Here is a 144,179-nt window from a genome sequence, read left to right on the forward strand (position 1 = left end):
AAGTTCTTTAGGTGTCCATGGATATCATGGGTGTAACGAGTCATACACATTACGTATGCTTCGATATTTTGCCTATTTATACTCAAATTTATATGGTTACATTAAGTTTGAATTGTGATTTCTAGTTAATTTTATGCGAGTATACTGTTCTTAATAGTTATACAATGATGAAACTTGTATAAGTGACTTGTTTCAAAATTGCGTGAATAGTGTATGAATGAGCTTGTGTGTAATATGGTGATATTCCTATATGTGAAAAGGCATTATTGTGTTGCATGTGCGAACATTCACTAAAATTGATATGGCACTACCCTGGATTGCATTCACATTATTTGCTAGAGACTAGCAAAACGCCAGTTGGGGGGTGTGATTACGCATCAAAATTTCGTAATTAGGCAGTTAAAATTCAGGCATTAAATATCATAATTTTGATTAAATGTCCAATTATATATAATATTTTGATCATTGAATTCATTTGATAATTTAAAGATAATTAGCCTACTTTTGTTGAAAATCTGCGGATACTCATATTTTATTATTGCAGGATAATTTTTGGAAGCCGAGTCATGCACAAAAAGAGACACCATTTTCGACACTATTTCGTAATCTATACGTAACTCTCTCATACAACCTCTAATTCAGTTGATTCAAAATTTTGTAGAAACTAAGAGAACCCTTTACAACTCTCATGTTTTGCCTTTTGAGAAATACTAGCTGCATCAAGGTCAAAATCGGATGTGAGTTTACCATACACTGTTTTTATGGACTATTCGACATTACTTCATAATTTATGCATAAATTTCTCGTCCGAGCTCCAATCGAGATAATTCAAAATGCTGTGGAAAGAAGAGAAATTTCCCTACAATTTTTGTGTTTTGAGCTTTGAGGGTTATGGGCTATAGGAAGGTCAAAATTTGGCTTGTGTGCTGAAATAAAAGGGAAGAAACAAAAAAAGAAAAGAAAAGAAAAAATAAAAGAAGATTTGACCTGGCCATGCAGTCGAGTCCTCTTGGTGTGCTAGCAGCTGGTGAGGCGCTGTAATAGAAATTAGAAAAAGAAGAAAGCCCAACATTCAAAAGAGGCCTATGTGTGTGAATAAGAATCAAAGAAAAAAAAAAGAAAAAAAGAAAAGTGGGCCGGGTCTTGATGTGACTCAACCATACAACACAAAAAGAGGGTTTTTTTTTTTTTTTTGACTGGGGGCATGAGGCACAAAAGAAAAAGGGAGGAAAAATGTAGGGTTTTGTTTGGATTCTTTTAGTGGGTGCACGAGTAGGAGGCATCAGCTAGAGGAGGTTCAATTTTCTTTTGGGGGGCATGGAGAGGGTGTTGAACAGGGAGGTTCCTTTCGGTTTTCTTTTGGTGGGCTGTGCGTGGTTTTCTTTTGGGGTGCTGCATAGACTCAACACACGAACAGCAAGGGTGGTTGGTGGTAAGTTGAAAAATTAATACCTTTTCGAGAACTAGAAAGCAACGAACAACAAAGGCGCTCATGGTGTTCGTAGCATGCGACGACGGTGTTGTGGATGTTATTTTGTCTTCTACTCTCCAAATAAAAGAAAGCATGGTGAAATCATTTATGTTTGATTTAATTTTCGGCATGAACTAATTTTTGTATTCTAGAAAAATGATGTAGTCTAGTTTTAAACTATGCTTGCTCTACGATGCTAATCTGAAGTAGTTTTTATTAATGTTTGTTTGAGTTATTTTGTGCTTAATGCTTTTAATTAGCTGGACATTAATTAGATGATGTTGGTCTTGTGATTTTCTACCGAAAGTGAGAATTATAGGATAGATCTTGGATAATTCAGTATAGGTGAATACAGAGATCGAACAACTTGTATGAACTTACGTAGCATAAAAAAAATTGAGGGTCTTATTGCGTTCTTGTGTTATTAATTTGAATACTCTTATGTTAAGTAATAAACAAGAATAGATTCTGATAAACTATCGAATGAGGCTTTTGGAAAAATTGGAGATTTGCTAACAAATAGAGAAAACAAAGTCGAATTAGCTAGATAAGTAAAGCATAGTGAAAAACTAGGTGAAATCGGTTTCTTAGAAGTTTTCACCCTTATTAATTTGATACGTGGCAACTAGTTTTATTTTCCCCTGAACAGTTTATTTAAAGTAGCCTTATTTCAATTTTGCATTCTAAAATTATTAATCTTTCTAAATAAAATCAAGATTAGTATAATTTTGGTACTTGGTATAACTAAGACACCAATCCCTAAGGACGATACTCTTCACATCACTATATTATAAAATTATGATACTGTGCCCTTGTAGTTTTGCATCGATCACTCCCCACTATGGTGCGGTTTATCCTTTCAACAATTCCATTTTGTTGAGGGGTTTTCTTGAAGGTCTTTTGATGTCTAATGCCTTGGCTATAACAATATGCATCAAATGGGCCAATGTACTCTCCACCATTATCTGAGCGCACACATTTCACCTTCTTTCCGGTCTCCCTTTCAACTTTATTCTGAAATGCTTAAACACATATAAAACTTGATCTTTAGTTTTCAAAGTGTAAGCCCAAACTTTTCTTGAACAGTTATCAATAAAAGTAACAAAATAAAGTGCACCACCACGAGACTTAACTTTCAAAGGAGCACATACATTGGAATGTATCAAATCTAGAACATTAGATTTTTTTAGTAACAAACTTTGTACAAAAAGGAGCTCTATGTTGCTTACCGGCCAAACAATGAACACAAGCTAGGGGTACCTTTCATTTCGGGTAGAAGGTTCTTTTTTAACAAAAATTGCATTCCTTTTTCACTCATGTGTCCAAGTCACTTATGCCACAAATCGGCGGAAGAGTGACTCTCAATTGCATTCACAACACCATTACAAATTTTACCTTGCATCATGTAAAGTGTACTAGTCTTCTTGCCATTAGCCACCACCAAATTACCCTTTGTGAGATTCCATTTTCCATCACCAAAATGGTTGTCCAACCCTACATCATCAGGCTTTCCAGTAGATATTAAATTTAGCCAAATTTCGGGTACACGTTTCACATCTTTGCTCACCAACTTGCATCCAAGATTTGTTTTCAAGCAAACATTTCCCATGCCAACAATTTTTGATAAACCTTCATTTCCCATTCGAACAACTCCATAACTTCCTTTGGAATAGGAATTGAAGAAATCTTCCTAAGAAGTGACATGAAATGACGCATCGGAATCTGTTGGTATTTTGAGTATGATATCTATTTTGATGCTGAAAAAACACCAATGTCTTATGTGTGTATTTATTATGTTAACATGCTTAAATTTCAGCACACATAAGGAAAGGGAAAATGGAAGCCAAAATAGATTTTAAAGCTCACATCAACTGACATTTTCCACGGAAGATAGAAGAGCAAATATGAAAAAGAAGACTTAATGTTTTTAATTTGTTATGCATTTTTCTTTTTATATTTGGTCTGTAATAATGCATGACATGCATGATGTGTATGATAAGCTCAACATGATCGTAGATTGACCATAGGGAACCAAATGACCATAGGGCACCCTTCAGTCCACCGATGCCGGATTTTTGGGGACGCCGAATTTTTAGGGTTAACTCTCAAAGGCTTTAGGTTGACTATAGGACCTACAATTATGCATGAAAAAGTCCCCCGTAATCTTAGAATTAATTATCATGTGAATAGGGACAATTTTATAAGAAGAAAAGGATCGAAATGCACAAAGTTGGCATGTTCAGTCGACCAAACCCCAACACTATGTGCACTTTGGTCAACCAAACCTCCCCAAGGTAAATGGTTTAACCCTTCGGTGGACCGACCTCAAAAAAAGCAGCAACGCCCTGGTCGACTGAACAGACAGGTGGGAAATCCCAATGCCTTGGTCAATCGAACTTTTAGTAGAAAATTGACTTGGTCAATCGAACATCCATGTTCGGTCATCCGAACTCAACCCAGTCAACCGAACCTCGGAGGTTCAAAAATCGCCTCAAGTCGAGTCGACCATCATCTCAGCTCAAAAATCCCCTGGTCGACTGAACTAAGCAATGCAGTCGACCGAACCTTAAAAATGGTCGACCAAACCTCTCGGGTTGCTTAATTTTTACCGAAATTAAACTGGGTTATTTTTAATTAAACTCAATTAATCTTTTTCCAAAATACCCAGCATGTCTCCAACGGCTATAATTTTTCTCAACTTTATATATATCCCCTCATTACTCATAATTAGTAACTAGATTAGCCCAAAAGTTCTCTCAAAATATATACTTAATTTTTTACTCACTTTTATTATTCTTTTGATAAATCTTACAAGAGAGTATTGTTTTTGAGCATTCATTTGGGCATTAATTTTTACAAATCAGTTAACTCTCTTTTTATTCTTCATTTGAAAAATCTATTTTGGAAGAGAGGTTTTATTTAGGGCATTTTTTTAATTCAAAGCATTTAGTCTCAATATTCATACTTTGAATATCATTTCTTTTAAGAGTGAGCTTTTGGAATCTCCCATATATTTTATTGATAAATATTATTGGGAGAAAATCTATATTGGTTATTTTGAAAGACTCTAGCACATTTATCTTGTGCTAGGAAAGTCTTATTGCAATCGTGCTTACACATATATTATTTTTGCAAGTTCATTTGAAAAAAAAACCCTAACTTCCTTTGAATAAGTTTTTTGAAAATATTTTGGGAATATATCTTTTGAGATTGAATCTTTGAAATATTCACTACATACATTTTACTCAAAGATTCCAATAAGTTATTTTGAGAAAAATCACTATACTCACATTGATCTTATTTTCATATCATACGTGAGTGCATTTTGAGATGTAGTATTGTACACATATGCTTGTATTATAAGAATATTTGCTTGTACAAAATATTTCATTTGGTTATCTATTGTATTCCCGACGTGTGGTCGGAAAAGGGAGACTTGCCTTGTGAAAAGTACCAGATTGGGTTTGAACTGGTTAGGAAGGGTAGGTGCACCATCCTTCTAAGGTGTTGTATTAAGTGCCGCTCCACCCGTTAAGTGAGTCATAGTGGAATTTTCTTACTTGTGAGCTTGAGGTGGGGACATAGGAAGTATTGGCTGAATCCTGATAAAATATCTAGTGTAAGTTTTATTTTACGCAATTTACTTTCTACACCTCTATGTTTATTTTTATTGTTTGAACATTTGATTGGGTTTGTGAGTACATAGAAAGATCCTAAGTTTGTGTAATACTACTTGTGGAATCTAGTTTAACCTAGGACAAAATTTTTAAATACCCAATTCACCCCCTTCTTGGGGATACACCAATTCCAACAAAATCAATAACCCAATTAGTTTATTGACTTGTCAAATTAATATAACTTTCATCACAAACAACCATAATATCACCATCAGATGCAACTGAAGTTGTGTTTTTATGTTTTTTTCTAAAAATTTTTCTCTTTATTTTGCTCCTTGAATTTCAATTTTTTTACACTCCCGCTTCATATGCCCTTTCTTATGATAATAGTGACTCAATATCCTTTTTTTGAAATTGAGCTAGACCAGCCTCTTGATTTATTATTATTGTGAGAAGATCTACTCTTGCTTCTACCTCTCTCTCAATTTTTTGTTACAAGTGCCTTTGAATGAGAAGAGCCAATTGATTTTCTTCTAATTTCTTCATTCCACAAACACATTAGATGTCCCCATTATCACTTGCACAATTAGGTGATCAACTTGAAATAAATTGGACAAAATAAGCAAGTTCGGTCGACCGACCCAACCAAGCTTATTTAGCTTGGTCGACCAAACCGGTCAGAGGTTAACATTTTGAACATAGCATGGTCGACCATACCTTGCCAAGTATATACAACTTGGTCGACTGAACTCCCACACGGGTCAACGTTTTGACTTCTAAGTCCACCAACTAGATTTATACAGGCAATGCTTTGGTCAACTGAACCCCCAAGTGGGAGGATCCAATTGCTTGGTTGATCGAACTACCTAGTTCAAAACCACCTGATCGACTGAACCGCGCGGTATTGGAAAAATCACCCTTGAGACGCTTAGTCCGGTCGACTGAACTCTCAATTCATTTTTTGCACGGTCGATCGAACTCTGTCACTTGGTCAGCCGAACTTTAAGTTCGGTCGACCGGTGCTCACTAGTTGGATAATTTTTTACTATGGTTAAAAATTTTTAAAAAGGGTTAACTTTGCTAAATTAGTTTAAAACATTTCTAATAATTCCCTACATGTCCTAAACGGTCATAATTTGGCCTTTATCTATAAATATTAGTTCATTTGTGAGGATTAGTAACTGATTAGCAAAAATCATTAGTCAAAATCCTCTTTATTTAAAAATCATATTTTGCTTAAATACTCTCATATTCTCATTCCCTTGATACATTTTAGTATTGTGAGAGCATATTGATTGTGCTAGTGCTTGTTAAATATTGCTAATACTCCCACTGCCTTGATTGTTTATTGATATTGATTTAGGGGGAGTTTAGTTAAAGTTTATCCCACAAATTTGAACATTATAAATCTTATGTTGGGATAAACTAACAAGCTTAAGGATCTTTGCATAGTCATTGCAAGATTCCTATAACTTTGATTTTGTTGTGCAAAATATTTTTCTACAAGCTAGAATATTTTTGAAACTACTCCTGTGTTCATTTTATTGAAGGAAATATTTTGAGGTAATTTGAATATCTACTTAGTATCTTTGAAAGCTTGATTTGTTATTGAGATTCGATATAACTTGTTTCAAAGATATAGCTTGTTTAGAACACTCGTGAACATTCTAGTGATCATATCTAATTAAGTGTTGTTTGCACAAATATTCACATCATTGAGCTTACATTTACCTATATAGTTGATGTGCATTTGATTGATTACATTTGATACATATCTGCTTGATTGAGAAGTATAATCATTATACCTTGTTATATTGTGAAAAATACTATTGTATTCTAGGTGTGGCCTGAGGGGACAGTAATCCAGCCCAGTAAGGATTGTATGTAAAAGTTGAGATTAGCACTATGTTAATTGACTTGGTTGTTTAGGTGCCACTCCACCCGTTAAGTGAGCCCATAGTGTGTTGACCTTATGGGTCATACCCTGTTTTGATTATGACAAATACTCAGGTATTTAATGACTGCCGAGTTGATGTGCAGGTTTATCTTGGTAGTATCCTATGATGGCACTCAGAGACCCGAAGGAAAATGAAGACGAAGACCCTAGATATAATTTATTTGTTGTATGTTATATTTGGGTTTGTAATAATTAAGTAGGAAAGGTCTATAATAGTAAATAAGGCTTTGATTGTAATAATTACATGCATCACCTGCATGGCTTAATACGTAAGCTCAAAAGGAAAATGACCTTAGACAGACCTTAGGGAATACCCTTCGGTCGACCGACACCAGACTTTTTCGATATCTTCAAATTGGAACCCAAGTGACCCTAGGACACACACATTTACATATATGTTTGTTAGGCACTTGAATAGGGCTTGTTTGTTTCGAAACGGGACCGAAATGCACACATGGTGCACTTTCGGTCGACCAACAAAGTCAGTTCATTTTGGCCCAGTCAACCGAAACATCTGGTTGACCAAAACAGATAGTTCACAAGGCCCCGATCGACCGAAACATCTGGTCGACCAAAATAGATAGTTCAAAAGGCCCTGGTCGACCGAAACTCTTTTTGGTTAACATTTTGAACACCTGGTCGATCGAAACATATAGTTCAAGAAGTCCTGGTCGACCAAAACCTCCTTGGGTCAAAGTTTGACCATCTGGTCGACCGAACCAGGTAGTTCAAAAGGCCTTGGTCGACCGAAAACCTCCCTGGTCAATATTTTGACCATCTGGTCGATCGACCACTTTTGTACTCCAACTACCTGGTCGACCAGAGGGTCCTCAGGAGAATTCCTAGTAGTCTGGTCAACTGAACCAGGAAGTTCAAAATGGCCTGGTCGACTGAACGTTGGAAAATTGAGAAATCTTCTTCTCTTGGTCGACCGAGACCTTAGTTCAAAAGTCCCTTGGTCGACCGAACCATATGAGACTTGGTCGACCGAACTTGTTCTGGTCGACCGGACCTCTCGGGTTGCCCTAATTTTTTACCACTGTTAATAATATTTAAACAGGGTTAAAATGTTTTAAACATCATTAAACTTTTCTAATAATACCCAATAGGTCCCCAACGGTCATATTTTCTCCCATATATATATATATATAAGCTCATTTGAGAAAATTAAATAGATTAGCAGATTGGATTAGGGTGAAATTCTCTGAAAATCATAAAACCTATAATACTCATCTTTGAGCCTCCAACACTTATTCTTACCAGATCTTCCACTCAAACATTTTTATAAGTGTGATTTAAGTGTTGTTGCTTTCTAGGGTTGCTCTCCTAAGTGCGGTAATTGTTTTTGATGATTTTGATTGAGAGCTAACCCAAGTATTCTTAGGGGACTTTGTTAATAAGTATCTCCTAAGAAGACTTATATTAAACTTCCAAGTATTGCACATTCATTGCAATACCTTGTGAAGTTTTGTATTTGGTGTGGATTGCAAAAACCGTCTCAAAACACTTTCAAATATCCAGTGTGCTTTGTCTTGATAAATCTTTAAAGAGATATTTGTTTGTGTGAGAAAAATCTTTGTTGCAATATTCATTGATTTATATCTATAGTTGAATACAAAAATTAAACTCTTTTTGCAAACCAAACTTATACATTGCTAGAGCTTCATATACATATATGTATTGAGAAAACTTGTTGATTGAAATATATGAAGTTTGGATTATATCTTTGTTTGAGCACTTAGATTGAATATCCTGCGATACAAAGATCATTTAGGTTTGCACTCTCACGCACTCATTACAATGATACTAAATCTATTTGAGAGTTGACATCTTAGACCACATTGAGCTTATATATTGAATCATATTGTGGTGTATGTTATTGTGCGTATTTGGGTACATATCTGCTTTACACGAAAGCACAATCACTATACCATCTGATTATATACACATTTGTTGTATATCCAGGCATGGGCCTAAAGAGGGAGACTAGCCCTGGAATAGTCCCGGATTGGCTTGGACCTGATTAGGAAAACTAGGTGCGTCGTCCTGTTAAGGCGTGTAGGTTGAGGTCAGCTCCGCTAATTGATCTAGTTAAGGTTGAGGTAAGCCTTGTGTTAATTTGACCTGGTTGTAAACGGTATCACTCCACCTTTAAGTGAGTTATTAGTGGAATCCTCTAGCTTGCGAGCTAGAGGCGGGGACGTAGGCACAGTTGGCTGAACCCGGATAACATATCGTGTGTCTATTTACATTTCAGCACTTTATATTTACCACACGTATATGTTATTGTATGAATGATGTGCATGATTTAAATTCCACGTATTTTATTTATCAGCACATTTGGAATCGTGTAAAAGGACCCTTGGTTACCAAAACATATTGACTTCTAACTTAACCTAGGAGAAAAATTAATATTTCCAATTCACCACCCCCCCTTTTGGGATTACACCTTTTCTAACATAGTGTAATCCTTGTGCTAATAAGCCAAGGTGGGGACATAGGCAGGATTGGACGAACCCCGATATCTTATTCGGTGTCAAGTTTACTTGCCCTGCATTATATTTTGCTTTGTGCGTGATTTTAATTTCCTACTGAACATACTGCATATCTAATTGGCACAAAATTACATTTTGGTTGAGAAATAGTAAAATTTTGGGGCATGTTCTAAAAATTGTTTAATATATCATATGCCCAATTTCATATATATTTAGATTGCCCGTAGGTTGCGTAATACTACTAATTTGGTTTAACCTTGGAAGAATAAATTTTAAATACCCAATTCACCCCCCTCTTGGGTTTGCACCAAAGCTAACATTAGGTAAAGTGAATCACATGTCGCCTAATCATCCAAAGTGACTAAGTGGAAATTCGCCTAGAAGAGACATAAGTCAAACACAGCGGCCGAAGCAAAAATCGTCTAATGGATGAAATCATTTATCACCAAGACAACACATAAGTTGTAAGTAGCTACTCATGTGACAAATCATTAGGCGACGATGGTTGCATAAGTTATCAAGCAAAGTTCGTCCATCATTAGGCGATGATGTAAATAAACATTGGACAAGTATGTCAAATATAATAAATTAAACTTTTAATGTTATGAAATAGTCTCAATTTATAAGTAAGTTTTAAATGTTTTATAAACGTCTTCATTTATTAGGATTTTTTGTTTTGAATTTGTGTTGGCAATCATAATGTAAGTTTGATTCGGAAAAAGGTACAACTATGTTCAACAGTTATTGTGAGGCGATCCCTAACTCAACTCAACAAACATCACGCAATAATCCAATACTAAAGAGGTCCCAGTTTCATTTGTCCCTCTTATCTTCTTTATCTCTTTGTCTCTCATTTTCTTAACCTCTTAATCTCTTCCCTCTCCAAATTTCCTCACCTCTTTGAATGAAAGTCTTTTAGCTTCTCTATTTTCTTTCTCTTTCTATGATTTTTACAATTTTTTTTATTCTTACTATCCTTATTATTACACTTTTGTTGAGAGTTGACACAATGAGTTCATTCACAACCAATTCACCATCTATCTATCTAAATCAACACCATCCCTTATAAGGCATTTTATTTTTTATCAAACACACTCGCTCCATGTTTTTAATGTTGAGAATTTCACTTGTAAGCTTGTCCCACGTTGCAAAATTTGAGTGGATGATGAATGTTTACATACATGTTGGACCCAAGACCCAATATGCTTAAACTTTTGAATCAAATTGGGCACCTCTGGTCCTAATAAATGGTATCAGAGCCAACGGTTCGTAACTCTGGGTGAGCGACATCGTAAAAGTCGAGACGTAAAGCTAATTCTCCTAATGTGCTAACAGTTGGAGGATCAAGTGTATGACTGAAGCCAATAAAGATCATCTAGGCTAGGGATGGATCCGAATGGGGTCAAGATGTGGGAGGTAGGATTGGTTTAGAGGCATGTGGATTATAATCTGAGGCACGTAAGGTGCCAGTGGTAAGACCCACTTGAGCAACTGTTGGGGAATTGGGCTTACTCCCATAAGGGGGACAGTTTCCGTTCAAGGGGGAGCACTTGAAACTCACAAGTGAGAGGGAAATTGTTGAGAATTTCACTTGTGCGTTTGTCCCACATTGAAAAATTTGAATAGATGATGGGTGTTTATATATATGGTTGTACCCAAAACCCAATAGATTTAAGCTTTTGGGTCAAGTTGGTGTTTACCTATGTGTATCAAGCCCATCTATGGGCTCCTCCGGTCCTAATATTTATGAGTTATAATCTAATAATTGGACTAAGGATAACTAAATGTTTTATGTAATAAAAATAAAATAACAAGTATATATAGGTTAGGCATAGTTGTTAATTGTTTTGTTTCCACAACCACTCAACAATCTATTATCAATAAAATTAACAAACTATCAATTTAGACGCAACTTTAATAGTTTCAAACTATTACAATCTTTATGCTTTAAATCTCGAACATATTGAAATTAATAAATTTCACTAGTTATGAACAATAAATTTCATTAATTAATTTTCTGTACAAATTGAAACAATGACACATTTTTTTAATTATTATAGTTAATCTAGAAATTAATTGATAATATATTACTATAGAATGAACGGCTTCGCATAAATGTCAAACTTCTCAGAAGATGATAATTGAGGTTCCTGCAAAACACATAGTAAAGTTCTATGTTAGAATAATTTCAGAAAACTTACAGTTAATTTAAAATAGAACAATTTAAATTTTGCACGAACTCTTTATTTCTTTGAATGAAATACTCGCATATTATAGAGAACAGATGTATAAGTTTGCGTTAATTGAAAAAAAAAAAAAAGAAGCAATTTTTTCATAAAATATGCACACAGATAGACATTTCCACCTTCCCAAAATTTCTTTTCCTTGGGCACAAGGATGAGCTTTAAATTTAAGGATTTGAATTTTAAATCGACTCTCCTTTTTCTTCCATTTTGCTATCAAATACTATTTTATAAATAAGAATTATATATGTGTAAAGTAGGGTATAATACTTTTTCTTTTCATGATAATTTGGAAACTCTACCCACTATCGCGTCACTTTGGACACTATGATGAGGTACCAAACTTGGGAGGTGAAAGCCGCTCACTCACTGAAACACCCCTAGTAATTCACCGGGATAAACTCTCAAGTGAGAATCGAACTCGTGTCCTTGGGATTATTAAAGTCATAAGTCGCCCTTACCACTTCAGCCAATTTGACTGGGTAAAAGTAGGGTATTTCTATTTTATAAATAAGAATTATATATGTGTAAAAGTAGGGTATGGACATAAGTTCCTAAAAGGAAAATAAAAAATCACCAATCACATCATTTAGTTTTGAATTCTAATTTCAAATTATCAAATATGCATCTCTCACCTTATATGGCCCATTTCATCCTCTCATTTTTTTTTTTTTTTTTTTTTTTTTTGTGGTAAGTATAATATATCTCTAGAACCTAGGAAAAATTACATATTTATAAAACAGAAAAAATCTAAATATAGATAGAAAATTGCAAATATGCATACCTGTGATAATTCTAAACCTAATGCTTTATTTATAAGCGATGCAATTGGACCATTTAGGCGTAATCCTGTTCTCGCCTCACGAATTGCACTGCGCATGGCACTGAGTAAGCGGCCGTATGCGAGTCCAGGTTCATTTTGCACAGCTTGGATGAAGCTATAGGTCAAGACACCAGTGGTGACGCTACCAGAGAGAGCCTACACGAGCATATAGTATGGATTAATACAATCAAAGGATACTTATCTCATATTTATCTTAGCCAACCTCCCATCTATAAGAAACTTATTTTAAATTCTATGAGTTCTTTTGTGCTAAAATTTTCTCTGCTAATTCTAAACACTACTTCTCTTTGTTTAAATTTAATTGGCAATAGTTAGATATTTCATTTTTACTTCTCCTTTTGGGTTACAAATGATGAACAACATGCAGCTCACTCCAACCTCCAATAACCATATCAACAAGTCTATTGGCATTCTCCGACCGCAACTGCTGAAGGTTCCTACCAGCCCACAAAGATCGGTTTCCACCATTATTTTCAATGAAATCAAGAGCAGATTTACGATCATTATTCAGATGAGCAACATTAACAGTCCTGGAGGTTGATTTATGCCCCATAGCCAAACAGATCTAGCAATCCAAGAGCCCAGCCACAATCACTCACGCCATGCACCTTCTAGAGAGAAGGGAGAGCTTCTCTCTCTAACATGACTGACTGAGAATTCAATCATTGAATTCCTTTGTTTAGATAAAATTTCTAATTCCAAAAATTCAATTACTGTGATTTGGGTTGTAATGTAAAGAGTGGAGTGCTAGAGGACTTTCTTGAAACATAAATATATAACATCCTCTTTGTTCCATACAAACTGACTCAATGTTCTTTAAGCTATTCGTATCTAGTAACTAGAGACATTGTTATATTAAAAGAAACCATTTTATAATGGAAGCTTTTATGGATTTTGCACGAAAACCCTTGTGCATGAAGCATTTTTCTTCAAGAGTTTCTTTATTCAAAAGCCTTTTACCCAATTTAGTCTATCAACCTATAGAAGCCCGAGTTTGTCAAATGTCCTAGTTGCATATAAAAATTATGATCAAGATGCATGAGCTTAATCTTTTATTCATACTAGAATTCTATTGTTGATTACAATGCTCTTCTTCTTCATGCAAATTTACTTTTTAATATTGCAAATTTGAGGGCATTATGCCACTTGAGAATAGTTGTGAACAAATTATAATTACTGTTAATTGATAATAATGGTATCAATGTCTAATCATAGGAACGCTATCAAAAAGAAAGGCAAGAAAAGGCCATAGTAGAATTTTTTTCTTAAGACAATGAAAAATGGAGTTTTGAATAATAACAAAATCTCCTATTTCAATGTCGTATAACCAACAATCCTAATCATAGGAGGCAGGTCAGTTCACTCACACAGTAAGGGATGCAAACAAGACAGCTAATCAACTAGAAAAGTAAGGCATTTGAAAATATTATTTTTTGACAATGAGTTTTTAATCTTCCAGTTTGGCTCTCCAAATACACTAGACTTCTACTTATTTTCTTTTCTTTTCTTCTCTCTCTCTCTCTCTCTCTCTCTCTCTCTCTCTCTCTCCCTCTTTTGTTTGTCTATTCATTTTATTTTTCTTTCTAGTTTAATCATGTTTTTGTAAGTTGCAAACTCTTTATTTTTCCTCTATCTTTTTCATATCTTTTGTTAGTTTAGATACAAGTTAGAATTTTAATTTGTTTAAGAGCTTCCTTCTATTCTAAATCTATCATCAAAAAACAATAAAAAGTTTACTTATTAAAAAAATACAATTTTAAATTTTTAGTATAAATAACAAAAAATAACAATGTCATCTCTTCACAAATTTGCTCTAGATTTCATGAAACTATCAAGATTATAGTTATGTTGGACCCGAAATCCAATCCAAGTGAAGTTCCAAGTCCAATCTTTAGTGGAATCCAATTGGATGAAGCAAGTTGAAATTAATATAGATAATGAGTCAAACTAGAATTTGTCTAGCTAGTTCTTATATGTTAATTACGATACATGTTGTGCTATTTTACAATTTAATAATTTAAGTTTACGAAGTATCAAATAGAGAACAATTTGAAGGCTTATAGAGCAAGTTTAGAGCTTTTCATCTAAAGAGCACATGATTAATTCATGACAAACAAAGTTTTGAGAGTGTACATAGCACTCATTTTTTAATGCACAAATTTGATTTCTACATATTCTATATTTTTGGAAGGATGTTCCACCACTATGTCATTTAAATATATTTCTCATCTTTGAATGTAGACATCTTGTAATATTATTTTGCATAAAATTAGTCTTTTCTCATCCCTTGATTCCATATTTCTTTTGTCAAGTCAATAGTGGATAAATGTTTCTTTAATCTATATCTCTAAAATGATGATTTTCAGCTTTTCACTTGTGGTTTCACTTTGATTCCTACACATGCATGTACACCTTTTCGACATGATTTTCTTTTTTTTTTTTATGAAAAGAGCCATTTGTTTTCACTTTTGTTCATTACTTTTCCTATTATACACGATCAATGAATTTGTAAATGCTCGTTCCTATGGTGAGTAGTGTAAGAATTCTATAACTCTTACTCTTAATGAATTCTATAACTCTTATGGGTGGGATGCTTAATTGTAGTGCATACTTAATGGTTTCACTAACGTGAGTGTGTAGTGGGGTTACTCTAATGTGATTTAGATAAGACTACTAAAGTGCTCATGAAATTCAAGCAAGTTGTATGGCCTATTCATGTCAAACTATATTGAACAATTTAACTTGAGATTGTAATATAAGTGTTATACTTGTTTGACGTACGATTGAAATTATGATTTATAGAGGCTTAGTATCTCGTCAGGTCACAACTTATCTTCCTAGGTATGGTCCAAAGCCGAAAAGGTACTAGATATGAGATATTACATTGTAATTGGTTAACCCATACATTTTTTAGTCTTTTAAAATAGTAGGGGAGTGTTGGTATTAAGAGCGGAGTCATTTCAAATGCCTTGGTGTTTTTCCCTTAGTGTTGCACTTGATAGCTTGCCCCATATTGATTGTTTATAAAGTTTGGAAGCTCCTTACATATGGGAGCAATACACAAATGATGAAAGGCAAGGTCTATTTATTCAGGGAAGCCTGATTTATAAAAATTTAACTAGACGCAACACATTTGCGCATAAGGGGCCCCATACCATAATTTTGGGCTCGATTCAAGCTCACTATTATTGTTTTGCCCTTTAGTCTTTCATCTTCTTCCACTAACAATTTTAAGCATTTAATCTACCAATCTATTAGTTTTATTAATTACTTAAAACCCTTTTGCTATCCACAATCTTTATAGTGGTATTTATTAGTTAAACATAATTAATTTTTTATAACATTTGAAATATATTGTTATTGATCGATTAATATTTTCTCTTAACATTGTTATTTGTTGGCTAATCAAATTATGAATAGTCATGCTTTTCTCTGTGTAGTCTCCAAGCAAGATTTTCCAATGGATTTTTTTTTTTTGTGTGAACACCTTCTATCTTTAGCTCTTACTCTTTTCCTACACATGTCTTCTAGATTTTGGCTTTTATTGTTGTTACTTTTCATCATCAATCTGGGTTAACCAATCCTAGAGTTGTTCCTATCTCCTTATTGGTGAATGCATGCCATTGAAAAGGTATTATATCCTAGGAGTGGATGATAGCAAGCCTTCTGCACCCTTAAGAAGGGGTGGAATTTACCATAAGGGTGCTACACTTGCCTTAATAGATAAGTTCCCTTAGTTTTATTTCTTCTTGATTTAGGTTTATTTTTTCAACAAGTACTCACTTATTTATATCATGCTTATGTGTGATTAGATTGATAACAAATTATATCAAAATCAATTATTTAAGATGGAATTGAACTAATCAAACTCATATTCTTTTTCTTTTTCTTTTTTTTTATCAAAGGGTAAAAGTATATTGATCAAAGTAAGTATTTACACGTACATTGGGCATTCCCAGGCCATAGAGATCCAACCAAACACAGAAGGGGGATCAAATTGCAAATTACATCGAATCTGGGCATACCCAGGGGCCATTATGGCCAAATCAACAAAAATTCATAAATCCCAATCTTCCAAAAGGGACAAGCAAAATATTACATCTTGACAGTATATAGATCAAAATTTTCATACGTAGCACTATATACATGTCTTTGTATCACATGGATCATCTCCATAGTAAAAATGGAGTGGTTCTCAAACTTGCCTCTATTGCGGAAATGCCAAATAAAATACACACATGCAACAAATCCAATCTTCTGCTCTGCAGCAATAAGACCATTTCCTTTGGCCTCCTTATGAAGCCATTTTGCAGCAGCTCTAATGGTTGTCATGGCTCTAGTAATACCCAGCTAGCTTCTAATACCATTCCAGACTTCAGTAGTGAATTTGCATTTGAAAAATAAGTGATCTAAGGATTCAGGATCAGTGTTGTAGAAGGTGCATAACCGATCAATTCCTTCATCTGTCAGCTTGTCATAGGTAAGGAGCTTTGCTTTCAAACCCAACCAAAGGCATATTGAGTGTTTAGGGAGAATGCCCCCGTACGAAACCTCCCTAGTCCAATGCACTTTATGCCCTTTAGCTCTCCAAAATTCATAGCTAAGTTTGCCTCTGTTCTCCCACTTACTCAGCATATCAACAGCAGCATCAATACCACCACAGTTCACCACCAGCTGATCTCTAATAGTTAACAGTTTCTTGAATAAAGGGGAGTCATTCTTCGTTGTAGAGATGCTCCAGATGCTTGAATCAGTTAAATACATATGATGGATCCACTTTGTCCAGACTGAGTCCTTCTTGTAGTGGATATTCCAAAGTGCTTTAGACAACAAAGCAATATTCCATATATTGAGATCAACCACACCCAGGCCCCCCCTCAGTTTTAGGGAGACATATGTCTCTCCAAGCCACCAAAGGTTTCCTCTTGCCTCCCCACAAAAAAACTCTGCACAATTTAACAATTTGGTTCAAAACATTAAGGGGGAAGGGGAACATGGCCAGCTAGAAGCATTCCACCCCTTGGATTATAGAGTTAATGATTTCCAACTTCCCAGCATAGGAGAGGGTATGGGACGGCCACCCCTTGAACATTCTAGCAATTCTGTTAATAAGTGGAGAGTAATGAGCAGCATTCAGTTTGGAAGAAAGAAGGGGGATACCCAAATACCTAAAGGGAAAGGCACCCAGCTTCATACCAGATAAATTAGATATATTTCCCAGCTCTTCTTGCCTAATACCAGCATGATACAGCTCTGATTTCAGTAGATTTACTGCCAGGACAGAGCAATTCAAAAATTCGTTTAAGCAATTCATTAGGTACCTCACAGAAGGTAAGTCACCCCTTGAGAACATCTTTAAGTCATCTGCAAACACCAAATGAGAAAGCCTAAGAGCTTTACACTTGGGATGGAATTTAAAATCAGACTTACTCTCCACAGATTTCAGTAGTCTTGAAAGATATTCAACACATATCACAAAGAGCAAGGGGGAGAGGGGGTCACCCTGTCTCAGACCTTTACTTCCTTTAAAGAAGCCAAAAAATCTACCATTAAGGGAAATGGAATAGGAGGTAGTAGTGACACATTCCATAATCCATGAAATCATCTCAGCTGTGAATCTTAAGTGAATAAGCATCTCCTTGAGGAAAGGCCAAGCAACTGAATCATAAGCCTTTTTGAGATCAATTTTCAACAAACATCTAGGGGATATTCTCCTTCTTGCATAGCCTCTAACTAGTTCTTGTACCATATATATATTTTCAACCATACTCCTTAGCTTAATAAATGCAGCTTGTGCAGGATTAATTAAATCTCCCAGGACTGGTTTGATTCTTTCAGCTATGATCTTGGATATGAATTTGTAGATCACATTACAGCAGGCAATCGGTCTGAAATCATTAACTAAAGTGGCATGGTTGACTTTAGGTATTAGAGCAATAGCCGTATGATTAATTTGCTTTAGCAATCTCCCATTCTTGAAAAATTCCTTCACAGTAAGAGTGAAGTCATTGCCAATTATGTTCCATGCACTTTTGAAAAACCCAGCTGAAAACCTATCAAGTCTAGGGGCCTTGTTATCTCCAATCTTGAATAGTGTAGATTTGATTTCTTCATCTGAAATGGGGGTCATCATAGTACTCATTTTCTCTTCATTCAGTACAGGGCCTCTAGCCAATATCTGAGCATTCACCAAAGAGTTACATCCAATAGTTCCCAGTAGCTATTTGTAATAGCTGACAAACTCTTGAGCCACCTGATCATATGACTCAGATAATTCACCATTCTGTAGAGTGATGGAAGCTATGTGATTCCTTGATCTGTTCCTACGCAACAGGCTATGAAAGAAAAAGGTACCCTTGTCACAAAATTTCAGATATTTGTTTTTAGACAGCTGAGCAAGGAAGAGTCTGTTAGCTTCCTCCAGCCTCAAGGCTTTTAATTTCTTTGATTTCATGTCCTCCTGCAAGTTCTGACAATAGGGGTTGTCGTGTAAAAGTTGTTGGAGTTCTTTAACTTCAGAGCTAGTAGTCTTAGCTCTGGAAGATATATGCGAAAAGTTGGAGGAATTTAGAAGTCTCAGTGGGTATTTCAGAACCTGGAGCTTCCTGCAGAAACAAAATTGGAGCTTGCCCACATATTCAAAATTCCAGACTTCATTTACTATTTTCTTGAACTCAGGATGAGTTGACCACATATTGAAGTATTTAAATGGAGCTTTGCCCAGATCCTGGACAGTGAAAAGGTTAGCTATACACATTGAATGATCAGAAAATATACCTGGAAACAGGAAGATTGCATTAGAGATCCATTCAGTATCAAGCCACCTTTGATTAACCACCACTCTGTCTAATTTACTCCAGACATTCCCATTAGACCAAGTAAGTAAGCAACCCGAAGAATTCATGTCAGAGAGGCCTGCTTCATTGAAGCAATCATTCATATCCTTTGTTTCATAGACATCAACCGGAGCCCCATTCCTTCTTTCCTCAGGATTTAATACAAAGTTGAAATCACCAAGCAACATCCAAGGTAGGGAAGAGGACAAACTAGTCTGTACTAGGTCCAGCCACAAGGTTCTTCTAGCAACTAGGGAATTGAAACCATATATAAAGCTGCATAAGAAAACATTTGAAGTAACTAGGCATTTTACAGTGCAGTGAACAGTCTGAGCACTAGAGTGATGAACCTGAGTTAAAACTTTCTGAGAATCCTAGAGGATGAGAATTCTCCTAGCATCATGTAGTTCAAAATTGTTGAATTGTTCCCAAGAACTAAACTTCCTCTACATTATTGAGTTTAATTTATCCAAAGACAATTTTGTTTCCAGGATTCCAAGCATATCTAGCTTATTTCTTCTAATGAGATCCACGATCCCATTTTGTTTCAGGGGTCAATTTAAACCCCTGATATTCCATGAGGCAATCTTCATTGGCCAGAATGGGGGGGATCCCCCCTCCTGTTAGGTTGAAATGCAGCACCCCCTCTCTTTGTTGCTTTTTTGCTCTTCACCATAGAAAAACAATCATTGGAGTCCTTTGGGAGTTGTTTAGATTTCCTTGGAGGAATGTTTCTCTTGGTAAGTCCAGTAGCTTGCAAAGTACGAACAACCTCAGGACATTCTGGCAGCACAACATTCATATCATTCTGCTGCATAGAGATCTCCAGTACATAGGGGCTGTCCCTAATACTCACAGGCACATTATCTTTCTCCAGCTCAACACAAAGCTGTACATCAGAGTTGCCCCCATGGGAGCAAGGGGTGGCTTCATTGAGAATTAACCCCAATTCCAGACAGTGATTATAGGGAGCACTGGAGCATTCACTAGTATGGAGCTCAGGAAATAAAACATTAGTCAAACCCACTTGAGGATCAACATTGGACTGCCTCACTATAATTAGATCACACATTTGTGGATCCCCCAAACTGTGATAGGAAACTAGAGGATCAACACCCGGAGACAAGCCACCATTTGCAGGCATCTTCAACACTGATTTACCTTTTTCAACTACCCTGGTGATCTTAGAGGGGGTAGCAGCAGTTGCCTAAGCAGCCACAGCTGAGGACCCCAGCATATCAGAGCCAGGAACCACCCCATTAACACCAGAGGGGGCCAGCTTAGTTGAATCTCCTTCTTTGACCTTATAAGTTACTTGTTTACCCGATCTATTCCTGGCTTTTTTAATTTCAAACATCTTTTCTATATGCCCCACATACTTACAGAAGGTACAGTATTTAGGGGGGGTTTCTCATAAATGACAGTTTGATTGAGTTCCTCATCATCAGGCAGAAATACTTTTATAGAGTTCTTGATCTCCTTGGCCACATCCACTTTTACTAGCACTTTTGCAAACGACACTCTAACCTGCAGCATAGTAAGTTTATCTGCACACAGGGGTTTACCCAATTTAGAACAAATTGTGCCTAGAGCATGGGGGTTCCACATTTCAACAGGGAGATTTTGCAACTGAACCCACACAGGCAAGATAGTCCTATGTTCAGGTCCAAATTGAAAATTTCTTGACATCCTTTTAATGAACAAGGTTCTGCCCCGAATGATGAAAGGAGCTTTTTGCATAATACTGTCCATCTCTTCTTCATTTTGGAACTTGAATACAATCTAATTATCAACATGCCTGATGAAGGTGACCTTGGCCTTCCAAGATCTTACGATGGCCTCAACAGCAACATTCCCTGGGTATTTACCCACAAAATATCCAACTAGGCATTTCAAATATGAGTCTTCAGGTCTTGAGAGATCAGAAGCCATCAACCTTGCCCCCAGACCGTCAGAAGGGAACGCTGGTATGGGTGTACAGGATTTCAGAGCTCTGTTATTCGCAAAGAGTTCATACCAGGGGACTTTCCTGTTATTTCATGAAATCAATCTTTCCTTCCTTCCTTCCAACTCTGAATCTGCAGATTGAATTTGCTCAGGATGCAATTTCTCAGGGCTCGGCACCTCCTCTTCATCACCCCACAGCCTCTCCCTAGCATGGGAAGAGGACGAGGGATCATTGGATTTTCCTCCAGAAGTCTCATCTACCAGACCCAAGACTTCCATGATTCTCTCGTTTAAAACCATCGGGGCTTCAGTATTCGCACTGGTCCCAGCCCCATCCAGGCCCACAAATCTACATGCAGATAACCCTAAGTGTTTTTGAACAAGATCCATGACACTATTCGGGGAGAAATTAGCATTTGTTTGTACCAATTTCAGTTTCATTTATTTCATCAGTCTGTCATATTCTTCCAAAATTTCCTCGTCATCTCTCCGAGTCCAAGTTTCCTTGTCACCCCCTTTCAATTCGATGAGATATAAAACATCTTCAACCTTATGCTTCATATCAATCTGCACCTTGCCAAGGGACGAGGGATCTATCACCACATCCTTCTCCTTTGAAGAAACCGAGCTAGCCATTTTCAAATTTCTTTGGGCGGAAAACATTCATGGGCCACCTTCTTCGCATTCCGAAGGTAGGAAAGCCATAAAGAAATCACTCGGCAATTGATAAACAAAAAATCACTTCCATTCACTGCAGATCCAACCTCCAATCCACCAAGGAAACACAAGAATCACCCAAGAACAACAGCGCACTCACCATGGACAAGTGCCTCTCCCTAGAGAGAGGTGAGAGCTTCTCTCTCTAACTTTTCGGTGTTTATATGCCTATAGTTGCAAGATCAAGGAGCTAGAAATCCTACATATGCTAATTTCTTGGATAATAGAATGTTATATTTTTGACATTTTTATCATGGTTTAGCAATGACTTATAGTTTGTTGTATAACCCTTGTTATGAGCCCAGTTTGTTTAAGGCAGTATGCTTGTTTATGACCACTTATCTCATACATTTGGTACGAGTTCCTATCATGTAAATACTAGTGTAGAGTTATTTTTTAAAGAGAGTTTTTATCTAACCTTAAAAAGAGGAGTATGACTCCTTGGTCATATTGATGTTTTCAAGTGTTAGAGTGAGAATAACATAAAAAGCTCTTTAGGGGAGGGTGAGTGTTCATCAACTTGTAAAACTCACTAGCTATTGTAATTGTGTTTAACCTACTTGCCTCCCTCGCTAGACACACATTGTTAATGGAGGTGTTGATTAATGAATTACATTGCTTCAATGTTTACTACTTGCGTGCCACTACTTTCCAAAGTTGCTTAATGTTTCCACTTTATTTCTTTAAACAATGAAAGTATTCTTTTGGTGAATTGTGTCAAATTTAGGTCAGCTAGTTAAGCAAAAGTGCTTTAGCTAGCGCCGCATGACCCCTCACAAAGGTTTGAAATATTCAACCCGCAACACCTGGTATCAAATCTTGATTAATTGGTGCATGAATTCATTTGCCTTTGTTTGTGGGATTGGTAAAGCTTTGGTAAGTGACCATGCCGACCAATTCCGAGAGAATTAATGTGCTAGAAGCACATATTGAGATGGCAGCTAACAATGTGGCTGAAGAGATGGCCCAACTTATGAAATGTGTTGACTATTTAGGGGGATCACAAAGACATCAACAAAGTTCAATGGTGGAATTTTTAAAGTAATTTAACCATATTGTGGAGATTTTGAAGGTTTAGATAGTTTATCTAACTACAAAGATGAATATTATGGTTCTTGTGGTAGTAAACTCTTAACACTCCAAAGTTTAGCAAGGCCAAGGTACTAGAAATCAGGACATATGGGGGTACCTGTGATGACAAGGAGTTGGAGAACTTCTTGTTTGATGTGGAGTAGTACTTTCGCATTTTAAGGATAGACTTATAATATGTGAAAGTAAATGCTACAACCATGTACTTGATGATGCTAAACCATGGTAGCGTACCAAGTACGATGAAATTGAGAATAGACGTTGTGTAGCTGATTGTTGGGAGAACTTGAAAGGAGAACTTAAGGGCCAAGTTTTTCCTAAGAACGCTAAGCACAACACTAGAAGAAAGTAGAGAGACCTCAAGTATATTGGGTCAACTAGGAAATATGTGAAATAGATTTTTTCTTTGATGTTGGATATCCAAGACATGTTGGAAAAGAACAAGTTGTTCTATTTTCTTAAGGGGTAGAAACTATGGCAAGAACAGAACTTCATATACAAAGAGTTCAAGAATTGTCCACAAGCTGCCATAGAACGCTTGAGTGACTACCTTGGAGATAATTCTACTTTGTCCAAAAAGAGTGGGGTAAATTGAAACAGCAGAAAGTCTTTCAAGAATGGAAAACCAAAAGTGGGGGAGCCAACAGTAAGGTGTCAACTTCAAAGGAAGCTTCTTCGTTTCGAGGGTCCACACACAGCCAACAGAAAGCGTGAAATTTCACATTTCTTATGTTTATACCCTTACAGAGTTGTTGAATACCCTCACAAGTCATCGATTAAAGCCTTACAACTTGCATTGCAAGGGGGGCAGTAGAGGATGATGAGGAGGAGGAGGATACCCTGAGGATGGGTGTAATGCAACTAGTGAATGCTTTGGAGAAGCACACAAAAGCACCAAAAGTTACATAGGTGAAAAGGTTGATGTTTATGGACTTAAGGATTAGTGAGAAGAGCACTCATGCTATGGTGGATACCAAGTCTACCTATAATTTTGTTTCATAGGAAGAAGTAAGAAGACTCAACTTATCATTGAAACTTTGTAGCCCAACCTACGTCGGAGTAGCCAAGCAAGTCACTGTGAAGCTTGGTCAGTAGGTAGGATATGAAAATTTCATAGTGGTGTCATGGAATGACTTCCAAGTCATTTTGGGAATGGAATTCCCGAGGGAGACTAAGGCAACGCTAATGCCTTTACTGGTTCCCTATATTTGATTGGAGATCATCCTTGCATGATACAAGTCATTGTAAAGAAAGGTGATGATGAAAAGTTCCGTTCTGATATGCAACTCATTAAGAAAGGATTAAGGAAGGGTGAACAGACATATCTAGCAGCCAGAATGGTGTTATATGAAGAAGTAGGCCAAGGGTTGGTGCCTACGAGGATCCAAGTTGTGGTCAATGAGTATAAGTAGGTGATGTTGGATACGTTGCCTTATAACTTGCCTCTACAATAAGGCGTGGAGCATGAGATCAAGTTGTTATCAAAAGTGAAGCCAACTGCTAAGGGGCTATATCAGATGGCACCTCCAAAGCTAGTAGTGCTAAGAAAGTAACTTGATGATTTGTTGGAATTGGGATATATTCATCCTTCTAAAGAACCATCTAAACCACCAATGTTGTTTTAAAGGAAACATAATGGGAGTATGTGGATGTGTGTAGACTACTATGTCCTCAACATGGTGACAATGTGCAGTAAGTATCCTATTCCATTAATTGCCAATCTGTTTGATCAGTTGAGTCATGCAAAGTACTTCATAAGATTTGACTTAAGGTTAGGGTATTATTAAGTAAGAATATATGATGGGGATGAACTGAAGCTAACTTGTGTGACATGGTATGAGGCATATGAGTTCTTGGTGATGTCGTTCAAGTTGATGAATGTGCCTGTGACATTCTATACCTTGATGGATTAGGTATCTCAAGAGTACCTCAACAAGTTTATTGTGGTGTACTTGAATATTATTTTTGTCTACAATTACATTCTAGAGGATCATAAAAGCATCTATAGAAGGTATTCGACAAGTTGAAGGAGAAAAGTCTATATGTAATATTAGAATGGATATGGAAGAGATAAAAGCTATTCAAGAATAAAATCTCTCAACGACGGTGAAGGAGCTTCGTTCTTTTCTTTGTCTTGCAAACTATTACAAGAAGTTTGTAAAGGGGCACTCGAGGAGAATTGCTCCTAATGAAACTGCTGAATAAGGGTTAGGGGTGGAACTAGACAGAGAAGTGCTAGGGATCCTTTAATGACTTAAAGGAATCCATGATGAGAGATCTTGTGCTTACTCTTTTTGGAAATTATACAACCCTTCGAGCTACACACAAATGCATCTGATTATGCCCTCAGAGGAGTCTTGTTACAAGAGGGACATTATATTGCGTATGAGAGTTGTAAGCTTAGTGAAGTGCAATGGAAGTACACAACTCATGAGAAGGAGATGTTAGTGGTGATACACTGAATCTATGTGTGGCGATATTACCTACTTAGGTAAAGGTTTGTGGTGAAAACATATAACTCACGTATTAGAAACTTCTTTGTGTCAAAGATCTAGTTGCTCATAACCTCATAAAGATGATAGAAGATAGCAAAGCATGATAGTTCTGGATAGAAAATGGATTGTTGATGACTCATGGTAGTAGGCTCTTTGTGCTAAGTGCTAAGGATCTGAGTAGGACACTGCTAAGAGAGTGTCATGATACAATATGGGTTAGACAACTAGGATGAAAACGCACTTTGGAATTATTGAAGTAAAGTTATTATTAGATGCACATGCGTGATGATGTGGTTGATTATACCTAGAATTGTTTCACTTGCTAGCAAGACAAAGTGGAGTGAGAGAAAATTGTAGGGCTGCTAGAACCCCTACTAGTACCATCTAGACCATGGGAGAGTGTCTCACTAGACTACATCACCAACCTATTGGGAGTGGGACATGCAGGGTTTATACTTATGCTTACAAACATTATTTCAAAGTATGGTACCTTTATACCTGCACTAAAGTGTTGTTTGGTAAAGGAGATAAACAACTATTCTTCAAATATATTGTGAAGTATTGTGGTGTTCCTCAAGATATTATCAGTAACCTAAATTCAAGATTCACTGGAAACTTTAAGATAGATCTTTTTAGGATCCTTAGGTCACAGATTGAAATCTCTTTGAGTTATCATCCATAAACCGACAAATAGATAGAGAGATTCAATGGGCTCTTAAAAGAGTACTTGCGCTATTTTGTCAACATTATTTAGAAGAATTGGCTATAGCTAGTTGATGTTGCTCAATTATATTTCAACACCTAAAAGAGCACAATCACCAAAAAAAGTCATTTTGAGCTTGTTACAGGGCAGCTGCCGCTATTACCTCGCAAAATGGACGAGTCGTACATAGGAAAGAGTCCCAGAGCATACATATTCACTAAAGAATGGACATACAATTTTGAGATTGTCTGAGCCTACCTATAAAAAACTTCAAAGAAGATAAAGAAATGGGCATATTAAAGGAGAAGATCACAACACTTCAACATAGGTGACTTGGTGCTTGTTAAACTCAATTTTGAATAGATCAAGCCACTATGAGAATGATGTGGGAGACTACTTCATAAATATGGAGGACTAGTCCCCATATTGGCCAAAGTTAGGAAGGCCTCTTACAAGATTGACCCTTTGACTTAGATTAAAATGCATCATGTATTTCACGTTAGCTGCCTTAAGCCACTCAACACCGACACTGAAGATCCAAGTAGAAGTTAGTCAACCAGAGCAAAAGTAAAGACAATGCAACTTGATAAACAAAAAGTTGAAGACATCCTTGCAGATAGAGAGTTCAGATCCTCAAAGAAGAAACAACAGGAGTTCTTAATGAAGTGGAAAGGTTTTGGTGACGAAGAAATCAACTAGAATTCTATGGAAGAGATATAACCATTCATGGACAAAGTTGAAGAGTACCTAGCATCAAAGTCTACGAGAAGGTTGGCTACATAAGGGGGGAGCATCACGAGCCAAGTTTGTTCAAGGCATTATGCTTTCCTATGACTCTCTGTCTCATGCGTTTGAGATGGATTCTCATTATGTAAATACTAGTGTAGTGTTATTTTTTAGATATAGTTTTCCCTAAGCTATAAAAGGGAGTATGACTCCTCGGTCATATTGATGTTTCCTAATGCTAGAGTGAGAATATCATAGAAATCTCTTTAGGTGAGGTTGAGTGTCCATCAAGTTGCAAAACTCACTAGCTATTGTAAGCATGTTTGGCCTTCTTGCCTTCCTCGATAGACACACATTGTGAATAGAGGTGTTGATTAATGAATTATGTTGCTTTAATGATTACTGCTGGCATGCCACTGCTTTCATCAATTGCTTAATACTTCCATTTATATTTCTTGGAATGACAATGAAAGTATTCTATTAGTGAATTTTGGTAAAATTTAGGTTGGCTAATTAAATAAGAGTGCTTTAGCTAGCACCAACGACCCTTCACAAAGGTCTGAAATATTCGGCCTATGACACCCCTCCATAATCAAGATTGTTTAAGGGGAAGTGGTTGAGATTTACAAAATATGGGCATATTATTGGGTATTTTAATTGTATAAGTGGTCCTCAACTAGGAAAAAATGGAGGGTAAGAAGCTTATACACATCAATGATGAGCTTATGGACAAATAATTTAACCATTTTAATGTATTCAAATTGATAATCACAAAATATATATCAAGCTCAGAAGCAATTCATTAGTGCTAGCATATTTAATTAACGGTGGAACTATATATATATATATATATAGATAGACAGACAGACAGACACACACACACACACACACACATTTTAGTTTGGCTTTGGAGGGTTATATGTGTGTTGGAGTGGATTTCAACGGCGGGTGTCAATTAAAGGTAGTGACATATGTTGGGGTTCATAATAGCGTGGTTTTTGGAATCTGTTGGTGTTTTGTGCTTTCATCTTGAGGATTTTCTAGTGGTTTAGTTCTAACAATATGTTTGATTTATTGAATGTCTAGTCCTAGGAATGATAGCTCACAAAAGGAAATGTATTTCCGTAATATAGCAAATGACAACATTGATTTTTTTTTGTTAGTCTATAACATGGGATAAACAATGGATGACTATTCCCAAGTTTCACAATGGGAGTGTAGATTCCTTTTTTCATTCCTTGTTGGGTGGAATAAGACTAGTTTTTGCATTAGTGACCTTTCTCATGACTAATATCTGATCAATTTCAGTTACATTTCCATCCTACTTTATTATATTATTAGGAATATACATTATACAAATCAAATATGACCTAATTATATATTTAGTTAAGTTGTATAAAACAATTTGGCAAAATCTCTTTTATGTGCTTTATGTAGTCTTACAACTTATTTTTATTCATTTTTTGGTTGGATTTTTTATATTTACATGTATCTATGAGTTTATAGTTCCCTTGGTGCTTTTTTTGGGGTGGTTTACTATACTTTCTGAATTTAAGTATCTTTCTTCTTGCATAATTTAATTTACTATTTCATCAATGTTTTACTCATGTGTAGTTGATAAAAAGAGAAATCTTCAATGGGCCATAGTAGTAAAGAGCCCCCAAGCTTCGTGAAACATGCAAGTATATCCCTATAAATTTTAGAGTAATCTAGAAACATTTTATTACTGCCCTTCAAGAATCTTCAAATTCTTGAATCTCTAATTGATTAAAAGAAATATTTGGTTAACTCAAAAAATTTTAGTATGATCCTTCCACTTTTATTACAATTTTAGTTTAACACCTAGTTTCATATAATATAGGTTACATAAGTACACAGTGAATATTTTTCATATTAACTGAGCATGTCTTGACTTTATTTAGCAACAAAGAATAATATTATTTTTCCAAGTAGATACTTGACATGTCTAATATTAGCTCAAGTTAAGTTTATTTAACATCATGTCACCTATCATCTAATGCTTATTAGGTAAGCTCATCTTGAGCTAATATTAGATATAATTTTTTTTACAGTAATGTCAACTTATTGGTATTAGATATGATGTGTGATAGATAAAAAAAAATATCATTTAAAATGAGAAAATTATACAAGGAACTAGTCCCTTTATTTGTAAGCTTACTTGGTAACTAGATATGAAGCATGTGGTGAGTAGGTCCACTTTTTCTTGCATCATGCCTTCAAAAGTGGAACCCATTTGCCCTGTCTCATACATGCATATGTGCGATAAGCCAAGCTTGTTTAAGGTATTATGCTTGTCTATGACTGTTTGCCTTGTGTACATAGGATAAGAAACCATCAAGTAAATAATAGTACAAGATTTATTCATTGAGTGTATTTATGCTTTAGTGTAAAAAAAGAGAATGATTCCTTAATTATTTTGATGTTTCCTAGAGTGAGACCTTGAATAGCATAGTAACCTCTTTAAAGGAGGATGAATATTCTTCGATCATTGTAAAATCCCTAACATTTGTAAATATGTTTAGCCTACTTACCTCCTTGCTAAACACACATCGCCTACGGAGGCATTGTTAATGTATTGTGTTGCTTTAATATTTAGTGCATCATTGTCACTTTCTTGCTACTTCCATTTACTTTGCACTCAATTTTTGAGAATATGCTATTATGTTAACCTGCAGTATAGTTTGATTGACTAGTTAACCAAAAGTGTTTTAACTAATATCATGAGCCAAACTTCTTCAAGACATTATTCCTGTCTATGATAGCTTGCCTTGCATGCATAAAATGGATTAAAATTATGTAAATAATAGTATAAGTTTTGTTCATTGAGTGTGTCAATGCCTTAGTGTAAAATGGGAGTATGACTCCTTGGTCAATTTGATGTTTTAAATCGTAAAAGTTAGAATTACATATAAAGCTCTTCAGGCGAGGGCGAGTCTTCAACAATCACTAGAAGTTGTAAACGTGTTTAGCCTACTTGCTTCCCTCACTAAACAAATGTTGCCAATGGAGGTGTTATTAATGAATTATGTTGCTTCAATGTTTATCATGTGCTTGTCATTTGCTTACATAAATGGCTTACTACTTCCATTTATTTTGCATTGGATTGTTGTGAATGTGTTCTTACGGGAAACTGCAGTATACTTTGGTTGACTAATTAAATAAGAGTGTTTTAGCTAATGTCACTCAACCCCTTATAAGGTATGGAGTGTTCAGGCTATGATAGTTGGTACCAAAGATTGGTTAACTACTTTGTGAATTTGGTAGCTTTCGTATTGTTGGGATCGTACGAAGCATCAAGAAGAGACCATACCAACCAATACTGAGAGAACTAAGGCACTAGAGGAATAGGCTAAGACGCCCGAAAAGTATATCTACATAGCCAAATGTGCTAATATTTTTAATCCACTAAAGGGAACATAAAAACATCAATGGGGTTCCATGGTGAAGATAGGACTTCCACACTATAATAGAAGTTTTATAGATCCAAATAAATTATTTGAATGCCAAGATGCACCTGATGGTTCATGCTATAGGAAATTCCAACTCTACAAAAATAAAGTATGGAAGAATAAAGGCTCCAAACCCTGAGGACATAGGGGTGCACGTGATGCTACGGACTTAGAAAAATTTTTATTAATTTAAAATGGAACAATACTTCTATACGGTGAGGATGAACTTAAATAAGGAAAAAGTATTTTTGGCAACAATGTGCTTAAGTAGTGATGCAAAGTTGTGGTGGCATACCAAGTACAATGAGATATAAGATTGTGTAGTGTAATTGATTATTAGATAGACTTGAAGAGAGTGCTTAAGGTCTAAATCTTTCCTAAGAATGTTGAGTACAATGATCTACATAAACTGTGAGACCTTAAGCACAATGGCACAATTAGAGAGTATCTGAAGCAATTTCATGTTGGATATTCAGAACATGTCAAATAAAGACATATTTTTCTACATGTTCTATTTTTCTTGAGAGGTTGAAACCATGGACAAGGGTAGAACTCCATCTATAAAGAGTTCAAGACCTGCCTACTGTACATGCTATTACAGAAACACTTAGCTGACTATGTTGGAGAAAGTTCCACACTATGCAAAGAGAGTGGCGTGTCTAGAAATAGTGAAAAGTCTTCTAATAAGAGAAAACCCAAATGTGGGGGAGTTGACACCAAGGAATCATCGTTAAAAGAAGCTTTTTCATCTTAGTCATTTAACACATCGATTAGTAAAGGTAAGATGACATGCTTCTTATGTCTAGGCCCTCATAGTGTTGTAGATTGCCCTTATAAGTCCTGGTTTAATGCCTTGCAAGCTTCCATCGTGGAGTGAACACAAAATGATGATGAGAAAACCCCAAGGATGGGTGCAATGCAGTTACCAGACGCATTAGGTAGGCAAAAGAACCAAAATTTACTATAGTGAAAGGGTTAATGTTTGTAGAATTACTAATTAATGGGAAGAGCACCTGTGTTATGATGGATACAGTGCTACCACTAATTTTATCTCATAGGCGAAGAGACTCAACTTGAACTTAAAGAAGGACTTAGGATGCATAAAGGTTGTTATCTCCATAGCTCAACTTACTTTCGGAGTAGCCAAGACGCAAGTGACTATGAAGCTTAAAAAGTGAGCGGGACATTCAAATTTCACAATTGTGCTAATGGATTATTTCCAAGTAATACTTGGAATGGAATTCTTGAGGGAGACTAAGGCGATACCAATGTCGTTTACTAGTTCTTTTTGCAATTCACTGCAAAGAAAGGGGATGGTAAGAAGTTCCTCTCAGCAATGCATCTAAAAAATGGTTTGAGGATGGGTGAACAAACATATCTGGTCATGTTGGTGGTACATCAAGAAATAGGCCAAGAGTTGGTGCCTATTGCCATCCAAGTTATGTTGAATGAGTATAAAGTTAAGATACTTGAAAAGCAACCCTATGATTAGCCTCTATGATAGGGTGTGGAGCATGGGATAAAGTTGTTACCTAAATCCTCTTACTAAGAGTTCATATCAAATGGTGCCTCTAGAGTTAGTAGAATTGAGGTAGTAACTTGATGAGTTAATGGATTTTGGTTATATATGTCCTTCCAAAGTATCATTCGAAGTGCCATTGTTGTTTCAAAGGAAATATGATGATAGCATGCAGATATGTGTATGGATTATTGAGAGCTTAACAAGGTGATTATGTGCAATAAGTATCCCATTTCACTTATTGCTACTTTTTTTATCAGCTAAGGCATGTCCAGTGCTTCACCAAAATTAACTTGTAGTCAAGCTATTATTAAGTGAGGATAGTAGATGGTAGTGATTCAAAGACAACTCACGCAATGCAATATAGGACATATGAATTCTTGTTGATGCTCTTTTGGGTTGACAAATGCACTAACGACATTTTGCACATCAATAAACTAGATGTTTCATGAGTACCTTGACAAGTTTTTCATTCTGTACCTGGATGACATTGTTGTCTAATAGTTCCACTCTATAGGAACATGAAGATAATCTACATAAGGTGTTTAATATATTGAAGAAGAACAACCTATATATAAAGAAAGATGAGTGGTTTTTTAATTTTTTCTTGGAAGAACATCAAATTCATTAGTTATGTGATTGAGCAAGGTCGTAGTGGAAGGATAGAGAAGGTGAGAGCTACTCAAGATTAGAAGATTCCAAAAATAGTGAAGGAGTTGTGTTCCTTATTTTTTGGACTTGCCAACACTATTTCGAGTTTGTGGAGGGGTAGTCGAGGAGAACTGCCTTGTTACTAGAACTGCTAAAGAAGGGTTATAGATGGAATTGGACAGAGAAGTGTTAAATATATTTTGACAACTTAAAGGAAGCCATAATGCAATATCTTATACTTGCTCTTCTGAACATCATGAAGCCCTTTGTGGTATAAACAAATGCATTAGACTATTATCTTGGTGGAGTCCTATTATAGGATGGGCATTTTATTGTGTACGAAAGTTGTAGTATTATTGAAGCAAAGCAAAAGTACACAACTCAAGAGAAGGAGATGGTAGTAGTCATACAATGTCTTGGGCGTGTGGTGACATTACCTACTTGGAGGATGAAGTTTGTGGTGAAAATAGATAACTCAATTGTTAATCACTTGTTCACATAGCAAAATTATTACCAAAGCAAGCATGTTGGCTATAATTCTTAGTGAAATTTGATTTCTTATTTGAGAACAAGGTGGGGCTGATGAACTAAGTCATAAATACACAAAGCAGGCAGGCCAAGCTTATGACCTTACAATATGGCAATACACTTACTAGTAAGTAAAGTTACCAAGATAATGCAGTAGCAAATTAAGGGTAACCTTGTCAAAGATTCAATTATCTGAAACCTCATGAGGTTGGAAAAAAAGGGCAAACCATGTTGATTTTAGTTAGATGATGAATTGTTGATGACACATGGTAACCACCTCTTATGCCTCGCGCTATTGATTTGAGGAAGATATTATTGAGAGAGTGTTATGACAGCTTGTGGACAAGCCATTTGGGATGACATCGTGCTTTGGCATTATTGAGGCAAAGGTACTATTGGTCACATATGCGTGATGAGGTGGTCGAGTATACCCTAACTTGTCTCACCTTCCAACAAGATAATGTAGGCAAAAGAATATTTTAGGTCCATTGGAGCTTCTTCAAGTACCAACGAGACTGTAGGAGAGTGTTTTGCTTGACTTCATTACCAGCCTGCTTAGAATGGGAGATTAAAGGTTTGTACTCATAACTATAGATAGGTTTTCGAAGTGTGGTACTTTTATATCCACACCAAAGGACTATTTGGTTGAGGATACAACATAAATTTTTTTGAAACATATTTATAAAGTATTAGGGTGTTCCCCAAGATGTTGTTGGGGATCGAGGTTCATAGGTAACTTATGTATGTAACTTTTTAGAATCTTTGGTTCACAACTTGATATGTCTTCAAGTCAACACCCATTGATAGATGGAAAAATGAAAAATATTCAACATGCTAATAGAGGAGTATTTGAACCATTTTGTTATAGCCAATCAAAAGAATTGGGTGCAACTACTTGATGTTGTTTAGTTATGTTTTAATGCCCAAAAGAGCTTAACAACCAATAAGAGTCCTTTTAAGCTTATTGTAGGCCAATAGTTCTTGTTACCTCACATTGTGGACAAGTTGTATAAAGAAAAAAAAGTGTGAAAGCATACGTCTTCACCGAATAATGGAGAAAAAATGTAAAGATCAACCAAACATACTTGGAAAAAGCTTCCAAGCTGATGAAGAAGTGGACAAATCAGAGGAAGAAAACTACACTTCAACATGAGTGACTTGGTAGTTGTTAAGCTCCATAAAAATATACTAAATATATCATTGCAAGATCGAGATAGGATATTACTTTGTAAGTATGAAGGACTAGACCCCATCTTGGTGAAAGTCGGGAAGGTCTCTTATAAGGTTGATCCTCCAACTTGGATGAAGTGTGTTGTGCAAATAAATGCGCAACAGAAACAAACGATCTTACAATGCAGCAACCAGTAGTGAAATATATAGAAAACACAATCACATAAATTATATAAAAGCAATAAAATAATGACACAAAGAATTACGTGATTTGGCAATGTCTATATCCACGGGAGCAAATGACAATGATTTTTCTCTATCTTATGTCAAAAAACATATGGATTACAATACACAACAAGTATATATAACCCTCCCAGAGGTTTTTCCCTTAAAACCCAAACTATACAACTTTCTAATTCAACATTTGAAAACCAGCGCTGAGTAACCAAACAAAACAATCGACAGTACCGTTGATGGTTTGAAGTTGAGACCAAACAGTCGATGTAACACAAGAAAAAATCGTTGATTGTTTCTCTACACCTAGACAAAACTGTCATCGGTTTCCTCCTACAAGCTAGCAACTCTGTTTCCCACTATGTTTTATCTTTGGATATGCATTCCACTCAACATATGAGCCATATATTACAACAATCTCCTCCTTGGTGAATATACGCCGCTTAGAAGAAAACCAAAAGCATAACTTGCAGCTCAACTTGAGACAACAGTTTGGGACTGCCTCCCATCTAGCAACTGGAGACATTAAGTAAGTCCAAGCAATGCTTGAACTTATGCGTGGTAACAGGCTTTGCCAATACATCTGCTGCATTCTCAGAAGTGTTAACTTTCTTAAGCACAAGTTCACTTGAAGAAACCAACTCCCGGATTTTGTGAAACCTCACATCTATATGCTTGGTTCTCGCTTGGTACACTTGGTTCTTCGCTAAATAGATGACACTCTGACTATCACAACGCAGCTTAACTCCACCTTGCTGTATACCTAGCTCCTTAACTAAAGTTGTAAGCCACAATGCTTCCTTGGCAACTTCGGTAATTGTCATATACTCGAACTTAGTTGTTGATAATGCAACCAGATATTATACCATGGAACTCCAACAAATAGGCCCTCCCATAATGGTGAACACATACCCTATTGTTGACCTCCTGTTATCTAGATCCCCTGCATAATCAGCATCCATATATCCCATACCTGGAGGATCACTCTGTTGACTGCCGAACATGATGCCATAGTGAGAAATACCTCGTAAGTATCTAAAAATCAACTTGATGGCATCCCAATGCTGTCTACCTAGATTTGAAAGAAACTTACTTACCACGTTGACAACTTATGTCAAGTACAACCTTGTATGTACCATAGCATATATTAAACACCCCCACTGCACTAGCATAGGGGACCTTTGACATGTCATAGATATCATCATCCATCCTCAGACACTGAGTCGTAGAACATTTAAAATGATTCGCTAACGGTGTACTTACTAGTTTTGCATTAACCATGCTAAATCTCTCCAACACCTTCCCCACATAGCTGCTTTACTATAACCACAATCTCCATACAGCTTTGTCTCTGTGAATTTCCATCCCAAGAATCTTCTTGGCTGCACCCAAATCTTTCATATCAAACTCTTTATTCAACAGAGTCTTTAACTGATTTACCTCAGTCATATCCTTCGCAACAATTAGCATGTCATCATCATAAAGTAATAGAAAAATGATAGAACCATCATCAAGACTCTTCATATACATGCAGCAATCATACTCACACCTTCTATAGCCTATCCAAATCATGTAGGAGTCAAAACGTTTATACCACTGCCTCAGGGACTACTTTAGCCCATAAAGTGACTTCCTCAGTTCTTGTTCAATTTGACTAAACCACTTTGGTTGTGCCATGTAAATTAGCTCCTCCAAAGAAACATTGTCTTTACATCCATTTGCTCCAAATGCATATCGTAATGTGCCACCAATCCCAACACTACCCTGATGGAAGTGTGTCTAACCACAGAGGAGAAGATTTCATTATAATCAACTCCTTTCTTCTGCGAGTAACCCTTTGTTACTACCTGAGCCTTGAACTTCTCACCTTCCTTTTCTGATACCACTTCTTTCTTCCTATACACCCACTTGCACACTATCGTCATCTTCCCTTCTGGAAGTTCCACCAAATTCCATATCTAGTTCTTATGCAATGACTCCATCTCTTCCACCATAGCACCCATCCAACTACTTTTCTCCTAGATATGCACCACCTCTTGAAAAGTACTTGAATTCTTGCTACTAGTAATGAGAGCATAAGATACTAGATCATTAAATCCATATCTAAGTGGTGACCTAATGGTGCGTCTGGTTCTGTGTACAATGATACTGTGATATTCCTGGTTTCTCGAGTTAGAACTCCCCTCATTCTGAACAATTTCATCACTGCTTTGAGTCTCTAACTCCACCCGCACTACATGCTCATCTCTGCTCCAGTTTTTAGGCACCTGTTTCTCTTTTTCATTGAATCCCACGCCTTGAACCCATTCACACCTTTCTGAAACCCCAGAAAAATGCAAACGTCTAGACTTTGCATTAAGCTTTGATCTCTCCTCACTAGATATGTGCACATAGGTTGGACAACCAAACACTCTCAAATCGGAGTAGTCTACTGCATTACCTACCCATGCCTCCTCTGCAACTTTCCCCTCTATTGATGCCCTTGGTGATTGGTTAACAAAAAAAAACATATCATACTCACTACCTCGGTCCAAAAGTTCTTTTCTAGCCCTGCATTTAACCTAAGCCACCGAACTCTTTCAGCTAGAGTTCGGTTCATCCTTTCTGCCACACTATTCTGTTGTGGTAACTGGTATGCTGTGAAATGTCTCCTTATTCCATGCTTCTCAAAAAACTCCATGAATCTCAAATCACCATACTCGGTTCCATTGTCTGACCTTAGACATTTAATTCTCCTCCTAGTTTGATTTTCCATCCCATCTTTCCATAATTTAAACTAGCAAACATCTTTTACTTGTGCCGCATGAAGTACACCTAGACCTTCCATGAGTAATCATCGATAAAACTAATAAAGTACATAGGTCCACCTCGTGATGCTACTCTCATCGGTCCCCAAGCATCCGAATGAATGTAATCAAGAATACCTTTTGTCTTGTGAGTGGTTGTTTTGAACAGCACCCTGTTCTATTTCCCAAGAACATAATACTTGCAAAAATTCAGCCTGCATGTTTTGATACCCTTCAAAAGATTTCTCTTATGAAGTTCCTTCATCCTATGCTCACTCATATGATATCACCAACACCGCTCTATGAGTCTCTTTATTCAACTACATTCACCAATTTTGAAGAACCCTCTAGATTTTCAGAATTCCCCTTCTTCCTTTTCGGACACTCTAGTTTTATGCTCCCCTTTTTCCCGCACTTAAAATACCTTATGTCCTTCTTCTTGTTTGACTGCAACCGAGACTTATTACTACTTAATCCATTCCAAAACTTGCTTCTCCCACGTTCTTGGTTAGCCTTTACCATATGACCTTTACCTTGTGAAATCTCATCGTTGGCCTTCTTTCTTTGATTAAAACCCAATAGGGCGCTTGTTACCGTTTCCAAATTCAGGGTTTTTTTGCCCCATCTTAGAGTCGTAACCAGATTTTCATATGTTTGAGATGCGGGTAGGGAATTTAATAGCATCAATGCCTTGTTTTCTTCCTCAAACTTCACATCATCCCACATCAAATCACTTATATTCTGATTGAATACATTGATGTGTTCGATCAAATCCAAAACCTCCACCATCTTAAGCCAATACAACTTTTGCTTAAAATACAATTTGTTCGTTAAAGACTTGGACATAAATTGGCTTTCAAGTTTCCGTCAAACAGCTGTAGGAAATTCCTCATCCATGATATGATACAACACATTATTGGCTAGACAAAGCCTAACAGTCGCCACAACCTTCGCTTCCAACTCCTTCCAACTTGTTTCATCCATGCCTTCTAGTTGACATCCATATAATGCCTTCACCATACCTTGCTTCACTAAGAGATCCTTAACCTTTCTCTGTCATAGTCCGAAATTACCCGTTCCATCGAACATAACAACATCGAATTTTGTAGAAGAAATTCTAAATGCCATTATAACCAATTGCTCTGATACCAGTTTGTTGTACAAATAAATGTGCAACGGAAACAATTGATCTTGCAACTGAGCAACCAACAACAAAATATACAGAAAACACAATCACACATAATAAATGAAAGCAATAAAACAATTACACAAAGAATTACGTGGTTCGGCAATGCCTACATCCACGGGAGCAAATGATAGTGATTTTTTACTAACTTCTATCAAAAGATATATGGATTGCAACATACAACATTTATATAACCCTCCTGAAGGTTTTCCCCCCGAAACTCAACCTATACAACTTTGCAATTCAAAATTCGAAAGCCAACGCTGAGTAACGAAGCAAAACCATCGACAGTTTCAAACGTATTGTTGACGTTTTGAAGCCAAGACCAAACAGTCGATGTAGCACAAGAAAAACTATTGACTATTTCTCTGCACCTAGACAACATCATCGACAGTTTCATCAAATTGTCGCCGATTTTCTCTTGCAAGCCAACAACTCTGTTTTCAACCATGTTTTCTCTTTGTATATGCATTCCACTCAACATATGAACTACATATTACAACAAAGAGCTTCCAGTGTTTTACACTAGCTTCCTCAAACCATTCAACTTCGACACTAAAGATCCAAGGGAAAGTTACTTAACAAGAGTACCAATGAAGATAACCCAACCTTATAAAAGATAAGTTAACATCATTCTTGCAAATAGAAAGTTCACATCATCAACAAAGAAGCGACACAAGTTCTTAGCGAACTAAAAAAGGCCTTGGAGATGAAAAAATCAGTTGTATGTCAGCGGAAGACATGGAGTCGTTCGTGGATAAATTTGAAGAGTATTTAATATCAAAATTTATGAGAATGTTGACAACATAAGTGGGGGAGAATGTCATGAATAATCAAGGTTGTTCAGGGCATTATGCTGGCCTGTGACTGTTTGTCTTGTGTGCATGAAGAGTTACCATCATGTAAATAGTAGTATAAATTTTGTTCAATGTATGTGTCAATACCTTAGCTATGACTCCTTGGTTAATTTGATATTTTCTGGTGTAAGAGTTAGAATAGTATATAAAACTCTTTAATTAGGGGAGGATGAGTGTTCATCAGTTATTGTATAGCTCATTAGTAGTTGTAAGCATGTTTATCCTACTAGCACAGAGGTGTTGATGAATTACGTTGCTTCAATGTGTTTCAAGTACTTGTTATTTGCTTATATAAATTGCTTACTACTTTTACTTTGTATTCAATTTTCGTGAATGTGTTGTTGTGATAAATTGCAATATACTTTGGCTAACTAGTTAACTAATGAAGATGAATTAGCTAGTGCGCCACGGTCTTTCACCAGGTCATGTGGATTGTTTGGCCTGTGACAACATACCCAACATGAAGGACCTGTTCCCTTTATAAAATGTCTAAATGGTTCTCATTCATTTGACACTAGTGTTGCGACATTACACGTCAAAATTAATCTTAAGCATGCAAATCAGGTGTAGATATTAGAGGATCAGATGACTAACCTTGGTGTCTGCAGAGGTTTGATGGTCATCGCAGGCACTAAAACATAGAGCAAGGCCACCATCGGTGCCTTTATATGTTGATGGTCTACTATGATCTTCCCAGAAATAGTATCCTTCCCTGTATATATATACATGACAAATGCCAAAAAGGGAATTACTGTAATGGAATTCTTCTTATGATTAATACATGCAGACTGGTTAATTAACCTGGATGAGCATATATTGCGTTATATATTTCTATATATTTGTGACTGAATAGGAGGATGAGAAAGAGAGAGAGAGAGAGAGAGAGAGAGAGAGAGAAATATCAGAAACAAAAAACTGACTTATTCATTCTGCAGACAAAAGGTAGATCGAGAACAGTTCCACTATAGCAAGCATCAACGATAGCATGAAGTTTGGCTCCTTTGGGCAGTGGCCTTACAATGGTGGCATTAATCTCATCATCAACTATGGTCCCCTGCGTCTCGTAATCCACAGGGCAGAGTGTCTCATCGTATCCGTCCATCTCATCACCGTTGTCGTCCTGCTGCCGTGACCCATGGCCGGAGAAGTGGAACACCAAGGAGTCTCCTGACTGGCAACCTTGGATCAGCCACCGCAATGCTGTTCTAATATTGCGTTTTGTTGGGATCCGTAATGGGTCTGTCTCCTCTTCTGCGTGGGCAGATGTTTTTTTTTTTTTTTTTGGGATTTTGTTTGTATGTTAGATACATGTTTTTACCACATCTGATGATCATCCATGATAAATCCATTCTTCATGATTTTTCAGTAATGGTATGCATGCAACTAGTTGTGTATTTTCGAACATTTAGAACAATTTACCTTTAAAGTCTAACCTTAATGAATGTCTATCGGGTTTTTTGAAGCAAGATAATTCATGCTCTATGCTGAATCTAATCCGTAATAGTTTCTCTGTTGCAAAAATCAGTTTTATTTTTTTTTTATTTCTAATTTTTAATTTAAAAGAATTGTAAAAATGTTACCCTGTTTTTAATTTTCCAAGTTTAATTAATAAGCAAGATCATGCATGGTATGATTAAGCTCTTTCTAGGAGAAGATTAATAGCCTGCTGTGCAGTGAAAAATAATTTTATTTTTCATTAGTTTCTTTCTGAAAACGTACAAAAACGCATGCTAGATAGCACATGCTTTTTAATTATTTTGTACCTACCTTATATAAATGTTGAGATACCTAATTAGAAAAAATAATAATAATAATAATAATAATCTTTAGAAAACTAAAATTGGAAAATTTCCACTACAGGCCCTGTCTCTTTTCCTAAAGATTTTTTCTATGCATGAGTGAAAAACAGAGGCATTTAAGACTAAACTACTACCTGTGAGGACAAGTATAGAGTCAATAGGAAATCCCAACTTCTCAACCAGGAAGTATTTCATGCACCTCACATCATTCACACTCCCCTTCAGCCTCTCCTTCTGGTCATGGTAGCTCACTCCGCACAGCAGCGCCCGCTTCCTTCCATGAGCCGAGAGAGGTGGCATCATCGGCGGCAGCCGCGGCGGCAATCGTGGTGCCAGCTGAGGGCCGTAACCGGCATAGTACCCAGAAGAACCACCACCGCTGGTACCATTACTCACAGAAATATTGTTAGCCACTGTGTTAAAGATGCCTTTGAACCAACCGGTTGCTTGGCTCAATGTGCCGTGCGCTTGACCCAAAGGATTCCCCAAAGGGCTACCGGTGGGTCGAACCCTTTGGGTGACTGCTTGGCATACGGCACATTGGATGGCCTGGGCATCTGCTGGAACCAGCAGCTGCACACCGCACCAGCTGCACCTCTCTATTCTTCCTGCCATTAATTTCTTTTCCTATCTTTTCAGTATGTAGCAGATTGGGAACCGTATAAGCATACACATATATATATGATCATGGGCCTTAGGTATTACATATATAATTAAGGGAATGGAATCATCTTATTGTGAAGTTAGATCTTCCTTTTCTGTGATTTGAATTTGCATAGCTTTATTCTGTCAGTTCATCAGGAGCTAGGTGGTTGGGGTAGTAGGGTTGGAGAACCGGATTCTTTCGTTTAATTTTTATTTTTTTTTTACCTTTTTTTAAATTTTATTTATTTATTTATTTTGTTTTGATATTGAATGGGTGAGGTTTCAAGATCACCCACAGGCTTCCTGGCAGCAGAATAGCTGGCAACTTTTGTAAAGTATATATGCCTGTTTGTGTAAGTCTAAAGGGGAGGAAGTATGCTGTACGTTCCATAATCTATAAGATTGGCTGTATCCGAAGTATTAGACATACAGATATTTTGCTGGTCACTTGAAACCTCATCAAGGATGAAAATTAATTAAGAGGAGACCCAGCCTTTTGCTCCTATAAATTAGTCATATGAAAGAAACACGAATATCATAGGACATATTCAAGGCCTTTTTGGGTTAGACACTATAGGGTTTGAGTTTCTATAGTCATGACTTTCCAAATTGAGATTAAATTTTGGTATTTAAGTGAGGATTAGTAGAGGGATGAGATTATTATCCCAGACCCTTTAACTCTCAAAAGGGCCTCTTGCACACCATCATATCACCGAAAAAAAAAAAAAAAAAAGATTTATTTCACGTGATGGAATTTGTTTGTCAAAGGCATGACGGTTGGCTGCTTGACAATTCTAAGCATTTAAATACAGATGGAGAGTAGGGTATTTGATGGGGTTCAAACCCTATTGTTGAATTAATCAAGTTGGAAAAAATTTACTATTTATGAATAAAATCATTTACAAAATTCAATAGAATATATTCTTTAATATATTTTTAATAACTATAGTTGGATAAGGATTCTTTCCTTCCTTTGACATTGAAACTCAATTAATTTGAAAGTGTGCACGTAACACCAACGTCATGATTTCCACATTATCTGTGGATTTTTATGAGCCTAATCCGAGGCTCACCAACATACTACTCAAACACTTAACTTGCAGATTGACCTCCCCCAAACAACTATGTTAGATAAAGGAGTTTAAATAGTTTATTTTATGCTACTTTCTTTTAATGTTATCCATAAAGAACTTGAATTAAGGAATGTTACTTTAAGTGGATTTATTTATTTATTTTTTTCAAAGTGTTCCTTCTAAATTTTGTTTAATTTCGCATGGCAAACATAGATAGATTTGGATAAGCTTTTTAGTCATGTTTGCAGCAACCAAATATGGAATTGAAAGTCGAGGAGGATAGGTAAGACAACCTTAGTCTAATCTAAGTGTGAGATCCTATGGTTGGACGATCTCTAATAACACCAATAGTGTTACCATTATTTGATTTCTAACAAGTATCTCACTTGATAGTGAGCTATGAGCAAGGTGCACCATGTAGAGGCTATTTTGATGAGTAACCAATTACAGAGTATTCTTAACTCTAACATGTTCAAGTTGCAAAGAAGAAAGTTGGTGATCCAGCAACAAAACAAAATTTAAGTGCTCAATGAGCACGGAAGCACCTCAACGACATGGCTAGTGAAGCTAATAACAGGTATAGTCAAATGCAATGAAACGTACTATAGTAAACTAAAATTTATTTTACATGAATGTATAAGATTAATGTTGAATAAGTTGAAGCAACTTGAGTATAAACTTTTAGTTCAATTGTTGAACACTAAAAAGGAAGCAACTTATGACATATTCAACGATTCTGTGATAAAACATTCACTACACGAGCTACAAAAGCCCAATTATTGACAAACTTTGTCATTGAATGCACAATCCAAAAGAAATAATAACCATTAGGGAGAAAGAGTTTGAACTATATATACAAACAAGCCTTCCACTACTAGCAACACTAGGGATAGAGAGATAGACTAGAGTATGCCCTTAACTTCAATCTTAGGACATCAAGCAATGAGATAGTGTATAAAGCCCCAATTGTTTTGTTAAGGTTGGTTAAATCAATAAAAGCACAGGCTGTGAAGCCTTTTAGTGACTTTTAATTAATTGTCAATTAGGTTTTAGGTTGCCACAAAGCAAAGGAGTTAACCTCTACGTGGTGCTTGAAGTATGTCAATGAAATTAATGTTAAGCTGTAGAGCTTTGAGTTGCACTAGAAATTTGAGAACAAAATGTTCCATACTAATGCATTTTTAAAGTTAATAACTCATTTGTCTAATTTGGGTGCATTTTCCCCTTTGTTATTGATGATCTAGTTCATATCACCATTGTGATTCACAATCTTTCACTTACTTATGGCTCGTGTGCCATTGGTAGGCTCCACCATGTGTGAAACGATATGTAAATTTGTGATATAAGGCCCCTTCCACACATTGGGAATTGTAAAAATTTTAAGTAAAAGAAAGGAAATATGTTGATACAAAAGTCAGGAAAGACACTACAAGAAACAAGGTTAAACCGTCACTAATAATCAAAAAACGATCAGTAATATTATTAGTCACGGTTCTATCAGTATTAGTGACGGTTATAATTTTGTCACCGTATCTGCAGATACTAATACTTATTAGTGACAAAATATACAAATTGCCATTAATAGTGGAGTATTAATCACGGAAAACAAACCGTCAATAATAGGCTACGACCGTCACTATAAATTATACATATCGTCGGCTCAAATTCGTCACTAAAGTGCAAGTATTAGTGATGGATTTAATAATCGTCACTAATATGACTATATTAATGATGGTCAATAAATTGTCACTAATGATACAATTTTAGTGACGGTTATTAAAATTGTCACTAATAATAAATTATTAGTAACGATTATAAAATCATCACTAATATTTGACCTTTAGTGACGATTTTGGCTCCCATAATGTTGATTTTATAGAGACGATTTTGGTCTTTCAATGACAGTTTCTAAACCGTCACCAATACTTCATCTTCCCATTATTAGTAATGGTTTTACAAACCATCAATAATGCTTTGAAATAATTTTTTTTTTTTTTTTTGAAAAGTCTTGTAAAAACCTATAATTACATTTTAGCATACATAAAATTAAACCAAAATTACTAAAATGTTCATAAATTATTAAAATTTAAAATAAAAATTGTTCAAAATTAAAATACATACAAGTACAAATTCAAATTAAAATATACAAATTAATTCTATTCGAATAATAAGAAATAAAGGAAAAGAAAAAATTTGAGCGCATCCAACCCGACTGTAGTGTCTAACATCGTCGTAGTATTCTGAAAGTCGTAAACCCTACAAAATAATAATTTTACAAGAAATTACCTAGCTAGTATACAATGTTTGAACATATATGTACATACTATAATTTAAAATAATTTGATAGCAAAATGATCGGACATTAGGATATAGTATAAAAAAAAATGATACAATTGTAACTAACTAAGTTTGATCAGTTGAAATTCACCCCACTTGGTTCGGACATCATATGCTCGAATTGTAAGCTAAGTGCTTTAATGAACTAAGTTGACTAAGTTTGTTTGTATTCTAACTTTTCTTCTAAGTGGGAAAAAAACTTGTAGGTAGGAGTTTTTGGGCACCGTCAAATCTAGCACGTTCAAGTCAATGTGATGGACGTGTCGGGACTAACCACACTCGGGTTGGACCTTGTATGCTTGAAATGGACACCCGAGTGCTAAAAATAAACTAGTATACTAAGTTTGTATTCTAACTTTGCTTCTATGTGGGGAAAAAGCTCTTGGGGAAGATTTTTTGGGTACTATCGGGTCCGGTATGTCCAGGTCAATGTGACGAATGTGTCGAGACTAACCCCAATCAGTTTGGATCTGGTATGCTCGAAATAACTTGGGTGCTTAAAATGAACTAAGTTTACAAAGTTTGTCTTTAAGCATATAATTTTCAATCACAGAGGGGTTTTTGGGCACCATTAGATCCGGCACATTGAAGTCAATGTGACGAGTATGTCAGGACTGGCCACACTCGGTTTGGACCTCGTATGCTTGAAATGGGCACTTGAGTGCTAAAAATGAAATAAGCATATTAAGTTTGTTTGTATTCTAACTTTACTTATAAGTAGGGAAAAAGCTCTCGGGGAGGATTTTTTGAACATCGTCAGCTCTAGAACATCCAAGTCAATGTGACAGATGTATCGGGACTAACCCCAAGTTTGAACGTTGTATGCCCGAATTGGACACTTGGGTGTTTAAAAAAAATTAAGTTCACTAAGTTTGCCTCTAAGCGTATAATTTTCAATTGGGGAGGAATTTTTGGGCACCGTCAAATTCAGCACGTTCAGGTCAATGTGACGGACATGTCGGGACTGACCACACTTGATTTAGACCTCGTATGCTTTAAATGGACACCTGAGTGCTAAAAATGAAGTATACTAAGTTTATTTGTATTCTAACTTTACTTCTAAGCGGGGAAAAAGCTCCCGGAAAGAAGTTTTTTAGCACCGTTAGCTCTGACACGTCTAGGTCAATGTGATAAACATGACGGGACTGACCCTAGTCAGTTTGGACATTGTATACCTAAATTAGACACTTGGGTGCTTAAAATGAATTAAGTTTACTAAGTTTGCTTTTAAACGTATAATTTTCAATCAGGGAGGATTTTTTAGGCATCGTCAGATCCAATATGTTCAAGTCAATGTGACAGATGTGTCGGGGCTGACCACACTCTATTTGGACCTCGTATACTTGAAATGGACACCTAAGTGCTAAAAATAAACTAAGTATATTAAGTTTGTTTGTATTTTAACATTACTTCTAAGTGGGGAAAAAGATCCTGGGGAGAAGTTTTTGGGCACCATCAGTTTTGGCACATCCAAGTCAATGTGACGGACGTGTCACGATTGAGCACACTCGATTTAGACCTCGTATGCTTGAAATAGACACCTAAGTGCTAAAAATAAACTAAGTATACTAAGTTTGTTTGTATTCTAACTTTGCTTTTAGGTAGGGAAAAAGCTCTCCGAAGGAGTTTTTTTAACATTGTTAGCTCTGGCACGTCCAGGTCAATGTGACAGACATGTTGGGACTTACCCCAATCAGTTTGGACGGTGTGCGCCCGAATTAGACACTTGGGTGCTTAAAATGAACTAACTTTACTAAATTTGTCTCTAAGCATATAATTTTCAATCGGGGAGGAGTTTTTGGGCACGATTAGATCTAGCACGTTCAGGTCAATGTGACGGATGTGTCGGGACTAACCACACTCGATTTAGATCTCGTATGCTTGAAATGGACACCTGAGTGCTAAAAATGAACTAAATATACTAAGTTTATTTGTATTCTAACTTTACTTCTAAGTGGGGAAAAAGATCTCGGAGAGGAGTTTTTAAGCACTGTTAGATCCGGCACGTTTAGGTCAATAAGATGGATGTGTCAGGATTGACCACACTCAGCTTATACCTCGAATGCTTGAAATCGACACCTGAGCGCTGAAAATGAAGTAAACTAAGTTTGTTTGTATTCTTACTTTACTTCTAAGTGGGGAAAAAGCTCCCACAGAGATGTTTTTGGGCACCATCAGCTCCGACACGACCAGGTCAATGTGACAAATATGTCGGGACTTACCCTAGTCAATTTGGACGTTGTATGCCCAAATTGGACACTTGGGTGCTTAAAATGAATTAAGTTTATGAAATTTATTTTTAAGTGTATAATTTTCAATTAGGAAGGAGTTTTTGGGCACCGTCAAATCCAGCACTTTCAAGCCAATGCAATGGATATGTCGAGGCTGACCACACTCAGTTTGAACCTCGTATGCTTGAAATAAAGACATGAGTGTTAAAAAGGAACTAAGTATACTAAGTTTATTTGTATTCTAACTTTACTTCTGAGTGGGGAAAAAGATTCCGAGGAGGAATTTTTGGGCACCATCAGCTCTGGCACGTTCATGTCAATGTGACGGGCATGTCAGGACTAACCACACTCGATTTGGACCTCGTATGCTTGAAATGGGTACCTAAGTTCTAAAAATGAACTAAGCATACTAAATTTGTTTGTATTCTAACTTTACTTTTAAGTAGGGAAAAAGTTTTGGGGAAGGAGTTTTTTAACATCGTCAGTTCTAGCACGTCTAGGTCAATGTGACAGACATGTCAGGACTGACCCCAGTCAGTTTGGACGTTGTATGCCTGAATTGGACACTTTGGTGCTTTAAATGAACTAAGTTTGCTAAGTTTTTCTTTAAGTGTATAATTTTCAATCCAGGAAGAGTTTTTGGGCACCGTCAATTCGACATGGTCAGGTCAATGTGACGAACGTGTTGGGACTGACCACACTTGATTTAGACCTTGTATGCTTGAAATGGACACCTAAGTGCTAAAAATGAAGTATACTATGTTTGTATTCTAACTTAACTTCTAAGTAGGGAAAAAGCTCCCGGGGAGAAGTTTTTTGGCACCGTCAGCTCCGGCACGTCAAAGTCAATGTGACTAACATGTTGGGACTGATCCTAGTTAGTTCGGACATTGTATGCCTGAATTAGACACTTGAGTGTTTAAAATGAATTAAATTTATTAAGCTTACTTTTAGGCGTATAATTTTCAATCAGGGAGGGGTTTTTGGGCACCGTCAGATCCAGCACGTTCAAGTCAATATGACGAACGTGTCAGGGCTTATCACACTCAATTTGGACCTCGTATGCTTGAAATGGAAACCTGAGTGATAAAAATGAACTAAGTATACTAATTTTATTTGTATTCTAACTGTACTCATAAGTGGAGAAAAAGATCCCGGGAAGGCGTTTTTGGGTACCGTCAGCTCCAGCACATCCAAGTCAATGTGACGAACGTGTCACGACTGACCACACTCGGTTTAGACCTCACACCTGAGTGCTAAAAATGAACTAAGTACACTAAGTTTGTTAGTATTTTAACTTTGCTTCTAAGTGGAAAAAAATCTCTCAAGGAGAAGTTTTTGGGCACCGTCAACTCCGGCACATCTAAGTCAATGTGACAAACGTGTCAAGACTAACTACACTCGGTTTGCAAAAAATGAGACACAAAGCTTTATAACATGTATAGGAATATTGAACTTCTTGAATATATAGAAAATTATATAATATCTAGTTACATAGATCCAAGTGTAGAGAATCAACTAGTTCAGAAGGTGTTCAAATTTGGACAGTATTTCATAACAATATTTGCTAGGAAGATCATTGTGCGTGTTATAAACAAAAAATGCATTTACCAATTTTACAAAAGTATAGACAAAAATATTGACATTGATCATTACCATAATATAGGTATAGATAACACATCCACAAGAACTTATAGGGCATACAGGTCCAGGATTTTTCTCTCTTCCAATGCAAGCCTCTTGTGCAATCACAATTGATGATCTGCAAACTCCACGAATAAATCCCTAGCTGCTTAATTATCTTGTATGATGTAGTTCCTAACTGATAGAGCTTTAATTCTTCACCAATTATAGTATTTGTGCTCCGTAATTCCTGCTGCAAGATGAGGATCATAAAATCAATTATGCAATTCCACAACAGAGCTCCAACACTAGCACAAAATCTCACTTTTATAGTTGATGATATTTTCTCAAAAAATAATAAAAATAGAAATGAAAGAACTTTCCAGGGACTTATCTTTCCGATTCCTAATTAATGGTTTAAACAATCCATGCATTGGTATCTTTTCAGTTATCACCCATGGCTTGCAAAAAATGAACAAAACAATAAAAGCTTACTGACAATGAAAATATAAGTTCTAATGAATGTAATTACTCCAAATCCAATATAGTTTGATATAGAAATAGAGGAAAAAAGCAGACACTATAAAATCAACAATAATAATGCATTTGTAGATAACTTCCTATTGAAGATGTTATAATGTGATTTGGATTCTCCAAAACTTTCCATAATTTTTTCAGGTTCTCTTTATAATCCAACACAATGATTCCCCTCGTGTATGTCTCTAAAGACAAGCTTGGAAAAATGCAGACTTGTGTTGATATGGTAGTCTGCTTCTATATGATTCAACAACTATTCTTAGGGACAAGTCTTTCTCCAAATTGTCAATTAACATGAAATGGTCATACCCAATGATTCTATTCATAAGTGAAGTTTCCCCTCCCATATCTAAATCTTACTCTATAGACTCAGAAAAAATTGACTTGTTTTTGACATTTGAACTATAAATATCCTCATGACAGGCAGCACTTCCAACACTAGAATCACCGCCTTCTTTTGAATTTGAACCAGAAGCTAGTAGGGCAGTAGGCCAGTTCTCCATTGTTAAATTGTGTCTAAGAAAAATACGTTCAACTCTGAACAGGGTAAAGTACATTAGTTCATTAACCGAAAAAAGAAGTCACCATTATACCATACAGAACATATAAGAGTTAATTTGTAGTTTCATTTTGACCACTAAACCCCCTTCACAAGACTATACAAAAAAGAACATCCATTATTTTCTGTTCACAAGATGTGCTGAAAAGATAAAAACATTCACAAAAGCAATTAATCAAAGTAAGATATTAATTGATTGGATTATTATCACAAATTTCGAGACTTCATTAACCCCTACTCAACTTAAAGCACATCCTCATCACATTTGATAAGACCATTAGTGACCTTTTAATTATCCACATTCCATCAACCAATGCAGATTTAGCGTATTTTGGATCCTTTAGTTCAACTTACTAACATTGTATAGTTAAGGGAACAAATTGTACATTTATTTTAATCCGCTACTAATAAAAAAATTTATATATATATGACAATAATAATCATAGTACATGTTTTAGGCATCTTGAACCTCCTCCCTCCTCTCTTTTCCTACGCGCATGGGTGGGTTGCTCGTGAAGATAACTACATTTTAGTAGGGTCATTATGAGACTATCTTAGTTGCAGTGGGCAGATGAAAACAATTCTTGATATTATCTAGGAAGCACAACCGAATATATATCAGGTGATATATTGGCTAACCTTGCCAGTGTGCTTGACATGACATATGAGAATCTGGATGAGTTGAAGATAAAATAAAACCAGCAACCCATGCCCTTTTGAGTAGAATGCTCGAAGAGAAAAACCATCACTACTATTCTTATATTAGTGATGCTTTTTACAACCGTCACTAATAATGCATTTGTCGATGGGGAAAAAAGTTCAATAGGTTACCAAGTACAAACAGGCAGTCTCACCAAGAAGAAATTATCCTCTAGTTTCACTTTCATAAGTCGACTTAAGATCCCCGAAATGGGTGGATTATTAGTGACTATTTTTTAAAACCGTCGTTAATAATGCTCATTGACGAGAAAACAATCTGTGTTTGATTGGTTGAGTTTAAATGACGAGCTACGGTCTTTCGTTAGGTGCTTGGGTGCTTGTAAGCTAGTTGGAATAGGTGTGTAGCGAAATATTTGCCACATTGGGTGGCAGTGTAATTTGAAATGGATCAATAACTTTCGGGCAAGGTTGCCTTCTTGCCCGTCCTGCAAAGATCATTCCAAGTAAGGGTTTCCATTAGGCAATACAATTGGTGGAAGAGTCATATGTTGACTTGAGCAAATAGTAATGAAGTATGTGTTTATGAAAATGAGTAAGCCTAAGACTTCACCATCTGATCAAAGAATACACAAGGAGATGTTGCAATTCCTTTGCATTGAGGAATCCTAGCAATCGTAGTGAAGGACCTTCCAAGATGAAGATAGAGATGGTAACTACATGGAGCAACGAGTAGGAAGATTTCCCTCTAAATACGGAGGTTCAACCCAATGATGCAAGTGAAACTAATGTCAAATCAAAAGTGGCACCAATGGTTCCATCTAAAAAGGGTGAAAGCAGTTGTCATGATTAAGTCGCATGAAGGAATACTCTAAAATTGTCACCAAAGTGTAATGACAAGCTGTCTTGAGAAGCAGCAACACCGGGAAGCACTTCCAAGTTAAGGAAGAAACTGCAATACAAAATATTATTACTTACCTTTGAAATCCTTCACAGGGCCTGGTTTGAGACTTTGATCCTTCTATTGGCTTTGATCATCATCTTCTATTTCCTCTCGCAAGTAGTTGAGTCAAAGACCATAATATGAAACACCAAGTTTCCTTCATACCTGAACTTCTTGTGAAAATAATTTCAAGCTTGTTTTCTCTTGAAATGTCATATTATGATATCTCAGAGGGCTTTGTTCAACATTTTATAGGTTGGCTACCACACAGCCATGTCACTTGGTAGACATGTAAGAAAGTGGTTGAAACTTGATATGTTTTGGTGTCGCAAATTTGTTGAATAAGGCCTTGGGGTTGATTGTGGACAGTTGCATGTCACTGAAGGTGCTTAAGCTATTTGGATGCACTCAGGTATGTTTCTTGTGACACCCATCTCGTTCTCTAAATGGCTAGAACATCTTTGGAGGTTCGAATGTTTCTAAAATTGGAGCCAGCTTCAATCCAAGAAATTTTCACATGCTTATTTGAGTGGCCATCTAAGAACATATCTGAACTCTACAACACAAAGCCAACAAGCTCTATAAGACCTTATCCTTTTAACATCCGGCACATAAATTGCACCCTTTATCTACTGATGTTTTTAAATTTGAATATTGCATCGAATGATTGATCAACAGTAGTATATAAAACAAAGCGCGTTAGGTGCCACAAGAAACATACTTGAGTGCACCCAAATACCTTAAGCACCTTCAGTGACATGCAACTATCCACAATCAACCCCAAGGCCTCATTCAACAAATTTGCGACACCAAGACAAATCAAGTTTCAACAACTATCTTACACGTCTACTAAGTGACATGGCTGTGTGGTGGCCAACCTATAAAATATTGAATAAAGCCCTCTGAGATATCATAATATATTTCAAGAGAAAACGGGCTTGAAATTATTTTCACAGCAAGTTCATGTATGAAGGGAACCTTGTGTTTCATATTATGGTCTCTAAATCAACTACCTGCAAGAGAAAATACCCACCATTTGATCATCATCATGTGAAATTAGAAGATGATGATCAAAGCCAATATAAGGAACAACGTCTCAAAACAAGCCCTGTGAAGGATTTTAAAGGTAAGTAATAATATTTTGTATTATGATTTCTTCCTTAACTGGTAAGTGCTTCCCGGTGCTGTTGCTTTTCAAGACAGCTTGTCATTACACCATGGTGACGGTCTTAGAGTACTCCTTCATGCGACATAGTCACGACAACTGCTTTCACCCTTTTCAAGTGGAACCATTGGTGCCACTTTTGATTTGACATTAGTTTCACTTACATTATCGAGTTGAACCTTTGTATCCGGAGGGAAATCTTCCTACTCATTGCTCCATTCACTTACCGTCTCTACCTTCGTCTTGGAAGGTCCTTCACTACAGTTGCTAGGATTCCTCAATGTATAGGAATTGCAACATCTCCTTGTGCATTCTTGCTTGATCATATGGTGAAGTCTTAGGCTTACTTATCTCATAAACACACACTTCATTACAATTTGCTCGAATCAACATATGACTCTTCCACCAATTGTAGTATCTAATGGAAATCCTTATTTGGAATGATCTTTGCTGGACGGGCAAGAAGTTAACCTTGCCCAGAAGTTATTGATCCTTTCTGAATTGCACTACCACTTGATGTGGTAGATACGTCGCTACACAACCTATTTCAACTAGCTTACAAGCACCCCAAGCACCTAACGAAAGACCGTAACTCGTTGTCTAAACTCAACCAATCAAACACAGATTGTTCTTTCATTAATGTGCATTATTAACGACGGTTTTAAAAAAATCGTCACTAATAATCCACTATATTAGTGACGATTTGTAAAGCCAACACTAATAATCTACCTCTTTGAGGGATCTTGAGTCGACTTATAAAGGTAAAGCTAGCGGATAATTTCTTCGGTGAAACTGCCCGCGTGCGAGTCCTCTGTACTTGGTAACCTATTGAACTTTTTTCCCGTCAACAAATGCAATATTAGTGATGATTGTAAAAATCATCACTAATATAAGACTACTAGTTACGGTCTTTCTCTTCAAGCATTCTACTTAAAAGGACATGGGTTGCTCATTCTATTTTATCTTCAACTCATCCAGGTTCTCATCTTTGGTGTCAAGCACACTGGCGAGGTTAGCCAATATATCACTTGATATATATCCAATTTTTCTTCCAGTGATAATATCAAGAATTCTTTTCATCTACCCACTACTATGAAGATAGTCTCCTAATGACCATACTAAAATGTACTCATCTTCACGAGCAACCCACCCACTGCTCTTGAGATGCTTTTATTAATCCTTTTCAAATTCACATCTTCTTAATTTGATGTCCTATGTAATTAGGTGTTCTAAAATATGTCTCATTTATTTGGAACTAAAAATATCCTTATATGCCCAAGATCTCCGTACTACACACCCGATGTGGGATGCTTACACAAAGGCACTTTCTGCTTTCACTCTTATAGGTTCATATAATAAGTTTCTGATGCTAAATTGTTAAATGAACTTCATGAAAACTATTCACATTAGACAATTCAAGAATAATTGAAATACAAACATCACTTTCAAAAATATTTTAGCATGCAGCATAACATACTCATTTTACCGCATGGTTTATGGACTTTTGATTATTTTGGAAAAATTCTAATGAAATTTCGGCACCATGCCATCTGTAAATAGAACATTTTCCCATAAAGACATGCTCCAAAAACTTGGTCGTTAATAGCAAGTAATTTACATTAAGCATGCAACAACCTAAAAATATCTACCAACATGTAATACACAAGTCACTGCATCAATCATGTAGGTGGTATTCAGTTTAATTAATGCACTCCTATTATCACCTATTAGCATGCATTTCACAACATTACATCAGCCATGCAGTTGGCATTCTAGACAAATATGCAATCCAGAATATTTAAGCGATTCAGTATAGTCCAATATAGTTCATGTCAAAATATAAACTATTCATAAAAGAGATATAATTATTTAATACAATATCGATAGTAGGTGTGGACTTTTTGAGTCTGATCCCTGTTTTGATTATGACAAACCACAGTATCTCACTTGTATACTAAGTATTTGAACAGGTGTATACCTCTGTAAGCAAGAGTGACGGATATCATATGGAAGTCGTAAAAGGACGTAAACGATCATATCTCAGCATATTTCATGGGATTGCAAAGGAGCAAAGCATGAAGACTTTGTTTTATTTTTTGGTTGTAATAGTAACTTAGAGTTGTATGTGCATGCATGCTCATGTGATTTAAATTGAAGCTCAAATACCTTAGATTGACCAAAGGGCCTCCTAGTAATATGAAAATTTTTTTTCATAAAATTCCTAACTTATACAAAGGTTTTAATATGGTTTTGAAGTTAAAAGAAGGCAAAAATAATTAATTTTTACAAAGGGGTTAGTCACTCGACCAGTCATCCGAAGCTATTTTCTCAACCAAATCATTCTTATCTTGAGAAGTATTCAACATGAAAGTTGTGGAATTCTCTTTTAGCTTTCTGTTTATATCAAGAACGTTCAAATATGAGTTATATAGGAAAAGTTATGGTCAAAAAACTAAAAGAAGTCCGTAAAAGAAAACTCCCTTCATGTTTCTTCCATCTCATTGATGGGCGTTTTTCTCAATCTATAACTTCTTATCTTAAAACGTTTTCAAAATGCAAGTAATGGTATTTTCTCTTAGCTTTCTATTTATACCAAGAACGTTCAATTTGAAATTGTAGGAAAAAAGTTGTGGTCAAAACGTTGAAGGGTGTCCGTGCAAAAAGCTCCCCAACAGCCAAAAAACGGCTAGTTTTCAAATTAAATCATATTTTAATACCCCAATGGCCATAAAACGGCTAGTATTGGGGTTTCCTTATAAATACATGCCAAAGACACTTGAAAAATTAAGGAGAGACATCTTAAGAACATATCTACACATTCTGTGTTTCTCCTTCATTTTTCATACCCCCTTTGTGCATTAAAGATCAAATATCTCCTACTTTTTCACTTTGAAAATTCTTTTTGGGAGAAAATATTGTGGGTTATTGAAGGAAGCTTGGAGCATATATCCACTCGTATATTTCTACATCAAAGGCTTCTTTTTCTTGAGGTAATTTTGAAAAGGCTTGAGCATATATTCAAGTATACATATATATTGCTTGAAGGCCTCTACTATTTATTTTTGTTTTTTTTCTAAGATCAAATTTCTCCTACTCTTCTTGAAAAATTTTTGGAGAAAAATATTTTAGAGGTTTTATTTAGAAAGGCATGACCTTATATTCATGTTAATATATAATGCTTGATTGCCTTTTTATTTACATAATTGGTTTTCAAAGATCAAAATTTCTCCCATTCTTTTTATTTGAAAATTTATTTTTTGAGAAATTTTTGGTTATTCAAATAAGGCTTGAGTACATGTTTTATCTTATATATGTGTTGCTTGAAAGCCTTATTGAGTTTGATTTTTAAGGTCAATCATTTAGAAAGAAAACCCAAGTTCTCTTATTTTTATTTGAAAATATTTTTGGATAAGAACTTCTCGGGTTATTCAAGAACTTTGAGCATATAATTAATTGATATATATTGGCTTGAAAAGGTTCTTGAGAAAAGCCTTAAGCTTGTATTTAATCATATACATATTTGCTCGGAAGGCTTGTTGATTATTTTTTGAGACAGGTTCTTCAGACACTCAGAGAGAAGAAGTTATATGCCAAGTTTAGTAAGTGTGAATTCTGACTTGACAAGGTTGTATTTTTGGGGCACGTTATCTCAGGGGATGGAATTTCTGTGGATCCCAACAAGATTGATGCAGTGGTGAATTAGGTTAAACAGAGGAATGTCTAGGAAATTAAGAGTTTCTTGGGGCTAACTGGTTATTATTGTAGTTTTGTTGAAGGATTCTCAGTGTTATCAGGACCTCTAATACGGCTGACTAGGAAGAATGTAAGGTTTGAATGGGACAACAACTGTGAGCAGAGCTTCCAAAAACTGAAGTAAAGGCTTGTCACGGCACCGGTGTTGATCATCCCGTTAGGGGGTGAGGGTTATGCTATCTACAGTGATGCGTCCTTGAAAGGGTTCAATTGTGTATTGATGTAGCATGATAGGGTTGTAGCTTATACTTCCAGGTAGTTGAAAGGGTATGAAAAGATCTACCCTACCCACGATCTGGAATTGGTTGCAATAGTACATGCATTAAAGATTTGGAGGCATTACCTGTATGGCGAGCGGTGTGAGATATTCTCCGACACAAAAGTTTAAAGTACTTTTTTCACTCATAAGGAACTAAATATGAGACAGAGAATGTGGTTAGAACTCATTAAGGATTTTGATTGTATTATCAGTAACCACCCATGGAAAGCAAACGTGGTGGCTAATACACTGAGTAGGAAATCTGTGGGACCAACACTGACAGTTATGGAGGTTCGGCACCCGATCCTGATGGATCTGGAAAGACTTGATATAGAATTAATAGATAGTGATCTTCAGGCATTTATTGCCAACTTAGTAGTGCAACCTACATTACAGGAAAGGATAAAAGTGGTTCAGGAAGAGGACCCAGAATTAGTAGAAGTAATAGCCAGGATACGGGATGGTGAGGGAGAGGAGTTTAGTATTTCAGATGACGGAGCGTTACGGTTCCATTCTAGATTATGTGTTCCTGCTAATGCTTATATTAGGAGGACCATTTTGGAGAAGGCTCACAGATCTTTATACACAATTCATCCCGGTAGCACAAAAATATATAGAAATCCACAGGAGCTTTACTTGTGGAGTGGCATGAAGAAGGAGATTGTCGAATATATAGCTCAGTGTTTGACATGCTAGCAAGTTAAAACTAAGCACCAGAGGCCGGTGGGGCCGTTGCAGCATCTTTTCATCCCTGAGTGGAAGTGAGATCATATATCTATGGATTTTGTTTCAGGTCTGCCGTCAGCATTATGATGAAAGTGGGACTTACTTGGGGGAAAAGCTATTTAATATAATGTGTAGGGGCTCTGGTCCCATTAAACCTAAGACATGTTCTTCTCGTTGTATTTTATCTTGAAGTCGTCTAGATTCTCATTTGTGGTGTCAAGTCACTTTTACTGGACAACATCAACAATTGTTCTTATTTGATCATTGCTACGAACATAGCTTTTTAGCTTACTGGCCTTGCTGAATTAAGAGAATCTTCATAAGCAACCCACTCATGCATAGACATTTGAAACAGTTTCAAAAGATCTCTCAAACTTTATTGCATTTTAAAAATCAGTCCAATCATTGCATAACTTCACCACACCTTTCCCTGGTCTATACACGATCATTCCAAAAGGTATGAACTTGAAAATGTTTAAATTTAGATAATCTTTTCAACCAATATTCGCTATCAAAGACAACTCTTTCATTTTTTTTAGTCCACTATGTTAAAAACAATCACAATCCATAGCCAGACATATAGATCTTTCCTTTTAAATTTGAAAGAAATTGCTTCTATTAGGAAAAGTGAGAATAGATCTTCAAGTGATGATTCATTGAAGAAGCTAAAAATGAGAGGCTTCTAGTAACTTTATCTAACATCATATCTAGTTGTTTTCTTTGGTTTAAATTGATAATTGCAAGATGTCAAAGCTTTACCTCCCCTAGTACTGACCGAGTATGTATTTGCTTGCCTCATTAGCCAGCAACTTTGGTCTTAGGGCGCTGGTTTGGAAAGTAGAATGATTTTGGGGGATGACATCTAGATAGATTTTTGAATCTGTTTGGATACCTGACCACATCCTAGTTTGAATCACGTATCGCCTATCTCTTAAATTGCTCATTCAAAATGTACATGATTTTGGGTAGCATTGGTTTTATTTTTTTTATTCATCTTGGCCACTCAGGTGACCTAGAACAGTACTAATGGGGCTGGCATGTTTGTCTGGCACGGCGAGGTAATTCCTTGGCCATCTCTGTCTTTGTGGGAAGGCCTTACCTTTAGTTTTTGATTATCTATAAGCTAAACTATTTGTTTTAATTATTAGTGATAAATCGTTACTAATACAAAACTATTAGTGACGGTTTAACAAATTCGTCACTAATAGTAGGCTATTACTAACAGTTCTCATAAACCGTCACTGCTATAGTTGACTTTTCCAGGTCAACAAACAAATTATTAGTCACGATTTCACAAACCATTACTAATACCAGCATATTAGTGACGATTCTCATAAATCATCACTAATAACAGACTATTACTGACGGTTTCTCTAAACCATCACTAATATAATTAAATAAAAAAATTTACATTTTTAAAATAAAAACATTATTACTCATGGTTCAGCAAATTTGTCGCAAATAATAAGATATTAGTAACGATTCTAATAAATCGTCACTAATGTTGTTCACTTTTCTCAATCAACAAACCTATCATTAGTGACGGTTATATAAACCGTTACTAATATAAGACTATTAGTGAGGTTTTGAAAGAATCGTTACTAATAATGCATTATTAGTGACGATTTTTTAAGAACCGTCACTAATATTGTTGACATTTTTACAGTCAGTATGCATTATTTGTAACGGCTTATGGAACCATGACTACTATAATACTATTAGTGACGATTGTTTAACCGTCACTAATAAGTGTGATTTAATGACGCTTTGAATTCGTCACTAATACCCCAAAAAACGTCGCTAATATTTTTTCAGGATAGTTTTCACACGAAAAGTGATTTCCTGAGATAGTTTAAGTGGAAAAATTGGGTTTTAGTGACAAAAGTATTAGTGACGCTTTCATATTCATTACTAAAAGTGTTTTATTAGTGACGGTTTTGAAATTCAACAAAAATTGGCATAGAAGAAGAAGATATATATAGGTTAGGAAGAAGCAATAAGAAGGGGATGAGAGAAACACAAAACCAAAACAGTGACCCTATATTTTGCGAGCCCTTGGATATGGATTTGGATTTGTATTGGAAGGGAATGAGGAGAACACAAAACCAAAATAGTGACCTTATATTTAGGGAGCCCTTGGATTTGTATTGAATTTTGATAAAATGTATATAAAATTGTATTTACATTTGTCCAAATCCGACCAAATTCAAATTGGAAGTTTGACATTCATGCTCCCAATGCAGTCGTGAAGGCAAAAAGGAAATGAGACTGAAGATTTATAATTGAGCAAACATGTTGCTGAGGTATTATTAATTGATTTGGATAGAGAAGCCTTATAAATGATAAAAGAACCCTTATTTGTACACATGATGAAATGATTGATAGAAGATACTTTATTTGATTATAATGAGCACAAGTAATAATTACAATGAAGTAGAACAGAAAAATAAAACTGGGAATAGTTTACTAAAATAATTGAAATGGAAAGTTGATTGAAGCATAGCGAGATTTGTTCTCCAAAAATCAGATTCACTGCTGCTCAGTATTGAAGGTACTCCATCACTCGTACTTCAAGATAACATTAGCCATAACTTCATTGGTATGCTACACATATAGATAGGGAATATAAATAGTACCCAACCAACTTGAGAGTATATAGGGATGGAATTTTAAGCCCTTGAGAAAGGAGGAAAGCGCTGAGAAGATGTCTAGTAGTGCATTGAGAAGAAACTAGAGCACACCTATGTAACATTTAGCTAAGAATTAGCAATTAAATTAATTTAGTAATCTAATTTGAAAAGGCTAATAATTAAATCACACACACACACACACACAAATATATATACAAAAATTTGAGTTGGAAAAAATTGAAAAATTTTTACTCGCAATAAATGGACTCAAAGACCCACTCGTGTGGGTTACAGGAGGGCATGTGATGCGGGCTTGCTCAAAGTTTACATTCTAACCCAACAATAGAGAATACTAACTCTAGTTGGGGAAAATATGTAAGTATGAAAAACTTCACCTATCCTTCCAATGTCGCACAACCATGCTACACTTCAATTTGAAAATCGTGCACATAAAGACAAGTAGTTCTCCACATGATTGAAATTAAAGAAGAAATATAAAACAATGTAAGAGGGTACTTTCAATAACTTAGAAGGCATTAGCATAATGTCTTTTAGACTTAAATCCATACCATGTGTTAGATGCTAGAATTTGCAAAATATAGGTAAATACAAAATTTTGAACATGAGTTCTTTTTTGCAAACCAACTATACAATCTACTCACACTATAATTCGTTTATTGAGTTTGAGTTCTTGGGTTAGCACATTTTCCCATTCATGCCCCCTGCCTCAATAATTTACGAGTGATTTTGGAGATCTGTTGAAGCCCCATAAACGACAACCTCACCTTCACACTCATATAGTTAGCTTTCATTAGTGTACTTTGCAAATAAGCATGCCACTCACTAAAAGGTATAGATCTATCAAAAGCTCATTGTTTAGTTTCATTTTAATGTACTAAGAATTATTTACACCATAGGGAGGAAAAACTGAGCTAAATGCTCTTAGTATAGTGCTTCCATTGGCCACTCATAATTTATTGTTAGCAATAAACCTAATTTATGAAATCTCCATTCATATAAATTGAAATTGAGTTACCATTACGAGTGACACATATAATTGGGTTGAATAAAGTATCTTTTACTAACTTTCTAGATAGTCTTTCATTAGATAAGTTATTTTGATTTTCAAAACTTTTCCAAAATTATACCATCTTTGTCTCATAATTTTATAAACAAAACTGAATGCATATTTTCACCATTATACACATTATATGCTTGAGCTATCGCAAATTGACTATTACAATGTATAGAAATTGGTGGAACTAGTTAGTGCCCTCAGGTGAAAAAATGTCAAAAGATTTTTTAACCACTCAATTTATTCACATGTCTTTTTTAAAGCAATAAATTTAAACTACATAGCACACTGAAACAAATATTTAGCACATAGATCCACCTCCCATTGTAAGTATACAACCTACATTGGGATATAGTATTATTTGAAATGCAATTGGCATTAAAAAAAATCTCTAATATTGTTGGATAACCATTTTTAAATAGAACTAGACAGTAGTTGAGGAGATTTTAATGGTTTGAGGTAAATTTTGGGCAGGGAAGGGAAATTTTTTTCCTGACTTTTATAACTCGCTCCACCTCAACCAAACCTGAATCTTTTCATAGTGTTAAAAAAGAAATTATGTTTGTAATGACCTTACTTCTAAATCCAGAATGATAAAAATGATAAAAGGGGCAAGAGTCAAATGCCTGTGATGCATATTTTGATCTTTTATTTCAGTGACAAATATAAGATGCATTAAGCAGAATTCTATTACATTAGCAATCAACTTTTATGATTGTATAAAAAATAATACTAAATGGTAATCTAATATGGTTGCAATCATTAATTTGGGAAAAAGAAATTCCAGAGTGTAGCATAAAATTACAACTTGAATACAGTGTTATAAATGTCAAACTTCATTGAGGATGAGAGCTGAGTATCCTGCACGCGTCCATGCACAAACTCAATTTCATCAATACACAGCAAAAATTTTGATTCACGTAATCCCCAAATCATATGAAAAGTATACTAAATAAAACAAATAAAACTCTAAGCTCTTGAAAAGTTGATGCAAACTGAACACTTTTCATGTACACAACTTCTCAAAATGCAACATAAAATAAAAATGATTCCTTTCTTCGTACATAATCTAGTTCAAACTTTGCAATGATATGAATCAAGTATTTTGACCATATTATTAAGAGAGAGAGAGAGAGAGAGAGAGAGAGAGAAGAGAATTGTATTGAATGGTGTGATTTATATACAAGAGGAGTATCCTATTTATAGTCTATTCTAAGGGAAAGGTTTGTTTATGAACTCGACGTGGGACAAGTGTTATATACATTAACAGCCCCCTCAAACTCAAGGTGGCAAAATGGAGACCAATTTGAGTTTGGAAAATAAATTCTGAAGGCGTCCAAGAGGATGCGTCTTAGTGAAGATATCTGCAGCTTGATTGGCAAAAAAAACTGATAGTAGTCCAATGGTGCCACGGGTGAGATGATGACGCACAAAATGACAATCAATCTCAATGTGTTTTGTGCATTCATGGAATACATAATTGTGAGCAATCTGAATAGCACTTTGATTATCACAGCTAATGATAATAGGAGTAGAATGAGTGACGCTCATGTCTTCAAGTAACCAGCGAAGCCAAAGAAGTTTCTGAGTTGTATCAGCAAGAGCACGATACTCCACTTCTGTGCTTGAACGGGCAACGACTGTTTGCTTCTTGCTGCGCCAAGAAATAAGAGAGTTGCCAATGAAGAAGCAATAGCCAGTGGTGGATTTACGATCAGTGGGGTCACCTGCCCAATCTGCATCTAAGTAGGCATGAAACTCAAGTGAAGAGTGGGCAGAGAAATGGAGACCAAGAAATAGGATCCCCTTGATGTACCTGAGAATGTGAAGTACTGCGGCATAGTGGGGTGTGTGAGGAGCACAGAGAAATTGACTGACAATATGGACGGCATAAGAGATGACCGGGTGAGTCACTGTAAGATAAACAAGACTCCCAACCAACTAGCGAAATAGGGTGGGGTCATCTAAAGGTGTACCATCCATAGGAGTGAATTTTGAGTTGAGCTCGAGAGGAGTGGTGCATGTCTTTACTATCTGTGAGTCCTGCTCGAGTAAGAAGATCTGAAGCATACTTGGCTTGAGAAAGATAATATCCTTCGGAGTTAGAAGTGATCTCAAGTCCCAAAAGTAACTGAGCTTCCCAAGATTTTTCATCTCGACATGTTGGCTAAGATGGGTCTTGAGAGCCGAAATTCTGGATGTGTCATCGCCAGTGATGATCATATCGTTAACATAGAGGAGAAGTATAGTCCCTTGGTCTAATTTGTGGATGAAAAGGGCGGAATCATGCGGGTTGGAAGTGAATCCAAAATCTCCAACAACGGTACTAAACTTGGAAAACCAAGCTCGAGGAGCTTGCTTGAGACCATACAAAGCGCGACAAAGTTTGTAGACTTGATGTGGAAGATGATGAGAACCAAGAGGAAACATACACTTCTTCAGTGAGGTCACCGTGAAGAAAGGCATTCTTCCATCCATCTGAAATAGACCCTAACGACAAATGGCAGCAACTGCAATTAAGTTGCCGACTAAAGCGAGAAGAGCAACCGGAGCAAAAGCCTCCTCATAGTTGATCCCATACTCTTGGGTAAACCTTTTGCTACCAAGTGAGCTTTGTACCGCTCAATGGACCCATCAGAGTGAGTTTTGATTTTGTAAACCCACTTGCATCCCAGAGCATGTTTGTTAGTTGGTAGGTCCACGAGATCCCAAATGTGAGTTTTTTCTAGTGCCTGCAGTCCCTTATCCATTGTTTTCTGCAAAAAAGAGGGTTGTTAGAACTAGCTTCACAATAAGACTGAGGTTCATGCTGAGTAAAAGTAGTGGACAAAACAAAGTCACGAAGATGAACAGAAGGAGTTTTTACCTGGTCACTTCATCGAGGAGGGAGATTAGAAGCTATTGGAGCGGATCCATTAGTAGAGACAAGTTGCACAGAAGTAGGCAAAGTGGATGACTTAGGTGGAGGAGGCAGATCAGGAGCCATTGGAGCGAATCCATCAGTAGAGACAAGTTGCTTAGAAGTAGGCAAGGTAGATGACTCACCTGGAGTATCTGGAGACATGTTAGGTGGATGTATTCCTGAGGAAGTTGATTCAAAAGAAGAGCTTCTCTTAGGAGTATTGAGAAAAAGATCTATGGAGAGATCATTGAAGAGTTGAGAGGTGTTATCGTGCGACAATTGAAATTTTGATATGGAGGCAAACATCTTGTGTTCCCAGAAAACAACATGACATGACACTCTGAGACGTTTGGAGTGAGGATCCCAACATTTGTAGCCTTTATGTTCAACACTGTGTCCCAAGAAACAACATAAGCGGAATCTAGGTTCCAATTTGGTACGCTCATGAGGGTGAAGGAGAACAAAACATGTACAACCAAATACCTTAAGAGTGTTATAGTCGGGAAGGCAACCATAGAGAGACGCTCAAAGGGTGATTGATTCCCAGTGATGGGACAAGGCACACGGTTCTTGGTGTAAACAGTTGTAAGAGCAACTTCACCACAAAAACATTTAGGACACAAACCAGATATGAGAAGAGCATGAACAGTATTGAGAATGTCTCGGTGTTTGCGCTTAGCACGCCCATTTTGTTAAGAGGTGCCAAGACATGAACACTGAGAAAGAAAGCCATGTTGGCGAATAAAATTAAGGACTTGAGAGTCTGTGTATTCAGCCGCATTGTCTGCACGAAATACTTTGATATTGCAAGAAAATTGTGTTTTGACCATGGTAGCAAAATGAAAGTATAATTGGGGTAATTCAGATTGGTTATGCATAAGAAATATCCAGGTGTAATGTGGATAATCATCAATAGAAATGACAAAATATCGAGAGCCTCCCATAGTAGCAGTGGGAGATGGGCCACAAACATCAGAGTGAATTAAGTCAAATGGTGAAGAAGAAAAAGTGTCACTTTTGTAAAATGGCAATGCCGATTGTTTTGCAAGTTGACAAGGAAGACAATCAAATTGTTCTTTATTAACAAGTCCCAAATTTCCACTAGATACTAAAGTTTGGAGGCGACCAACAGACACATGACCAAGGCGAGAATGCCAAAAACTGATGGATGGTATGGATGATACTAGAGCTACCGTCTAAACTAATGAGGAGCAATGAGATGGAATGTGAAGATTAATGAGCTCAAAGAGTCGTCAAACCTTACAGCCTATCCCAAGAGTTGACTTATTTTACAAGAAATATGTATGAATTTTATTGTTAAATTGTGTAACATGAGTAAATGTAAGTTCTGTGCAAATGTACGTTATATGTATGAGAAGCAGGCTAAGCAGGTAATGCATTGAGAATAAAATATGAAATAAACAATGCTGCCTGTATATGTTAATGCGACCATGTAAATGTAAGACAGCTGAAAAGAGTCGTGTTAGCAGATTCTAGCGCATTTCTATGTGGACTAACTGATGACAGCTAAAAGGAGTTGTGTCAGTAGATTCTGACGCATTTCTATGTGGACTAACTGATGATGGCTAAAGAGCAGCTGTAGTACGAATGAATGAAATGAAAATGGAATGAAATGACAATAGAATGAAATGTGAAATGTGAACGATGAAAATGGAAAAGAGTCACTTAAAGTGGAATGTAATATAATGTTAAAGTTATGAATATGAACTGATGTGAATGGTTAAATAATGACAAAAATAAGAATGTATTATGATATTAGAAGTATTTATGCTAATAATAAACCTTTTTTTGAACTGTGTGAGTATGAGATCAATTTAATACTTGAGGGCATACTAAGTAAGGTGAGTGTCTTAGTATGCTTCAGCAGTGACCCTAGGGTTGTCTAAGTATCAGAGCAGAGGGGTGCTACTTGTAGGGTGGGTAATCACCCCTATAATTAGGTAATCTTGTGGGTTAAATCTTCTACATGTGATTGATTATATTCAGAGAATGACGTTAGTGTTTATGATAATATTTTTAAAATGTTATTAAAATGATATTTATAAACCTCATGTTAGCCACACTCTGTTTTAATATATTATTTTTTCTCTTACTGAAATGTTTCTCACCCGAATATGAATATTTCTTTTTCAGGACATCCTTGAGGTCGGGCTTAGAGAGCTCGAGGATTTATAGCATTTTTGGGGATTACAAAGAGAAAGTGTATATTTTGATAATATTGTTGGGTTGTATAAAGTTTAAGTTTATGTTTTTATATTTTAAAGTCCGCTGAGAAATGGATGATTATAAATACCGGTTTCGTGGATTGAGTTTTTGGAGGCATGTAGATTTTTAAATACAGGTGGATGAATGGTTAATATGGATTATAAGAAGAAATAGTAAACTCTGGTGTTATATTTATGGAGATTTTGTTTATGTTTTCCGCTGTATATATATTGATTTATGGGTCATCAGGATTTTATCAGGTATAAAGCACCGAACTTGGGTTTAAGGGTTCGGGCCGTTACAACCAACGAGCCCATCGTACTTATAAACATATTTGACTTGGCAGTGGTTGACTAGTCATTGTCAGGTCCCATCTTTGGGCTGTACAACCCATCATGGGGGGTAATACATAACATCAGTTAGCTATCTATCTTGGGTGTATTTCAGTATTATCAGATATAACAGACAATTCTTATAATAACAAAAAGTTAGTATGATTTAATATGCCTATGATTATATATCCATTACTCAGTTATTATATTACAGAATTTTACCAGGCATGTATCACATACTGTTTATTTATTATAATACGAACATATTCATGTTGTCACACAACTGTATTTAGTTTATTTCCCTTATTGAGAGGTATTTTACCTCAGCTTAACATTATTTCAAGAAACCTAGACAGACAGGAGAACCAAGCTCCGCGCCATTAGGGGTTGTTTATACTACCCTATTAGGAGGGTGAGTTTTGAACTAAGGTTAATTGGTTTTTGATGTATGATCCTAGTTTTATCTTTTGGTGTCTTTGGAGATTGTATATATACTTTTACATAAATTTTGTGGATTGTTAATAGTTCTGGTACTGTTATTATGGATGAATTTTATTTTAACCGTTGCTTAAATGTCCACTATGTATTATAGGTGTGTTCTCGTAACCCATGGGTTCGGGTCGACTTCACTATATCATTAGTTATTGGTATCAGAATATGTAATGTGAGTAATTATGTAGTAAATTAAGTAGATCGTTACACATATGCACACATACAGGCACACACATACATGCACATACACTCACATCCACACATAGTCACACACCCACGTAGACACACACACACACACACACACATTCAGACACACACGCACACATACAAGCACACACACACACATACACAGATAGTCACACACATATGCACACATGCAGGCACTCACACCCACACACACTCACACCCAGTCACGCACCCACACACAATCACACACGCGCGCACTTATGCTAAACCCTCATGATTTGCAGAAGACTAAGACGAAGAAGAAGAAGAACCTAAGGAAGAACCTAAGGAGCTTTGGCAATCCTTTACATCTAAGTCAGGCGAGTGGCGGAGGCAACGTCGGTGGAATGACCTCAGAGCGGTAGCGGAAATAGTGGCGGGAGAAGCACCCATGAGCAATGACGGCAGTGGCGACAACACTAGTGGGATGCGCAGGGAAAGAAATTCAGGAGGAGTGAAAAGGTAGGAGGGAGGGAAAAGGAGGGAGGAGGAAAATAAGGGAACATCAGCGCGGGTCTTAGGATTTTTATAGGGTTAGAGTATTTGTGACGGTTTTAAAGTCGTCACTAATATATAAATAAATTGTTTTTATAATTTTTAAATAAAAGTAATATTAGTGACGATTTTTCTAAACTATCACTAAAAACAATCTATTAGTGACGGTTTTTCTAAACTGTTGCTAATAATGAACTATTACAGTTATTAAAATACTAAGCGTAATATATATAATATAAAATAAATAATTTTTATGAGGATGTTTAAAAGTTATAACTTGGAACATTTATTTAGCCTTAATTTAGATTATATTTTTTTTTAGGAAAAAAAGAAAAAAAAAATTAATGCATATTGGGACGCGTATATATAGCTGGAAGCACGACAGACTGACACGTATGAACAATTGTACATACTTTCTTCTATATTTTGTAAGCAGAAGCTACAATTTCCTTTGCAGTGTCCTCCCACATGTGCGCGCAACTTGCTCTTATATATCCCCCTCGAAAATGTTTAAATTATATATTATAATATTATATACTCATAATATAATATATACATGTACAATATATAGACCATACATTCCCTGGTCTATACACAGTCATTCCAAAAGGTATGGACTTGAAAAGATTGAAATTTAGAGAATCTTTTCAACCAATATTCACTATTAATGACATCTCTTCCATTTTTTTTCGTTTACTATATGTTAAAAAAAAAAAAAAAAAAATCATAGTCCATGGGCAGACATATAATTCTTTCCTTCAAATTTGAAAGATTGAGGTTGCTTCTATTAGGAAAGGTGATAAAAGATCTCCAGGACCTAATTCATTGAAGAAGCTAAAAATGAGTAATGCTTCCGTAAAGCCTTAGCACAATACTTCAAAATCTATCTCAAAGAAACTGAAAAAATATTTCGCAAATCATGATGAAAGTGGACTTCCTTTAGGGAAAAGCTATATAATATAATGTGTAAGGGCTCTGGTCCCATTAAACCTAGGATATGCTCTTCTCATTGTATTTTATCTTGAACTCATCTAGATTCTCATGTGTGGTGTCAAGTCGCTCTTATTGGACAACATCAGCAATTGTTCTTATTTGGCCATTGCTACGAACATAGCTTCTTAACTTACTGGCCTTGCTGAATTAAGAGAATCTTCACGAGCAACCGACCCATGCATAGACATTTGAAACAGCTTCAAAAGATCTCTCAAACTCTATTACATTTTAAAAATCAATCCAATCATTGAATAACTTGACCACACCTTTCCCTGGTCTATACATGATCATTCCAAAAGGTATGAACTTGAAAAGGTTTAAATTTAGAGAATTTTTTCAACCAATATTCACTATCAATGACAACTCTTCCATTTTTTTTCGTCCACTATGTTAAGAACAATCTCAGTCCATAGCCAGACATATAGATCTTTCCTTTTAGATTTGAAAGAGGTCGCTTCTATTAGGAAAAGTGAGAAAAAATCTTCAAGTGCTGATTCATTCAAGAAGTTAAAAATGAGAGGCTTCTAGGAACTTTATCCAGCATCATATCTAATTGTTTTCTTTGGTTTAAATTGATAATTGCAGGATGTCAAAGCTTTACCTCCCCTAGTACTAACCGAGTATGTATTTGCTTTCCTCGTTAGCCAGCAGCTTTGGTCCTAGGGCGCTGGTTTGGAAAGTAGAATGATTTTGGGGGATGACACCTAGATAGATTTTTAAATCTGTTTGGATACCTGACCACATCCTAGTTTGAATCACGTATCGCCTGTCTCTTAAATTGCTCATTCAAAATGTATATGATTTTGGATAGCATTGGTTTTATTTTTTATATTCATCTTGGCCACTCAGGTGACCTAGAACAGTACTAATGGGGCTGGCATGTTTGTCTGGCACAGCAAGGTAATTCCTTGGCCATCTTTGTCTCTGTGGGAATACCTTACCTTTAGTTTTGGATTATCTCTAAGCTAAACTATTTGTTTTGATTATTAGTGACAGATCGTTACTAATACAAGACTATTAGTGACGATTTAACAAATTCGTCGCTAATAGTTAAAACCTAAGGTGTAGTCCAAAGAGGGGGGTGAATTGGGTTATTTAAGATTTCATTGATCCTTTTTTACAACTCTTGTCCCTTTTCTAAATCTCTTAAGGATTACTTGTATTTTTGTTAATGAGGCAATTCACACAAACTCCTATTTCCTCTAATCAATCCACAATCAACAAATACAATCAATTAATTTACTATACAACAACCACACAACAAAAATCAATTGGAATATTTAGAGTCCCTGTATATGAATATATAACTCCTATTGTTAGCTTTTGAATCTGAACATTACAATGACATCCAAACACTTTTTCAATATCAAAACTTAATTAAACCTTCAGCTAATAAGTTTTGGATGTTAACCAATCAACATACTTTTTTTCTATTTCCGCAAAAGATTGATTAACCAACGTACTCCCTTTCGGTTTCTGCAAGCTCAAGAACCAATTAGGATTTAGGTTTACTTAATTTCCAATACGTATTACTTTTATGATTCAAAGTATTAAACCATCAATGCAGGTTATATCGTTGCTGAATTAAAAGAGAGTAAGGAAAAAAAAGAGTGACACCACCACTTTTACGAAGTTCGGCTTATACCCAACCTACATCCTCCCCTTAGGTAAACCACCTAAGGAGTTCACTATACCTTGTTTCTTCCGGGAGGAACAAAAACCTTTACACACTCTTTTAATAGGCTAGAGCCCGCCTCTCCAAACGATATACCCTCGTTTGGTCACTCCTTTAATTAGGCTAGAGCAACACCTCTCTAAGCGATATCCCCTCGCCTAGCCAACAATCCAACAAACCTGGAATTGTTACAATCTACAAGAGTACAAGATAAATTCCGCATACAAAAAACACTCTCACAATTCAGAGTAGGTTGTACAAATTTAGTTCTAAATCGTACTTCAAAAACCTAGAAGTCACCAATGGTTCTTTACAAAATTTGAATGCAATTCTGAACCAAGCTTTTGATTTTTCAATCCGCCAAAAACGTAGAATTTTTCTCCAGCAAAATGATGTGAGGAGAATTTTAGCGCAGGAAGAATTTCAACGTATTGATTGTTTGATCTTTTAGGCTTATATTGCTTGTCTATTGTCCCTCTGGATTTTCATTACCCAAAGCGGTTTTTATAGACTTTTGCAAAGAACAATTTCCTCATTTAATTAGGTAGCATTAAATTATTAAATTAATTTTGAAATTCAAAATTTTTCAAAAAAAATAATTTTCTCATTTAATTAGGTAGCATTAAATTATTGAATTAATTTTGAAATTCAAAAATTTTCCAAGGAACAATTTCCTCATTTAATTAAATTATTGAATTAATTTTGAAATTCAAACTTTTTCCAAAGAATAATTTCCTTATTTAATTAAATTATTGAATTAATTTTGAAATTCAAAATTTTTCCAAAGAACAATTTTGAAAACCCTGAAGGTTGGCAGTCGTCTGGCTTGACCACCCAGGTGCCTGTTAGTGCTCAGGCAGTTGCGTGAAACCCTACTGCCTCCTAAATTATTTCTTTTAAATTGTGGCAGTCACCTGCCTACATAGGGCAGTCGCCTAGCTTTCAGTATTTTCTTTTTTTTTTACTTTGAAAATTTTCTTCCTTTGAGACCTTTTAATCAAAGACATATTTTAAGGTCTTTCAAAAATATGTTTCTTAGTTTGTTTTGATTTATAAAAGCTTCACTTGTATCTAGATAGTATGTGGCTTTGAAATACTTAGAACAATTCTTCTGATCATAGTTTCCTTAAACACTAAGTTCTTTAGCCTCCATCAGCCTCTCGAGGTTTACTTTTGACTTTAAGAATTGTTTGGCCTTTATCCTCTTCATTTGTCTTTCATTGACCTCAATATTCTGAGGAGTTTCTACTAGATTGACATTGAACTTTAGTTTATCAACTGTGAATGCCATTTTACCTAAATCAAATCACTCAACATCACATATTAAAGCATCCTTTACTTTGTTATCATCAAAACAAAATTGAAAAGTCCAGTTAGGCCAATAGTAGGCTATTACTAACGGTTCTCATAAACCGTCACTGCTATAGTTGACTTTTCCAGGTCAACAAACAAATTATTAGTCACGGTTTCACAAACCATTACTAATGCCAGCATATTAGTGACGGTTCCCATAAATCGTCACTAATAACAGACTATTAGTGATGGTTTCTCTAAACCATCACTACTATAGTTAAATAAAAAAATTTACATTTTTAAAATAGAAACATTATTACTCATGGTTTAGTAAATTCGTCACTAATAATAAGATATTAGTAACGGTTCTAATAAATCGTCACTAATATTGTTGACTTTTCTCAGTCAACAAACCTATCATTAGTGATGGTTATATGAATCGTTACTAATATAAGACTATTAGTGATGGTTTTGAAAGAATTATTACTGATAATGCATTATTAGTGACAATTTTTAAGAACCATCACTAATATTGTTGACTTTTTTACAGTCAATATGCATTATTTGTAATGGCTTATGGAACCATGACTACTGTAATACTATTAGTGACAGTTGTTTAACCGTCACTAATAAGTGTGATTTAGTGACGCTTTGAATTCGTCACTAATACCCCAAAAAATGTCGTTAATATTTTTTCGGGATAGTTTCCACGCGAAAAGTGATTTCCCGCGATAGTTTAAGCGGGAAAATTGACTTTTAGTGACGAAAGTATTAGTGACGATTTGATATTCGTTACTAAAAGTGCTTTATTAGTGACTGTTTTGGAAACTGTTACTAATACCTACACTAGTAATAAACCGTCACTAGTAAGGCATTTTTAGTGACAAATATCAAACCGTTACTAATACTTTTGTCATTAAAAACCAATTTTTTCGTAGTGAAAGCACCAAGCGAGAAAGAAACAGTTCAACAAAAATTGGTATAGAAGAAGAAGATATATATAGGTTAGGAAGAAGCAATATGAAGGGGATGAGGGGAACACAAAACCAAAATAGTGACCCTATATTTTGCGAGCCCTTGGATTTGGATTTGGATTTGTATTGGAAGGGATTGAGGAAAACACAAAACCAAAACAGTGACCTTATATTTAGGGAGCCCTTGGATTTGTATTGGATTTTGATCAAATGTATATAAAAATGAATTGACATTTGTCCAAATCTAACCAAATTCAAATTGGAAGTTTGACATTCATGCTCCCAATGCAGTCGTGAAGGCAAAAAGGAAATGAGACTGGAGATTTATAATTGAGCAAACATGTTGCTAAGGTATTATTAATTGATTTGGATATAGAAGCCTTATAAATGATAAAAGAACCCTTATTTGTACACATGATGAAATGATTGATAGAAGATACTTTATTTGATTATAATGAGCACAGGTGATAATTACAATGAAATAGAACTGAAAAATAAAACTGGGAATAGTTTACTAAAATAATTGAAATGGAAAGTTGATTGAAGCATAGCAAGATTTGTTCTCCTAAAATCGAGATTCACCGCTTATCAGTATTGAAGGTACTCCATCACTCGGCCTTCAAGATAACCTTAGCCATAACTTCATTGGTATGCTACACATTTAGATAGGGAATATAAATAGTACCCAACCAACTTGAGAGTATATAGGGATGAAATTTTAAGCCATTGAGAAAGGAGGAAAGTGCTGAGTGCATTGAAAAGAAACTAGAGCACACCTATGTAACATTTAGCTAAGAATTAGCAATTAAATTAATTTAGTAATCTAATTTGAAAAGACTAATAATTAAATCACACACACACACACACAAATATATATACAAAAATTTGAGTTGGAAAAAATTGAAAAATTTTTACTCGCAATAAATGGACCCAAAGACCCACTCGTGTGGGTTACAGGAGGGCAAAGAAACATACATGTGATGCGGGCTTGCTCAAAGTTTACATTCTAACCCAACAATAGAGAATACTAACTCTAGTTGGGGAAAATATGTAAGTATGAAAAACTTCACCTATCCTTCCAATGTCGCACAACCATGCTACACTTCAATTTGAAGATTGTGCACATAAAGACAAGTAGTTCTCCACCTGATTGAAATTAAAGAAGAAATATAAAATAATGTAAGAGAGTACTTTCAATAACTTAGAAGGCATTAGCATAATGTCTTTTAGACTTAAATCCATACCATGTGTTAGACGCTAGAATTTGTAAAATATAGATAAATACAAAATTTTGAACATAAGTTCCTTTTTGCAAACCAACTATACAATCTACTCACACTATAATTTGTTTATTGAGTTTGAGTTCTTGGGTTAGCACATCTTCCCATTCATGCCCCCTGCCTCAATAGTTTACGAGTGGTTTTGGAGATTTGTTGAAGCCCCATAAACGACAACCTCACCTTCACGCTCATATAGTTAGCTTTCATTAGTGTACTTTGCAAATAAGCATGCCACTCACTAAGGGTATAGATCTATCAAAAGCTCATTGTTTAGTTTCATTTTAATGTACTAAGAATTAGTTACATCATAGGGAGGAAAAACTGAGCTAAATGCTCTTAGTATAGTGCTTCCATTGGCCGCTCATAATTTATTGTTATCAATAAACCTAATTCATGAAATCTCCATTCATATAAATTGAGTTACCATTACGAGTGACACATATAATTGGGTTGAATAAAGTATCTTTTACTAACTTTCTAGATAGTCTTTCATTAGATAAGTTATTTTGATTTTCAAAACTTTTCCAAAATTATACCATCTTTGTCTCATAATTTTATAAACAAAACTGTATGCATATTTTCACCATTATACACATTATATGCTTGAGCTATCGCAAATTGACTATTACAATGTATAGAAATTGGTGGAACTAGTTAGTGCCCTCAGGTGAAAAAATGTCAAAAGATTTTTTAACCACTCAATTTATTCACATGTCTTTTTTAAAGCAATAAATTTAAACTACATAGCACACTGAAACAAATATTTAGCGCATAGATCCACCTCCCAATGTAAGTATACAACCAACATTGGGATATAGTATTATTTGAAATGCAATTGGCATTAAAAAAAATCTCTAATATTGTTGGATAACCATTTTTAAATAGAACTAGACAGTAGTTGAGGAGATTTTAATGGTTTGAGGTAAATTTTGGGCAGGGAAGGGAAATTTTTTTCCTGACTTTTATAACTCGCTCCACCTCAACCAAACCTGAATCTTTTCATAGTGTTAAAAAAGAAATTATGTTTGTAATGACCTTACTTCTAAATCCAGAATGATAAAAATGATAAAAGGGGCAAGAGTCAAATGCCTGTGATGCATATTTTGATCTTTTATTTCAGTGACAAATATAAGATGCATTAAGCAGAATTCTATTACATTAGCAATCAACTTTTATGATTGTTAAAAAATAATACTAAATGGTAATCTAATATGGTTGCAATCATTAATTTGGGAAAAAGAAATTCCAGAGTGTAGCATAAAATTACAACTTGAATACAGTGTTATAAATGTCAAACTTCATTGAGGATGAGAGCTGAGTATCCTGCACGCGTCCATGCACAAACTCAATTTCATCAATACACAGCAAAAATTTTGATTGACATAATCCCCAAATCATATGAAAAGTATACTTAATAAAACAAATAAAACTCTAAGCTCTTGAAAAGTTGATGCAAACTGAACACTTTTCATGTACACAACTTCTCAAAATGCAACATAAAATAAAAATGATTCCTTTCTTCGTACATAATCTAGTTCAAACTCTGCAATGATATGAATCAAGTATTTTGACCATATTATTAAGAGAGAGAGAGAGAAGAGAATTGTATTGAATGGTGTGATTTATATACAACAGGAGTATCCTATTTATAGTCTATTCTAAGGGAAAGGTTTGTTTATGAACTCGACGTGGGACAAGTGTTATATACATTAACAGGCCCCTCAAACTCAAGGTGGCAAAATGGAGACCAATTTGAGTTTGGAAAATAAATTCTGAAGGCGTCCAAGAGGATGCGTCTTAGTGAAGATATCTGCAGCTTGATTGGCAAAAAAAACTGATAGTAGTCCAATGGTGCCACGGGTGAGATGATGACGCACAAAATGACAATCAATCTCAATGTGTTTTGTGCATTCATGGAATACATAATTGTGAGCAATCTGAATAGCACTTTGATTATCACAGCTAATGATAATAGGAGTAGAATGAGTGACGCCCATGTCTTCAAGTAACCAGCGAAGCCAAAGAAGTTTCTGAGTTGTATCAGCAAGAGCACGATACTCCACTTCTGTGCTTGAACGGGCAACGACTGTTTGCTTCTTGCTGTGCCAAGAAATAAGAGAGTTGCCAATGAAGAAGCAATAGCCAGTGGTGGATTTACGATCAGTGGGGTCACCTGCCCAATCTGCATCTAAGTAGGCATGAAACTCAAGTGAAGAGTGGGCAGAGAAATGGAGACCAAGAAATAGGATCCCCTTGATGTACCTGAGAATGTGAAGTACTGCGGCATAGTGGGGTGTGTGAGGAGCACAGAGAAATTGACTGACAATATGGACGGCATAAGAGATGACCGGGTGAGTCACTGTAAGATAAACAAGACTCCCAACCAACTGGCGAAATAGGGTGGGGTCATCTAAAGGTGTACCATCCATAGGAGTGAATTTTTAGTTGAGCTCGAGAGGAGTGGTGCATGTCTTTACTATCTGTGAGTCCTGCTCGAGTAAGAAGATCTGAAGCATACTTGGCTTGAGAAAGATAATATCCTTCGGAGTTAGAAGTGATCTCAAGTCCCAAAAGTAACTGAGCTTCCCAAGATTTTTCATCTCGACATGTTGGCTAAGATGGGTCTTGAGAGCCGAAATTCTGGATGTGTCATCGCCAGTGATGATCATATCGTTAACAAAGAGGAGAAGTATAGTCCCTTGGTCTAATTTGTGGATGAAAAGGGCGGAATCATGCGGGTTGGAAGTGAATCCAAAATCTCCAACAACGGTACTAAACTTGGAAAACCAAGCTCGAGGAGCTTGCTTGAGACCATACAAAGCGCGACAAAGTTTGTAGACTTGATGTGGAAGATGATGAGAACCAAGAGGAAACATACACTTCTTCAGTGAGGTCACCGTGAAGAAAGGCATTCTTCCATCCATCTGAAATAGACCCTAACGACAAATGGCAGCAACTGCAATTAAGTTGCCGACTAAAGCGAGAAGAGCAACCGGAGCAAAAGCCTCCTCATAGTTGATCCCATACTCTTGGGTAAACCTTTTGCTACCAAGTGAGCTTTGTACCGCTCAATGGACCCATCAGAGTGAGTTTTGATTTTGTAAACCCACTTGCATCCCAGAGCATGTTTGTTAGTTGGTAGGTCCACGAGATCCCAAATGTGAGTTTTTTCTAGTGCCTGCAGTCCCTTATCCATTGTTTTCTGCAAAAAAGAGGGTTGTTAGAACTAGCTTCACAATAAGACTGAGGTTCATGCTGAGTAAAAGTAGTGGACAAAACAAAGTCACGAAGATGAACAGAAGGAGTTTTTACCTGTTCACTTCATCAAGGAGGGAGATTAGAAGCTATTGGAGCGGATCCATTAGTAGAGACAAGTTGCACAGAAGTAGGCAAAGTGGATGACTTAGGTGGAGGAGGCAGATCAGGAGCCATTGGAGCAAATCCATCAGTAGAGACAAGTTGCTTAGAAGTAGGCAAGGTAGATGACTCACGTGGAGTATCTGGAGACATGTTAGGTGGATGTATTCCTGAGGAAGTTGATTCAAAGAAGAGCTTCTCTCAGGAGTATTGAGAAAAAGATCTATGGAGAGATCATTGAAGAGTTGAGAGGTGTTATCGTGCGACAGTTGAAATTTTGATATGGAGGCAAACATCTTGTGTTCCCAGAAAACAACATGACATGACACTCTGAGACGTTTGGAGTGAGGATCCCAACATTTGTAGCCTTTATGTTCAACACTGTGTCCCAAGAAACAACATAAGCGGAATCTAGGTTCCAATTTGGTACGCTCATGAGGGTGAAGGAGAACAAAACATGTACAACCAAATACCTTAAGAGTGTTATAGTCGGGAAGGCAACCATAGAGAGACGCTCAAAGGGTGATTGATTCCCAGTGATGGGACACGGCACACGGTTCTTGGTGTAAACAGTTGTAAGAGCAACTTCACCACAAAAACATTTAGGACACAAACCAGATATGAGAAGAGCATGAACAATATTGAGAATGTCTCGGTGTTTGCGCTCAGCACGCCCATTTTGTTAAGAGGTGCCAAGACATGAACACTGAGAAAGAAAGCCATGTTGGCGAATAAAATTAAGGACTTGAGAGTCTGTGTATTCAGCCACATTGTCTGCACGAAATACTTTGATATTGCAAGAAAATTGTGTTTTGACCATGGTAGCAAAATGAAAGTATAATTGGGGTAATTCAGATTGGTTATGCATAAGAAATATCCAGGTGTAATGGGGATAATCATCAATAGAAATGACAAAATATCGAGAGCCTCCCATAGTAGCAGTGGGAGATGGGCCACAAACATCAGAGTGAATTAAGTCAAATGGTGAAGAAGAAAAAGTGTCACTTTTGTAAAATGGCAATGCTGATTGTTTTGCAAGTTGACAAGGAAGACAATCAAATTGTTCTTTATTAACAAGTCCCAAATTTCCACTAGATACTAAAGTTTGGAGGCGACCAACAGACGCATGACCAAGGCGAGAATGCCAAAAACTGATGGATGGTATGGATGATACTAGAGCTACCGTCTAAACTAATGAGGAGCAACGAGATGGAATGTGAAGATTAATGAGCTCAAAGAGTCGTCAAACCTTACAGCCTATCCCAAGAGTTTGTCTCGTATATGGATCCTGCACGCAACAACCAAAAGCGGAAAAAAATAACAGTTAGACTGAAATCACATAATTGACTGATAGATATAAGATTGAGAGTGAGTTTAGGAATATAATAAGTATCAGGAAAAGAAGTGTTTAATGTTGAAATTTTTTCGATATGGCTCACGTTCATGGGAGAACCATTAGCAGTTTGAATGGCTAGAGTACGGCTAGCAAGATGTTTGGTGGAAAATAGGGTGGAATCAAGTGTCATGTGATTACAACATGCAGAGTCAAAGAACCAAGATGAATTACCTGATGTGACTGACATAGCTTTTGAGGATGGATTACTAGAATGAGCAAGGACTCGTTGGACAATTTGCTCTATTTCAGAAGCAGAAAGCATTTCAATGGAAGTAGCGGAGGATGAACATTCAGCAGTAGTGGCGGCGAATCTGGAAGGAGTACCGCGAGACGAGTATTGTTGGGAATTCCTGTTGAGGTTTTGGAAAAAATCACGTTGAAGATGACCAGGGGCTTGTTTCCGACAAAAATGGCAAACTCAAACCGAACATTTCAAGAGAATGTGTCCCAATTTCTTGCAATAATTGCAGTAGAATTTCTTTGAAGATCCAGATGGAGGCCCTTTGTTGTTGTTTGGGTGAGGTCCCTTGGAAGTGGCGAAGACAGCATCTATAGGGGCCGCCTTGCAAGAGGCAATGCAAGTTTCCTCCGAGAGAAGTTTAGTGACAGCTTGATCCAAAGTAGGTAAGAGACTATGATGAAGGAGAGACGCACGAACATGCTCGAAGTCATTAGTGAGAGCCATTAGAAAAAGAACCAAGTGTTGTCAATCCCGATAGTTGGAAAACTTTTCAACATTAGTGGCATCTGTAAATTCTAGTTCTGAGGAAGCAAGTTGATCCCAAACATAGTGCATCTCAGATAGGAAATTATTGATGGATTGCATAGCTTGTTGTTGCATGCGGTGTAGGGTGCCCAGAAGTTAATATTGATGAGACAAATCTATGGTGGTATAACATTTCTCCAGAAAGTCCCAAAGTGATTTAGCATTTTTGAATCTCCCAAAATGGAGACTAATGGAGTGTATGGACGTGTTGCAAATCCAAGTGATGATTGGGTGGTTTTTGCTATCCCACTCCTCAAGACAGTCTATGTATTTGATGTTGGCTTCACCATCAATTTTCTTCGGTTCAATGATATCGCCAGTGACATATCGCCAAAGCTTTCTGCCCTTGAGAAAGCTGGACATAGCCTGAGCCCATACAATGTAATTGGGGCCTTCCATAATGATGGCAATGGATTTTGAAGCCTCAGTATGCTCCATAGTGTGCTAAGGTAAGGACGGTGGCCGGAGGAGGGCTGTGTTGCACGTGTTGCGAATCCAAGTGATGATCTGGTGATTTTTGCTATCCCACTTTTCAAGACAATATGTATTTGATATTGGCTTCACCATCAATTTTCTCCGATTCGATGATATTGCCAGTGACATATTGCCAAAGTTTTCTGCCCTTGAGAAAGCTAGACATAGCCTGAGCTCATACAGTGTAATTGGGGCCTTCCATAATGATGGAAATGGGTTTTGAAGCCTCAAGATGCTCCATAGCGTGCTGAGGTGACAACGGTGGCCGGAGGAGGGCTGTGGCGGCTGGAAACAGGCAGCTGTGATCAGAGGCGGTGATCAGACAGGGGCGGTCAAAGGCAGTAACCGGAGATGAGCGGTGACCAAAAACAGCCGGTCGGAGGCGATGACCGAAGACAAGTAGTGACCGGAGACGAGCGGTCGGAGGCGGTGGCGGTGGCGGTAGCTGAAGGCAGGCAGCAACTAGAGGCAACTAGACAAGTATGGAGAGGATATACAAGAAGTTTTTCTTATGTGAAGGATCAACTAATAATAGTTGCAATCACAAAGCATACTCAACTCTTGATATACCAAGGTTGCACAAAAAGTATTTCTGATGTGAAAGATCCACTTGAAGTAGCAATCACAGAGCATACTCAACTCTTGATAAGTCAAGGAGCACTAAAAAAGAAATAGTGGCTCCAATACCATATAGAGAGAGAGAGAGAGAGAGAGAGAGAGAGAGAGAGAGAGAGAGAGAGAGAGAGAGAGTACAAGAGAAGAGAATTGTATTGAATGGTGTGATTTATATACAAGAGGGGTATCCTATTTATAGTCTATTCTAAGGGAAAGGTTTGTTTATGAACTTGATGTGGGCAAAGTGTTATATACATTAACACATATGATCAAATAGATGCATACGGACCCACCTATCAAATGAATGCACACTAAAAATGATTCCTTTCATACATAATCTAGTTCAAATCCTGCATTGATGTGAATCAATTTTGACCATATGATCAAGCTAAGTTTATTTTAGTGTGCATTCTTTCGATAAGTGGGTGCATATGCATCTTTTTTGCACGTACATAAGTACTGACATGCACCAATTCCCTACCCAGAACCAAAAACCAACAACCAAAAAAAAAAAAAAAACACAGGCAGCAATCAGAGAAGATTGAAGAATATATAGCCGACTAATCAATATTGACATCTAGATATAGAGAAATAGCATACCTGTGTCAATGTTTGTTTGAGCAACCTTTTTAGAAACCTAGATTTGAGGTATCCCCCTCGTCGGCCTTATCAATGGCTTCTTGTATCATATTTAGTAGATCTCCATATGTCACACCGGGATTTTCTTTACATGTTTTAATAAAACTACTTGTTAGGGCACCAGTAATGGAATTTTTTGAGAAAGCCTGCATATGTTAAGAAGAGGGTAATACATCATAGAATGTTATTTAATGGCGTATAAACATAAACGATTCTGGTTAATGAAAGCAGCATATATCCAAAATTAGAGTTGAAACAATGAGGTATGATTGCAATGTGAAGCATGGCTACAGAATTACACAATACAGAGACATGGGAAATCTTAAAAATATAAGCCAAAAATCTGAAAATAGAAGTCATATTACAATGTTTCATTGTGTCAAAGGCACGGTGAAAAAGACTTTTAGATGTCTAAGACTGTAATGCATTAGAGAAGAACACACACGTCTATTCTGTGACATATTTTTAAAGCATTAGATGAATTTTTTATGGAACGACATAGATACAATTCCCACATAGAAGCTCTTGTACTACAAAATGGCTTGGTCAGTTCAAGGTCAAAAAAATTTTCATTGCCGATTATTCTTTGAACTATTATGTGTCCAAGTTTTTTCTTTGACACATGCATGACACTACCTTACAGAAACTCTTCTACAACACAAAGTCTAAGTTGGTTCAAGGTCAAAAAACAATTGTTACCCATCCTTGAACGATTCAAGGAGGCCAAAACCTAAAATTTCCCACCACTACAGCTTCTTTTGTTTAAAAATAATAATAATGGAAAAGGTATTATGTTGCTCAAAATCAGATAAACATTCAAAAATCCTATAACAAAGGTTTGGGAATTTATTCAACTCAAATTAATAAATGTTAGTGGATCTTTATGGATGCTAAAAAACTCTTTAAACCACTATTTTATATTAGTACATATGGATTCGTAACGGTCAAAAGAGGGAGTGGTATGAAAAGAAGATGCAACAGTAGAATGCTTTCTTATTCTCTATCATGTTCCACGCCGTCTCTTGCCTTCATCCTTGGCTTGTATTGTATATAATTTAAAGGGATATATAGCTGTATCTTAATTCTTTACCATGATATTCAGCAAGATTAATATTTTTTCTTTAATTAAATAGTAATTTTGCAGCAGCAGAGGAAATAAAAGATGTAGGAGAATAAACTCAAGGATGTCAGACACGTTGCATTTCTTACAGTGGTCTCTGCAGCTGTTTGATCATCTCTACAGACACGGAAACAAATGGCTAGTCCACCATTTGTACTTTTATTAATAGGACATAATGGATGCCTATTATTGTCCCACTCTTTCCTGTTGAAATCAACAAAAAGGCAAATATGCTTTAGTTATGAAATAAAAATAATGTAAATCTGTACTGAGGCATTTGGCAATAATAGAAATTAAATTAGTTGATACCATTTACAGTTAAAAGCCCTATGGGGCAACATTTAGAATTAAACATACTGACCATCAATTTTTTCACATCTATACAAAATTTTCAACTATGATATGACATTAATATAACACAATATTAATTTTAGGCTAATAAAGCACAACTCTGTTTCATCTATTTACAAGCTTACAGGAGTGTAGAAAACAACAGATCGATAATTGATGAACCTACTGTGTTTTTTTTTTTTTCCTTTTTATTGGGCAGCAAGGAAAATAAGATGCTCTGGATTTATAATAACTTACTTCTCTTTGTTGTAAATGTAGTCAAGATCAAGAGCAGCTCCACTACGACAAGCATCGATAATCGCATGCAGTGTGACATCCTTTACAAGAGGCCGAACAATGGTATCATTTATATAATTATCTAAGATCATTCCTTGAGCCTTAATATCAGAAGGACAAAGAGTTTCATCAAAACCGTCAAGCTCATCATAATTAAAATCAGTTTGCCTCAGCCCGTGTCCAGTCAAGTAGAACACCAACGAATCTCCAGGCTTGCAGTCCTCCACAACCCTGAAGAAATTATTAATTTGTATATTTTCCACTTGATAATACATTGCTATACATGACTTTTTATACATAGTCAATGATGGATGTGGGAGCTATACATAGTGAATTCAGAGTAATCTCAGCCAAGATTCAAGGAGATAATGGAGGCTTGACCGGTGGAGTGATTCACGGCTTGATTGGAGGAGCAATGGTAGGTGTTGACTTATCAAAGCCAACGCAAAGACCTTTCCATGTTTGCTTTTTGTCTTGGTCCATCTCTTCTGGAATTTGTTTTGATTTTGGCGCCAAGTACCAATTAATGCATCAATAAAATCAAGTCATTTCCTTAAGGTTTGATTTACAAAGTATTCCTCCTTCAAATAGTTCTAGCTATTTAAACAAATAATAAAAATTGACCTTTTAAGAAACAGTTATTCCAATTAACATTTATTGAATTATTTGGGATTTTTTTTTAAGAATTAAAAAATTTGAAGAAATAATTTGTTTTACCATGCAATGATTTGTAATGGTTTTCTTCGCTTTTCTTTGCTTTACAGTTCATGGGAATCATGGGTAAAGGATACTGAAGTATATGATTATAATGACTTGACACTTCACATCGACAGAGTACTTTCAGATTGAGCTTTATTCGATGAACCTGGACACCCTTCCAACATCATTATAAAATGTAATTGACAAGTGTTGATCTTATTGCTAATCCAACTAATTATTTGATAATTTTATTTTTTTAACTTTTATCTCTTCAGTTTTCTTATTTAATGATACTTTTTACATAATCAAATTTAGCAAATTTTGATTCTGAGATGCCTGCATTGTTGGGTTTAATCCAAATACAGGCTTTGCCTTCATCATACAATTATTAAGTTTAAGATTTTAGGTAGAGTAAGTTCTGATGTAACCAAGAATGTCATTTGTTGTAATTGTCCACAAAATTCCTAAAATTTATGATGTCAGCAAATTTACTCCCTAACCACCGGCATCTCTGAGGTCAAATATTTAAGTGTTTACATGGACAAAATATTTCAAGAAAACATAAATACCAATATGCGTACTAAGTTTTATCTAGAATAACTTTCATAAATATGCGTACTAGGATTTATCTACAACAACTTTCATTAGGAAAAAAAATGTCCGATAATCTTCAGATAATTGATCATAAATTTCATTACTGTACTTGTATTCTATACCCTTTTTATTTTGATTTTTATGAGTCTATATATCTTAGGCGTTTACTTTTTTCCTTTTTGAAATGTCTATAAACAAGGAGACAGGAGCCAATCAAAATCAATTGGACACAGAGTGGTGCATATAAAATTGTCCAATGGGATAGAAGATTTGGATTCAAAAATCTAGACAAATTATTTTCAGTTTCTAATCACATTGGAGTTTATTCATCTCCACAAACTTCAGCTGCTGCAACCATTGTAATACTTTGCACACTTTTCTTGTTTAACTTTATAAACTTTGTGTGAGGACACAATGTCCATCTAGTTGTCCTAAATTAATTAGAATACTTGACTCTTACCAAAGTACAAACTGAGTTTAAAATTTAGGGAAGAAAAATAGTAGCGTGGCCTTCTACTCATGAACATAAACTGACAGTAGTTACTAAGCATTTTATATTAGTATGAAGTTGCATTATGTGTGATTCATTGGGTTAGAATACACTGCAGGTCAATCCATGTTCAAGTCAAAGTATTAATTAATTTGCATGTAGAAATATATCAAAGCTTTCATAAAATTGAAGAGAAGACCAACTCCCAAAGGTTTTAGATTTTTTTCTTCTGCATATGGCAATCATATTGCCTTTCATGCTACTCTAATTAACTGGATCAAACTCCAATTGAAATTCTAATCAATCACAGTCAAACAAAGTCTTCAGCCAGTTTTGGATTCTGTTCTTTGGTCTGGCAACATTTAAAATTTATCAAATTGTGCATCATTTTATGCATGAAGTACGATCCGTGGAAGATATAGCCCTGTTCTTCTTCTCATGGACTATGTGTAATCACAATATGAGGGAATAAGGAAACCATTCTATTGCAAATAGTTTATTAACTTTGTACCAATAGGTAATTAATCAGAATGAGAAGCCCACATGACATTCAAGATTGGTTTTTGCCCTAAGAGGGGGAATGAATTCCCCAAACGGGGTTCGAAAATGCCACACTTTTCCAAACGACAAGTGATTTATATTTTAAAATTCTAATTACAGCTTTCTAGGTCCATTCCAGCACAAAATTATCATAGCAGCGCAAACCAAATAATTGCCGAACCAGAATGGGGCATTCCGATTCTTCCAAAAATCAAGTCCATTTCCACTTATTTACCCATTTCATTTTCCCAAATTCCAGAACGAAGAATCCAATCGATAGCATTGTTAAAACAAATTTCTCTGAATTTAGGGCACTATAATGCAAATTCGAAGCAAACATCAATCCGTAGAAAGTAAACAAGTAGAACTAACAGGTACCTGCAAGAACGCGAATTGAATCCGCAGGAAAACGAAAATGTTTAATCAACAACTCCTTCATGTTCGCCTTGTGCTCGTAACTCACGCCGCAAAGAAGCGCTTGCTTCCTTCCCCCAACAGAAATGGAAGAACAACTAGAAAGAAATTCGGGCTTACAAGCATTTCCCAAGCGGTACTGCCCCCTGCTGATGCACTGTCCTTTATCTTAAAGTGTAGTGGATGGAGGTCATGCATATTAAGCAACGGAGTGTTCGGGCGTCGGGCGGCACCTGTAACGGCTGCGGCAGGAGCTGCATGCTATTGTGCCGCGTCTGTCCGAAGGCCCAACCATGTTTGAGTGGTACGACACAAGTATAGAACATAACAGCTAGCTGTTATATATATATATATAACAATATTATATAAAATAATACAATGTTGGTTTACAGAAGTCCTTAGGCACGCCGCAACGTACCAAAATAAGATTGGCGAGTTATAATAGATATTGAAATTTGAATGGAGTCGTTATTAATATACTATTTACCTTAGTGTGGTTATAACACCTATTTACTACTCTTTAATTGGTCTTTAGACTATTCCTAAGTCAAAAAATCAATAATCTTAGTCTGCATTACCAGAATCGAGATTAGGAGTTCAGTTATGTGAATCGAATGTACTAGCACCCCCTATACATCTATTTTACGAATGGTACCTAATTAATTATTCATTATCCTTAAATTGAATTTGATGGTCTTTAATTAATTCTTTTAAAATAAACAAATAAATAAATAAACAAACAAACAAATAAACAAAATAAATAAATAAAAAATAACACAAATTGAAAAATAAAAAGGAAAATCAAAGTGCGATTTATGAATGTCTAATAAGACCTCCAAATGAGAGATCTTGTTAGATAAATCCCCTCTCAGAGCTGATATAGATGAGGTCTGAAATACCTCTTTACCTTTTTTGAAACCATCAAGACACGCCTATGAAAGGGGAATAAACAAACACACGAAAATTCTCATAACACAAAACTTGTGAGAAATAAGATAGAGACAAGTACACGCCAAATAAAATAATCAGACGCACGCACAAGACAATATTTACGTGTTTCGACAATTTTGCCTACATTCACGGAGTTGTAGGGCTTTTCACTATTATCAAGAAAGTATACAAAGTGCAACAATTATAGAGTTTCTCTCACTCTCAACAAGGAATAAACAATGTGCACACACCCTAAACACCAAAGCGAACACCTTTGGATCATGCACACAAGAGCTCGCAACACTCTCCACGCTACTGCACACTTCTACACCACTCTCAACACATAAATGAACATTAGAAATATACATATCTTAGGGTTTACAAGATCATAACTTTCGAAATGAGAAAGTTCTGCCGAAATCTTGCACAGAAGATCGTCGTAGTCGACCTAGTCACACCCCTATTCCCCATGGTCACGACCTGGTCGAGCCTCGCGGGATATCAGGAATCTTGAACTTCAGCATCCTCGACCTAGTTGCACCATTAAGTCTTGCTAGTCGAGATGATGGTCGAGCCTCTCAAGATCTCGTTCTTCGAGATATCTCAGAATCTCGACTTGGTAGCCCTTCAAGGTCTTCCTGGTCGAGCACTTGGGCGAGACTCTCAGTATTTCTGGTCAGGCAAAGGCCGATAGGCCCCGACCTTTGCTCCATGGATTAAACATAACTAGGTTTCACAAAGCCCAACAAATATCCCACTTGGAGACTAGTTCAATCACCAACATCAACCGCAATTCTCTAAAAGAATATTCTCTCATCCCTGCAACTCATCATCCTGTCATCAAGCTAGAAGGCCAACTGAAACTGCACACAGCTTCAACCTCTCAATAGGACACCCTTAGTAAACATGTCAGCCAGGTTCTTAGATCCACAGATCTTCTCAAGTATTACTAGCTTATCTTTAACAAGGTAACGACAAATAAACTGGTATTTTGTTTGTATATGCTTTGACTTAAAATGAAAATTCGAATTTTTAGCAAGAAAGATTGTACTCTGACTGTCACTTTGTAGAATGCCCATCTTCTACTTCTTACCCAATTCATCTAAGAAACCATGTACCCAAATCATTTCATTTCTATCTTCAGTTGTTACAACATACTCAGTTTCTGTAGTAGACAAAGTAACAATCTTTTGTAGATTTGAAGCCCAATATATAGTTGTACCAGCCAAAGTAAATACAAACCTAGTAGTACTCTTTCCACTGTTAGTATCACCAGCAAAATCAATATCTACATAACCCTGCAGTTTCAAAATTGCACCTGTGAAGCAAAGACATGTATCTAATGTACCCCTTAGACATCTCAGAATCCACTTGACTGCCTCCCAATGCTGCTGCTTTCCAGGCCTACTCATGAATCTGCTCACAACTCTCACTACATATGCAATGTTTGGTCTTGTACACACCATGACATACATCAAGTTGCCAATAGCTGAGGCATAGGACACCTTGCTCATGTGGTCCCTTTCTTCTTCTCTCTTCGGTAACTGTTCTTTGCTTAGTTTGAAATGACTATCCAAGGGTGTCCTCACTGGTTTAGCTTCATTTATGTTGAATCTGATAAGAACTTTCTTCACATACTTTGACTGCGAAAGCTTCAATGTACCATTAGCCTTGTCTCTAATGATCCTCATTCCAAGGATTTGCTTTGCGGCTCCCAAATTCTTCATTGCAAACTGTTTTGACAATTGCTTCTTCAAATTATTAACCTCCTCAATGTTAGACCCTACAATGAGCATATCATCTACATACAGCTGTAGAATGATGTAAGAATTTCCAAAGAACTTAACACATCAACAGTGATCAGTTTCACATCTCTTGAACTCAATTTTATGCATAAAACTGTCAAATTTCTTGTACCACTGTCTTGGAGCTTGTTTTAGGCCATACAAGCTCTTCCTCAGTATGCAGACTAAATTCTCTTATCCGCGGACAATGAACCCTTCTGGTTGACTCATGTAAATGTCTTCCTCTAAGTCACCATGAAGGAATGTCGTTTTTCACATCTAACTGCTTAAGTTGTAGGTGTTAGAATTGGTATATTCCTAAGAGAGGGGGTGAATTGGAATTTTAAACTTTTCTCCTAGATTGAACTAGATGTTAGCAGAATATTACAACATAGGGTCTTTCTATGTAGTTCTAAATATGCTGATAAATATGATATACATAAATTTAAATCAAGCGCATCATTCACATAATAACATACACGTGCAATAATTATAAAGAGCGGAAATATGAACAAACACACGATATGTTATTGGGGTTCGGCCAACTGTGCCTACGTCCCCGCCTCAAGCTCGCAAGCTCGAGGATTCCACTAAAGGCTCACTTAAGGGTGGAGCGGCACCGATACAACTAGGTCAATTAGCACAGGGCTAACCTCAACCTTAACCAAGTCAATTAGCGGGGCTGCCCTCAACCTACACGCCTTAACATGATGGCGCACCTAGCTTTCCTAACCAGGTCTAAGCCAATCCGGGACTATTCCAAGGCTAGTCTCCCTCTTCAGGCTTGTGCTTGGAAATACAACAGATGTGTATTACAATCAAATGGCACAATGATTATGCTTTCATGTAAAGCAGATGTGTACCCAGTTACATTCAATCACATACACCACCAATGATATAATATGTAAGCTCAATGTGGTCCAATATTTCAACTCTCAAAGTATTTTCTATCAGTGTAATGAGTGCGTGAGAGTATCAGCCAGTATGATCTTTGTATCACGATATGTGCTCAATCTAATAGCTCACACAAAGATATAAAGTCTCAAATATTTCAATCAGCAGGATGTCTCAAGCATGTAAATATCAAATAATGTAAATGCTTGGTTTGCTAAAGATGTGTAATCTTTGTATTCAGCAAATAATATATGAGTGAATGAATATTGCAACAAATATCACTATCACAAACACAAATATCTTCTCACAAATATATCAATATAAATCACACAAGATATTTGAGCATGTTTTGAAAATAATTTTGCAACCCAAAGACAAATACAAGCTTCCTAAGATATTGCAACACAAATGCAATACTCAGAAGCTTAAGTAAGTCTTCTTAGGATAGGCTTATTAGCAAAAGCCCCCTAAGAACACTTAGGTTTAGCTCTCGTAAAAAATCGAATCAATCACTCAAGAGTAGGAGAGCAAACCTATTTAGACTAACACTCAATCAACTTACAGAGGGTTTAGAGCAAACCTATTTAGACTAACACTCAATCAACTTATAGAGGGTTTAATCAGTATGAGAAGGTAAGTATGAGTGTAGGAGGGTCAAAAATGAGTACTATAGATTTTTGGATTTTCAAAGAATTCTCCCTAATCAAATTTGCTAATCTCATGCTAATTTTAGCAAATGATGGGTCATATATAGACATTGGAAGAATTATAGTCGTTAGGACATGTAGGGTATTATTAATATTGTTTAAGATCATTTTAACCCTAATTAACCCTATTTAAAAATGTTTAATCGCGGTAAAAATCAGGGCAACCTGAGAGGTCCAATCGACCAAAACAGTTTCGATCGACCAGAGTTCATATGGTTCGATCGACCAGGAGGTTTTTGAACTAAAGGCTCGGTCGACCGAAAGTGGGCGATTTCCCATTTCTCCGAGGTTCGGTCGATCTGGCCATTTTGAACTGGCTGGTTCGGTCGACTAGATCATTGAGATTTTTCCCGAGGACACTCGGTCGACTAGGTAGTTGGAGTACAAAAATGGCTCGGTCGACTAGATGGTCAAATTGTTGAACAGAGAGGGTTTTGGTCGACCGTGGGGTTTTGAACTATACTAGTTCAGTCGACCAGGGCCTTGATCAACTGTTGACCCAGACCTGTTTCGGTTGATGGGGGCAGAATAAACTGCTAAGGTTTGTAGACCAAAAGTGCACAATGTGTGCATTTCGGTCCTATCTTGAAACACACAAACCCTATTCAAGTGCCTAACAATCATAGGTGCAATGGTGTGAGTCCTAGGGTCATTTTTTTCTAAAATAAAGACACCGAAAAAGTCTGGTGTCGGTCGACCAAAACCCTAAGGTCATTCAAAGGTCATTTTGCATTACGGTTGGTTTGAGCTTACCTGTTAGATCATGCAGGTGATGCATGCAATTATTACAAGCCATAAGCCCTAATTACTATTACAGACCCTTTGCATATGAATTAAATAAAATAAAATCGATAAATGGGTCTTCCGCTTCAATTCCTCTTTGTGCACATCTCGATCTTAACAATTTTAGTTCCACACAAAATCTCAAACACCCATTAGATACAATGAGTATTTGTCATAATCAAAACCGGGCGTGACCTATAAGGTCAACAGTAGGTTTTCAACAGCCACCATTCCCAGTACCAATCTGATTGTAGACATCTTCACAACTGGAGAAAATATTTCTGTGAAATCAATGCCTTGCTTCTGCTGAAACCCTTTGACAACTAATCTGGCTTTGGAGCGCTTGCTACCATCATGCTCATTCTTTATTTTGAATACCCACTTGTTGTGCAAAACCTTCTTCCCTACTGGCAATTCAATTAGTTCTCATGCTTGGTTCCCCAAGAAGGAATTCATCTCATCCTTCATGGCTAACTCCCACTTGTTTGAATTTTCATCCTACAAGGTTTCATCGTAACACTTTGGCTCACAACCATTAGTCAATAAAGGATAATTTAAAGTCGGTGAATAACACTGTGGAGGTCTAATAGTCCTAGTAGATCTACGAACCGCAGCTATAGGTGTACTCTGATCTACCTGTGACTCTACATTCTCCTTGTCCTCTTCACCCCTTTCTTGGACAATGCTTTCAGTCAACTCATCTAAGTTAACAAACTCATATTTCTTCTTATCTATCTCTGTGACATTAGACACTACAATTGACCTATCCTTGTACACAACTTGTTCATTAAATATCACACTTCTACTTCTAATGATTTTCCTGTTTTGTTCATCCAAAAACCGATAGTCAAATTTCTCATCACCATAGCCAATGAAAAAACATATTTTAGACTTTGCATCAAGTTTACTACAAGCATCAGAATCAATATAAACATAAGAAATACAACCAAAAGCTTTTAAATGAGAAAACTTTGCCTCTTTATCGCTCCAAACCTTTTTAGGAAGTCTAAAATTCATAGGAATCGTAAGTCCTCGGTTTATCAAGTAAGCTGCAGTGCTAACAGCATCAGCCCAGAAAATTTTTGGTAGTCCAGCATGCAACCTCATGCTCCTAGCACGCTCATTGAGAGTTTTGTTTATGCACTCAGCCACACCATTTTACTGTGGTATCCTAGGAATGATCTTCTCCATTCTGATTCCATGTGCAGCACAATACTCTTTAAACCCTCCATCTATATACTCTCCTCCATTGTCTGACCTCAAACATTTTACTTTCAAACCTGTCTCAGTTTCAACCATAGTCTTCTTCTTCTTAAAAGGGTCAAATACATCAGATTTATTTTTCAGAAAATAAACTCATACCTTTCTGTTCAATTCATCAACAAAAGTGATGTAATATATTGATCCTCCAAGAGATGCAACCGGAGAAGGCCCTCACAAATCAATGTGCACTAACTCCAATTTTTCAGCCTTCGGTGTCCTGCCAGTTTTCAAGAAACTCACCCTTTTCTATTTCCCTAAAATGCAGCTTTCACACAAGTCAAAATCAATGGACTTCAATTCTAGTAGTTTCTTTTGTGACAGTACCATCTTCATTCCTTTCTCACTCATGTGACTAAGTCTGCGGTGCCATAGGCTTGTATCAGTACTTACTTGAGCAACTGCAATTGTGTCTCTTGGACTTGAGGTCATGTATAGAGTACCAAACTTCTTTCCACGAGCCAATACTCTAGCTCCCTTTGTAACCTTCCAAGTGCCACCAGCAAACAACATTGCATACCCTTCATCATCAAGTTGTCCGAAAGAAATCAAATTCCTTTTCAAGTCAATAATATGTCGTTCCTTCTCCAGTAACCAAACAGACCCATTGGGCAATGACATCCGAATGTTTCCTATACCCACAACATCCAAGGTTGTACCATCAGCCAAATACACTTTACCGAAATCACCTACAACATAGTTCTATATGATTTCTTGGTGTGAAGTGGTATGAAACGAAGCTCTTGAGTCCAAAACCCAATCATTAAGTGGACTGTCTACTGCAATAAGTAGTGCATCTTATACCTCCTCTGTTATGGTATTAATAGAATCATCTTCATTCTTCTTCTTGAGACTTTTACATTGCCTCCTGAAGTGACCTGTTTTCCCACAGTTCCAGCATTGTCCTTTTTTTCCAGATCTCGATTTGCTTTTGTTCCATTTAGAATTTCTAGATTTTTATCTACCCCGATTTGAATTTCTATCATTACCTCTGCCTTTTATCTCAAGGTTTAGGGCAGAACTAGATCCTGAGGTTTCACTAGCATCCTTTCTTCAAATCTCCTCAGCCAAAACTAAATTTCCTATGTAATTATGCATTAGTTTTTATTTTCCCATGGAGTTACTTACAACCATTCTTATGGCCTCCCAACTATTTGGCAATGAAGCCAAAATGATCAGTGCACGTATCTCATCATCAAAATCAATTTCTACAGAAGACAATTGATATGTGCTTGTGTTAAAATTGCTCAGATGTTGTGCAACCGATGCATTATCAGCCATATTTAAATTAAATAGTTTCTTCATCAGATGTACCTTATTATTTATAGATGGCTTTTCATACATACCTGACAAAGCCTTCATCAAATTTGTTGTGGTCTTCTCCTTTACAACATTATGTGCAATAGACCTAGACAGAGTTAATCTGAAAAACTCCAAGTACCTGTCTGTTAATGAGAGTCCATTCCTCGTCCTTCATGGTCGTAAGTTTTTCTCCTAGAAGCAGTAGATGCAACTTCTTCCTATAGAGATAATCCTTAATTTGCATCCTCCAGAATCCAAAGTCTATGCCATCGATCTTTTCTATCCCAGGCGCCTTTCCTGCTTCCTTTGCGATTGCTCCCACTCAAGCCTAACCATAGGATTTAATACCAGTTAAAAGGGGAATAAACAAACACACGGAAATTCCTATAACACAAAACCTGTGAGAAACAAGATAGATACAAGCACACGCCAAAGAAAATAATCACACGCACGCACAAGACAACATATACGTGGTTTGAAAATTTAGCCTACATCCACGGAGTTGCAGGGATTTCACTATTATTAGGGAAGTATACAGAGTGCAGGAATTATAGAGTTTCTTTCACTCTCAACAAGGAAGAAACAATGTGCACACACCCTAAAAACCAAAGCGAACACCTTTGGATCGTGCACACAAGAGCTCAAAACACTCTCCACGGTGTTGCACACTTCTATGCCACTCTCCACACATAGACAAACATTATAAATATATATCTTTGGGTTTACAATATCATAACTTTAGAAATAAGAAAGTTCTGCCGAAATCTCGCACAGAAGATCGTCGTCGTCGACCTAGTCGCACCCCTGTTCCCTATGGTCGCGACATGGTCGAGCCTCGCGGGGAATCAAGAATCTTGAACTTCAACATCCTCGATCTTGTCGCACCATTAAGTCTTGCTAGTCGAGATGATGGTCGAGCCTCTCAGGATCTCGTCCTTTAGGACATCTTAGAATCTTGACTTCGTCGCCTTTTAGGGTCTTCCTAGTCGAGCACTTGGGCGAGACTCTCAGTATTTCTGGCCAGGCATGGGCCATGGATTAAACATAACTAGGCTCCACAAAACCCAACATACCTACACCAATAATAAGTAAAATCATCAACAAGTATCTTTAAAAATATTCCCAGGTTTTGTCAAAATCTTAGTAAAAATATCTAAAATTTTCCCACATTTTTTAAAAGTTTCTAGGAATTTTTTTAAAAGATATATATATTTTTGTATTTTTGTATCTTTTTTTTTTATTATTTTTTTTGTGGGGCTGGTAGCAATATATATATATATATATATATATATGTGTGTGTGTGTGTGTGTGTGTGTGTAAGTGGAGAATATAAACAAGTGGAAATATATATACATATATATTCCACACACACACACACACACGTATGTATATATTTTGCACTTACACACACAAATCTATATATATATATAGATAGATAGATATATATATGTAAGTGGAGAGAATGATTACATAAACAAAACCCTTGTATGGCTGTCTTGTTAGGAAATGAAGGGGTAGGAACAATATCGAACAACTAAAATAAGAAATGAAAAAATAGAAATTGACACCAAGATTTACGTGGAAAACCCCCAAACAAATCAACAGAAAAACCACGGGCAAAAATAAAAGGAATCTACTGTTTAAAAGGATGTTACAACTTCTCTCTAATTATAAGAGAAGAACAATGATAACTCTCTCTTAAATTAAGAGTATACAAATCTCTCTAATAAATATGAGAAACTAGAAACAAGCTACAACAAAGACACTTTGTAGGAGAGTACTTGATTTCTCTCTCTTAAGTTGGATTTGGAGATGCTTGGGATGATTTCTTCCTTCCCCGCCACTTCCTAATTTATAGGGGTTTGTAAGCCTCCTTTTTTAACAAGTAGGTTGGGTAGCTCACCAACCTTTGAATTTGTATCATGATAGATGTTGGAATTGGTGTATTCCCAAGAGGGGGGTGAATTAGATTTTAAAACATTTTGGCTAAATTAAGAATTTCGTCTATTCACCACATATCATACCCCATTTTCACGTGTGTATGTAAATTAATAAAACGATAAATGTATACATACACATGCAGCATATCTCATTTAAATAAAAGTGTGCATGCAAGTAATTAGAACTATGAATAAACAGGCATACACATACTGAATTTAAAGTGCATAAATTAAATAAGATAAGAAGAGAGCGACACACGATATTTGTTATCGAGGTTTGGCTAAACCATCCTACGTCCCCACCTTGGGCATACCCCCAAGGATTACACTAACCCTGCTCACTTAAACGGACAAAGCAGAAGCCATGTACATCCTTTCCTTACAGGGTGAGGAAAATCCCAATTCAATTTTCGAGCTGAACCGAACTGGTTTCACTTATGGGGCTGAGACTCCCTAATTCAATTTCAGGCTGAACCCAACCGATACACTAAAATCATTTTTGTACATGATAAAATGCTTTTAAATACAAGCAAAGATGTACAACGTTTAAGCTCTAAATACATGCACTCTAATATGATATGAGTTAAGCTCAGTAGAGTAAAGGATGCTTATCTAAATAATTTTGTACAAATAAAATATATATGAAAAATGAGTATTATTGTTCTCCTATAAATATTTTTGCAAATAAAGAATATTTGGAGAATCTAGGAATTTAAGTTCAAGAAAATATTTGTGCTGTAAATAATTTGCTCTCAAAAATATTTATCAAAGAAATAATCAGGAGAAAACCTAAACAAATACTCTCAAAAATATTTTTCAAAGATAAAAGTTATGTGAGATTAAAAGCAAATAAAATGCCCTAAATAAAATACTCTTCTCAAAAAATGATTTTGAAATAAATGCATGAAAGAGAGTTGGAGATATTTGTATAAAAGATTTGACCTCAAAAGAATGATTTTAACAATAAAAAACGTTTTGGGGGAACTTTGATTAATAATGGATTAGAGAGAAAATTTGGGCTAATCAAAGTTGCTAATCTAGAGTTATGAGGGGGTCTTTATAGATTTTATGAAATTATGATCGTTGGGGACACCTCGGTATTTTGAAAAAGTTTAATTAAAAGTTAATGACGTTTTAGCGCTTTTAAAAAATTCCAACCCGAGAGTTTCGGTCGACCATATCACTAAATTCAGTCAACCGTGGCATTTTTAAACTGAGGTTCTGGTCGACCATATTAATGCAATTTTGAACCCTCCGAGATTCGGTTAACCATGGCATGTTCTGTAGTGACCCGAAAAATAATAGTATTTAAATAATAAAAGGGAGAGAAATAGAAACAAAAACAGAAGAAGGCCGCAGACTTCGTCGACGACATTGCATTTTCGGGATAATTTTAATTTTAATTTTAATTTTAGGAAATTGCAGGACTCATCGACGAATACAGGGGTTCGTCAACGAGTGCAGAAGGAAATTCGTTGACGAATACAAGGATTCTTCGACGAGTGCAGAAGAAAATTCGTCAACGAAAAAATACCGAGCAAGGTTTTTGGCTGCTCTGAATTTCGTCGACGAATACAGGGTTTTGTCGATGAATTTAATGAAAGACTCGTCGACGAGGTGACGTGTCTCGTCGACGAATCTGACCCTATAAATAGCTAAAAATCGGATTTTTGTCACATTTTCACGCCTCTTTCTCTCTCTCTCTCTCTCTCACTCTCTCTCTCTATCTCTCTCTCTCACTCTCACTCTCACTCTCTCTCTCCTCTCTCTCCCTACGTCACTCTCTCCCTTTTCTCTTCGTTTCTGGCCTTGTTAGTCACCGAATCAAAGATCTAAAGCTACCACGATGCTCTTGGTGAAGTTCTTTGCAAATCTGCTGGAGCAGATCGTTGGGGAATCGAAATTGGATTTCATCCCAAATTCAGGGTAAGACCTTTTAGCCTATTTTTGTCCTTGTGGTAGTTATAAGAAATGATGTAGGTGATGAAATACTGATATTTAGTTCTGAAAAATATTATTTTCATGGTGTTTTGTAGGAGGTCGTGCGGGTGTTAGGCTAGTATTCCATAAGGGCTTTTGACTCACTCGAAAAATGAGCAGCTCGAAAGCTATCCCAAGTATAGGAGTTCTATCGTATAATATTAAGCCCAAAGGTTAAATCGTCTCCTCAGGGAATGCGTTTTAATCTCAATTTCATGTTCTCCCAATCGAAAATAAAAATGTATTGAACTCAGTTCAGATTCAGGGAATTCAAGATTGTTGAGATTTATTCTGACCAATTGAAATAACAGACAATTTAAAAACTTAAAACTAACAAGTACTAAATTAACGAACTAAGATGGAAACCCTAATCTACTCAAGAAACATTGGGACATGCGCTAATTAAAGATGGCAACTTTGAACACCTAATTAAACGTGCAGGAATGGAAACTCAATCAACACATACATGCACAATAAAAATCGGATCTTTAACACGAATCAAGAATGCGAATTAAAATTAAGCTACCAGTCGACGTAACCGATAACAAAACACAATAAAGACTCAAACTTCAATTAGATAAACCCTAACTAAAGAAAACACCTTTTTTTCTTTTTCTTTTTTTATATTTTCCCTTATTTATTTATTATATATTTTTTTACTTAAAAAAAAAAAAAAAAAACAGAATTTAATTTAAGAGAATAATAAATAAAAAAAATCAATTTAAATTCTTCAAAGCTAATGAGAACGTTAATTAAAAGCAAGATAAGTAAATAATGATTAAACTTCAACTTCAGTAAAAAAAAATATTAAAATCACATAACCCAATATTCAAATCCTAAACTTCACAATGAACCTTAATAAAAAAAAATAAAACATTCAATTGCAATTTAAAAAGAAGAGGAAAGAAAAGAAAAGAAAAGAAAAAGGAAGAGAGAGAGAGAGAGAGAGAGAGAGAGAGAGAGAGAGAGAGAACAGAGCAGGATGTTGGCTGTGGAGTTGCTGATGGTGGCTCGGGTGTGGCTCTGTTCTGGAAGAGCTCTCGGGCAGGTGGTGTTCTGCTGTGGCTTCGGCTGGTACTGTGGAGGGGCTGTGTTGGCCGAGAACAGGGCTGGAGAGCTGCAGTAGATTGGCTGTCGTGGAGCGATGGAGAGGCAGAGGAGTTGTGGAGAGTTGGTTGTGCTTGTGACCGCAAGCGTTGCTGGTGTGATGGCTGAAGGGAGTTGCAGAGGGAAGATGCAGAATAGAAAATACAGAGAGCTGTAAGAGAGAAAGAGAAACAAGGGAAGAGAATGAGAGAATGAACTAGAGAGGGACAGAGAAGAATTTGAGAGTGAAGGAGAGCATGATAGGAAGAAGATAACTGCAATATATAGGAAGAGGACGGGAGCAGCCTGGCGCGTAGGGAAAAAAAAAGAATTTAAAGGATAGGGGGCAGTGCCCTAGGACCCGGCGTGGAACAACCCGACCCGGCCATGCATGGTCGGGTCACATCAAATATCCATTCAAACATATATTTTTTTATTTTCTCATTTTATTTGTTCTCTATTTATCGCAAATATGACTCTTCTAGAGCCCATATCTCACAAAACTCAAAACAAAAAAGTTGTAGATGATCATTTCCTCTTTCTCCAAAAATTTAAATCGTCTCAATCGGAGCTTGGACGGAAAAGTTATGCATGAAATACGAACAGGTGTTGGTTTTGGTTCCCGGGAATTTTCCTGCGACAAAAAATTACCAAAATTTCATAAATAGTGCAATAAAGTTCAAGAATGATGATTTTGGCACTTTATTAAAATATTGGATAATTTTGAACATTTAATTAAAAATATAAACCGTAAAGACCGGGTTAAACGTCCAATTACGCAGTTTCGGCGCGTAATCAGCTTTCCAGTAGTTAAGTAAGGGAAATATGATATGTTAGATATTGTTAAAATATTATACAGTTTATTTAATGATGAAAATTATGTATTACAGTATCGTGTGGCTTTTGAATATGAATATAGTATGAATATAAGTTTTACGATATTTCGGTATCCTAATTTTACGATATTTTAGTACTATGATTTTATGGATTTTAGTACCATGATTTTATGAATCTCAGTACTATGATTACACAAATATCAGTATTATGATTATGCAATTTCAGTATTATGATTATACAGTTTCAGTATTATGATTATGCAGTTTCAGTGTTATGATTATACAGTTCTCAGTATTACGACATATGAATTACAGTACAATTATACAACATCATGGTTATTTCAGTACTTCAGAATCATGGTAAATCATATATATATATATAGAAATATATTATATGATATCAGACCTTGTTGGACTTGCAGCTACAGAGCACGGTACCGTTGCTATAGATACTATATTACTTATGAGTGCAACCACCTATTTAGATAATACGTGGTAAGGTCAATCACCTAGGCCCTTGAAGAGGTTAGGCTCCCCATCCAAATATGGGTTGAGGTGGGCAGATTGACCGATGGAGTATAGTGATTTATTCTTGGTTGGCCAGTCAGGGTAAATCCCGCCTACGGGCCGCACAACTCTGTGATGAGGGGGGTAAGTCATGACACACAGATAGCCACAGTGAACATTTTCAATTATTATTACGTATGTATAGATTTGTAGAAACAGGGAACATACTTACTTATACTAGAAGTATTTTGAATAATAATCTCCAATACTTTCATGTTAAGCAATAGGGACAGGGGTGGTGGATTTTATTACTTATACTTTATTTATATATTCAGTTATACATGTTTATTTGAAAATAGATTTTCATGATACTATAGCTCATTTGCCACACACTAGTAATAGCATATTTCTTCTTACTGAGCGTTGACTCATCCCAATGTTGAATTATTTTTAAGGTGATCCAGGTAGGCGAGCAGATCAGGCTCGCAGGTAGAGGGGCTTCAGTGGTGTCCTGTCAGAGAGTGAGTACATTTTTTGTGAATGATTTGGTATACCCTAACTAGTTGAGGGTGCTTTGGGAACAGAGATATGTGTATATTTTTGGGAAACATGTAGCACTCTGGTATTGTGTGGTATGGTATTGTATATATTTACATATGGATATGTTTATTCAGTTTCTGCTTCTTGCTGCTTAGGTTAATGAATGGGTTTACCCCCCAGTATGGTATCAAAGTATGTAGAGTATATATATAAAATCAGTTTATTAAGCAGGTCGTTACATGTTCGTTTGACAAAATTTTGATGTTCGGTTGACCAGATCAAATTTCAACTAAGAATTCGATTGACTAAAGCATTGGGAATTACCCACGTGCTAGTTCGATCGACCGTGCGGTGCAAGGTCATCTTAAAAGTGGTCGATCAAATAGTCAACTGTTGACCCTGGAAGGTTCGGTCGACCGACCATATTAAAATTGTGCATTTAAGTCCCGATTTTTATTCAAAGTCACCATTGTTCACATAATTATAACTTCTAAGTTATAGAAGAATTTTCATGTGATATTTTGGGACCTAAAGTCAATCTATGGTCTTTGAGAGTTAACCCCAAAAATCTGACATCGGTTAGCCGAAGATGAACCCTAAGGTTAGTCTATGGTCTTGTGGCTCCCTATGGTCAATCTATGGTCTTGCATAAGTAAATAATCATATCATACAGATGCATGCATTATTAGAGACCAAATAATAAAATAAATGCAATTACAAAAGAAATATTATGTCTTCTTCTTTTCCTTTACTCTTTGACATCATGAAATACGCTAGATTTTAGCGTTATATCTTGTCTTGGCTTCCATGCTCTCTTCATCTTATGTGTGACCGGAATTATAACTATTCAACATGTTGAATTAGGTGTAATCCCAAGAGGGGGGGGGGGCGTGAATTGGGTATTTTAAAAATTCTTTGAATCTCTCTACCACTTAATCCCTACTTGTATATTTAGTAAACCAATCTTAGGGATTTATAACAAACAACACATTCAATTTACCAATGAGTTCTTATTAGCCAATTAATTGTGTGCAATGTCATTCAACCTATACATGCAATATGAATAGTTTAAATTTAGTGCTGAAAGTAAAGAGTAAAGGGAAGAGAGAAGATAAACACAGTTTCTATAAGGTTCAACTAACTTGGCCTACATCCTCGCCTTTAGCAACCACTCAAGGATTTCACTAAAATCCCTACTCCTTAAATTGGGACAGAGCTTCCCTTATAATCCGTTGCTTACAAGAGGCACAGTTTCCTCCTCTTCGCTGCTTACAAGAGATACAACTCTCTCCTCAAACTCCAGTTCACACACCGAACCGTGAATACAATGGAATCAGTAAACACTTAAAAACGCTTCCAAACAAAAGCTTATGAGTACAATTCAAATTCCTAATATATTAACATATGATATAACTTGAAGCTTAGAATGTATGAAACGATATAATCGTTTATGTGTGATATGTTTTAACACACAAATCCTTTTTATCAATTCTCCCAAAAATGTTTGTATGAATTAATACTTTGGAGAAACTTGGGTTAAATCTTTAAATTCAAAAATAGCTTTGAAGATTGCAAAGATGCCAAACACACTTTGTCAAACAAATAATATTTCTCTAAATATTTCAAACTCAATGTGATCTTGATAATATTGACTTAATGTGTGTATATATATATATATATATATGTATCTCTAAGATGATAATGCCAAAGATCAACAAACTTAATATTTGATTTTCAAAAAATATCCTTCAATATGTATATAGATAGTTATGCACTTCTAAGGATATAGGCATATTCAAATAGTTTAGATGTATTCAAAAATATCAACTTTAAACTAATAACACACTTGAATAAAGAAACTTTAATCAACGGTCAAATACAAAATTTTCTCAAGTACTTAATTTTTCAAAAACGATCTTTATATGAATGTGAAAACTCAATATCAAGTTTCTCTAAAGATATCAAAACAGATGGTGATATGAGATTCTCTAACAAAACTAAATGTAATAACCAAACCTCAAACCAAGTTGAAGCACAAGATGTATAATAGAGATCCCTCTAGATTTTCTGAGGTGATTTGCCCAAAGATGATGTGCAGAAACTAGAGCATAGGCAAACGTGCAACAATCAGCTCAAGTATCTCAGTTTTCTTTTCAACAAGATGTGTTCTTCACTTTTCTTTGATCTTCTTGTGTTTAGCTTACGTATTAGATTTAGATAATCAGTATTTATAGTGTCTTACCCTTAGAATTGATCTCACCTGTTGGATCAAAAGATAGCTCGCGTGTTTACATAATAAAAATTAAATTTTTAATCTTTTTAGCAAGTTTAGACGATTGAGGTTAAGGGCCCAGACGACCGAAGACACTTTTATCCTTCGAAAAAAATAGCTTGGACACAAGGTCAGACGACTGAAGTGTCAAATTCAAACGACCGAGGTCAAGGTTCAGTTATCTGAGGTGCTTCTGACAATTTCTGTTTTTCACCCAAAAATAGAGGAAATTCTTCAATCAATCGAACTTAAAGTTCAGTTAACCGAAGTCCCCAATTTTTACATATTTACTTTCTAGTTCAAAAATCTATTTTGCTTTCTTTTGTGGCTCTTTTATAAAACATTTTCTAGGGTTTTGACATTAATTCTAAGTCCATGAATGTCCCCTAATGATGTCCATGAAACGCATGAGTTCTAAATTCATTCTAAGGTATATGTTGAGCCTCAAATTAAATCATACGAAAATGTAAATACATGAGGTCTAAGTACTCATTCCCAATATATGCTTGAACTTTGTCGTTTGCATCTTGATTCTCGTACTCTTTGAGTTCTATGGATCTTGCCAAGATATGTGTGCTTTACTTTAAGACTTCCATGACTCGTTATCCTTCCGTGCATGCTTAATATGATTCTTATTCATAAACTCAATTCACAGATCAAATACCAAGTAATTTGTCATTATCAAAACCAGATTGGACTCTTAGAGTTAACAATCTCCCCCATTTTGATTATGACAAATACACAAGTAAAAAAGATTATATAACGGGTTATGCCTAACAAGGCTTCCCCTCAATTAATGCATCAAATATTCAATGATTGACAATTTGCTTATGATGTTTCAACAATTTTTGTTATTATACTTCTCCCCCTTTTTCACAATTGGTTTTGCCAACAGTTTTTGCTTATGATATTTCTCCCTAACACAAGGTTTTAATTTTTTGCTCCTTTTTCCCAATTTCTCTTATTAATGTTTTTTTCTCCCAATTTCTATTATTTCTGCTCTCAATTTTCTCCCCCTTTTGACATCAACAAAAAAGTGTAAAATAATAAGACATGAGTAGACGTACCCTTATATTCTTCTCCCCTTAGAAATCTTAAGGTTTTAAACGTGTGCAACTATTAGGTAAAAAAAAATCCATCTCATGCTTTTTGACATCAACTATCTCCCTTGCTAACACATAAATTTTAAAGATTACATGAGAATACCAAGTGTTGATTAAACGTTATGTCAAATTTTTTATTACAATTGTTGATTAATGCAATACCGAAAATTTGATTAATATGATACCAAGTGATTACATCATAAGTGACGTTGCTCCTCCTGAATTATATCATCTAACATAATTCTAGGCAACCTCTCGACTATACATAAGACCTAATTCATGCCTAATTTGGATAAACTTATCCTCCGCAAGTGGTTTCGTGAATATATCTGCCCATTGTTCATCCGTGCATACAAACTCTAGTGTCACATCCCCTTTTTGTATATGGACACGAAGAAAGTGATGTCGTATTTCTATGTGCTTAGTTCGTGAATGTAATATGAGATTCTTTGAAATATTTATCGCACTCGTATTATCACATCTAATAGGGTTTGTTTCATAATTTAATCCAAAATCCTTTAGTTGTTGCTTCATGTAAAGCGTTTGAGCACAACAACTACCTGCCGCTATGTATTCAGCCTCAGCTGTGGAAAGAGCAACTGAGTTTTGCTTCTTCGAAAACCAAGAGACTAAGGAATTTCCTAAGAAATGTCAAGTACCACTCGTGCTCTTCCTATCCACTTTGCTACCCGCAAAATCAGCATCTGAATAGTTGAGAATCTCAAAAGATGTGTACTTAGGATACCATAATCCAATTTCCACGGTTCCTATCAAGTATCTAAGTATTCGTTTAACAGCTAACAAATGTGACTTTTTTGGTGTAGACTGAAATCCTGCGCACAAACATATGCTAAACATTATATCAGGTCTACTGGAAGTCGGGTATAATAAGCTACCAATCATTCCATGATAAAGTTTGACATCTACTGGTGTACCTTGTTCATCTTTGTCTAATTTCAATGAAGTGCTCATAGGTGTACCTAGTATTTTTCCATCTTCCATATTAAACTTTTTGAGTAGGTCTCTAATATACTTTGATTGATTTATGAATATTCCATGTTTTACTTGTTTGATCTGAAGTCCTAGGAAGAAATTTAGTTCACCCATCATGCTCATCTCAAATTCATTTTGCACGGTACTGGCAAATTCATCACACAGTTCTTTATTTGAAGTGCCAAATATGATGACATCTACATATGCTTGCACTAGGAGAATATCATATTTCTTGGACTTAATGAATAGGGTTGTATCTATCTTTCCTCTTATAAATCCATTTTCTAATAGAAAACCGCTTAGCCTTTCATACCAAGCTCTAGGAGTTTGCTTTAAACCATACAAGGCTTTTGTCAGTCTATATACGTGATCTGGATTCTTATGGTTTTCAAAGCCTGGGGGTTGTTCTACATACACTTCTTCATTTATATAACCATTTAAAAATGCGCTTTTGACGTCCATTTGATATAACTTGAAATCCTTAAAAGCTTCATATGCTAAAAGCATTCGAATGACTTCCATTCTAGCTACAGGTGCAAATGTTTCTTCAAAATCTATACCTTATTCTTGATTATATCCCTGAGCTACTAATCTGACCTTATTTCTCACAACTATTCCATGTTCATCTTTCTTATTCTTATATATCCATTTGGTTCCAATGATTGATTTATCCTCAGGTCTGGGAACTAGTGTCCATACTTTATTCTTCTCAAACTAATTTAACTCTTCTTGCATGGACAACACCCATGATTCATCCTCTATAGCTTCACTCACATTTTTAGGTTCTTCTTGAGATAGAAATGCAAAATGACTAATTATATTCCTAAGAGAGGATCGAGTAGCTACTCCACGTAATGGTTCACCTATTATTTGATCAATGGGATGATTCTTTATATATTTCCAATCTTTAGGTGGTTTATTAACCTCATTTTCAGTTTGATCAATTTCAATGAATGGTTCCTTACATTCATTTTTCTTTTCTGAATTATTCTCAATGGATTTTTCTTCAAATTCCTTGTTTAATTCAATTTCATCTTGATCAGTTCTTTTGGAGAAGAGATTTGACTCATCGAACACTACATGAATAGATTCTATGACCATCAATGTTCATTTGTTATATACTCTATAGGCTTTACTATCTAATGCATACCCTAGAAAGATACCTTCATCTGATTTCACATCGAATTTTCCTTAATGTTCATTATCTCTAAGTACAAAACATTTATAGTCAAAGACATGAAAATATGATATGTTTGGTCTATGGCCATTCCATAACTCATATGGAGTCTTATTAGGTGATGGTCTAATCAGAACTCTATTTAGCACATAGTAGACGGTATTCACTGCCTCAGCCCAGAAGTACTTAGGTAGTTTATGTTCGTTAAGCATAGTTTTAGCCATTTCTTGTATGGACCTATTCTTTCGTTCAACTACACCATTCTATTGTGGTGTTCTAGGTGCTGAAAAATTATGGGCAATTACACCATTTTGTTGTGGTGTTCTAGGTGCTGAAAAATTATAGGCAATTCCTAATGAATTACAATAGTCTTCCATGCCTTGATTTTTAAATTCTCTACCCCTATCACTTCTACTTTTAGTGATTGTATATCCCTTTTCATTATGGATTTTCTTACACAGGTTTATGAATTTTTCACATGCTTCATCTTTGTGTCCAAAGAATAATACTCATGCGAATCTTGAAAAGTCATCAACTATGACAAAGAAGTATGATTTTCCTCCTAAGCTCTGAATTGGATTTGGACCAAATAAGTCTAAGTGTAACATTTGGAGTGGCCTAGTAGTGGAGATTTCTTTATTCTTCTTAATGCTTGTTCTTGCTTATTTTCCCAGTTGGCATGCATCACAGATTTTATCTTTCACGAATTTAGTCTTAGGCAGTCCCTTAACTAATTCTTTCTTAACAAGTGTTGAGATTAAATCCATATTAGTGTGTCCTAGTCTCCTTTGCCAAATCTAGCTAATTTCGTTCATAGCAGATAAGCATGTCACACTCTGTGAAGTTAGGTTATCAAAGGTAGTGGTATATACGTTTTCATGACGCTTAGCAATGATCAATATCTTATTATCAGTTTTGTGTTCAATTATGCACTTGTCATGTTCAAAAGATACTTTATAACCTTTATCGCATAGTTGGCTTATGCTCAATAAGTTGTGCTTTAAACCTTCAACTAATAAGACATCATCTATAATGAGTGAGGAATCATTACCGACTTGACCTACATCTATGATCCTTCCCTTAGCATTATCTCCAAAAGTAACAAACCCTTCATCCTTGGGTGCGATAGATGTGAATTGCGCTTTATCCCCGATCATGTGACGTGAGCATCCGCTATCCATATACCATTTGTCTTTTAAGGATGCTAATCTTAAGCATATCTGCAAGACACAATCAAACAAATAGCTTTGGTACTCAGATTTTCTTAGGTCCAAGGGGGTTAGTACTAGATTGACCTTTAACCTTCCATACTTTCTTAATTTTTACATATTTATTTTTGAAAGGACAATCGAATTGTATGTGACCCAACCTTCTACATTTAAAGCATGTAGTATTTCTATAATAGTTCTTAATTGGAACATATGACTTTGACTCTCTTATAAAAATAACCCATATAAAGGTGTCTATTCTTTAGATTTTCCTTTCCATTAAAGCCAAACCCTTCCTTTTCTAGAGAATTTCTTTGAGATCCTAGGAGCTTTTCAAAATTGTTTTGTCCCTCAATAAATTTACAAATAATTTCAGATTTATCTTTCAAATCCTTTTCTAACTCCTCAATTTTCAAATCTTTATCTTTTATGAAAGATGCATGAGATTCATTTTGGCTTTCAACTAAATTTGAAAGTTCTTTGACTTTTCTTTTCAACTCAGAGATTTTCTTTGTTTTCTTCTTAAGCATTTTAATAGAGTATAGGTATTCTTGTTTCAGTTCATCATATGAAATCAAGTCATTTTTATTTTCATACTCACTAGAATAATACGAAGATGATGAAAATGATGATTGTACCTCAAGGTCATCATGTGCCATTAGACATAGATTGGCAATCTCGTCGTCGCTGGATTCAAATTCTGAATAGCTAGTGCTGTGAGTATCCCAACTGACTTTCAACGCATTTTTCTTTTTCTTTGAGGCTTTTACTAGTTTGGGGCATTCAGGCTTGATGTGTTCAACTTCTTGGCAGTTGTAGCATGTTGGTGGATCCTCCTTCTTTTTCTTCATGCTAGGCTCTCCTCTTTCCGATTTAGAGTTTCGAAATTTTCTATTGAACTTCTTGTTCTTCTTCAAGAACTTCCCAAACTTCTTTGTTAGCAAGGCCATGTCATCATCCATTTTGGAATCACTTCCTTCACTTGAGTAGCTTGATGATGCCTTAAGTGCAGTGACCTTCTTTGCTTTACTTTGCTAATTTTTCCTCTCATTTATTGCCAGCTCATAGGTGATGAGCGATCCAATGAGTTCATCCACCGACATCTCCTTGAGATTTCTCCCTTCTGCTATTGTCGTAGCTTGCGCTTCCCACACTGGAGGTAATCCCCTGAGTATTTTCCTGATTAACTCATAAGTAGGGTAAGTCTTTCCAAGTGCATTCAAAGAATTGATGATGTGTGTGAATCTAGTGTACATGGATTGTATAGATTCATCAACTGTCATTTTAAATGCTTCATATTCACTAGTGAGCATGTCTATCCTACTATCCTTGACTTCCTTAGTACCTTCATATATAACTTCTAATTTTTCCCAAATTTCTTTAGCCAAGTTACATGTCATTACCCTATTAAATTCATTTACATCTAATGCACAGAAAAGCAAGTTCATGGCAGTGGCATTGATTTGTACTGACTTCCAGTCCTCTTCAGTATATTCATCTTCAGTTTTAGGTAAATTAATCTTATAAATTACTTTCATGGGAATATGATTACCCTTAGTCACTATTTTCCAAACCTTCCAATCTACGTTCAGTAGATATATGCTCATCCTACATTTCCAATAGGTGTAGTTTACAATACAAAAAATGGGTGGTCTAGTGGATAAGTGTCTCTCACCAAATGGAGTTACACCAATGTGTGCCATGCGATCTTTTTGCAAATTGACTATTAAGTCTATGTAAACCCTATTTGATACCAATTGTTGAATTAGGTGTAATCCCAAGAGGGGGGGGGGTGAATTGGGTATTTTAAAAAATTTTTGAATCTATCTACCACTTAATCCCTACTTGTATATTTAGCAAACCAATCTTAGGGATTTATAACAAACAACACATTCAATTTAGCAATGACTTCTTATCACCCAATTAATTGTGTGCAATGTTATTCAATCGATACATGCAATATGAACAGTTTAAATGTAGTGCTGAAAGTAAGGAGTAAAGGGAAGAGAGAAGACAAACACAATTTTTACGAGGTTCATCCAACCCAGCCTACACCCTCGCCTTGAGTAACCACTCAAGGATTTCACTAAAATCCCTGCTCCTTAAATTGGGATGGAGCTTCCCTTACAATCCGCTGTTTATAAGAGGCACAACTCCCTCCTATTCCGCTGCTTACAAGAGATATAACTTTCTCCTCAAACCTTAGTTCACACACTGAACCATGAATACAATAGAATCTGTAAACACTAAAAAATGCTTTCAAACAAAAGCTCGTGAGTACAATTCAAATTCCTAATACATTAACATATGATATAACTTGAAGCTCAGAATGTATGAAACAATATAATCGTTTATGTATGATATGCTTTAACACACAAATCTCTTTTTATCAAATCTCCTAAAAATGTTTGTATGAATCAATACTTTGGAGAAGCTTAGGTTAAATCTTTGAATACAAAAATAGCTTTGAAGATTGCAAAGATGCCAAACACACTTTGTTAAACACATAATATTTCTCTAAATATTTCAAATTCAATGTGATCTTGATAATATTAACTTAACGTATATATATATATTGTATCTCTAAGATGATAATGCCAAAGATCAACAAACTTAATATTTGATTTTCAAAAAATATCCTTCAATATGTATATAGATAGTTATGCACTTCTAAGGATATAGGTATATTCAAATAGTTTAGATGTATTAAAAAATATCAACTTTAAACTAAGAATACACTTAAATAAAGAAACTTTAATCAATGGTCAAATACAAAACTTTCTCAAGTACTGAGTTTGTCAAAAATGATCTTTATATGAATGTGAAAAATCAATATCAAGTTTCTCTAAAGATATCAAAACATATGGTGATATGAGATTCTCTAACAAAACTAAATGTAATAACCAAACCTCAAACCAAGTTGAAGCACAAGATGTATAATAGAGATCCCTTTAGATTTTCTGAGGTGATTTGCCTAAAGATGATGTGTAGAAACTAGAGCGTAGGCAAACGTACAGCAATTAGCTCAAGTATCTCAGTTTTCTTTTCAACAAGATGTGTTCTTCGCTTTTTGTTGATCTTCTTGTGTTTAGCTTACGTACTAGGGTTTAGATAATCAGTATTTATAGTGTCTTATCCTTAGAATTGATCTCAACCATTGGATCAAAAGATAGTTCATGTGTTTACACAATATAAATTAAATTTTTAATCTTTCCAGCAAGTTCAAACGGCTGAGGTCGAGGGCCCAGACGACTGAAGTCACTTTTATCCTTCGAAAAAATAGCCTGGACACAGGGTTATATGACTGAGGTCAAGGGTCAGACGACTGAAGTGTCGAGTTCAGACGACCGAGGTCAAGGTTCAGTCATCTGAGGTGCTTTTGCCAGTTTCTATTTTTCACCCAAAAATCTTCAGACAACTAAACTTATTCTTTAGATGTCTGAAGAAATTCTTCAGTCAACCGAACTTAAAGTTCAATCAACCTAGGTCCCCAATTTTGGCATATTTACTTTCCAGTTCAAAAATTTATTTTGCTTTCTTTCTTGGCTCTTTTATAAAAAGTTTTTCCTGGGTTTTGACATTAATTCTAAGTCTATGAATGTCCCCGAATGATGTTTATGAAATGCACGAGTCCTAAATTCATTCTAAGGTATATGTTGAGCCTCAAATTAAATCATACAAAAATGTAAATACATGAGGTCTAAATACCCATTCCCAAGATATGCTTGAACTTTGCCGCTTGCATCTTGATTCTCATACTCTTTGAGTTCCATGGATCTTGCCAAGATATGTGTGCTTTACTTTAAGGCTTCCATGACTCGTTATCCTTCCGTGCATGCTTAATATGGTTCTTGTTCACAAACTCAATGCACAGATCAAATACCAAGTGATTTGTCATTATCAAGACTGGATTGGACTCATAGAGTCAACACAACACTTAAACACGAACATAAGAAACACTTGTGTTTGTTAGCATCAAACAAAGATTAGACTCAAAAAGCCAACAATAGGTTTGGTTGCTCACCAACATTTGAATTGGTAACATGGTAGATAGTCAAACCTAGACTTTGAATGAGCAACCCAGTTTGGACTTTGAATGCCCACTTTGGTTGACAGTCCACCACACTTTAATTCTAGAAATGACTTTACAATTCAACATTCTCCCACTTAAAGTCATTTTCAAACATTTTTTCATCCTTACTAGTCTTTCCATTTCCATGCCACTTATGTTTCTGCTAGGCCATAAGAGGATCTACATTACATGAACTTGCCAGCATTGATTGGTTTTGTCATGACATCTACTAGGTTGTCTTTGGTGTAAAATCTTTTGCATATCCACACTTCCTTCCTCCACAAATTCTTGAACAAAGTGTAATGTACTTTGTTGTGTTTTTTACTAAATAAAAAGCTGGATTCCTTGCAATATGCAAGACACTCTGACGATCACAATATAAAGAAATTTTCTCTTGATTGTACCCAAGTTCTTCCAATAGTCCTTTAATCCAAATTGTCTTCTTGCAAGTCTACATAGCTGTCATGTATTCATCTTTAGTCGTAGATGTTGGCCTTATAAGGCTTAACATCTTATTTTGATGCTAACAAACAAGTGGATCTTAACATGCCATGTTAAGTGATATATTTTCAGGACTAAATGAAAAATGCAAGGTTAAAGAGTTCATGAGAGCTTGTACCTCAGATAAGGATGATTATATCAAGCTTGAAGCATGGATTTAAAGTTTAAAGCCTGAAGATCATGAGAGCATTGATATTAAAGAAACAAATTCAAAGAATGAAAGTCCAAGTGATCAACAAGGAAAGCTCAAAGAAAGATGAAACAAGTATATATATGCCTCAAGGAATTCAAGAATTGAAAAAGTCTAGGAAATTTCATGTAAGTACTTCAAAGAATTTTAATATGGATGCATGAAACTCTTAAGTTAATTTATTAGACCTAAATACCTTTGAACATACTTGGAAAATATTTTTATAAGGTTAAAAATTATTTCAAAAAGGACAGAATCAGTTTTGGAATGAAAAGCACCAAAAAGAGGATTTCTCAAATGCTGTCAATTTTTTTACATCTGCATTGATGTACATTTTTCTCTATCAAAACATATTTATTTTAAAATGTGTTCAAATATAAAAGTTTTAGTATTTTCTCTTATCTTTCATTTGACACTAAGAACTTCAAATTTGGAGTTATACAGAAAACATTATGATCAAAATACTGAAGGGTGCTTGAAGTTAACAGCATGACAGACGACTGTCAAGAACTTAACAGACGACTACTAGTGCACTTTGAGGCATCTGTGGGTTTGGATAGATGACTGCCACCTTTCTGCCCCTTTAATTTAATTGGACAGATGACTGCCACAAATGGACAATCTACTGCCATGCGGCTGTTTTAAATTTTTTCATAACGGGCAAATTTTTAAATGAGGTTGCTAGGGGCCCAAAATTTGTAAAAAAATGGGGAATACTCCAAGACACTTGGAGATCAAGTTATACACTTTTTAAAGTCTATAAATAAGCCTTCAATATGATTGAATCAATGAGCCAAGAATTCAAATTCAGCAAAAATTCAACATCTCTTTCAAATTGCTCTTAAATTCTCAAGGCTCTCTCATGCTCTCAACTTGCATGAATTTAACTGAGATTTTGTTGATCTTCTTCTACCGAAATTGTGTTACAAATTCTAAATCTTCAATCATTGAAGGAATTAATTAGTGATATACTTCATTGAGCTTCAAGTTAATTTCCATATTGTTGTTTACTTTGAAGTATATTATTTGTGCTGTAATTAGTGTACTAACCAGCTCTTTGAGGAGCAAGTTCTTTGTACTCATCTATTTGATTTGTATCTTGTAGATTGACGATTCCAGTGGTTGTTTGGATCGTTGGCTAAGCAAGGAGATATTGCTTAGAGTGGCGGGCTCTAACCTAGTTAAGGAGTGACCGAACGTGGGGATATCGTTTGGAGAAGGCGGACTCTAGCCTTAACCAAGGAGTGTTGTAAAGGTTTGTTCCACCCATTAAAGGAACAAGTTTAGTGAATCCTTTGGTGATTTGCCAAAGGCGAGGACATAGGCTGGGTATAAGCCAAACCTTGTAAAAATCTCCGTCTCACTCTCTATTTCCCAACTCTTTATTTTCAGTACATATTTAAATTGCGTGGATGGTTTAAATTTGAAAATCATATAAACTACGTATATTTGGAAATCAAGTAAACCTTAAAGTTTGATGTTGATTTGGGTTGCGGAAACCGAAAGGGAGTACATTGGTTGAACCATTCTTTGCGGAAACCATACGGGAGTACGCTACTTGGCTAAACATCCTAAAGATAAATTAACTTAAGAGTTTGTTTGAATTCTGAAGTTTGAAAAGAGTAATTGGATTTTATATTGAACATCATATTAAAGAAGAAATTTTATATATACAGGGCTTTGTTCAAAACTCACATTCACCACAGGGCTGAAAACATCAAAAGCTGAAAGTTACATATATTATATTGATTGTGATTGGATGGTATAAAGATTTGTTTTATATTCCAAGAGTACTAAATCTTGAATGATTTCATCAATCTAATAGTGTTGCAATGAACTTATATTTGGCAATCAAATTGGTTGTTGGTTTGAGCATTGTGGTTGATTGGCTTGACTAGCTTAATTATTTGTGTGGTTGAAGATTGAATGTTTAATTGTCTTTAATTGTGTTGTTGATTGATTGTTCAAAAGACATCAAGTTCTTGTTTGATTGACAAAATAAATAAGCAAGTCAAAGAATTAGTTAAATATTAAAAGAAGTTAAGGACTTTAAAAGAACTAAAAAGAAAGTTTTCAAAAGCCAATTCATCCCCCCTTTTAGGAAGCTATTTATAATTTCAGTAGACAATGTCATAATAGTCTGCAACTTTGACACCCAACTTACTGCTCCTCCTGCAAGAGTAAACGCATAGCCTATAATGCATTTTCTTTTATCAACATCACCTCTAAAATCTGAATCAATATATCCTTCGACAATAAACTCAAATCCTCTATAACATAATGTAGCATTTGTGTGCCCTTTAATGTATCTTAGAACCTTTTTCACAATATTCCAATGCTCTCTACCAGGATTCGACATGAACTGACTGACCATACCAATTACTTAAGCAATATCTGCTCTCGTACAAATCATAGCGTACATTAGGCTTCCCATTGCTGATGCATACAGTACTCGAGACATATCTATCTTATCTGCTTCATTCCTAGGACACATACTTGAGGATAATTTATAATTGACAGGAAGTGGGGAAGAAATTGGCTTACAATCTTACACATTGAAGCATCGCAAGATTTTCTTCAAATAATTCTACTGAGAAAGCCAAATATTTTTGTCTTTTCTATCTTGGTGAATTTGCATCCCTAAAATCTTGTTTTCTGATCTCAAATCCTTCATATCAAGCTTCCTAGCCAATTGTGCCTTCAACTCTTGCACTCTTTCTTTGTTGGGGCCTATAACCAACATATCATCCATATACAATAGAGGCTAATTATGAAAGAATCAAATCTCTTGTACCAACATCTTGGCACCTACTTTAAGCCGTACATAGATTTGGTTAACTTGAAAATTAAGTTTTATTTTTCTTTTTCTTTAAAACCTTCTAGTTGGAGCATGTAAATCTCTTCTTCAAGTTCTCTAAGAAGAAAAGAAGTTTTCACATCTAACTGCTCTAGATATAAATCAAACATAGCACACATAGCCAATACAATTATGATAGTAGTAAGTCTAACAACTGGAGAAAATATCTCTTTAAAGTCAATACCTTCTTTCTAAGCATATCCTTTCACCAGGAGAAACATCAGGGCTACTAATAGCCTCATGGAAAGTTAATGGCTTTCCATCTTCTATTTGTAGACATTATGTAGTACTGCTTGCCATGACATAATCTGAGTGCCATGATAGTTTCTTTGTCCCACGTACTAAACGTAGAACTTCTATATCATTGGCCTCATTTGGTTTTTGTTCCTCATTGATGTGGCTTCAAAAGAATATTTCTTTTCTTGTATCTGAATAGTAGTAGTCTTTTTTGAAGTGTTGTTGTTTTCTTCATTTTGCAGTTCATTTTTTTGCAAATATTACAACACTGCTGACAACAACCTTGCGTGTAGTGGGATCCCACATGCGATACCCCTTAGCTCCGTCAGCATAACCCAAGAATATACATTTCCTGGATTTTGGATCTAGCTTCGTTCTAATTATACATCACATATGTAGAACATCCAAATATACGTAAAGAAGAATATTGTAATGGCTTACCGGTCCACACCTCCATCAGTGTCTTTAAATTAATTGCTATTAATGGTGACCGATTTATCACATAACAAGCGGTTTTGACTACTTCAGCCTAGAATGACTTGGCTAGGTCTGTAGTCTTCAACATGGCTCTGGTTCTCTCCAATAAGGTTATGTGCCATCTGCTTTGCTATGCCATTTTGGTTAGGTGTTTGTGCAATAGTGAATTGCCTTTAAATACCTTCTTGCTTGCAAAATGAAATGAAATTGTCGTCCGTATATTCTCTTCCATTATCCGTCTTTAAACACTTGATCCCCTTTTCAGATTCAAGTTCCACATGCACTTTGAATTCTTTGAACACTAGAAACACATTTGACATCTTCTTGATTAGATGCACTCATAATCTCCTAGAGTAGTTATCAATAAATGATACAAAATAATGTGCTCCTCTTTGGCATGGAATTTGTGTTTCCCACACATCAAAATGAATCAAGTCTAGAATGTGTTTGCTTCGAGCAATAGATCTTTCAAATTTTAATCTATACTTCTTACTTGCAACACAGTTGACTCACTCTGAAATGAGCAACGTAAATACTATCCCAAGTATAAGAGTTACGTTGCCTAATAATTAGCCCAAAAGATATAATCATCTCCTCAGGGAATGCAGCTCAGTTTCAAATTCGTGTAAAATAGAAAGAAGAACATAATAAAACAGTTTACTGAACACAGTTCATATTCAAAATCTTAGGGTTTTTGAAAGTTTGTTACAAAATTAAAACAAAATGTAACCTAAAATGAGAACATAAAATAAACAGTACGAAATTGAACAAGCAAATGAACTACACTTAAATAGGGTCTTAAACGAAAATGAACTTTACCTAGTGCTTAACAATTTAAATCCACATTAAAATGAGCTCACATGAAAATTAAACCAACAATAATAAGTTCCATTATATATTAAAATGACATTGAAATTTAAGCAAGCTAATGAATTAAAGAGACAAGAGAACAAGAGAGAGAGAGAGAGAGAGAGAGAGAGAGAACTAAAACAAAAATTAACCTAAATAAAAAATTCCTCAACAATAAAATAAGCCTAACACACTAAACAATTTAAACAAACAATTCATTTTAGCATAAACTTTAAATAAAAGCAAGCTAAACTTCAATAATAAAAGTGCTCAAACAAATATTAACTCTAACAATAACTTTAAATAAAAAGAACACATTGAACTTAAAAATGAAAATAACCCAAACAAGAATTCATTCCAACAATGACATTAAATAAAAAAGACAAACTGAATTTAATAATTCTCAAACAAATATTAAAATAACACAAAGAGAGAGAGACATGAAGTGGAAAGAGAGAGAGTGGTCGTGAGGTTAAGATGCACACAACAGCAAGGCTGCTCTCTATTACTCATGGCTCCCAAGGGAGAAAATGCTCCCATTGTGTGGTGCACACCCTCTCCAAAACCTTTGCTCCTCAAGACCTAACAAAAAAGCAACATTTTTAACCCTAGCCTCACTCATTCTTTTATTACAACTGCCAGAGGACCTAGCGCATGCCCTCCAGTGCATTCTTTTCATGCGGCACCTCTTTCTTTATGTGCATGGGCCAGTTTTGTCACTTGCATGCCTATGGCCCAATGCCTAGCCTACTCTTCAATTTCTTCTAGCCCCCCAGCAACCCTACGGGTCTTAGCCTTCCCAAAAGCAACGTATGCGCATGCTCGTGCATGGCCTAGCTCGTGGATCTAATTCCTTTCATGCATGGGCCTACGTGCATGGCCCATGCACACCAACCCCCACATGGCCCGGTTCTCAATTTAATCTAGTCGACCTCCTTTAATAACTCACGGCCAGGCCATGATGCTACCACGCTTCCTTTTGATTCCCCTAAAGCTCATGTGGTCATGTTACTCTCATGCATGAAGCCCACAATTCTTCACTTGATGCTCGGACCAGCCACTGTTCTCTTGCATTTTGAAGCCCAACTCACTCAATGCTCATGACTTTATGTCCTCATGCATGGCACGAATTCCCACTTCATGTACACAGCTCAAATACATTTTAATTTCGACTTTAGTTTCAAAAAATTATCCTACGATAATAAAACATGAATATTCGTAAATTTATGGCAAAATAGGATAATTATCTTAAAATTATCGAATGAGCTCAATGGTTAAAATAATTGAGATAATTAAGTATTTAATTAAAGCGATAACACTTAATTAATGCATTTAAATACTTAATTACGCAACTTTGACGTGTAATCACACCCCCGCCCCCAACTAACGTTTTGCTAGTCTCAAGCAAATAATGTGAGTGCATTCAAACTAAGGGCGTAGCAACCATAATTCCAATACTTTTGAAAATCACATATCATGAAATATGCATAATGAGTTTAGGAACACAAGAAATAGATTAACCCAAGTTAAGTATCAACTGAGAGATTTATACACCATTTAATAAATCAACTAAGGTACCAGAATGTAACAAAGTTCAAGTCCATGAGAATAAGGCTACAATTCTAAGATTGACTACCAATAGACATTAACGGTTTCAATCACAACAATTAATTTAAGACAACCGCACGGTTTTATTTTAATTCAAAACCATTGTATTGGCGGCTTTCACACTATTACACTTTAAAAGGCACCTACTTTCTTGTTTAGTTAAGATCCTGGTAGTAGGTAGCTATTTCCAATGCATGAATGTACAATGGTGGCTTTCACGCTACTACACTTTAAAAGACACCCACTTTTTTATTTAGTTAGGACCCCGGTAATAGGTAGTCCTTTCCAATACACAATTGTTTCCCTCTTTTTATTTCTTTTTCGTTTATTTTCTCTCTTTTTTTTTTTCAATTGATCCCTTGCTTGTTTCTTGTTTTCACTTGCTTCAAATTTTTTCTTTTTCTTTACTTTCTAAGCCATTAGGATATGGTTCATTAGAGTCTCAAACAACTGAAGTATATATCAACCAAAAATGATCTATGGTAGTCTTTCTAAGTCTTCTAATCTGTGTAGTGTGTGTAGCAAAACTTTCAACATCCTTCCCTTGGTTGAAACTAAGTGAAATGGATAAATGTCCCTTTTGATTTAAACTCTAATTTACACTACATCCTACATGTTTCATATCCTCAAAAAGAAAAAATGATACTGAGGGAAGTAGAAGTGTACTTGGGTAGAGAAGTAAGGGAAAAGAAAAACTGAAACTAAGGGAAAATGTACCTAAAAATAAACTAAAAATAAAACAAAATAAAAATAAAGGAAAGAAAAACATCACAGTATGTCTGGAGGAGGCTCGGGAGGAATTTCATCTGGTGGGTGCAGGTTTATAAATTGAACTAGCGAGTCTCCAAATTTGAGCCGCCATAATGAATCAGTTTTGTTACTTGCACAGAAGTTAGCCTCAATTAAATCATTGCTCTCCAAAGTCGCAGACAAAACATATGTAGATTGAATTCCTTGTTTTAACAAGAAATGATCTTTATTCAGTAAGTTTTCCAAGAAATTCGCTTATTTAAGAACCGGTATTTGATGCAAAGGTGTCAGAGCAGTTACCTTCGGTTCTTCAGATACATTAACATTGAAATTTTTACCTAGTTCCTTGAAATTTGAACTCTCACCATTCTGGTTAGCCTCTCTATCTAGTGTACAAGTCACTTTACCACTGCAGAGATTTGCTTTGGCATTGCAATCCTTGACATTTAATCCAATAAAGGGTGATGGTTCCACGATTACAAACTGCACTTGAGAATCTAGATGGGCTTGAAATGGGGATTCACCTTCCTCTAATGCACTCAATGTTGTGTTCAACCTATTCAAACCAGTGCTTATCTCATTAATGGCTTGAGAAGTCTGACTGCTGATTACATTTTGGCTTGCCATTAATTGCTGAAGTGTATTTGCTATCTATTTCATGCTATCCTCAAAAGACATGATCGATGGAGCGGGTGCTGCTAAAGAATAGATTTAAGAAATTTGATGTGGTTGATACTGATGTTGAAAGACAGTTTAATGATATGTCGGCTGAGAAGGTGGTGCATAGGATTGGGGAGGTTGATTGTGAGGTTGTTCTGTACTATTCTCCTTTTCTATCTCCATAGTATCTAATCTTCTAGTGATCTCAGCTATACGTGCTTGAACATCAACATCATCTTTCAATTCGTACCACTCTCCACCATGTATTGCTCTCAATGGTTGAGCTGCAATTGGTCTTCTGTCAATTCCAGTGTTCCACTGCTAAGCATTTTCAATTAAATAATCTAGAAAACCTAGTGCGTCATCAGGATCTTTTTCGAAGAAATCTCCTGAACACATAATATGGACGAACTATTTCGATTCAGGAGTCAACGCAGTGTAGAAATAGTTAACCAGACGTCATGATTCAAATCCATTGTGGGGACACATGTTAACCAGATCTCTAAATCTTTCTCAGCTTACATGAAATGTCTCATCAACTCTTTGCATGAATTGACTAATCTGTTCCTACAAAAATTGAATTCTATGTAAGGTAAAAAATTTATGTAAAAATTCTTTTTGCATATCAGCCTAACTAGATATAAAATTAGGTCTCAAAGAATTAAACCACATATTTGCTTTATCCTTTAAAGAGAAAGTAAATAAACGAAATTTAACAAGCTCATTAGTGTCAACTCTAGTAATAAAAGAAATACAGACCAACTCAAAATCCGTCAAGTGCTGGTAAGGGCTCTGAGAATCCATCCCGTGTAACTGAGATATCACTAACAACATCTTATGCTTAATTGTGAATTTAGGTCCATCATTAGGTAAGCATGATGATGTAGTGGTTCGTGTGGGCTGCAAAAAATCAATAAGAGTGCGTAGTGCAGGTGCAGCCATAGTTTCTTCAAAGCCTTTTTTTTCTTTTTTTTTTTCATGAGGAAAACAAAAATAAAAGGGAAAAACCCTAGTTTGAAATTAAATCTGACATTCTTCGGCAACGGCGCCAAAAACTTGACTTACTCTAAAATGAGTAGTGCAAAATCTATCCTAAGTATAAGAGTTAAGTCATGTAATAATTAGCCCAAAAGGCCAGATCGTCTCCTCAGGGAATGCAGCTCAGTTTCAAACTCGCGTAAAATAGAAAGAAGAAAATAAGAAAACAGTTCAATGAACACAGTTCAAATTCGAAATCTTGGGGTTTTTGAAAGTTTGTTGCAAAATTAAAACAAAATGAAACCTAAAATGAGAACACAAAATAAACCGTACGAAATTGAACAAGCAAATGAAGGGTCTTAAACGAAAATGAACTCAACTTAGTGCTTAACAATTTAAATCCATATTAAAATGAGCTCACATGAAAATTAAACCAACAATAATGAGTTCCATTAAATATTAAAATGACATTGAAATTTAAGCAAGCTAATTAGTTAAAGTGACAAGAGAACAAGAGAGAGAGTGAGAGAACTAAAACAAAAATTAACCTAAATAAAAAACTCCGCAACAATAAAGTAAGCTTAACACACTAAACAATTTAAACAAACATTTAATTTCAGCATAAACTTTAAATAAAAGCAAGCTAAACTTCAATAATAAAAGTGCTCAAACAAATATTAACTTTAACAATAACTTTAAATAAAAAGAATGCACTGAACTTAATAATGAAAATAACCCAAACAAGAATTCATTGCAATAATGATATTAAATAAAAAAGAAAAACTGAATTTAATAATCCTCAAACAAAAATTAAAATAACACACACACACACACAGAGGAAGAGATAAGAGAGAGAGTGGTCGTGAGGTTGAGATGCACATAGTAGTAAGCCTGCTCTCTATTGCTCACGGATCCCAAGGGAGAAAATACTCCCACTGTGCAGTGTATACCCTTTCCAAAACCCTCACTCTTCAAGTCCTACCAAAAAGCAACCTTTTTAACCCTAGCCTCACTCCTTTTTTTTTTTATTTATTAAAACTGTCAAAGGACCCAGTGCATGCCCTCCGACGCATTCTTTTCATGCGGCACCTCTTTCTTCATGTGCATGATCTGGTCTTGTCACCTGGATGCCAATGGCCCAATGCCTAGCCTCTCCTCTTCAATTTCTTCTAGCCCCCTAGCAGCCCTACGGGTCTCAGCCTTCCCAAAAGCAACGCATGCCCCTGCATGCTCGTGCATGGCCTAGCTCACGAATTTAATTCCTTTCATGCACAGGCCTACGTGCATGGCCTGGGCATGCCCAACTCCCGCACGGCCCGACTCTCAATTTAATCTAGCCGACCTCCTTTAATAACTCACGGCCAGCCCACAATGCTTCCATGCTTCCTCTCGATTCCCCCAAAGCTTATGTGGTCATGTCACTCCCATGCATGAAGCTCACAGTTCTTCACTTGATGCTCGGCCCAGCCACGGTTCTCTTGCATTTTGAAGCCCAACTCACTCAATGCTCATGACTTCTTGTCCTCATGCATGGCACGGCTTCCCACTTCATGTACATGGCTCACATATATTTTAATTTCAAATTTAATTTTCAAAAATTATCATGCAATAATAAAATACGAATATCCGTAAATTTACGGCAAAATAGGATAATTATCTTAAAATTATCGAATGAGCTCAATGATTAAAATAATGGACATAATTAAGTATTTAATTAGAGCGATAACACTTAATTAATGAATTTAAATACTTAATTACGCAACTTTGATGTATAATCACACCCCCCTAATTAACGTTTTGCTAGTCTCTAGAAAATAACGTGGATGCATTCAAACTAAGGGCGTAGCAATCATAATTCCAATACTTTCGAAAATCACTTGCCATGAAATATGCTTAATGAATTTAGGAACATAGGAAATAGATTAACTTAAGTTAAATATCAACTGAGAGATTTATGCACCATTTAATAAATCAACCAAGGTACTGGAATGTAGCAAAGCTCACATGCATGAGAATATGGCTAGAATTCCAAGATAGATTACCAATAGACATTAATGGTTTTAATCACAACAATTAATCTGAGACAACCACATGGTCTTACTCTAATTCAAAACCATCGTATTGGCGGCTTTCACACTATTACACTTTAAAAAGCACCCACTTTCTTGTTTAGTTAAGGCCCCGGTAGTAGGTAGCCATTTCCAATGCATGAATGTACAATGGTGGCTTTCATGCTACTACACTTTAAAAGACACCCACTTTTTTATTTAGTTAGAACCCTAGTAATAGGTTGTCCTTTCCAATACACAATTGTTTCGCTCTTTTTATTTCTTTTTTATTTATTTTCTTTTTTTTTTGCAATTCATCTCTGGCTTGTTTCTTGTTTTCATTTGCTTCAAACTTTTTCTTTTTCTTTCCTTTCTAAGCCATTAGGGTATGGTTCATTAGAGTCTCAAACAACTGAAGTCTTTATCACCCAAAAATGATCTAAGGTAGTCTTTCTAAGTCTTCTGACCTGTGTAGTGTGTGTAGCAAAAATTTCAACATCCTTCCCTTGGTTGAAACCTAGTGAAATGGATAAATGTCCCTTTTGATTTATACTCTGATTTGCACTACATCTTACATGTTCCATATCCTTGAAAAGAAAAAAAAAATATTTTGGGCATGTAACGTTTACAAATAAGGAATTCAGCATGCTTTGAGCTCAATACCAGTATTTCACAAAGGTGGACCAAACTGACAAGAGAACATCATATGCAAATATTGCATTAAAACTCATCAGATGGTAGCACACAATATCATATGCAAATGCTTCCCCCCCCCCCCCCCAACTGAATAGAGACATTGTTCTCAATGGTTGAAAAGAGAAGTAAAATAATGATACTGAGGGAAGTAGAAGCGTACCTAGGTAGAGAAGTAAGGGAAAAGAAAAATTAAAACTAATGGAAAATGTACCTAAAAAAAACTAAAAATAAAACAAAATAAAAATAAAGGAAAGAAAAACATCATAGTGTGTATGGAGGAGGCTCGGGAGGAATTTCATTTGGTGGGTGCAGGTTTATAAATTGAACTGGCGAGTCTCTGAATTTGAGCCGCCATAATGAATCAGTTTTGTTACCCGCACAGAAGTTAGCCTCAATTAAATCATTGCTCTCCAAAGTTGCCGAAAAAACATATGTAGATTGACTTCCTTGTTTTAACAAGAAAGGATCTTTATTCAGTATGTTGTCCAGAAAATTTGCTTCTTTAAGAACCGATATTTGAGGCAAAGGTGTCAGAGTAGTTACCTTCAGTTCTTCAGATACATCAACATTAAAATTTTTACATGGTTCCTTGAAATTTGAACTCTCACCATTCTGGTTAGCTTTCCTATCTGGTGTACTAGTCACCTTACCATTGCGGAGATTTGCTTCGGCATTACAATCCTTGACATTTTCTCCAATATAGGGTGATGGTTCCACGATTGCAAACTACACTTGAGTATCTAACTGGGCTTGAAATCAAGATTCACCTTCCTCTAATGCACTTAATGTTGTGTTCAGCCTATTCAAATCAGTGCTTATCTCATTAATGGCTTGAGAAGTCTGAGTGTTGATCACATTTTGGCTTGCCATGAATTGTTGAAGTGTATTTGCCATCTGTGCCATGCTATCCTCAAGAGACTTCTTCGGTGGAGCGGGTGCTGCTAAAGAATAGATATGAGAAATCTGATGTGGCTGATACTGATGCTGAAAGGCATCTTGATGATAGTCGGCTGAGAAGGTGGTGCATAGGACTGGGGAGGTTGATTCTGAGGTTGCTTTATACTATTCTCCTTTTCCATCTCCATAGCATATAATCTTCTAGTGATCTCTGATAAGTCCCTAAAATATATGATTTTGGACCCTCATTTATCTTTGTTTATCCTCATTTTATTATGTATTCACCCAGAGTTATCATTGTTCAGAGCTATGCAAGATTGTTTGTATTTTCAGGAAAAACGGGTTAAAAGAATAAATTTAAGCATTACGATAAGCCAAGGAGGATTTGGAGGATTCAAAGCTTGAATTTAGACGTTCAACCAAGCTCTAGAAGCTTCAGATCATAAAAAAACAAGAAGATGATGCCCAACCATGTGGCGCAACCAGCAAACCACAAGGGCAACTTAGTCTTCCACTACAAACTCCAAGGTTCAGATTGAGATCAGAATACTGCAAGGTTCGACCAAGTGATCGACCAAGTGACACCCTAGAGTGACCACATCAAGATACTGAGACAGAGCTGAAAGTAGAAATATCGAGAGTCTCTATAAAGTGGTATACCAAAAGACCTTTAAGGGCGACCTTGTTGAGTTCCTAAGATTTCCTGATGATCGAGATATTGCAAGTCACGGCCATCCGCTCAACCATCAAGACCCTGAGGCGCAACGAAGTTGAAGACATTGAAGATTCGAATTCTCAACTTCCTGCGAGTCTCGACTAGGGCACGTACAAGAATGACAGAGGAGCGACTTGGTCGACAGCGACTATCTTCTACGCAAGATTTGCTACAAACTTTCCTAATTTGTAAAAAAAAACCTTATAAACCCTAGAGCCTATAAGTATTCGCTATGAACACAAGCTCTAGGTTCCTCTTTGGCCTCTCTTAGGTTAGTGACAAACCTAGGAAGTCATTGAGAGCCAAGTTAGAGTAGAAGTAGAGTAGTTTCGGTTCGTGTATGGAGTGTACGATGGCCTGTGACAACCGGCGGCATTCATACAACAGCCGTGTATATTAGGATTTCCTCTTATACTTTTGGCGTTAGTGACATAAGTTTTGAATGATAAAGGGATGATATTTTTATTCATACTTTAATTTACTGCTTTCCATTTACTTGCCGTGTGTTTGATGAAAGATTGTAGATAAAGATAAGCACTACTACGTATCATTCAGAGGGAAATAGTCAGCTACAGAATCACGGAGGTGTTTGTTATCGTTGAGATAGTGTATGCCCTGGTTTCTGATCGTACTTCGAACGGTTGGTGCACCCTTGCTACCCCGTGCCCTCGATTGTGCCTCTTCCGCTTTGGTCTGCTCGGGTTAGTACTTCTATGGAAATCTGGATGAGCATATTTAGAAGTATGGCGTCCAACGTCTGATTCGAATTATAGTGTCACTTTGTAGGAGTAGGGTAAGTTAGAAATTTGCTTGCTTCCCAGTAGTATAAATTTACTTGCTTTCAAATACATGCTTTCTGGTAGTTGTTAGACAATCACCATTGCAAAATAACATCTTTCACTTCTTTTTCATGACAAGGCTTTAGCAAACTAGATTGGAAGTGGTTTAATAACTGCGCTTCAAGTCTCCGTGGATCGATACTTGACTTACCCACTTTCTACTAAACTTGGGATAGTTAGGTTTTATAAATATTATTTTTGGTAGTTAAGGACCCAAGCCTTGGCGAGCCTACCAAATTTTGGCGTCGTTGCTGGGGTCTTGGCTACGGTTATAAGCCAACTTCTGTTTTAGAGTATTATTTCCTTATTCTTTTGATTTGATCATCTTTTGTTTTCACTTTCTTTGTTAATTTCTATTTTCTTTATTTTGTTTTCTGTTTTTGAAGTCTGAATCTATGTGCTTACACATGTGTATGTTTGGTCTGTGTTCTTTGGAACTAAAGATAATTTCCATAGATCTTAAGATTGAAAAATCCTGTAGGTCCCATAGGAAGCCTATTTCTCATCCAGAGAAGGTTGATTCGTCTGAACTGAAAGCAATGACCGAAGATAACTCCCTGGTTCCCGCTGAACAAATTACGGAACCCCCCCCCCCACCTACCTGTGGTGGGAGAGCAAAACCTTCAACCTCTTAGGGACTACTTTGTATCTAATGCATATACCTCGTCGTCCTATATCCGATTCCCGGATGTTCAGGTGTCACAATTTGAGATAAAGACTTCAATCATCTTGGTGTTGCCCAACTTTCATGGGAACTCTACTGAAAATCCTTATCAGCATCCAGATGAGTTCTTAGAAATTTGTTCCACCATCTACATACCTAATTTCAGTGATGATGCTCTGCATCTTAGGTTTTTCCTATTCTCTCTGAAGGATAAAGCCAAATATTGGCTGACATCCTTAGAACCGAACTCGATGGCCACTTGGACCACTATGCAGCATGAATTTCTTAAAAAGTACTTACCAATCGGGAAGACTAACTAGTTTTGGAGAGCCATCACAAGTTTCTCACAGATGGATGGGGAACTCTTTTTTGAGACTTGGGAGCGCTTTAGGGACCAGCTCCGTAAATGCCCACATCACTAGGTCCCCAAGTGGCAATTAGTCCAGACTTTCCACAAAGGGTTGGCTGAGAGAGATAAGTCCATGGTTGATGCGTCGTGCGGAGATACCTTCCTCACTAAGCACGAGAACGAAGCTTGGATTCTGTTTGAAAATTTGGCTGAGAACTCTCAGTAGCACATGACTGCTATTTGTAGACTACTCAATCCACCAACTTCGAAATGCAAGGGAGTCTACGAGTTGACTGCAAACCAGGACCTAGCCCCTACTCTGCATGCTATATCTAAAAAGTTATATCAATGCTTGTCCTTGGGACTACAGAAAATAGCGTGTGCAGAGGTTTGCGCATTTTCTCTAACCTTTCACATACATATTAGAATTGCCCGCATGGGCACTCCCAGCCGGAGCTTGTGCAAGAGGAAGTAAAGGTCACTCATAATTGGTAAGATAAGCCGTCCAACAGCCTTTATTCGAATACCTATAATCCCAGGTGGAAACAACATCCTAACTTCTTGTTGAGGCCACAAGCTCTGGGTTTTCAAGCCCAAAAACCTCCACAAGCCCCCAATGCTTTGCCTCCACGACCATACCAAAATCTCCAAAGTCATCTTGATTCAGGCCCCAAATTTTCAACTAACTAGCAGCTATCTCCTTTGCAACCCAAATATGACACATTCCAAGAGATGGTGCTAAGGTGCATTAAGGATATTGAAGCTGATTGTTAAGCAAATCGGCAACTCCTTCACTCTCACTCCCATTCCATTGCAGAGCTAGAAGCCACTTGAGGACAACTAGCTGCTACCTTGAGTCGGAGAGATGAAGGCAAGTTGCCAAATCAGCCTATAGTAAAACCTAAAGGACAATATGGGGTAGAATGTGAATCGGTCGCTGACCCCTCATCATATTTTGAGCAGGCCCAGGCAAATGAAAAACTGGAAGCACCCAAAGTTGATTCATGCACTCTTTCTTCCTCTAGTCGGGTACAAAGACCATTGAGTCTCACGCCTACCACCAGAAGGACCACACCTAACTTTATCCCCCATAGGATTTTTCATGGCTATCTAGTGACACATCCGATAGCCCCACTTGCACCCTCTATATTTAGGAAAGAGGTTTCCATTGAATCCATCTGGGACATGTTTAAACAAGTGAGAAAGGATAAACCTCTCCTCGATGGCATTAAGCAATCACCTGCATTCATAAAATTTCTTAGGGACTTGTCAACGCAGGGGACAAAATCAAGGGTGCACATGGATGGTTTGGTTAAGCAGATCAAGCATATAAGTTCAATAATGTAATAACCCGTAAAAACAAAGAAAAAAAATTAATTAATTAAAATTATTAATCAGTTAATTAGTTAAACATTATTAAATTAATATATTAAATAAACAAGTAAAAAGAAATAGTATAAAAAAAAGTTAAGAGTAATTATTAATTAATTAATTAATATTAAAATAAATAAATAATATTTAAAAAAATTTATTATGAATTAATTAATTAATTAATATTATTAAATCTGACGTATTAAATAAATAATATGATATATATAATGGTTAAAGTATATATGTATATATATATATATATATAAAATATAATATTATTATGTTATATGTAAAGTAAGTAAAGGAAAGAAAAAAAAAAAAAAAAAGGGAAGCAGAGGCTTCCTGCGAATTGCAGAAGCCTCCTGCATCTTCTTTTCTCCCATTTTCTTAGACCATCTCTCACCTCTCCACTCCTCCGTCTCCGTCTCTCTCTCTCTCTCTTCTCAATTTATCGGCAGATACTCGATCGATCAGGAAATGGAAGGTGCCGTTGGATTCCTAACTCCGCCACCGACATTTCTATTAGAGCGGATTTGTCGTGGGAGCGGCGTAGGCACCATTCCTGAGGTAAGGTAACTTTCCCCTAATTTCTCAATTTCTCGTTAAATCTGCTGTCAAATCGACGATCAAGTACCACCACAGGGTCCTAGTTGTCGTTGTCGTCATTTTGGTGTAGGTAATTCTTCAATTAGGGTTTTCTAAGCCCTACTCCAAAGCGAAAGTGGGATTTGAGAAATTTGGTAATTTGACTATATTTAAGGGTATATTTATTTATTTAAAATTTATAGATTTAGGAAATATTAAAATAATATTTTATTCAAGATTAATTACATGGAACTAGAATTTTTAATTTCAGGGTTCGGGTGAGTGCCGCAGGCATCTTTTTGGGATCCCTATTGGCATAGTTCAAGAAACTAGGTATGGGGGAAAATATATATTAAACCATAATTTTTATAAAATTTAATGAAAAAATAAATTGTACTATATATACGTGTATATGTTTCGGTATGGGTAAAATGCCAACTGTTTAAATTATATTTTTTCGAGTTTAAGGTTGTTTATTAGATATGTATATGCGAAAATGAACTGATGAAAGTGAGAAATATTTTCAGGATAATTATGTAAAAAATGAAAGGTATTTTCAGTACATAAACGTTAAATGTTGATTGACTTATTTTACAGGTAATGTATGAATTTTATTACTAAACTGTGTGGCATAAGATTCTGTACAAATATATGTTAAATGTATGAGATGCAGGTTAAGTAAGTAATGCATTGTGAATAAAAAATGATATAAACTATGCTGTTTGTGTGTGTTAATGCAACCATGTAAACAGCTGAAAAATACTGGGTAAACAACTAAAAAATACTAGGTAAAATAGCTGAAAGATGTTGGGTAAATGTGTAACAGCTGAAAAATGCTGGGTAAAATAGCTGAAAGATGCTGGGTATGAAATGAAATGAAATGAAAAGGGAAATGAATGGAATGGAAATTAAATGTGAAATGTGAACAATATAAAATGGGAAAGAGTCACTTAAAGTGAAATGAAATGCAATGTTTAAGCTATGAACATGAACGGATGTGTATAATTGAATAATGATAGAAAAGAATAATATATTATGATATTAGAAGTATTTATGTATATAGAACATGTTACGTTTGGGCGGGGTGCACTGTTCGCTTCAGGGCTTACTGAGTAAGGTGAGTGCACTAGTAGTTTTAGATGTGGCAGTAGCTGCATAACGTACTAGGGCAGAGGGAACCTACTTGTATGAGCGGGTAGATTTCCTTATCCTTAGGGCCTTTGCTGGTAAGCTATTGTTGAACGGTGTGAGTACGAGATCAATCTAACACTTGAGGGTTTACTGAGTAAGGTGAGTGCCCTAGTATGCTTTATTAGTGACCTTAGGGTTACCTAAATATTAGAGCAGAGGGGTCCTACTTGTATGGGCGGGTAATCACCCCGATCCTCGGGTAATCTCGTGAGTTAAATCTTTTGCATGTGTTTGATTAGGATCAAAGAATGGTTTCAAAAATTGTGTTAACGATTTTTAAATGTTAAATATTATGTTGTTATATACCTCATGTTAGCCACACGCTGTGTTTAATATATGGTTTCTTCCCTTACTGAGATGTGTCTCACCCGAATATGAATTTATCTTTTTCAGGATTTCCTCGAGATCAACCTTTGAGAGCTCGAGATTTTTATAGCATTATTGGGAAATAGAAAAATAAAAAGGTATATTTCTATGTTAATTTTGGGATGTATAAAGTTTATGTTTTATGTTTTAAATCTTCAAGATATTATGAATGGTTGTGAAACATACTGGTATTGTGAATACTAAATAATTTTGGGAGATATGTGTATATATGAGAATACAGGTGGATGCATGATTTATTATGATGTGTAGATGGATGTAGAAAACTCCGGTATTATATTTGTTAAAAGATTGTAGTTATGTTTTCTGTTGCGTATACTATGAAGTATGGATTATTAGGGATTTTATCAGGTATAACACACCGGACCCGAGTTTAAGGGTTCGGGACGTTACATTATGGTATTAGAGTAATGTTCAGCCGAAAATGTGATTAGATTCACATCGCCTAGATATGGAAATGTTAGAGTATTATGTTAGGGATGATTTATACCAGAGTATAGGATTGAGTTGCGATAAGGATAGAGATGGGTAGATTAAGATATCGTTAGGAATTCTGAGTTGTGTTTTGTAAGTTTGGGGGCAAAATTTCCTTGGTGGTCTTCTGTGTTTTTCTGAAGAAGTAGTTAGCTTCAAAAAATCATGGTAAATCCATCAATGGTGATGTTTCCAAACAAAGAAATTCGAACTTGGGATTTGAATTCATCGATTAGGTTAATTGATTTCAGAGGTTATGGTATCGGGGGTTAACCAACAGATACCACTAGGCAGTAGTGGACTAGCACATGTTTATATGATGGTCCTAGATGAGGCAGATAAAGCCAAGGGGGCAGATATGAATTTATTTTGAAGATGATGATGATTTTATTTAATTATTGATGATGCAAAAATTTATTTGGGAGACATATTTATTGGATGGTATGAGGTATAGTAAATCGTAGAATTATGGAGATGAAAGACTAGTAAAAATTTCGAGGACGAAATTTCTTAAAGGAGAGAAGAATGTAATAACCCGTAAAGAAAAAAGAAAAAAAAATTAATTAATTAAAATTATTAATCAGTTTATTAGTTAAGCATTATTAAATTAATGTATTAAATAAACAAGTAAAAAGAAATAGTATAAAAAAAAAGTTAAGAGTAATTATTAATTAATTAATTACTAAAATAAATAAATAAATAATTAAAAAAAATGTATTGTGAATTAATCAATTAATTAATATTATTAAATCTGATGTATTAAATAAATAATATGATATATATATATATATATATAATGGTTAAAGTATATATATATATATATATATATAAAAGTACGTAAAGGAAAGAAAAAAAAAAAGAAAAAAAAAAGAAAAAAGGAAGCAGAGGCTTCCTGCGAATTGCAGAAGCCTCCTGCATCTTCTTTTCTCCCAGTTTCTCAGACCATCTCTTACCTCTCCACTCCTCCGTCTCCGTCTCTCTCTCTCCCTTCTCAATTTCTCGACGGATACTCGATCGATTAGGAAATGGAAGGTGTCGTTGGATTCCTAACTTCATCACCGACATTTCTATTGGAGCGAATTTGTTGTAGGAGCAGCGTAAGCACCATTCCTTGGGTAAGGTAATTTTTCCCTAATTTCTCAATTTCTCGTTAAATTTACTGTCAAATCGACAATCAGGTACCACCACAGGGTCCTAGTCGTCGTCGTTGTCATTTTAACATAGGTAATTTTTCAATTGGGGTTTTTTAAGCCCTACTCCAAAGCGAGAATGAGATTTGAAAATTTTGGTAATTTGATTATATTTAAGGGTATATTTATTTATTTAAAATTTATAAATTTAGAAAATATTAAAATAATATTTTATTCAGGATTAATTACATGGAACTAGAATTTTTAATTTCAAGGTTCGGGTGAGCGCCGCAGACATCTTTTTGGGATCCATGTTGGCATAATTCAAGAAACCAAGTAAGTGGAAAAATATATATTAAACCAGAATTTTTATGAATTTAATGGAAAAATAAATTGTGTTATATATACGTATATATGTTTCGATATGGGTAAAATGCCAACTATTTAAAATATATTTTTTCGAGTTTAGGGTTGTTTATTAGATATGTATATGCGAAAATGAATTGATGAAAGTGAGAAATATTTTTAGACTAATTCTGTAAGAAATTAAAGGTATTTTCAGTATATAAACATTAAATATTGGTTGGCTTATTTTACAGGCAATGTATGAATTTTATTGCTAAACTGTGTGGCATGAAATTCTGTGCAAATATATGTTAAATGTATGAGATGCATGTTAAGTAAGTAATACATTGTGAATAAAACATGATATGGGCTATGTTGTTTGTGTGTGTTAATGCAACCATATAAACAGCTGAAAAATGTTGGATAAACAGTTGAAAAATGTTGGGTAAAACAGCTGAAAGATGTTGGGTAAATGTGTAACAGTTGAAAAATGTTGGGTAAAACAGCTGAAAGATGCTGGGTATGAAATGAAAAGGGGAATGAATGGAATGGAAATGAAATGTGAAACGTGAACAATGTAAAATGGGAAAGAGTCACTTGAAGTGAAATAAAATGCAATGTTTAATCTATGAACATGAACGGATGTGTATGATTGAATAATGACAGAAAAGAATAATGTATTATGATATTAGAAGTATTTATGTATGTAGAACATGTTACGTTTGGGCGGGGCACACTCTTCGCCTGAGGGCTTGCTGAGTAAGACGAGTGCACTAGTAGTTTCAGATGTGGCAGTAGTTGCATAACGTATTAGGGCAGAGGGAACCTACTTGTATGGGCGGGTAGATTTCCTTATCCTTAGGGCCTTTGCCAGTAAGCTATTGTTGAACAGCATGAGTACGAGATCAATCTAACACTTGAGGGCTTACTGAGTAAGGTGAGTGCCTTGGTATGGTTTATTAGTGACCTTAGGGTACCTAAATATCAGAGCAGAGGGGTGCTACTTGTATGGGCGGGTAATCACCACTATCCTCAAGTAATCTCGTGGGTTAAATCTTTTGCATGTGTTTGCTTAGGATCAGAGAATGGTTTCAAAATTTGTGTTAATGATTTTTAAATGTTAAATATTATGTTGTTATATACCTCATGTTAGCCACATGCTGTGTTTAATATATGGTTTCTTCCCTTACTGAGATGTGTCTCACCCGAATATGAATTTATCTTTTTCAGGATTTTCTCGAGATCGAGCTTTGAGAGCTCGAGGTTTTTATAGCATTATTGGGAAATAGAAAAATAAAAAGGTATATTTTTATGTTAATTTTGGGATGTATAAAATGTATGTTGTATGTTTTAAATCTTCTAGATATTATGAATGGTTGTGAAACATACTGGTATTGTGAATACTAAATAATTTTGGGAGATATGCGTATATATGGGAATACAGGTGGATGCATAATTTATTATGATGTATAGATGGATGTAGAAAACTCTAGTATTATATTTGTTGAAAGATTGTAGTTATGTTTTCCGCTGCGTATACTATGAAGTATGGATTATCAGGGAATTTATTAGGTATAAAACGCTGGACCCGGGTTTAAGGGTTTGGGACATTACAAATAATACTAAAGCACCTTGTTCCTAAACTAAAAGACCCTGGCTCACCTACTATTTCGTGTGTAATTGACGATTACACCATTGATGGGACCCTTCTAGATTTAGGCACAAGTGGGAACATCCTTTCATACTTGGCTTATCAAAAACTTAACCCAGGAGTGTTGCGACCCACCTCGGTTTCCTTATGCCTTACTGATTGAGATCTTAAGCAACCCTGGGGTGTGGTAGAAGACATGGTAGTTAGGGTGGGAAATTTCCATTACCCTGTTGATTTCATCATTTTAGACATGGAGACTTCCACAAACTCGATCCCTCTCCTATTGGGACGACCATTTCTAACCACAGCTAACGCCTGCATTCAATGTAGGACGGGGATTATTGACATCTCATGGAGCCATAAGCAACGTAGGCTGAACATATTCAATGCTTCCCAACATCCTTTGAATGCCGCCCAAGCGGTGGATGAAGACGTAATTGAAAAAATTGTTAGGGAAGCAATTCCTTCAATGCTATGGCAACACCCTTGGGAAAGTACGCTTCAACTTGACAACCCTGCCATTACTGAATTTGTGGACCCTTTTAATTAGTTTACAATAAAACATGAGTGGGTACCCAATTCTGAACATAAGTTGGGGGTATGCAACTTCGGGTGTGAGGGAGAAAAGAGTGAAACCAATGCTACTTGGGAACCAGGATGAGTCCAAATTGAGCTTCAATGCGTCTGGTTGAAGACGGTTAACTTAGCGCTTCCGGGAGGCAACCCAATAGTTTTCCTTTTCCTTTTCCTTTTAAGTTCTTAGAGTATTTAGAATAGATTAATTAGAAGTTAGAGTCCCTAGAGTAGGTCATAAGATAAGTTGGGGCTATGCGATTAGAGTAGGTAAACTTGTTGATACTAATGACATATACATGGTGCTTTTAGCTAGTACTGGTCTTTTGTTCTACAAGGTATCTCTACATGCATGATATTCTGGTTATTGTATTTTGAAGGTACACTGTTTGTTCTTACTTACTGGCATCATGCATTGTCTTATCTCATGCCTGGGTTCTATTTTCTATCCACACTTCAGTGAGGATATTGAAATTCTAAGTTGGGGGTAGGGGTGGCACACTGCATGACACATTTATGCACAAAAATGACACAAATTTAAATTTTTGAAAACAAATTCTAGTGAACCTTTCTAACATATTTTATACCCTCTACATACACCTATATAACCTAATGTTACTTGAACAAGTTTTTTAGTTATATGATTTCATTATGCTCACTAACAATATAGTAAATTAGTTGTGTAAATATCGCATAATATGACCGACAACTTGATATTACTCTAGGTCATTGACTAGTGGTTTGTTCGGGTTAATATTGCAATGTGAACTCTAGTATTTACATGGTACTTCACGAGGCTAAAAACACACTTACACGTAATTTGTAACACTTAGGGTTCTTTGAGAGCATTGCAAAAACAACCATGGTGACTATGACACCTTGTGAGGTATTGTTGAGTAATTCGTTCATTGCTCGAGTCTTTGACGTCAAACTCTGAGTTTATAAAACTCAACTTTCCTTCTTTTCCTGGATTTCCTTTGTCAACTAGTCTTTGCTCTTGTATTTACTAGCCTAGAGGTGACATCAATTGGGGAGATATAAACTTAGGTCTTGTAGCTTACTCAAGACATAAAGGTCAAGCCACCCTTAGTGACCAACTTTTTCCATGAACCCCTATTCGAGATACATTCCTATTGGAACACATGAAGGCAAGATAAGAATGGGATGATTGTCTTAGATGACCATGTAAAAAAAATTGAAAAGAAAGAGAAACCTGAGTAGAGAAAAATGAAAACAAAAATATACACCTGCTCTAAGAAAAGATAAAAATGTCAAGCTGAGGACACACACTACGAATCTACACGTATGAAGGATCATTCGACCAATGCATTTGTTGAATTCATGCAAGTTTGGGAATAAGTTCCTTTAGGGTGGTTTTGATTAAATGTGGTGGAGTGAGAAGATGCTAGGGTGAAGGACCTAACACCTTAATAAGGGCTGGATCCCTTTCCTATAAGACTAGTCCACTCCACACTTCTAACATTAGTTCTTCACATATGTGGGATGTTTGATCATGACACTCTTCCTTACATATGAGAGTGAACCCATTATCTTTAGTGAATTTTAAGGGAATAAACTAGTGAGACTGAGTCAAGACGACTGTTCTGTAGGTGCCTCCGAGCATTCTGAGTGAGACAAATCACATCCTTTACACATGCCCTGTGACGTGGCCTATCCATACTTGGATTTACATGCTAATGTTAACTTTGAATTATAATCATGAGTTATTCTTCTGAGAGTGATGTCTTGAGATAGTTGTGTTATGTTGAGTTTTGCATGATTAAAATGCTGCGGAGTGTGTATAATGGAGTTGTGTATGAAGGAATCTGTATGTAATAAAGTTATATTTTTGTATGTAAAATGGTATGATGGTGTTGCATGCATTTCCATCTTTTAAACTGGTGTTTGTGGGTATCGCCCTGGAAACCCTCACGAGACTAGAACTCATCCACTAAAATCAACCTAGGGGTTTAAAGCATTGTTGCATATGGTAAATGCGACTGTGTTTCCCGCGAAAGAGGATGCGGGTAGGATTTGGTAGTTTTCTTAGATTTTGCTTTACTCGAGGACTAGCAAAGTGTATGTTGGGGGTTGTGATGAGTCCCTAAAATATATGATTTTATACTCTCATTTATCTTTGTTTACCCTCATTTTATTATGTATTCACCCATAGTTATCATTATTTAGAGCTATGCAAGGTTTGCTTTTTCTTTTTAGTAAAAACAGGTTAAAACCATGGAATTAAGCATTACGAGAAGCCAATGAGGATTTGGAGGATTCAAAACTCGAATTTAGATATCCAACCAAGCTCCAAAAGCTTTAGATCATAAATAAACAAGAAGATGACACGCGACCATGTGGCGTGACCAGAAAATCACAGGGGCAACTTAGTCTTCCACTACAAACTCCAAGGTTCACACTAAAATCAAAATGCTACAAGGTTCAACCAAGTATGCAACCAAGTGACACCCTAGAGTAATCACGTCGAGATACTGAGATAGAACTGAGAGCAGAAATACCTAGAGTCTCGACGAAGTGGTCAACCAAGAGACCTTCAAGGGCGACCTTGTCGAGTTCCTAAGATTTCCTAAGGATCGAGATATTGCAAGTCTCGACCATCCGCTCGACCACCAACACTTTGAAGCGCAACGAAGTCGAAGACATTGAAGATTCGAACCCCTGACTTCCCAAAAGTCTTGACTAAGGCACGCACAAGAATGATAGAGGAGCGACTTTGTCGACTGTGATGATCTTCTGCGCGAGATTTGCTGCAAACTTTCCTAATTTGTAAAACAAACCTGATAAACCCTAGAGCCTATGAGTATTCACTATGAACACAAGCTTTGGGTTCCTCTTTGGCCTCTCTTAGGTTAGTGAAAGACCTAGGAATTCATTGAGAAACAAGTTAGAGTAGGAGTAGAGTAGTTTTGATTCATGTATGGAGTGTTCGATAGCTTGTGACAATCGGTGGCGTTCATACAACAACCATGTATATTAGGATCTCCTCTTGTACTTCTGGAGTTAGTGTTAGATGTTTTGAATGATAAAGGGATGATCTTTTTACTCATACTTTCATTTACTACTTTCCATTTACTTATTTTGTGTTTGATGAAAGATTGCAGATAAGGATAAGCACTACAACGTATCAGTCCGAGGGAAATAGTTGGCTACGAAACCGCGGAGGTGTTCGTTATCGTTAAGATAGGGTATACTCTGGTTCCCAACCGTAGTCCGGATGGTTGGTGCACCCTTGCTACCCTGTGCCCTTGATCGCCCCTTTCTCGCTTTGGCTTGCTCGATTTAGTACTTCTATGGAAATCTATATGAGCATAGTTAGAAGCATGGCGTCCAGCATCTGATTCGGACCATAGTATCGCTTTGTAGGAGTAGGGTAACTTAGAAATTTACTTGCTTTCCAGTAGTATAGATTTATTTTCTTTCAGTTACAAGATTTATGGTAGTTGTTAGACAATCACCATTGCAAAATACCATTTTCACTTCTTTTTCATAACAAGGCTTTAGTAAACTAGATTTGAAGTGGTTTAATAACTGCGCTTCAAGTTTCCATGGATCGATACCTGACTCCACTTTCTACTGAACTTGGGATAGTTAGGTTTTATAAATATTTTTTTTGGTTGTTAAGGACCCAAGCCTTGGCGAGCCTACCAATCTCAGCTATACATGCTTGAACATCAACATCATCCTTCAGTTTACACCACTCTCCACCATGTATTGCTCTCAATGGTTGAGCTACAATTGGTCTTTTACCAATCCTAGTGTTCCACTGCTGATCATTTTCAATTAAATAATCTAGAAAACCTAGCGCATCATCAAGATCCTTGTCGAAAAAATCTCCTGAACACATAGTATGAACGAACTATTTCGATTCAAGAGTCAATGAAGTGTAAAAATAGTTGACTAGCTGCCATGATTCAAATCCATGGTGAGGACATATATTAACCAGATCTCTAAACATCTACCAACTTACCTGGAATGTCTCATCCACTCTTTGCATGAATTGACTAATCTGTTCCTGCAAAAATTGAGTTCTATGTAAGGGAAAAAATTTATGCAAAAACTTTTTTTGCATATCAAACCAACTAGAGATAGAATTAGGCCTTAAAGAATTAAACCACTGTTGACCTTATAAGTCACACTCGGTTTTGATAGTGACAAATACTTAGATATTTGATGGTTTTTAAGTATTTGTGCAGGCTTAGATGAGCATATCAAGGAATGACATTTGAAGCAAGACATGAAGACCCTGAAGATTTTAATTCATATTGTAAATTCAATTAATGTAATGTGGGAATGTAATAGTAACTAGGGATATGATCTGTATTAATTACCTGCATATCATGTATATAGGATATATGGTAAGCTCAGTAAGACCCTAGTATGACTCTAGGTCCCAACACTCTTGCACATATATCATACAAAATACATGAGTGTTAAAAATGCACTTAATTGAATATAATAAGGAATTTGAGAGAGCTCGGGTGACCAAACCCCTGGAGTTCAAAACTCCTCAGGTGCCCGAACTGTTGATAAGTCAATAGTTGACTTAGGCTCTCGGGCGACCGAACACATTTGTGCATACCTTCCACGGGCGCTCGAACCACTTGAAAATGACATTTCACCAACTCGGGCTACCGAGCAATTTTGTTCAAACTAAGCCCCGGGCGACCAAACACATGAGTTCGGGCTACCGAACCTATGATCGAGCACCCTAAAATCCGAAGAAATGTTTCTGACTTTGATTCGAGCTGCCGAACTAATTTAAAGACCTTTTATTATTATGTCTGTTTGGGCGACCGAGCCATGGTTCAGCCACCCGAGCCTTGCTGGATTTAAAATATTTTACGTGTGGTAAATACGACTTATTTTGGGTTAATTACATTAAACATTTTGGAACTTTTCTAAGAATTCTCAACAAGTCCCAAACGGTTATAATTTTTACCTTACCTATAAATATAGGCTCATTTGTGAGGATTAACAATTAATTAGCGATTTCATTAGCCAAAAATCCTCTCTTTTGAAAATACTCTTTTTGTCCAAATACTCTCAAATTTCCATTCCCTTGATACATTTTGAGGTTGTGAGAGCATATTTAATGTGCTTGTGATTGCTAGGTTTTATTAAAAACTCTTATTTGCTTGTTTGATTGTGATATTATTTTTGGCGAGTTTGACTTAGTTTTATCCCATTGATTTCACATTATAAATCATTGTTAGGATAAACTAGCAAGCTTTTGAGTCTTTGCATAATTGTTGCAAGACTTTCCATAGCTTTGATTTTTGTTATGCAAAAATATTTTTAACAAGAAAAAATATTGTCAAACTAGTAGTGTGCTTATTTCATTGAAAAAAATCTTCTTGAACTAGTTTGAATATTTGATTGATATATTTGGAATATTGATTTGCTATTGAAATGTGCTTTGCTTAAATTCCAAGATATTACTTGTATTGAACACTCTTGAGCATTTCATTGATAATACCATATTGAGTGTTGTTAGCACAACTATTTGTATCATTGAGTTTACATTATATCCATATTATTGATGTGTATATGATTGCGCGTATTGGGTACATATCTTCTTTACATGAAAACAAAATCACTATACCAATTGATTGAGAAAATACTGTTGTATTCTAGGCGTGGCCAAAGGGGGCGGTAATCCAGTCCAGTAAAGATTGTGTGTAAAGGTTGAGGTTAGCCCTGTGCTAATTAACCTAGTTGTTTAGGTGCCGCTCCACCCGTTTAAGTGAGAATTATAGTGGTAATCTTTGTACTTGTTAATCAAGGCGGGGACGTAGGCAATTTGCTGAACCTTAATATTAATTAATTGTGCTATTCAATTTCTACAACATATTGCAATTGATTTATTTTACTCGTACTAAATTGACTTTAGGGTTGTGAAAATACTGCTATTAGGATAGTGACCTAGGACATTAATTTTAAAAATATCAATTCACCCTCCCTCTTGGGATCACGGTAAAGCTAACAACCACATATTTGTTTTATCCTTTAAAGAGAAAGGAAATAAATGAAATTTAACAAGCTCATCAGTGCCAACTCCAGTAATAAAAGTAGTGCAAGTCGACTCAAAATCCGTCAAGTGCTGGTAAGGACTCTCAAAATCCATCCCGTGAAACTAAGGTATCACTGACCACATCCAATGCTTAATCATGAAATTAGGTGCATCATGACTCACTCTAAAAATGAGCAGTTCGGAAGCTATCCTAAGTATAGGAGTTCAGTCGTGTAATATTCAGCTCAAAGATCATATCGTCTCCTTAGGGAATGCGGTTTAATCTCAAATTTTACGTATTTCCAATCAAAAATAAAAAGTTACTGAACTAGATTTAGATTCGGGATTTTTAGGATTATTTGAGATTTATTTTGACAAATTAAACGAACATGCAAATTAAATCCTAATCCTAGCATGCACTGAATTTAATAACAAGAAATGGAAATCCTACGTTAACAACCGAACAAGAATTGAAACACGCGTTGAATTAAAAATGATAACTTTAATACGTAAATTAAACACAAAACTAAAATAAACTCATTCAAATACAACTTCAATAAACACCAGATTTTTAGCGCAATCAAGAACTTGGACTCAAAATTAGAACTTTAACCACTAAACAATAATTAAACAAAAAAAACGGACTCTAATTAAACTGAACTTAAATGAAATCAACCTCACAAAGATTCAACTTTTAACAAGATAACCAATCTAGATCCTAAGAAGAAATTTTATTTATTTATTTAGGAGATCAAATCGAGACTAAAAATAACACTCAACCAAACACTAAATAAATACGGAGAAAAGGAAAAAAGAGATTGACTTACCAAAACAAGATAAAAGAAACAAAATTAAAATTTTTATTAAATTCTACTAACAAATAAAATATAATAAATATTCAGTTAATAATCTAAGAACAAACTAAAACTAAAGAAAAGAGAGAGAAAGAAAAAGCGAGAGAGAGAGAGAGAGAGAGAGAGAGAGGGTAGCAGGTGGCTGGTTCGTTGAGACTAGTTACAATAGTGGTTGGTTGTCTTGGCTGGGGTCGTTGGCGGCGGTTGGGGGAGACCCTCGGGGTGGATGGGTTCGAGTTGATAGCAGCAGAGGGGAGCTCCAGGTTCAGTTTCAGCACAACAGCTGGCTGTGGCTGGTGTAGAACAGGGAAGAAACCGCAGCAAACCTTCACGACAGCAACAGCAATAGAGGGAGTGTTCGGGCAGCCACCGAGAGAGAGAGAGAGAGAGAGAGAGAGAGAGAGAGAGCTAGAGCAAGGCTTTGAGTCTTCAGGTCTAGCCAGCTACAGCAGTAGCATGCAGCTGGGGGCTTCCAAGGGGTAACATAGGGTACAACAGCAAAAGGCAGCAGCAAGTCGGTGAAGCTGCAACAGTAGTGGCAGACAACTGGAACAGCAATTGGGCAAAGAAGCAAAGGCAGCAGCTATGAACAATCAAGGAAGTAAGAGAGAGAGAGAGAGAATAGGAGAAGGAAAAGGAAGAGAAAAGGAAGAAGAAGGAGAAGGGAAGGGAAGGAGGAAGAATGGAAGAAGGTATAGGAGGAAGGGGGGGCTGGTTCAGAGAAGGAAGAAAAAAAAAGGAAATTTATAAGAGGGAGGAGGGCTGAGACCTACCCACATACGCCCAAGAAGACCCGGCTGCATGGTCGAGTCAAATCACTGCCTATTTTATTTTTATTTTTTTTCTTTTTCTTTTTCCTTCTTTCTTTGTTCCTTGTTTCTTCTTTTTGCTATCCAGCGATTATGCCCAATTTTTGACTAGCGTAGAGTTTGTATCTCGCGACACTTGAAACACGAAAGTCATAGATAATTTCATTAACTTTCCATAGAATTTTGAACCGTCTCGATCAGAACTCAAATGGAAAAACTATGCTTGAATACGAACTGATGCCGATTTTTGCTCCCGATAATTTTCTTACGAAAAAAATATGCCAAAGATTCATAAATTGCTCGACAAAACCTCAGAGATTAAAAATAAGACACAACGTTAAAATATTGAGAGTAATTAGGTATTTAATTAAAAATATAAGCCTCAATGCACGAATTAAAATGTCGAATTATCCAATTTAAGCACGTAATCACATCATTAGGTAAGCATGATGGTGTAGTGGTTCATGTGGGTTGCAAAAAATCAATAAGAGTAAGTAGTGCAGGTGCAACCATAGTTTTTTCAAAACTTTTTTCTTTATTTTTGTTTTTCATAAGGAAAACCAAAATAAAAAGGAAAAACACTAGTTTGAAATTAAATCTAACATTCCCCGGCGACGACGCCAAAAACTTGACTCACTTTAAAATGAGTAGCGTAAAATCTATCCTAAGTATAAGAGTTACATCATGTAATAATTAGCCCAAAAGGCCAAATCGTCTCCTCAAGGAATGCAACTCAGTTTCAAACTCGCGTAAAACAAAAAGAATAAAATAAGAAAACATTTTAATGAGCATAGTTCAGATTTGAAATCTAGGGATTTTTGAAAGTTTGTTGCGAAATTAAAACAAAATGAAACCTAAAATGAGAACATAAAATAAACCGTACGAAATTGAACAAGCAAATGAACTACACTTAAACAAGGCCTTAAATGAAAATGAACTCAACCTAGTGCTTAACAATTTAAATCCACATTAAAATGAGCTCACATGAAAATTAAACCAACAATAATAAGTTACATTAAATATAAAATGACATTGAAATTTAAGCAAGCTAATTAATTAAAGAGACAAGAGAATAAGAGAGAGAGAGTGAGAGAACTAAAACAAAAATTAGCCTAAATAAAAAATTCCTCAACAATAATATAAGCTTAACACTCTAAACAATTTAAACAAACATTTAATTTCAGCATAAACTTTAAATAAAAGAAAGCTAAACCTCAATAATAAAAGTGCTCAAACAAATATTAACTTTAACAATAACTTTAAATAAAAAGAATGCACTAAATTTAATAATGAAAATAACTCAAACAAGAATTCATTCCAACAATGACATTAAATAAAAAGGACAAACTGAATTTAATAATCCTCAAACAAATATTAAAATAACAAAGAGAGAGAGAGAGAGAGAGAGAGAGAGAGAGAGAGAGAGAGAGAGAGAGAGAGAGAGAGAGAGAGAGAGAGAGAGTGGCCGTGAGGTTAAGATGCACACAACAGCAAGGTTGCTCTTTATTGGTCACGACTCCCAAGGGAGAAAATACTCCCACTGTTCAGCGCACACCCTTTCCAAAACCCTCGCTCCTCAAGACCTACCAAAAAGCAACCTTGACATATTCATATTAATTACACATCAAAATTTCGTAATTAGGCAGTTAAAATTCACACATTAAAGATCATAATTTTGATTAAATGTCCAATTATGTATAATATTTTGATCATTGAGTTCATTTGATAATTTAAAGATAATTAGCCTACTTTTGCTGAAAATCTACGGACACTCATATTTTATTATTGCAAGAAAATTTTTGGAAGTCGAGCCATACACGAAAAGAGAGGTCATTTTCAACACTATTTCGTAATCTGTGCATAACTCTCTCATCCGAGCTCCAATCGAGATAATTCAAAATGCTGTGGAAAGGTGAGGAAT

General features: G+C 35.9%; 2 protein-coding genes and 1 non-coding gene across 9 annotated transcripts; all 3 read right to left on the reverse strand.

Annotated features, from left to right (window-relative positions):
• Positions 1-11,460: 11,460 nt before the first annotated feature.
• On the reverse strand, positions 11,461-41,987 carry LOC131164288 (metacaspase-1-like). The gene is made up of 5 exons (XM_058121371.1): positions 41,475-41,987; positions 40,462-40,792; positions 40,136-40,253; positions 12,568-12,762; positions 11,461-11,690 (listed from the first exon to the last, which is right to left on the reverse strand). The coding sequence occupies exons 1-5, from the start codon at positions 41,953-41,955 to the stop codon at positions 11,631-11,633; spliced, it is 1,185 nt and encodes a 394-aa protein (XP_057977354.1). The 5' UTR covers positions 41,956-41,987; the 3' UTR covers positions 11,461-11,630.
• A 32,000-nt stretch (positions 41,988-73,987) lies between these two features.
• On the reverse strand, positions 73,988-86,495 carry LOC131164774 (metacaspase-1-like). 7 transcript variants are annotated; one of them, XR_009139342.1, is made up of 5 exons: positions 86,136-86,490; positions 83,396-83,665; positions 82,897-83,011; positions 81,649-81,833; positions 73,988-74,306 (listed from the first exon to the last, which is right to left on the reverse strand). XR_009139342.1 is itself a non-coding variant. In XM_058122214.1 (5 exons), the coding sequence occupies exons 2-4, from the start codon at positions 83,731-83,733 to the stop codon at positions 81,678-81,680; spliced, it is 609 nt and encodes a 202-aa protein (XP_057978197.1). In that variant the 5' UTR covers positions 83,734-83,922; positions 86,136-86,472; the 3' UTR covers positions 73,988-74,306; positions 81,649-81,677. The 7 variants fall into 7 exon arrangements, 2 of the variants coding, with proteins under 2 accessions (XP_057978197.1, XP_057978196.1); XM_058122214.1 differs by having other exon boundaries at positions 83,396-83,922; positions 86,136-86,472; XR_009139340.1 differs by lacking the exon at positions 73,988-74,306 and adding an exon at positions 75,527-75,763 and having other exon boundaries at positions 86,136-86,492.
• A 40,334-nt stretch (positions 86,496-126,829) lies between these two features.
• Positions 126,830-126,935, reverse strand: LOC131165185 (small nucleolar RNA R71). Its single transcript, XR_009139502.1, has one exon. It is a non-coding gene; the product is annotated as a small nucleolar RNA R71 (small nucleolar RNA).
• Positions 126,936-144,179: the final 17,244 nt, after the last annotated feature.

This window comes from Malania oleifera, chromosome 9 (assembly GCF_029873635.1).
Source record: "Malania oleifera isolate guangnan ecotype guangnan chromosome 9, ASM2987363v1, whole genome shotgun sequence".
NCBI lineage: Eukaryota > Viridiplantae > Streptophyta > Magnoliopsida > Santalales > Ximeniaceae > Malania > Malania oleifera.

Bases quoted from the DNA above. Each gene is read 5' to 3' on its own strand.
- LOC131164288 (XM_058121371.1), bottom strand. From the start codon at position 41,955: ATGGCAGGAAGAATAGAGAGGTGCAGCTGGTGCGGTGTGCAGCTGCTG. The intron at 12,763-40,135 runs GTTAGTCATCTG...ATGCTCGTGTAG, and splicing joins AAACCTCTGCAGACACCAAG to GCTCTCTCTGGTAGCGTCAC. The intron at 11,691-12,567 runs GTATGCATATTT...TGTGTTTTGCAG, and splicing joins TAGGTTTAGAATTATCACAG to GAACCTCAATTATCATCTTC.
- LOC131164774 (XM_058122214.1), bottom strand. From the start codon at position 83,733: ATGTATAAAAAGTCATGTATAGCAATGTATTATCAAGTGGAAAATATA. The intron at 83,012-83,395 runs GTAAGTTATTAT...TGATTTCAACAG, and splicing joins TACATTTACAACAAAGAGAA to GAAAGAGTGGGACAATAATA. The intron at 81,834-82,896 runs GTAAGAAATGCA...TAACATATGCAG, and splicing joins AAACAGCTGCAGAGACCACT to GCTTTCTCAAAAAATTCCAT.